Below are 144,179 nucleotides of genomic sequence, written 5' to 3'. Positions count from 1 at the left end.
AAAGTTTGATGCAGCATTCCTGGCATTCACCTTGATGAGCTGTTTCATAAAGTGTTCGGAACTAAAGTTTCTTCTCAGGTTCTGTCAGCTTGTTTTAGAATCTGACAGCCTAAATGTAAATGAACATAATGAGGTTGAATTATGTATCCGAAGTAAAGTTACTGTGTAAGCGTGTGTCAAGTAATTGTCTGTCAAAAGTCAAACTAGTACAAATATATAGTGTGACTCACAGAGTGGTCTTTTTGTTAATACTATTTCATTTTTGCAGTAAGGCAGATGTATCTGACAATGCCTTTACCTGTCTTCAACTGTAGATGACATATGCATCTGGTAATAACTCCACCAACAGTCATTATTTTACCACATGGATAATGGTCATCATTTTCAAGCAAGTTTCGGCAGCCAGATTATCCAGAGTTGCATAGGAGGCAAGAAATGATAGAAGGCAAAACAAAGTGTCAGCATGTCCCAGCACCTCAGAGATCAGTTCAAGAACTCCCAACAGTTTACTCTACAAACTCATTAGTGCTCTGAATCTCTCACCTAACCCTCTGAAACTGCTAAATGCAGCAGTTTCCAACTCCCACTGTTCTCCTCATCCTACCTGCGTTGGGCAGTAGTGCCGCTACTTACAGTATATTGTAGATGTTAGTCTAAAAACTTTTCTCAGCAAAGAGTTGGCTTAGAACCACTCATTTTTCAATTATGTGGGTTTTTTTTCTGTTTTATTGATTAGGAAGTGTGTTAACACTCATTTTCTCATTAACACATACTCAAAATAATAAAAAAATCTCACAGCAGCTGACATGTTTGTTTTCTTAAAGCTTAATATTTTTGTTTCTTAAAAGAAGCAAGCTATTTTTCCATGTAGTTTGTGGTGTAACTATCTATTTTTTCTAAACAACATTATTTAGTTGAGCTATTTTGAATGTAGATTGGCTATTTGTAAGTGTAGATTAGCTATAAGTAGCTTACCCAACACTGCTACCTAAACTTGTGAAAATATTATTATTATGTCTTTTTTTTCATGAAAAGATTTATGACAGAAATAATACACATTATAATATTCTTAAGTGCAAATACAATGTTTTCAGACACTTACGTGTTAATCACAAATTAATGAAAATGAATTATACATTAAATGTATATGAAATACAAATAGCTGAACATTGCTATTTATATATATATATATATATATATATATGTGTGTGTGTGTGTGTGTGTGTTTGCCTATACATAAACAAAGAAATACAAACTATACAAATGATACACATAAACACTGTACCTATACACAACTAATCCACTGACAGATTTTGAATATAAATATATATTATATATAAATGGTTTCAGAGGAGGGCTTGGTGATTTGAGTTCAGGGCTCTCACAGCCTGGGAGAAAAAGCTGTTGAGCAGTCTGGCGGAGCAGGCTCTGATGCTCTGGTATCATCTTCCTGATGGTAAGAGCTGGTAGAGACTGTGGGAGGGATGGGTTGGGTCCTTCACAATACTGTTTGCTTTGCTGGAGCATTGTGTGAGGAAAATGTCCAGGATAGAGAGAAGAGGGGGACTGATGTCCTTTGCAGCTGTGTTCACTGTCTGCTGGAGGGTCTTGTGGACTGCTGCACTACAGTTCCCGTACCAGACAGTGATGCAGCCGGTCAGCACTCTCTCTGTGGTTCCTCTGTAGAATGTGGTGAGGATGGGTGGAGGAAGACTTGCTCTTTTCAGCCTGAGGAGAAAGTGTAGGCATTGTTGTGCCATCTTGGAGTGTAAATATATTACACATTGTATTTGTAATGCTGAAGTTGTTATTTTGTACATTTCCAATATATTAGCTTTACATGAAATACTCAGTTAAAATTGCACTCAAATGCTTTACACACATTTTAATATGTAAGTCAAACAATAAGTGTACTTGACGAGAACAAGAAGATTATTAAAATATAATGTAGTTAAAATGTGCTTAAATGTAAAAATTTTAGTAAGACTTTATTTTAAGGTGTCCTTGTTACAAGTTACATTACGTACTATTTGTTACACCCCAGGACTGTTTGTTGTGTTTTCTCCCTCATGTGCCCGTGACACAGTTTTTCCTTGATTGTGTTATTCTGTTCAGAGTTCCATTAATAATCTTCATTTGCCTCCCTATTTTATTTCCAGTCTGATCAGTTTGTCTTCGTCTGGTATTGAATGTGAATGTTGCGTGGTGTGTGTGTAACCTGCCTGCTTCTGTGGATACCCTATATGTGAATTATTAATACAATTTGACTTCATCTTCTTCATGCACTCATTATACACCTCATCCGTGACACTATTATATTAACAATAAATTATGCATAGTTACATGCAAGTAACCTTAAGCTGAACCCTCATCCTAACTATAACCATATAGTAAGTACATGTACTGTACCTAATTAATAGTATTATTACATTGTTACAAGGACACCTTAAAATAAAGTTTAACCAAACTGTAATATTTTTATATTATTGCAAAATGCACTTTTTACTTTTTTTATTTATTTATTTTTATTTGTATTTTTTGGACTTATGTGTAAGAAACAGTCATAAACTTTAGTTACTATTATTAATTCTGAAATTAATATGGATTTATTCATTTATTTCAATTTTATGCATACTACAAATGCATGACAAACAATACAATTAAGTGCACTTCTTTTTCACAAAAGTGTGTTTGGTCCCACTTTATATTAGGTGTCTTTAAATACTGTGTACTTAATAATAAAATAATGAGCTGTTGGATACAATGTACCTTTTTTGTTCATGTTGAATTGCTCAACATTTGCTGCTATTGAGGTGGGATATGGGTAAGGTTAGAGACAGTTTTGGTGAATATGGTTAGGTTCAGGGGGTAGAAGTATGGTCAACAGTATCTATACACTGTAATTACACTGGTGACACTACCTCTACCCCTTAAGCCTAGCCATATCACAAACTTACAATGAATTACATTACATTAATTATGTATTTTCAGATAAAACTACAATGTAAAATCATGTATCTACACAATAAGTGCATTGTATAAAATTATTAATTAATACAAGTACATAGTAGTTAAGGGCGCTTATTATAAAGTGGGGCCATATTTCTTTCTTTACATTTCTGTTTTCTCCTAGCCATTCATTATCTTGAATAAGATAATTATTCAGAGGTGATTTTAGTTAGGATTAAAAGCTTTATGTTTGCTATATAGGAGAGATATATCAAATGTGCGATAATGGAGGCTTTACGATACAGACCGTACATTTTGTCATATTTCACAAGCAGAGCACAATGCTTTCATCTGTAATTAACAGGCCTGGGTCTCCACTAATCGTAAGCAAATAAAATTCTGATTATGTCCCCCTTAGCCCTAACTCTCATTAGCGATCAATCTGCCTTGACTCTACATGATTTTCAGCATAATAAATATCAATAACTTAATATGGAAGTAACCTTGCTTGTTAAAGGGCAAGCACTGTAAGAAGGGTCAAACACTTAGTGAGACGTGTTCATGACAAGAAGACACATTCACAGATTTACAGTTCAGCTCAGAGGCATTTATTGCCTCCAGTCAACTTAATTGGTTTCCGCTCTGGAGGTAAATAAATGATCACCAAAAGTTTCTCTGCCTCAATATGAATCGCTCAAAGTAATGAGATGTCAGAAATGTGAAGGCAAACGAGATAATTTCATTTTAGCCTGAAATAAGAATAATAAAAAGTATAGGAGCAGAAGCACGCATTCCATATGGCCGCTGGCATATTTGTTTGTGAAATGTCAATTGGGTTCGGAAGGACACGTACTAACATGGTATTTCTATCAGCATTACTTAAACAGTTTCCTTCTATTTTTATACATTGAAATTTCTCAAGGTACATGTGGAAAAAGCCACTGCAGCCACAGAAAAAGAAGTCTAAAATTAGTCCGGCATTTCAGGAGCAAAGCCCACATCAACCAGGGACTCTCCTTAACTCTCCACTGACAAACCTGCTCGTCTAATGAAGTTTGGAGGCCAATAACAACATCAAAGCCAGGATCTGGAAATTAATTAGGCTTCTCTCTTTCTCTTAGAACATACTCTCTTTGAGAAACCTATTAGCATGTGCCATCAAGAAATACTTGGGACGTTTCAGTCGGCGCTAGTAAATGAGGTACATTATGGGACTATTTGCAGCACTCAATTAGCAGTGTATCTCATCTAGTATTGTTAAACTCTATACCATAAACAAAAACACATTTATATGTCAATCATGTAAAGAAAATTGTTGTACGGTAGACATATTTGCATATGACAGTATCAGTAAGAAATGAAAAGATCTTACATAGCTTAAGGAAACAAGCAGCTTTTACCATATACTGTCAACTTATTTACTGTAGCTACTGCTATAACATTGCAACCAACCATCAGACTGCATATTGATAGACTGTCGGATCATATCATATGTATCTTCTCATAATATTGGGTTCTGTTTTCATGATAAGCCTAGTTCAACAAAATACCAAATCTCTGTCCAGAAAAAGGTTTGTCGCATCAAAGGAATTGTGAGCTCCTTGTTAAGTTTAATGTCAAAAGAAACCCTAACTTTACGTGCTTTCTGCAATCATTTGGCATACTTCATTAAACACCATAGTATCTGACCTACTCTTGTGAAGTCACTTCAAAGGCATCGCCAACTGCATATTCTCTCTAATGAAGTGCTGCCGCGTACGCAAGCTCTGTAAAGACACCTGATATTAATGTGAGGTGAATTACATTAATTAAGGACACTTTTAAAACCAAAACATCCAGATAGTAGTCTGTTTGTTGAAGGGTCTTGGATACTAACACTACTTATAACTTTGAGTGCATCATTCAGTCATCACAGTGATTCTTAAATATATATAAAAAAATATATGATTCGAAATAGATTTACATGACTGTGGCCTTTGAGTCTGCGACATAGCCAATCGGAAGCTGTCCTGAGCTGAACTGAAGATTTTATTAGCAGTGACTTTGAACATTCAGGCCACCTGCTCTGCTTCCATTTCCCTTTATTTCCTTTTCTTGCATGTTTCTACACATCTTTGTTCCTCTCTACTTGTCTGCCACTCAAAACCTGCCTCTTATTTCATCAACCTGAAGTTCTATCATATATGTCTTAGTTCCTTCGTTTTTTAGTTCTCTTCAAGCTCTTACCTGTCTTTCAAAAAAAAAAAAAAAACACATTGTTGAGAAAGTCTTCAACCACTATTGTCTGAACAGTTGCATTGTATGTAATATGTAAAATGTACATAATAATCAATATACAAATATGTATTGCATATCCTGCATAATACACCTTTTCTTTTTGCAAGTTACATTGTTATGCCATTAGGCTGAGAAACAAGTAACTGTTATGAGTAAGTCATTTGAATTATTAAATCAGTCCTGATTAACTGGGAAATTAAACTTTATGTCTTTATGAGTTGGGCACACTGAATTATTCATTTAACCAACACCAAAACTTTTATGATGAAATCAATTGATCTGTTAAAAAAAGAAATAGAGAAAACACTGAATCATTTAATAACTAAACACCACTACTATGTGTTTGTTGTTGTGCAGCTGTTTATGTAGATATGTTTGTAACAACAAAAAAAAGTACTTAAAATCACTTAAACGGTTCTAATAACACTGCCAATCCTAACTTTAAATATACCTAGTATATATATATATATATATATATATATATATATATATATATATATATATATATATATATATATATATCGCACAGTGATGTGTGTGAGTAGCATTAGTCATAAGCCAGTGACAGCCAGCACAGCTGGCATAATGTGCATAATAGGATGCAAAGAATAAATGGGCACTGTCAAGTATATAATAATACTGAGATAGAACTGAGATAATACAACAAGAGCTCAGTGTGTTTTGGCTTATACATGTGCTTAAAGACAGTTTCTGAATATTGTAAGAGGCCAGTATCATCATTGATTGACTGATTGACTGACTGTTCACTGAAATAAAACAGTTCAGCATAAGCTCATTGGAAAAACTGCCTACCTAATTTTTGTAAAACTTTAAAAACTTGCCTATACGTACAATTAATTGCATTAATTCATCTGAAATGATCAGTAATGGCAGTAAAACACAAATTCTGATTACAGACAGATTAATACAAATAAAAAAAAGAAAGTAAAATTAAGTCTTATTTTGGAACAGTTCCTTCCACAATATTGTAATATGAATTCAAATTCATTTAAGCGTACAGCATGATTTATAAACAAATACATTTTGATGTTTGCATCAGATAATGAAATGGTTGTTTCAGCAAATGTATTTGTATCTCTCATTTGCTTTGTTATTTAGGTTAGGGTTCACTGTAGGTGGCATGTTATTCTCAAATGCAGTAGAGCATTAACCTTTTAGCACCACTCAAAGGACATTTGAAATGGTTTAAATTTGGCCTTAGGTTTTTATTGTGTCCTCATTTTCCTAAATAATGTTCAAATGACCACTGGTTGAATTATTTTTTTTATTTTTTTTTATTTGAATTACATCACTGTTTTTACAAGATTTCCTACTGTATATCTCCTTCTACTGTTTTCTCTCCCTCTCTCTATCTCTCTCTCTCTCAGAACACTGTACACTGAGGCAGACAGAGATGCTAGTAGCCAGCTCTACGGTGTCAGTCATGTCAGATACTGTACATATAAAACACAAAAGAACAGTTGTGGATAAGGGCAATGGGCCCAAATCAACAGCACAATAGTTAACTTCAACTGCAAACAGTCAGCAAGAAATAGTCCCCTACTGAGAACTACCATTTGCATCATTTGTTCCTTCAAAACATTCCAGCAAAAGGAATAAACATCTATTACTTTCAAACTGTGGAAGGAAACAGAGATGGTTCAGCTCTTGATTAATAGGCCCCTGCTCTCTGCTGCACTTAACTAGAGTATTTCACACATAACTCTATAAATTTAACAAGTACGGATGAGTGAAATAACAGCTAATGGATGGGTGTTGTTCAAATATGCTTCTCAGACCTTTTCAGCAAGATAAACAACATGTTGTGTTGAAAAGTATTTGTAAAACTGATGAGGTGGTAATTCCAGGTTATGTATAAAAAAAATAAAAAGGGGGGGGGGGCATTTTAATAGCTTGGTGTGTTGCTTTCCTTGTTACACAGAATAGGCTGCAGGCAATATTTTACAGCAAAATTAAACACTAAGCACCCATTTTTTTCTTTTTTTTACCTCCAAATTACAAATACAGTGGGGAAAATAAGTAATGAACACATCACAATTTTTCTCAGTACATATATTTCTAAAGGTGCTGCTGACATTACATTTTCAGCAGAACAACCCAAGTAATCCATACATACTGTACAAAGAAAACAAAACAAATAAGTTCAGAAATTAAGTTCTGTGTAATAAAGCAGAATGACACGGGAAAAGTATTGATTAGTAGTAGGTACTAGTAGGTATAATTGTTTAAAAGAAAACAATAAGTTATGCGCTCAACCGCTGTGGCCTGTATGCCTGCTCACCACACAAGAATCCATTGCTGAAGAAAAAGTATGTTGAAGCTAGTTTATTTAGACAAGCCTGTGAAATACTGGGAGAATATAGTCTGGTCAGATGATGCCAAAATGAAACTCTTTGGATCCCATAATAAACACTGTGTTTTGAGGTCAATTGGTACTGCACATCACCCCAAAAACATCATGGTGTGGCACTGGCAAAATTCATATAACTGAAGGAAGGATGAATGGAATAATGTACTAAGACATTCTTGATATAAATCTGCTACCATCTACAAGGATGATGAAGATGAAACAAGGGTGGGCATTCGGAGACAATGATCCCAAACACAGCCAAGGAAACTCTCAATTGGTTTCAGAGAAAAAAAGTAAAGCTGCTAGAATGGCCCAGCCAATCACCTGACTTGAATCTGACAGAAAATCTATGGAAAGAACTACAGATCAGAGTTCATAGAAGAGGCCCACCAAACCTTTAAGATTTGAAGATTGTTTGTGTAGAAGAATGGGCCAAATTAACACCATATTAACACTCCATACAGGATTCATCTTGAAGCTGTCATTTCCAACAAAGGTTTTTGTGCAAAGTATCAAATAAATTTCAGTATGTTCAATACTTTTCACCCTGGGTCACTCCATTTAATTACACATAACTTAATTTTTTAACATATTTAGTTTTCTTTTATGGATGGATTACTTGTTACTTGTACTGCTTATGACTAAGAACTGTTGAAAAACTGACTAAGAAATAAGTCTTAAGCGAACTCTGTTTCATAAAAGTTTGAAGCTCTTTTGGTGAAAGCCCAGCAGCCATGGATTAAGCCGGGCCTTCTCTGCTCTTGACAAATGCCATCTCCACATGTCTCCTCAAAGCCTCCCCAGGAGACCAGGGTTAAACACAACTCCATTACTTGCTCCTAGGCAGGAGCAATGGATGGGGAGCACATCAATCAAGCCGTCTTCGGCTCTTTAAAAATGTACTCGGCTCTCCCTCGCTCCAGCCTCCATGCTCAAGGAGGTCGGCTATTGTTCAAACTTCAATCGCTCAGACCTGTCAGCTGGGGTGCTTTACCTCATCTCAGCTGCCATGGAGAGAGGAAGAGGGGTGGCGGAGGGAAGGAGGGAAGGAGCTGCCTGATGAAGAGGTATTCGATGGCATGGTGGGAACTGAGAGGTTGAAGGGCTTGTTGTCTTGAAACAGGGATCCTTTAGGTTCTCGGAGGTTTGGTGAGATCTGGTACAGGGAGTGTGGTTGAAATTGTATTGCAAAGTTGATATTAAAGATGTTCCAGCATTTACTGCTGGATAATGAACAACAGTTCTGAACTGTTTCCTAAATATAGAATTAGCAATGACTTTAAAATCACATCATATTTTGAAATATATTCACAAATTTAGGGTTTGGTTTAGGTTTAGGTGCTTTATTCTGTATGGGGAAATTGTGAGTTTTTTCCTCCGAAAAAAATAAATAAATAAATAAAAAAGTTAGATTTTAAAGTTTTCTTTGTTCGTAAATGTTAGGTTTAAATATATTGGATTATTTGAAACATTACAGGGATTCACAGTGCCACAGAATACTTTCATCTGACTCTAAAGAAAGAATGAAGTCTTCTTCACAATCTCCTGCGCCTGGTAGTTTTAGGCAAGAGACATTGTGTGCCTGCCATAAGGGCAAATCGTCAAGTGCCTGCTGGGCCACTTAAGAGTACTGCTGATTCCCTCAGCATGAGGCAAGAGAGATCTACTCAGGGTCAGGTCAAAGAGCAGAGTGAAATGCTGGGATGAATTTATTAGAGAGGGAGATAGACAGCACAGAGAAGGGGAGGGGAGTAAAGAAACAGAAGAAATGGCATCACCATCTAACAGGCATGATGGTACTTGTCAAACAGGTCACTGCATCCTATGGAGAGAAGAGACGCTATCTCTTTTTACTTTCATCCTTTTTTTTTCTCTGCAGTCATACTGTAAAAGGACAGATTATATTAGTTTGAGTGAGACTACTCAATACATTTGGCCCTTTTATTTATTTATTTGTTTGTTTAACAATTTATTCAATAAAATATGTATTTGCTAACCAGGCTGCATTTATTTGAAGTTTGTTGAATTTTTAGTTTGTTTTGTTTAGTTTTATAGATAGATAGATAGATAGATAGATAGATAGATAGATAGATAGATAGATAGATAGATAGATAGATAGATAGATAGATAGATAGATAGATAGATAGATAGATAGATAGATAGATAGATAGATAGATAGATAGATAGCCATCACTAAACTAGTAAGTCCATATGAGCTGAGTATTTTTTTTTTCATATCTTTCTAAAAACTAATTAAATTGTAATTAAAGATGGTAATCAAGATGGTACGCCTAATTCATACAAATATCTATACACCCTTCCTCTAAGTGGGAAAACATTTCCTATTTTGAGTTGATCCTTTCAAAACCTCAAAATCCACTTTCCCTGCTTTATCTTTCCATTGTACACAACAGAAGCCTTAATGTCATGAGCCCGTGAGGGATTGAAAGTGCATATATATATATATATATATATATATATATATATATATATATATATATATATATATATATATATATATATATATATATATATATATATATATATATAAGTAACACGTCCTCCATCTTTGCAGTTTGTGGAGTAATCGCAGCAGCCGGTACACTTTTGTTTTGTTAATAGGGTTCAATTAGGCCCATGGAGTGGTCTGTGCTGAGATAAGATGTCTCCAGAGCCTGGTGGGGGGGCTCCAGCAGCACTTGTAATGAATGGATGGAGCCTCTGTTGATGTGCAGTGATCATTAAGTAGCTGATAATTACATTGGGTATCTCAGTGCCGTGTGTGTGTGCTTGTGTGTTAAATCCTGCTGTGTGAGGCAGTGGTACACTGATGAGTTTGGGAAGGGGAATAATCTGTGTTTTTGCATCCCCCTGATTTTTTTATTTATTTTTTTTAAACTCTGTACCATAATTTCTGAGCTCTCCCTCATTTCCTCATTCACTCCCACCCTCCCTCCTCCTGCACGACAGCTCATTTTTACTACTCAACAAGTCACCCAGAAAAGTAGTCGACTAGCAAGAATTTAGTTTTTCTATGTGAACGCTCTAAATCAAGGGTTGGCAACCTTTTTAGCATGAAGCATGCCTTTTTCCTTGATTATGACTGCAGCACAACCCCCACCCCTTCAATTCTGTGGTTTCCGCAGGATGCTAAATGTTCCCAGCATGCACTGCAACATGAACAAATCAAGCAGATTACCTCATTACTCACTGTTTTTGCATATACATTATTTGCACTAGTGCTGTCACGTTTGTTGTTCTCTTTTGGTTATGTGTCGTGGTGAGCGCATGTCTTTTCAGTAATGTTATTTGTGTGTCACCATGATGTGTGTGGAATGCTAATATAAATGGATACAATGTAACAAATGGCGCTCAAACTTAGTTCAGGTAGACCACTGCGTGATTGCAGAATCAGCTGACGCTGAGCTGATCATCACTCCTCCTACTACAATTAATAAGATATATAAGATCATCCATACTCACGCTTGCCATAATCTGCAGATACATGATCACTTAACTGTTCACCCATGGAGATATATCATCTATCCAGCTCATGTTGCTCAGATTGTTCAATATTATCCACAGTACAGTGTTACTCTAATTGGTATATATATAACTGTGAATATTAAAATGTCTGGCAATTGCTTAGGCTTTCGGGGGTTCAAACCTCAGTGAGATTTTCCTGTAGATCAATCTGAACTCTTCAGAGTGAAGCCTGCCACCAGATATAAAGTTCAGGACAGAGTTGAAAAGAGTGATTCTTACTGAAATACTTAATTCTAAATAGAGGTGTCGTTCTTGTTTTGTATAGAAATTTTACAAACACTGTATGAGGCTACCTGTTTGTTTGTTTGTTTGTTTGTATTTTCTTTACATAAAATATGAGTGTGTACTATGTATGTTTATTATTTATAGCTATATAAAATACAAACACATGCATGTATATATTTAAGAGGAATATGTTATATATATATATATATATATATATATACAGTACAGACCAAAAGTTTGGACACACCTTCTCATTCAAAGAGTTTTCTTTATTTTCATGACTATGAAAATTGTAGATTCACACTGAAGGCATCAAATCTATGAATTAACACATGTGGAATTATATATGGATTTATATACATAACAAAAAAGTGTGAAACAACTGAAAATATGTCATATTGTATTTTTTATATATATATATAAAATATGTGTGTGTGTGTGTGTGTGTGTGTGTGTGTGTGTGTGTGTGTGTGTGTGTGTGTGTGTATTTATCTATCTATATATATATATATAAAATCACACATAATAAATCATCCCAGTACATTATTACACAATACACAATAATACACAAGTATTATTCCGATATTATATTGTAGTTCAAGACAAAAGCTACTGGACTGTTTCTTAACTGTGACACCACAAACAGCTTCTTAAAGGTGGGCTATTGTTAAAGTTATCAATGTCATCTGGTTTGGGTGGGTCACAAAGTACAAGAAACTTTCAGCCTTGAACCACAGCATTGTGCTAGACACGGCTAATTGAATAGTGCTGGCTGAAAAGGAAAAGACACTCCTGGAGTGTGCGGAAGGGTTTCAGCCAGCTACAATTAGACAGGGAAATGATGCATGAAATGTGGGAGAGTGAATTGGGAGAGAAGACTAAAGAAAGACATGGGGAGAAAGAGAGAAAGTTAGAGCTAACCAAAGCCAAACTAACTAAGAAAAATTACATTTTCAAAAGTAAGAGAGAGGACAAAAGTGTGATAAAGTGAGAACAGGAGCTAAAGTCAGAAAATGGGAAATCATGACTGAACGAAGTAGAGAATGAAGGGAAGACGAGAGGATAGGTGTCTTTGCTGCATGTCATACGTTGTCACAGAGTTTAGAAACGTCAAAAATTGCAGCGTAAGGTTTTAGTTAGCACCTCAAAAGACTGAGAAGTTTTCACAGAGGGCTTTGAACCTGCCGCACATATGAACTTCATCATCAGAAATTGTCCTTTGCTAATACTGCATTACCCGTCAACATGAGGGAAGTCAGGCTCATTTTAAGTTTGTCCTCATCATATTTTGTCCTCTACTGTAGCCTACTGTGACGTGTATCTTGAGTGAACTGAAGGGACTTTAGAGAGCAAGAGCTTTTAAAATGGCTTCCCAACCCTGTCACTTCAGAGCTGTGTTTAGCCTTGTACAGATACGAAAGGGCTGTCATTTGTCCTCTGCATGTGAACCAATCTCCTGCTGTTCCCTGATGTTGTCACACAAGTCATGCATGAGGAGAAACACTGTGCCAGCTGAAATCACACTTTGAAAAATATCAGTAGGAGTATATGGTTGCCAAGAGGTTTAAGTAGTCTATTTAACCAACAACGCAACAAAACTATTTAAAAAATGAACGCAATTATTAGATTCATTTATTAAATTGTGCCTATGTAGCTCATGAAATGTATATTTAAAGGTACAGAAAGTAATGTTTCTTTAGTGAATAAGAATAAGAAATCTTGGACTGTATACTGACACTTACCTATTTAAAAAAAAAAAGAAAAAAATCTCATTACCAATGACACTGGAAAACATGTCCCTACTCAGAGGTATATTTGTCAAAAATGATTAATGGATTGATGTACTCTGCAATAGACACAAAGGCAATAAGGATCAAAACCTCTGCAGACCCTCATTCAGCAAATCCCTTAATGTTTGTGGTAGTTTAGTCTTTGAAAAAACTCCATGTGGGGAGGACATTAAAGATACACAAGATATATGAGATATGTAATAAAGCTTGGAGGGAGAAGGACACTTGTTTGCCTTGTTTACATCATATTGGACCTTACATCACCCATATATCCTGCAGACACTGAATGTTCTTTTATATTGCATCAAATTATTTTGTGTATGCTGTGTGTTTACGCAATGTGCAGATTGCATAAGGTCTGTTGTGTCATTCTTCTGCCTGATATTTCACCTGCATTTTCACCTGTATTTCAATTTACACAGTGTACATAGTTTGAGTATACCACAGCTGGAATCGTCTTGCTGTGTAGCTGGAAACTAGTGGTCCTGGTCTGCTGCATTTGTGAATAATTAAATGATTTTGAAACGAGAGAAATTTGTCCACTGGAAACTGGTCAGTAACTTTACCACTGCATGTCAACTAGCAGTCATTGAAGTAGACTGTCTGCTTAATATCTTCTAACACTTTAATTTGATGGACCCTAAACCTAAACTGTCTGCTCTGAGAGTTAGTAGACATCTAGTTGCTGAGAATCAGTTGACATTTAGTTGCAAAGTTACTTATGGTTTGTAGAATGTCTAAGTGAACTATCAAAATAAAGTGGAACCCAATTTGATTTTGATATTTTGGTTCCACTTTATATTCAGTGTCTTTAACTACTATTCAGAAATGATGAGTGTTAAGGTCTTTATGAAAACTGATCTTAACTAGTAGTAATATATTATAATATTGTATATTTACAAAGAAAGATGGGGGCTTGAAGTTCCCTTAAATGAACCAGGCCATATTGCTGGAAATATGCCTAAAGTTTCAGATGCACTTTTTGTCACTTATATAGAGTTAGTGTGGCAACAGTTGCGCTCGAATATATTGAAACACACTAGGTGCCACATGCAGTAGCTTACAGCAGGCCTCTGCAGGCTGAAAAAAGGAACTTGAGAGTGAAACTGTTGCTGCTCACTCCTCACTTACCTTGTAGTTTGAGCAGGCATACAATTAGAAGAGGTGGTGGTGACTCTAGCGCATGAGGACAGTTAACCTGAAGTGTGTGTGGGACACTGGGAGCTTGACAGCAAGTTTCAGAGACATAAGAAGAAGTCCATTGGTAGTCGACTTGGATCGAGGAGAAACGGAAGGACCTGAATTGGGATTCAGTCGAGGAAGCACCTGCTGTGAGCAGCGATGCAAGAGACTGAGTTTGAAGGGCAGAAGTAGTAAAGTGTTCTTGAGTGCAGGGGAGAGGCACCTGAAGCAATGTCGAAGAATGTCATAGAATCACAAGCACGCTAGCATCTCCGACCCGTAACAGGGTTGTCAGGTACGTACCATGCGTGGGCTCCCTAGAATGAGTTTTGAGACATGGTGGGTTGAGTACTTCATCCTCAGAGGTTTAGATCGCAGGCCCTGCTATAGCAGACAGTTTAACGGCATGTGCGTGGGGATGACACTGGAAGAATTGTCAAAAGGATTAGGTAAGTTGCTGTTTATATACCCTAAGTATTATGGTAGGAATAGGTGGGCATGTTTAAATGACATTCCAAACTTCTGGGTTTGGATCGCCATTCAAGATTTGAAAATTTTTTCATCCAAAAGCGAAAATGCACTGATCCAGCTTTGAAGTTTGATTGGGTTCTTTGTAGATTAGTATGAAAGCCGCAGTCTTCACAAACAAGTTATTTTGCCTTGCAAAATTTTGGCTGAAGACAACACAACTCAAATACAACTCAGCATGGGTGCATTGAACTCCACTGCACAGTTAAAACCAAAAACCCTTTATATTTCCATCTCAAGAAAAATCCAACGTTAAGTGTTGAAACTGGTGGCACATTGCCGTGACCGAATCTGACCTTCAAAGCATGAGAAAATTAAAGGCATGACGGCTGAGTAAAACCAATTACACTTGCGCACAAGTTTGAATTTCTACACCTAACGTACTTTAAAACAGCTTTCAGTACTAGCTTACGCTGCTGCAAGTGACAACACTGCTTAGCCTTGGCAGAAATGCTAGCTTTAAGATGATAAAATAGCTTGCCGAGGATTTGGGACCAAGGGCTAGTGGAGGTTGTGAAATGATTCGCTGAGGTGCCCTGTCAACGCCTGTCCAAGAGGCTGTGCGTGGAAAATGGCCTTTAAATGATCTCTAATAGAAGCCTGGTTCTGCTCGCTAATGTCCGCTGTATGGGAGAGCGACTGCGGTGTGGAGAATCAGTCCTGAATGGCCCTATAAGTGCAAAATGTGACATGATTGAGAGGGATTTGGGCTCTAAATCAACTCAAGGCGTTTTTTTACAGTGATTCCTGACCACTGTGAGCCTCGGCAAATAGGCTTTGGAGCACAGAGGGGAAAGCTTGGGGTGAGATAGTTTTGTTGTCTGAATTGTATGTACAAGGTAAACATTCACAGACATTGACGTGCATTAATCTGCATATGTTCTGCCACGGTAAAGACATGGAGAAATGGCTATGATTACTAATATCAGATTAGTATGAAATATGCACAGCACTTTCGCTTTGGTAGCAAGTTTTTTGTTAAAAATGTAAATTATATTTCTGTGCTCTGCAAATACTCGCATCACACACCTCCGGTCTTCATCAGCCCTTCTCATTTACCCTCATTTATGGCATCACATTACAACCAAATCGGAAACCACCGTCAATGGACTTTCAATCACTCCAGATGCGCAGGATGCCACAGCTCCCTTCATCTCTTCTATCGTTTTGTCCATAACCCACGTCCACCCCTCTCTTACTCTTAATCTAATCCACTGCAGTTTAATATACTGCCCTCAGCGCTCTCTCACAATGCCTTTAAAAGTAGGTTTTATGAGACTGCAATTTCATTCCGGCAGAGGAGCCGGTAGAGTAAATCCTATTCGCCTGTCGTCACACGGCGATACATTAACATGACAAAAGTGGTGGCTGCTGTGGAGTCGTGTAGTGTGGAGACGAGTATAGAGTCAGAAAACAAGAGAAGGGGAGGAATACAAAGATTAAATGAGGAAACTGTGAGCCTTCTTGGGTATTGAGAGTTTACTTTCGTTTGCACATAACAAAATATTATATTAACTGATGACTGAGTGAGTGTGTGTGTGTGTGTGTGAGAGAGAGAGAGAGAGAGAGATTCTTTAAGGTGTCTTTTCATCTTCTTAAGGTGTTCTTTTTTTCATTGCCAAGGTTTTAAAAGGGATGGTCACACCAATGTTGATTTAATTTAGTTAATTAAAGTTAATTGATAAAGAAAGTCTATTTATGACATTATTTTGACAGTATCCTCATTTTACAGCATTTTTACCCATGTGCCTGAAACTTTTAACAATACTGTAGCTTTGCAGGTAGGTTTCTTGAAGTGTCTTGGAGACGCTGCCACAGTTCTTCTGGATTGAGTCTGTCTCCGTTTTTTTGACAGACGTGATGATGATGAGATCAGATCTATGTGTGGAGCACTGGCTGATGTCAGACTCCTTGTGCAAACAAAAATCACACTGAATTATTACAGTTCATGGCAAAAATGAATGTTTGGAAATGTTATTGATATTTCTTACTGACACACTACAGCAAAAGATAGAAATAACTGACTTAAAATCATTTTTAGCTGGTAAACAAACTGATGTTCTAATAATTTTGGCCACAACTGTACACAGAATTTATTGTGCATTGTACTCTAGGTAGCAGGAACAGGAAATCTGCACAAAGTTTGAAATACTAAAGTGCATTTGTCGTCATTTATGTAGTAGAACCGCAGCAGGTTTAAAATGTGCTAAAATGAATGGAGCTGATAAAGAATTAGAATTTCTGCTTGATTTTCTCATCTGCTTTGCAACTTTAGAGTCATAATGAGACGACAGAGAGACAAAGCAACTTATAAAATATATTTTCTAAACCTAAATGTAAGATATGTTTTATACATTTTTATTTCGTTTGAGCTTTGAAGCAATAAAGAAATGCAACCAGTGACAGCGAAAGACAAACACACACACACACACAGCATATTACTGGCACCACACAAGTGACATTCAAAGTCCACTGTCACCAAAGCAGATGGCTTTTCTCTCAGAGGGCCTGCTCTACTGAATGTCACACTAACCACTCACAATGCTGGGGATGACTAGAGCCGGGTCCATGTTTAGAGAGAGGCCATATGGTAATGTGACAGTGTGTTTGGTGCGTGTCACTAAGGTGCTGTCATTAATGGACTGTGATAGATATTTCACATCCTCCGGGTGTAACGATGATCACCCATCCATTAGCTGCTAAACACACCACCTCTTTGACCTTTACTATATCTCTCTCCCCCACCTACACACACACAAACATACTGTACACATCCAAGGCCCCCCACTGTGCACAACAATATCTGAAGGCTCTTCAAACAATATTTGAAGGAATGTCTTGATTTTTACTTTATTTTTTCATGCTATTTTAGCTTGGTTTATAGCTTGTTTTATATCTTGTTAAATCATCTTGATGCCCACTTGGCATTCTGGTTGACCCCGAACCCCTGGTTGAGATCCACTGAATTAAAGTGATAGTTATCCAATACTGAAATTGCTGTCATTATTTACCTATCCGCAGGTTGTTCCAAACTCTTTTGGCCTTCTTTATTCTGTTGGAGAAAAATGTTTTGAAGAATCTTCGGGCTTTTCCACAATGACAATTTAAAAAAAAAGATAGAGATGGTTTGTCAAACATTCCGGGACAACTACACAAAAGCATCATAAATAACACATAGAAAAGTGTGTTCTTCAAAATGAAGAACAATTCAAACATAAAAATGCATTAAATTAATACTGTAGCTATCATTTCCACATGGAAATAAAATGTATGGAACATTATAGAAATTATAGAAATGTATTCTTGTTGATTAATCTACCCGAACCATGGCGCACCTGTTGTAACACGCCTGCATTAGGTTGGCCTCACATTTGTAAAATTTCCCTTTGTAAATAAAACACATGCATATAACAGCTGTAATGGAAAAACTCCACCGGATTCATTCCAAATGAGAGAGGCAGAGCGGCCCATCTTCAAAACTATGAGATTAATTCAGCATGAATTTTGCTGACTGACACTCTTTTGTAGAGGAAATTGGCTCCTTCCTAAGCCAGGGCCATTTTAACCACACTATTACATATTATACCAGATTAATTCTCTCTGTGTAAACTGAGAGGAAGAGTGTGTAAGAGAGTAAAAATCCCTTTAGAGAGAGATACTGAGACTGTGAAGACAAAAGAAATACCTATACAATTATAAATCTGTCTATAGAAAATATAGAAAACCTTGAACGGACAGATAGGAACTGTCAAATACGGTTCATTTAAAATAAACACTGAGATTGTGAAAGAGAATATGAAAAGTAGAGAGAGGTTTGAGGAATACTGCATTGGAAGCTCACACTCAGAAGTTCAAAAGCTGATGTTCTTGGCAGGCTTGTGCTGCTGGTAACCTTCCTACATGTGACATTATTTACATAAAGGACTAGGGCTTCCGAGAATTTTAATTATTGATGGTAGCCATAATGAATGATTTATTTAAGAAAAAAGCCAATCAAAAGAAACAGTCTCCCGACACAACCTAGGTAGTATTATATATTAATAACTCAAGGACAAGCTGTCATTGTTCAGCCCTACCTAACGCTTCAGGGGTACAGCAGAGAAGAGACAGCTTTTGTACTCGCTATCACGCTTTAATGTCACTTTGGAAGAGTCTGAAATGGTGTTAAAATGTGTGGATGTGTGTGGAAAGAAAAACATGTCCCTTTTATTAGGATTTGAAAAGTTTTTGTCTTCACTATAGTTAGTCTCTACAATGTGATTATATCTTTCTATTAAAATGGGTAAGGGGCGTTGTCTGTTTGTGTTATGACTCTTTTGAGTTGCCATTGATCATCAATAATTGGAGGAAAAGTTTGTAAGTGAGAAGTGGCCTCTAAGAAATTACATTTCAGTCCAAATTCTTTGCCTTTGCCTTTGCCTCGCAGTTATAGCTACTTAAATCTTGACTCAATTCAGTTGCAAACGAATAAAGGGTGACATGAAATGAATGGCTCCACCACAGAAATGACTTTAAAAGGCTGAAGATCCAGCCAGGTTTCTACAGCCTGCTAATACACAGCAACAAATGAATCAGATAGAGAAAAAAAGGAGCAAGCAATCATGTTAACTATAGATATTAGCCAGTGAGAATGTCACTGATAGATACTGCAAATGAATGGAAGAAAGTGACATACACCAAATCCAATAACATTGTGCCACTTCATGATAACCAGTGACTGAAGCCCACAATCAGTCACCCAATTACAAGTATTTTGACAAAATACCTTTGAAAAAAAAAAAAAAAAAAGCAGAAAAGTAAAGTATGAAATGTTTTTGTGATAATTTCAGTGAATGCTCTGTTACTGAATCATTTGAAATAACTGCAGACATATAAACAGCGTAAAGGTCACAGAACACAGAACAATGAACGAAGACAATGAAATTGGCTACTCACACTTCGGTATGCCATTATCACACATTAAGTCACAAAGGTGCTAATGCCAATTGATCGTGCAGCTAATTAGGCATGATTTGAATTGAGCTATGATAATGAATGGTCAAAGGTCCATGTCAGGAGAAAAGAGATTGCACGAGGTCGCCAGCCTTTCAATGTATGTGAAACTACACTGAATAAAAATGGCATTCGCTATCAGTGGGTCAAAATAAGAAAACAATCCTTTTATTAACTCATTAACCTTGAATTTTTTAAACATGTTACAGAATGTAACAAAAATACATAGGAACAAAAATACATTTCCCAGATTAAAATGCAGTTATATATGTTGAATGATGTAAATATTAGATACAGACATACAGAAATATTTTAATAAAATGTGAATTTAATAGGCCAAAAATATGAGTGATATAAGTGATTTGAACATTTATTAAACGCATATAAAAATAGAAATATATTTTATTTGTTGTGTAGGATCTAAATTAGCTGATGTGTTCCCTGTGTTGTGTTGACACTCTTGTTTTAGGTTCCTTTTCCTGTACTGATTTTTGTATACCAACTGTAGTTTAATTCCTGATTGTTTGCCTTTATTTGTTTCCGCAGATGTTCCTTGTTTACCCATGTGTATTTAAGTCTTGGTTGCCTTGTGTTTCTGTGTGAGTTGTTTTTATAGGTTTCGGTTTCCCTAGATTTGGCTTCCCTGGACTCTGTTTATGTTTTCTATCATTAAAAATCTGCACTGGGATCATGTTTTCTCCTGCTTCCTTGTGCTCAGGTTCACATTAGCAATACACCTTTTTTGTTTATTTTGACTGTGGGTTTTCATAGTCCACATGAGAGCACGTTTGCCTGGCAAAACTAAATCACAGCTCACGGAGCAGAAAAATACATTTTGATGTATTTTGTTTTCAGTTTTACTAGTACATTGTTATTTTCAAAAGATATACAGCAACCTGTGCTATGAAATAAACTATATAGTAAATGTCAGTTCGCCTGCCAGCATAAGAATCCCCCATATACGTTCATTCAGGCTTTTACGAGAGAATTTTACAGCTCACTGAGCTTCTGCCCTAACGGTATTAACAGCGGTGCGATATCTGAAACACCCCACCATAAATCAGTCCAGTGTTAAACAGTTAATCTCTCCCTTTGGCTCATGTGAGTCACATTCTAGACTGATTCATATTTGTTTGGCTATAGTTATTTTATTGCGCTGTGGTAACGGGCACGTTTGTCCCAGATTACTTATGCAAGCAAACACAACCTCAGTTATGAGTGAATATACTGAACAAACAGAAAGTACAGTTAAACACATTTTCTCGTGCATAATTCATGTGCTCCGATGATGTACATAATTGAATCATACAGAGACACTTTGAGCAGACTTGTCTTTGAAGGAACCTCTTGACTTCTCTCTGACCTAGAGAAATGTCTCTGCAGTCACACATGAGTCCTCTGATAGTGCGGTATAACAGATGCATTGTCTATGCTAAAACCTGGGACTGCTGCGATATGAACCGGTCACAGCTGAAACAGCCTTTCCATCTCCTACAGCCAACCCTTGTCTGGACTCCCCAGAGCCAGGCCAGGAATCAGAGGGCTTCCCTTGCCTGGATGTTCTGTTCGGTCTCCTTTGCCTTTTCTCTAACCCCTGCCAGCCCTCTCTTCACCCTCCCCAGACAGAAGCATTGGCAGGGCTGCATGCTGCCTGTGCCATTCCCTGATGCCCGTGCTGGTTAGGCCACTGCCAGCCTGATTGTCTCTGCTATTTATTTATGTGTTCATGTTTGTGTAGTTTTAGGCTGCATTGAGCAATGCCTGTGTGTTGCTGTGGCATGCCAAGTTGTTACAGTAGGAAATACATATAATCCAGATGCAGGAAGACTGAGTATTACGCATCATCCTTCCCTCTAGTCATATGTTTTATCCTGTACCACCAACACTTGGCTCATTTTGGGGGAATCCAACAAAGTTTCAGCAATATTTGCATATTATTGTTTTCATGGCATGACAAACATGTTTTATGGTATTTATGTTTATATATAGTAGATAGATTTGTACAGTTATATTCACAACATTTCAAACATTTAGGAATTTAAAAAAATAGTAATAATAATTAAGAAGTGTATTTAGCAAGCAAGCATTAAATTAATAAATTCATACATTTGAATATTATCATTTCTACAAATACATTTTTAATGAGTCTGAGGAATTGTTGTTAGCTTTAAGTCTGTTCCTCACACATTATCTTTAGAAGACTGGAAAACAGTAAAAATATATATTTTCAGAGCTGCAGCTCATACATTAAAAAAAATCCCATTTTATGGAAAACTAAATAATAAATGAAGACAGAATTTTCATTTATTTTAACATTTTAAAGTTTTTCCTCAGGTAAAGTCATGAAATCCAGAGTGACATTTAAAAGATAGAACAAAAGTGATGTTTTGTAGGTGCAGGATAAAAGCTGAGTGCTGCTTCTTTATGAGAGTGTGTTGATAGAATCTTGAACTTAAGGCATAGAACAGCTAACCTTCCTAATGAGATCTTTGATGTTCTAAAGCGCAGACCAAAGGGACCAAGTGAGGAGAGCAGCTTTGCCTGTCAATAAGACAAAGTGATCTGAATCTAATGGAATTGAGGATAGCCAAACTGAATTGAGATGAACTTGTTTAAAAGAAAGTAGAAAGAATTAGTTTTTACTAAATTGTTCTGGATGATGGTTGATTTTCCAAAATGTTTACAATTCATTAGTATTAATGTTGAAAACACAAATAATAAAACTATTTATCATCTCTACAAATTTTGCATTAAAATCTACATGATTAATTGGAGAAATATTATACTGATATTATTAATTATATTTGAATATGTGAGAGACAGGCATAGTGAGAGAAAGAGCATTCTAAGAGGATGTAGTAGATATTATTTGTGGATGTTGTATTTGAAAACAATGTGCAGATACACAAGGAAAGACAGCAGAAAATCGAAAAAAAAAGAGAAGGGACTGAAGGGCAACCGCAGAGTCCCGGTCTGTTGGGACCAGAGTTTACAAGACACCAATTAGATATGATGAAGCAAAGCTCCTCCAAAGTGACTCAGATCTCCTCCAGCAGCAGTGCAGAGGATCTTTGTGCACTCTGTAGACCGGCTCATTAAGCAAAACATAGATGGGTCTTAGCTTATCGCTGCTGAACACATGCAAACCAGACACTCTTTTTTCAAGCACTCTACTTTTTTACTTGTTTTGCCTGTCTGTTATTTCTTGTATTTCTGTTTTAGCAGCAGAAAGCCATCTTTATTTGGTCTGGTCACTGACCTTGCATGATTGCTTTCTCTCGCTCTCAAAAGGGAATGGAAGCCATTTAAACAGAGAAACTTTCTTCACCTTTAAACACAGGATTTAAGTGTTGCCTGATGCAAAGGTGAGTTGAAAGAATTCTGCAAAGCCCCAGAATGTATTTTAAGCCCAATAATTAGAGACAAGGGCCACAATTCAAATTCAAACCAGTATGTACTTTAGGGAGCCTATATCACAGATTTCACTCTGACCCATGTAGAGCGAGTCTTACAAGCTTTTAAGTAGTTTAAGCAGCCTTTACTCACCAGACTGGATTCCTGTTCTGACAGATTAGTCAATTGTGGTTCTGAATAAACTGATAGAAGTGCCATATTTCAGCTTTTTTACAAGCATGTCATATCTGTATACAAGTGTTTCTGCTGGGAATCTTTAAAGCATATGTGTAAGCAGAGAAATCAATAAGCTAAAGGAACAAATATAAATCTGCCCAAAATCCAAAATACAGCGTTTGAGTTGAACATCTGTGGTACTCAAAAAGTTGGGTATCCAGCATAAATCAGATAAACAGTTCAAGTACAGTAAATGCTAATTAAGATAAAACTGCTTAATAAACATTAAAAAAGTACACTACCATTCAAAAGCTTAGGATCTGTACGTTTTTTCATTGAAAGATGTCTCTTATTTAATCAAAACCAGTTACATTTTTCATTGTGAAATATCATTTACATTTTATAATTACAGTACAATTACAAGATGTAAGGGAAACAGGTCAATTTAGTTCAAAGGGAATAATTTAAGATTTTAAAGAGAATTTGGACAGAATCACTGTTTCACGGCTGATCACTGAGACGGCCAGTGATTCTGTGAACAAGCCGTATAACATCATCTCTGCAATAGATATTAAAATTCGAAGAATAGTGAAATCACTATTAATTAGCACAGTAACAAGATCCGCAGTTTAAGACATTAACTTGTAAGCACAAAAGATACTTCTCTTTTCAATATGAATTAGACTTCAATATGAATAAGCACTATAAATGAGTTTAAGAAAAGGAAAATGTGGAATCCCAAGTTTACAGCAATACGTGAAATTGTGTGAAGTTACATATTTGATTATTATTTTTATTATTATTATTAGTTAAAATATTTCATCTCTACTGATCCTGACCATAACTGGAACAAGACTCTAAGACTAACAATGCCTATTATAGAGAAAATGTTTCATGCTGAAAATACAAACGTTAAGGTCCATGTTCAGACTCTGTATTGATCTCCTCTCCACGAACCACATGTGTCAGTCTGATGGGTCTCTGGTAAAGTTAGAGAGAAATCTGGGTGTTGAATTGAAGGAGCAGCTGTGGGGAGACCTGTGCAAGGAGTGGAGTAGCATCTATAATGAACTCTGGGTTCACTACAAAAAAAGAAAATGTAATCATTTTATTCACCAGCTTTACATTACTCCAGTCAAACTTTATAAATATAACTCAGGGATCCCTGTGTTTTTCTTCAGATCCAATGTGATTGAGGGCACATTTTTGCACGGCACATGTCTATGCCCTGAAGCAGCCTAAAGCAGGCTGTACGTGATACACTCTTTGCTACACCCAGAGCTGCAGTCCCCCTGGACACTCAACTATGTCTGCTGTGCAATTTCAATCCTTAAACTAGTACTTACTCTTTAAAAACCTATGGAGATATTACTTAAAATGAATGTAGCAAAGACATGGAAATCACATCTACACTGTTGTCAGTAGTAGGCAAGGCCATCGCTAGCAAGAAGAAAGGTGGTGATTCTGAGAGAGGTGGTCCTATTCAGTAAAGTTATTTTAGCCAATGGGGACCAAACAATAATTTATTTAGGGTTTGTATATATATATTGGGGGGAAAATGTCATACAGAAGTATTGTATAATACTATGATTACCCAAAACAAGGGGACAACTGAATAAATTGTAGGAGCAAATAAACTGAATTTAGCCATAGCTATGATATCTGTGTTTTTATTAATTATGTTTCACTGAACATAAGCTGACCAGAAGCCACAACAATATATACAATTGATTTGTATACCATACTGTGACAAAAATAGAATTTTACATAAAACAGAGTGACAATGCTATTATGAAGAAATTAAATACCACTGATCAATATTTACAACTGAAAAGATTAATTAATTAATTTTAATGTTTTTTTTCTCATTTTGTAAGTCACGCTGGATAAAGGTGTTTGCTAACTGTATATCTAATAAATCGAAATATTGAGCAAGGTTCTGCTTAACTTCAATATAAAGCATATGTTCACAGAGTAAATCAAGTAAATATTATTTGTGTTATATTTACAATGAGTCTTCAGATATTGGTTTTAGAATTGAAGATTACTAAAAAAGTACATACTCAATAATATGTTGCAAAGTTAGGTAAATTTTACTTAATTTTATTATGTAAATGAATGTTATTTTTAAAGGCACTGTACCCTGTCCATTGATTGTTATGGGAATAAATTTCATGCACCCAAGCCTGCATGTGTTAATCGTGCCACATGGCCTTTTGTGCGGCCAAGTTATCAGGGTTCAGACTTTCATGCACCCATACACGCTCGTCTTTCTCCATGCATAATTGGAAAATGTAGGGCAACTGGAGGATCACCACAGGCAGACGTGATTCACTCCAACACATACACATTCATACTCACTGGTTCATCCGATGCTTCTCTTGTTACTGTGGTAGTAGGAAGGCGGTGCCTGTCTGTCCTCAAGCAATTTGCCAAAGGCTTCACACTGCCCTTCACAGCTCACTTGGCAAGTGCCCATTTGCAATGGAAAAGGAACATGTAACATGCTGTCAAGAATGACACCTGTATGACTACATTATGCACGCATGGTCCTTATGCATTAAAGTATGCACATATATACACAAACAAGCTAAAGTCACTCCTGCCATGTAAATCAAATTCACAATGGAACGGTATGTAAATATATGGACAATATCCAGCTCCGGTAGCAAAGCAAAGTCACTGAGGCAAGCAGAATTCCAAATACTCCTCTGAGAGAATTAGCATTTTGCCCCCATGGGCAGGAAAAAAAAAGAATGATGGAGGAAAAGAGGGAGAGGAGAGAAAAGAATAAAAATGTCAGAGGAAAGCCTTTCGGATTTCTCCTGACAGCAGCCTCAGTATCACTCCAAGGTTCTTTTCAAAGTTCAACGCCATTGAAGGTTATGGATGCCATAAAATCAATTCCCCTGGACAGATAAAAGGCAGAGAAATGCAATGCAGCTGTGATCAAAGTGCATTGTTTTGCCATTTTTTCCTCCTTCTTCTGCTCCTTTTTTCATCCATGAGCCCGAGAGGTGTGTGGGTCAGAGACATATTGGTTTACGGTACTGATTTACTGATTTGTAATAGATAATGTACAGTCAGCCAGTTGTAGCAAAATAAACCCTGACATGGTGATCAGGACCCAGACGAAAAGTATCTCCACGCCAGGGTTGTGATCATCATATCAGGGTTTATAGTGGAATAATGACCAACTCTCTTACTACACAGATGAAACAAATAAATAAACGGGGGAAATATTATTACTTTCATGGTTTCTGTTATTTTGGAATATGTTTCATCACCCTTGTTCCCATGGTTATTCATTTGATTATGTTCAGGTGTGTCTTGTTATCACTGGTATATTATTTGAGTTGTGTGTGTTTCCTTTGTCCAGTTTTACATCTTTGTGTTTATACTTGGCATTAACACACGATCACCGTGTTCTGAATCAAGCAGATCAGAACATCAGTCAATCAGGACACGGCACGTTTACACTTGGCAATGTCAACTGACTGACATCGACTTACGAATGCAGACATGGTGGCTGGATTGCATTTACATTATACTGAGATCCAATCAAAAAGTGTCCTCGACTACCTCAGGACACGCTGATTGGATAACATCATGCATAACATTCTTGTCTTTTCATTGTGTATGTGGACAACTTCCGGATACAGGTCGAATGGTACCTGTAATGGTAAAGCGGTTGGGTTAAATGTTGAATGCCACTGGTTGAACAACCAAATTGCTGGATTTGTCCATATTTTACTCTGCACTGGTTTGTATTTAACCCAGCATTTTTAGTGACCTTCATCATTGTCTCTATGTGTGTTCAACAACATATCTCTGTGACAATTGCAATGTACAAAAAATAACAATTAATTTGTTTTATTTATTTAAGTTGCATAGCTTGAAGTTTCTGAATGCGTTTCATTCAACTTAAAATATACAATGTGTCAGTTATGAAAGGTGCCAGTTGGATTGCGTAAAGTTACAAAAAAACTTTGACCAACTTTGACCGAAGTTCCCACTAGTTGAGTTTGTGTGGAATGAGAGAGAGTGAGTCTGTAGAGTTAGAGATAGAAGTAGAGCCATTTCTGTTAACCTGATGACCGATGGAAAATGAAGTGTTCAGAAAGCCATGTAAAAATAATGTTTAAAAGTGGTCATTTTTTGTATTTGTCAGCAATATGTGCCATGCAAACTTTGCCTCTCTCTCTCTCTCTCTGCCTTAGTTTTTATGGGCAACACTATAATTTTCAAACAATTGTGCAGCAGTTCTCAAATAAAAGATCAGAAAACAACATTCGAACAGTTGCACCTTGCTTGTTTCTAAAATTCCAAAAGGGTTAACGGGCAATCACATTTTGCTATAGCAGTCTGAAGTTACTGGATATTGGCTGAATGGTGAAAGGGTCATATTGCCATTATATATTAGACTGTAGCTCAAACAGTAGAGCATGGTGCTAGCAACACTAGAGTCATGGGTTCAATTCCAAGGGAATACATGAGCTAAACAATTACCCTGAATACTCCTTTGGGTAAAAGCATTTGCCAGTAGCATATAGGTAATTTACAGTTGCAGATATTATGACTCTCAATCGATGATGATAAATTTGAATTAATCATATGTATTAATAATAAAAGGCTTAATAAAGACTATGTTACTGTGACAGCATAAGACACTTAGACAAAAGGTTTTGGAAATAAATACAGTATTTGTTGTATTTGCATGGCGTCTGACAGAAGCCTTCAGTGGCCTACAGTCCACAGCAATCCATTTTGTAATCGAGTTTGTCAGTCTGTCCGAGGTGTTAGAGAATGCTGTCAACAGGGAGTAAGCAAGCAGACATAATGACATCAGTGGACTCCACAACGATTATGCCCTGTATTGCACAGTTAAAAATAGCATAAAAATAACAAGGGACATGAGATGGATAGGGCCATATTATCCTATCATAGCATGCCACAATTCTCTACACATCATTGAGCTGAAAATGTCTAGTGCTGAAGAAATGTCTCGAGTAAACAGCACAGCAATATCAAGTTATTACAAATAACAATAATAAAATGCAGTATTTTTTGTAATTATAGTTAAAATGTCAGATGCCATGTAAATTCTTTGATATGTTGAAAAACTGTGAAAAGGATATTGTCTAATACTGACAAGCTGGTGGAATGATGGACTCTATATGAGCACAAGATTATTATTATTTTTCTCTGAACTATGTACATTTCTCAGAAATATAGGTAACCGCAATAGTTCAGCACCTAAAATAAACTAACTGCCTTGAAATAGATAGAAAAGAAAATTGCAAGAGCTCATCATTTAGGAACCTTTCCATGGAATGAAGAGACTTCCAATCTTCATTTATTAAAAAGGTACAAAGGTAAAGATTCCAGCTGAGAAGAGAAAAGTAAAAGTGCCAAGGAATGGAAAAGAGGCTACAATAACTGTTCGAGGAAAAAGGAAGCGGAAAAATACAAGGGATGGTGGGGAGGGGACAACAAAACAGCTTTTAGAGGCAATTGAAAACCCATTAAGCAGTGACAGGAAACGAAAAAGTGGAAAACTGGGATTTGTTCATAATTATTGCACTCACAGAAAAGGTCATGTAATAACCCTGCCGTGGCATAATCACACTACAGCAGCACAACCTGGGTGTGTTTTAACACTGACACTTGGTAAAAAATGGATGAAAGGCCCATGATTTATATATATTATTATGAACGTTATTATTGTTTTTTTTTTTCACTTTACATTAGTATCTATGCAAAAGTGTAATTAAATAATCACAGAGTTACAGTATTGGATAGTACCAATATGTAATTATGCCATGGAATAGCATGTATGTATATACTGTCGCTGCTATCGCCATTGTAATTAATGGTATTAATGTGTATCATGGACACTATAATTTTTTATTATTAATATTATAGTAACATAATTAATTGAATATAGTCACTTTTGTCGTGCTCTTTGGTTACACTTTTTTTTAAGGGGTCTTTGATACTGTGGAAATAACAGCTAATTAATAACTAATATTAAATGACAACATGTACTGTACAGGGTTTGTACAGCAGTAACTAATGGGGGGCTTACTGATAGGTCCATTAAGAGCCTTAAATTGAGGCAAAATCATAGTTAACACTTTCCTAGTAGTGAGAATTGGTACCCAAACTTAAATAATCCTTACGCTATTTGACTGGTCTCCCAGTGGCTATAATATGCATAGTTTGTCTTGCAATACATAATGAAATTAGACAAGACAAATTTTTCACCAATTATTTTTTGCGAATTGGAATGTGTGCAATGGATTGCGGGTGATCGTAAGATGCAAAGGATACACTTTATGCATCCTTCAAAACAAGCTGAAAATAGGACAGTAAACAAAGCACGTCTTCCAAGGATCTTTCAAACTGAGACAGCATTTGAAGAAGCTTGAAGATGTTGCAGCCCATGTATGAAGCCTTACTAAGACACAGCCTTCCAGTTGAAAAGCACTCTTTTTCTGCAGATACTGTATAATATTTTTGGTTTTTATGTTCAATAATATGCTTTCAAGGTTGTATTTTTAATTCACCAAACTATGAACATTCCAATATTCTTTTATAAAATCTGAGGAGGTACAGTACTTCAAGAAAATAGGGTCAAAAAAGTTTGGAAAAGTTTACCATATTAAATGGTCTACAGCTTTCTGTTGAAGATCTCTAAACCTTGATTGACGGAGCTGAAAGCATGCCGTGCATCTTTTTGCAACTGGACAGAATATGCAGGAAAAAATTGTGTTGACTGTCAGCTTGATAGTTTGCTGACAGTTATATGTTATCATCAAGCACCATTTCATAGACTGTGTGTGGAAATGGCCATAGTTGTGGCGTTCCACTAGCCAACTAGAAAACAACTCCGTTTTAGTTTGGGATGTCACTTTCACCCAATTTTAGCTGAAATCTGGCCCCTTGCATGTCAGAGGTCTGTCATACTCAACGATTAAGAATGAAAGAGAGGTGACAGGCTAAATGACTGCCTCTGACATTTCTCTACGATTCCCTGTCACAGATTGCAAAGCCCCAATTTGTCAGCAAATCAATGTGATTTCTGCCGAAATAAAAAAGGAGTACAACACAAACACACAGCTGTAATAAACTGAATTATGCGATTTGTGGAGAAACTTGTGTGAATGCATGTGATTGTGCTTTTGCCTCTTTATAGACTTGCCATTGAAAATCGCGTGTTCATAGGTATGTGTGCAGCAATGTCATCATGCTATATGTGTATCTGTTGCAATAACTTAAATAACTATTATGATTTAACTGAATGGGGCACGGTGCTTAAACTGGAAGCATGACAAAAACAAATCACATTTTAGATGTTACTCAATAGTGGCAACTGTGGAAGGGGGGGGGGTGATTTAAATCGTGTTCCATACTAATCAATAACAGTAAAACATATAAACATCTTTTTTCCACATAACTTCCACATCATAGAATGAAGTTATTTTTAAGTGACCCAATAAAGTAGTTTCAAATTGACATTACGTGGTTCCCTGACAGGATTAGTTCATTCACTTCCATAGTTTGCCACATCACTGAATTACAAGATTCTGTTAGCTAATGAACTGTTAGCAAGGAATAGGCTATTAAAAATGATATGTATGAGACTCTTCTTGAGTAAAGCAGCAAAGACATTCACTCGTTTTCATCCATAGCTCCACTCTTCACCATTCTAAACCCACTAGAACTGAAACAGTTCAAAATCCCAACATAACCGAACATTAAACTCTAAAAAATATATTAATCAAAAGCAATCAAAACCAATTTTAATAGAGAAAAAGTTTGGTTCTGTAGATGACAAATAACAAATGGTATAGTAAATTGGACAATCTGGGGTTTTCAGTGCATATAGCCATCTAGCTAATATATTTTTTACATTCTTTGCATAAAATAAAGCTATAAATTAGTGTTTCCTATTTGTTTCTGAAATAAAAATCTCATTGGTTTCCACTGATTCTCCAGTGACTTTGTAAATGAAGCTTATGCCTTAAAATCTACTAGTGGGGTGCCCAAGTTAAGATACAAAATATGAATATATTCCTTTTGTACAAAACGTTGCTGTTATGACTCTGTCCTTAATTAAAACAATATAATCTTTATAGCAGATAATCATGGTGGACTCCTGAGCCTATTCATGGCCAGAGTGCAAGAGTGTGTTTGTGCATTTAAATGTGTGTTGATCTCTCTCTCTCTCTCTCTTTCTCTCTAGCTCTACTCTGTTACTTTGGCTCACATCCCTAAACTCCTGTCAGACATCTACTCATCCACAGCCCTCTCACCAGGGGTGGGATAAGATGTCCAAACTCTCCTCGACCTCCAACCCCCTCCTGCATGTTTCGGTCAGGCCCTTCAGCGCTGCCCTGGTCCCCCTGAGAGAGTTTTGCTGCCGATGCAAACATTAACAAACTGCACATCTCACTGCCCTCCTGTTAAGATAACACAATTAGCATGTGGATCAACCGCTCCGTCAGCAGAAGCCAAATCTCACCCTCAATACCAATTAACACGTAACACATCACAGACTAACACTAATTCTGAGAAGAAGGTTGATAAGGTTCTTATTTCCTTCAAGATGCAATTCTCCTTTTCACCTATTTCAGCAAAAGGTTAAGTTATAACCAGGTTTAGCTTGACAAAAAAAAATGTGTAGTTCAAGTAAACATGTGTAGTTAGGTGTCAACTGGATATCTCTATTGTGAAGAAAGACATCAACGATAACATAAAATGAATGATATCCAATTAACTTACTTTATTCAGGTAATTACTGCTACGCATAATAGTCTAATATGCCTATTTTAATTATGCTTGCAAGGGAATAATTTAACATTGTAATAATTAGGCATATTTTAATTAGTGAGATTATTGTATACATAATGAGGTTTACCACTTTTATTCCCTTAGAAATATGAAGATATTTTGACAATAGCTTTGAAAATCACCATGGAAAAAGGTACACCATTCCACATTCACACAATTCAAATAAAATAAAATACACAGCCATATGTAGAAATGGAAAAAGAAGAACTTTTTCAGGAATTGTTTTCTTATCTCTTTATCGCAATACTGAATCAAAATTTTCAAAACGTCTGTGTCACCCCATTCAGATCTTTATGTCTTTTACTCTTTCTCACCTCTCAGCAAACGTCACACTACACTGCAGTTCGATTAAGTCGAGGGGAAACTTTTCTAACACGTTGTCAAAGTTTCCTCTGACAGATATTTTCACCTCCTTCTAAACATGATTCCAATCTGCTGAACAGCCATGGAGAAAATGGTGTACCATGCGGTAGAATGAAAATATCTCAGAATTATGTTTCTAAGCCAACTGTATCATTATAAAAGCTTCATGTTTCTTTTTATGGGATACATCAGTGAAATTCCCACTTAGTGTAATGCAAACTTTGGACACCTGTGAGGTGCAGTTTAAGGAACTTTAAAGTTTTCTATGGGGACATTGTTTTCGGGAGTTTCGTTGCTCCAAATCACAGGTAGAAAAACACAGGCATTTGATGGACTCACAAAGTCTGGCTGACTTTGATGTAGTGATGTCGCTTTGGTACGGTGGAGCTGCAGTCTCATGGGAAGTTGTGCTGAAGCTAAACAGGGGGAAATGCATGTCGAACATGCTCGGCTTTGGACAGTTGACAGCTGGTGGAAATAACAAAACAACCACTTCAATAGGACCCCAGAACATTCCAACACTCTTTCCTTCAGAACTGCCATGTTTGCCTTGTTCTGTCTTTGTAGAGTTTGTGTGCTCAGAGCGATTGAGATTTGGGGGGAGGGAGGGGTGACTGTAAAGGATCCAAGAGCCCCAAAGAACAGACTGGGAGTTGGAAGCTTCAGGTGGCCTTGGAGAGGATCAGAGCGCGGAGAAGAAAAAAAGAACCAGAGGGAGCAAAATATCAAAGTTTTTTCATCGTTTTTAAAAAATACTTACTCAGGAGTTAGAGAGATGAAAAAGCAGAGGAAATATTCATTTTCATCCAGTAAAAGTGTGGTAGGGAATAACACTGTCCATGATTTGCGAGGGAGGTGCAAGAAGGTCTATAATACCAGGAGAGTGCTGTCTGTTAGCTTTGCCATTCATCTCAAAGACATTGCTCGGCTGCCGCAGGTATTCTGCCATCTGTGCTCATGGGTGTTCAGATCCAGATAATTCTAGGCACCATCACATCATGTATAAAATGTACACAAATTTGTGCAATTTATGTTATCTGCAAACCATTTTAATTTTGCCATAATAAACAATCTAGACACACTTTATTTTAAGGTCCAATTCTCGCTATTAACAAACTTTAATAAACTCTTAATTTGTTGCTTATTAATAGTTAGTAAGGTAGTAGTTAGGTTTAGGTATTGGGTAGGACTAGAGATGTAGAATATGGTCATGCGGAATATATGCTTTAGAAGTACTAATAAACAGCCAATATTTTTATAATGGGCATACTAATAAGCAACTAGTAAATAGTGAGAATTGGCCTTTGTTACCAACAATCTCTCTAATGGCCAACAATGGAGAAAGATGTTCTTTGCAGACAAGAGGTGCAGTTATGATTTGTTATACACCACAGTCCTCTTCATAAAAAGCTATGTATCACTTTAAATACTAATGGACTGTTAGGTCTTTAAATACCTACTTATAATACAATGTTTTTAATCTCTTATCACTTAGATTGGCGTAACAACTTTCTGATAATAAAAGAAGTTTAAGACCTAAAAATGAAATTGCTGGATGACTCAGACCTTGCTGTCATGTGGTGCTCTGATCTCAGAAATGAGGAATTATAGGCTGTCTCTGGACATGTAATCCAGGGTCAACGTGACCGGTCAAGATGAAATCCTGAGAGATTGTGTAGTCCACACTGGGCAACCTTTTCCTTCACTGTGAGTACACCAACAATGCAATGGAGAAAATAGCTTCAAAGTTGTATTGAATTATTTTTAATTGGTTTGATGTCAAATTTAGATTAATTTTCTTAAGCATGTGTCTTTGAATCTTGGTATAGTTGAGGCAAAACTGCCTGTCAAAGAAAATCATATTCCAACACTTTTAAAAATAAAGGTTCATCATTTGTATTACAAATGGTTCCATGAAGAACTTTTAACATTCATGAAACCTTCCCATTGCACAAAAAGTTCTTAACAGTGGAAAAATGTATTTTACAGTAAGAAAAAATAATATTGTAAGAACTGTTCCTTGAAAGAAATTCAAATGACACTTCTATGGCATCGCTCTGAAAACCTTTAGTTTTTAAGTTTGAGAATATTCATTGTGTTTCACTTTTGACAAGCCTTTGCCATTGCAGAGTGTGGACTTGATGAGAGAGAGACTGCTTTCAGTTCAATCTGGAAAGATCATGGGTGTGTATGTTTATTTGTAAGGCGCTAGTGAAACACTTCTGTCAATTCACCATTAATTCAAGCTGCTCTCGAGATGAGGAAGCAGAACACACCACAATGACACTTATAATGAGTCTATATGATTCCAGACAGACTCTGGGGTGAATTCACTGAACAGTATTTCAGTGCAAATAGTGTTTGTTTCATGATACGCATGAAAACGATTTGCCTGCAGCAATTACTGTGGTGCATCTATCCACCTTATTTCACAGTGCGGAAGTAAGCTATTTTCTGTGAATGAGCAAGACTTCCAATTCATTAGCTGCTATAGGTAAATAACTAGAAGAATAACAAAATGCATTAAACAGTAAAACTATCTGTGCTACAAACCAAAGTGTTTATGATTACAATGATAAATTTGAATATCAAGCAGCTGATCGGGCTGGATTTTTACAGCTAAAAAAACTGGAAGCAGATGACACTGGAACCCTTGTACATTGAAGCTATTAAGGCAGCATCTGCTCTCACATTAAAAATAAGGTGGGAAAAAAAAAAGAGATGATTGCGTACTTTGAAAAAATAATGATAATAATAATAATAATAATAATCGGTTACACTTTACGTTAAGGTATCCTTGTTGCATTGTAATTATACTTTTAAGTACTGAGTAATATTAATCTAAACTAAACTAATTTATTTACTATATGGTTATGTTTGGGGTTTGGTTTGGTTACTTGCATGTACTTTTACATAAAGTATTGTTATTATAATAGTAAGTACATGTAACGTGTGTAACAACGACACGTAAAATAAACTGTTACCTAATTCATGCCTCTAACAGAAACGATTCCAAAGTCTGGATCACAGCATAGTAACAATTAAAGACGTACTCTCACACAAGGACTGAGTTGCAAGGCCATTTTAATTTAGTTCAGATTCAGTTTTTTGGGACTTGCACCATTACCTGATTTGCAAAATCCCTTTAGTAAATCAAGTAACAATAGCACATAAAAAAGCTCTATCCATGCACATAATTTATTCCGAGCATACCCCTACCCGAGTTTAAAGTCAACACCCAGTTCAGCATCTGCACAGAGTGACACAAATTCACGACTTTATTTTTCGCAGTCTGCTGAGCACCAATAGCCCTTTTCACTTGTCTATCTTCTTCACCCCCCATCTCTGTATTTACCATTCTCTTTATTCAATAATGGCATGAATTTCATCTCCCAGCCTGACAACCTCCCTCTCTCTTATTCTTATAAACACTCTTTCTGTTTTAACATCTCTTCTCTATTTCTCCAGCTGTGAGAACAATAAGATATTAAAGGTCCATTGGGTTTCACCCAGTACCAAAGGAAGAAATCAGGTGCGTGTGGCCTTCTCCGAGGGGAAGCCTCCTGTGGCTCGGCAACGACCTGCGAGATGGTGGCAGCATTACAAAGTCACGGTGAACACCTTCCTGCTTTTGCCTGTACTGAGTCATGACATTCTGACGAGTGACGCCAGGGGGGAACAAACAAGAGTGTGTTGCCAATTCATTCATCAAATGTGGTTTGCCCCCGTGGACTTGAGCGCATATGTGTGTGTGCCTCTCTATGCCCTTCAGGCACATCAAACTACTTACTGCCTGCTCATGAATTGGATGCAAAAATGTGTGCAGTAAAGTGAGACAGTGCAGGTGAGTGTGTGTCCTCTACTTCACTTGGTTTAGCTCGGAGAGGGCCGTGCCGGACGATAACGCCAAAGCGACTTCACTTTCTCTTGCGCGTGTGCGCTGAAAGGTCTGTCACACCTCCAGAGTGGTGAGTGACATCAGAAAATGTTTGCTAACTGTAGGAGCTTTGTCCTCGTCTCACTTCAACATCTGTCTGCTGTCACAAACAACAAAGAAAAAGTCACGCGTGTCACTTTAGATCACATCATAACACAGAAGTTGTTTTTCTAGTTTGAAATTTTGAAAGCGGTTTCTCAGACGCATTTAAACCATCTAGCTGGTGACCTTAAAAATCTGGTGTTATTCAGGCTATAAGAAACCGATTTAGCCAAATTACTGTGCTATTATATCAGCCCATAATTGTAAAGTTGAACTGAGAGCCTATTTTAAGAGGAAATACACCTCGGGTGCTAAAACCTTCATTATTTTTATTCTTTGTTATTACACATAATCATTCTAAAAACACACCATCCTTTTACTGAATACAAAATTGTGTCTCATATATGCTTCCATTTAACAAATATTAGTTAATTAAACATCCATGTAGCCTCGAGCAATGCAACTGTTTTAGTGAAGCCAAATGAAACCAATGCAAAAACAACTTACAGGAGAACAGTCAAGTAGACAAGATTTAAATGGAGAAATGAATAGCTTATTATTTTCAAAACGAGCTGGAAGGATGCCATTGCTGATCCGATAACCTCGCTGGATGGTTTGACCCCCTGTCTAGAGCCATTCTGTCTCATACGTCTTCACTGATGAACGAACATTATGTTAATCTGTGTGTGAAAGAACAGACAGTAAAGGGAAAGGACCAGCTGCTCAGGTTTGAGGTCCACTGTGAACTCTTGAAAACTACACGGTTACTTATTTTAAAGTTTGAGAGAGTTTGCAAAAGGGAAAACTTCCAGTAAATCTGTTCTGTAAATCTGCCTGAGCCATTGTATTTCCCAAAATGCTAAAGCAGCACTAGCTTCAAGTCAACAGTGCAGGTATCAGTGATTTCTACTCTATTCTTATATTAGATCTCAACCGACTCAAGTCACATGGTCCATCGATTGAGATTGAGAAGTTGCTTTCACATCAGAAGCACCTGATTCAAATGCATATTTATCCCAGGCCTTATCCTCTTGGAATTTGCTTTTCAGTGATTTTAATCACTGTCCCACATTTATAAGCACACTTGCATAACCTGCCAAAGTCTGGTAGATATGCTCAATAATACAAGTTAACAAACAGAAAACCCAACATGGCCTCATTAGCAATTCTAAATACTTCTGTAATGTACATTTTATACTCTATGCAAAATGCTGAGTTCAGCAGCCATTTCTCAGGCTATATTTAAATCCATAACAGTATAGTATGCCCATATATACAAAAATGTACATGCAATTGTCAGACACAAATGCCTATAAATACTAATCAGATCAGGCATGGAAATGGGAAACCATGTGGGAGCATCACAATACATAGAATATGCAGATTTAGCCACTAGATTTTCTAGACACTGCAGAAAAAAAAAAGAGAGGAAACAACAGAGCAGCAGTTCTGTGGGTAAAACATCAAGTGTTTGAGAGAGGTGGCTCAAATCACCCATTACCAAGCATGTGTTGAGTCTCGAAGTGGATGGGCAACAGCTGCAGAAGACCACTCCAGGTTTCACACCTGTCAGCTACTAACAGGAAGATAGGCACATGAGCACCGAAACTAGACAGCTGACGACTAGAAAAACCTTCACTAGGCCAATTCTTGATTTTTGCTGCGACACACAAATAGTAGAGATAAACAACCTGAAACCATGGACCTGGCTTGCCTTAAGTCAGTGGTACAGTGATTTAACTATACAGTAGCTATACTTTTTGCTGTTGTTATATATGTTGCTGTGCATCATTTTATGACCAGCTGGTTTTCTTTTCCCAATCTGCTTTCAAAAATAGCAATAAGCCACTCAAGGCTTGATATTAGTTATTTTACAGGTATGAAGTGTTCTCCTTAATGCAAATTAGAGTGCCTAAAACTCCCTTAATGAAAATTACACCTGTTATGTATGACCTCTAGGTACATATTCTAATATGTTAAAAGACACCGATGTTCGATAAATATAAATATATATAGACATAAAGTCAGCTTTTTTTATAAAACACATTGAACAATATACATGTAAACAAAAATGCAAGTGGGTACTAATTATTTTCTTTCTAAAAAAAAAAAAAAAAGTAGTTTTGATTAATAAGTGAACAAATGTTGTATAACTGTTTTCACACATGATCACTGTGTGTACGTCATCACTAGCATGGCAGTGTTACCAAAATTAAACAAAAGAGTTTTCAAATGATGTATGTAATGTAAAGAACTGTGTTTAGAGTTTTGCTAGAGTTTGTTTTACAATATCAAACAGAGTTTAAAGCATGTAGTGTGCTTATAGTTTTGCGGATTTGCTCTAAAGATTAGTGAATGGTTTCACTAAGTGGACCTCAAGTATCACTGTTTGTGTCTCCTACTCTCCTACTAAAACAAGTTGAGAAAATGTAATCTCCTGAAGCTGGTTGTTTTAGTTCTGTGAGTCCCTAACAACAGGTTGGCATGCATGTAAGGTCTTATAATATGCATTTTTTTTACCTTACTTGCTCAACGACTGCCAAACATGCCCATAATGCCTGATAAACCAATGTTTGAGAGCACCGTGCTGCTTTGTGTATAGAGTTACTCGAAAACTGCACGTAGTGGCAAAGAATGAATTTGTATTTTCATTCAAAACAAATCGCAAAAAGACCAACAAGTGGCTGGGCAATGTGCCAACGTTTCATGTTGACGTCATTTTAAAAATAACTTGTTTAAACTATTTAGAGTCGACTCTTTCTTTTGAGAGACAATAACTTTACACAAAGTGCACAGATTTAAAACTTTGCAGGATGTTTTTATTCACTTAGAGCTGTGTTAAACACTTCATGCAGGGTAATTTTCAAAAATCCATAATAGGGGCACTTTAAACTTTCCAAGATTTCTCAACATCTATATCTATATACATTTACATACAGCAGGTAAAATAAGTAATGAACACATCACCTTTTTTCTCCGTAAATATATTTCTAAAGGTGCTGATGACATGAAATTTTCACCAGATGTTGGTAACAACCCAAGTGATCCATACATAGGCTATAAAGGAAACAATAAAAGTAAGTTCAGAAATTAAATTCTTGTGTAATAACATGGAATGACCCAGAGGAAAATATTGAACACACTTACTCAAATTTAATTAATACTCCATACAAAAGCCTTTGTTGGTAATGACAGCTTCAAGACGCCTCCTGTATGGAGAAACTAGTCTCATGCATTGCTCAGGTGTGATTTTGGCCCATTCTTCCACTAAACAATCTTCAAATCTTGAAGGTTCCATGTGCCTCTTCTGTGAACTCTAATCTTTCGTTCTTTCACAGAGGCATCATGCCCATTCAAAGTTAGGGATTTTGAGCCAAGTGGATTTTGAATGCAGCTTCCAAAGGAGAAAAACAAAAATTAGCCGATTAATATTTTCTATATTAAATACAGTTTGAATACAATCACACAGTGTGATTACATCATTCAGTGTGTCATATCATCAGCTGCTAAATTTAAATCTGTGTTCGCTGGCTGGCGCTGAGTCAGAGACAGACTAATTCGTAAACCTCTGCATCATAACCAATCACAACGATGCTGCTGAGCTTATGAATGCAATGACCAATAAGAGGTGTTCAGATGACTCATCCCTAAAATGCCCCTGTTTTCCTCACTCGCTCACTGACTGAATACCTCTTTCTGCCAAATTCTCTAATCAGAAACAACAAAGTGCAAATATGTGTTTGAATCTGTAAGATATTAAACTCACAATGTAAACAGCTTAAGTGATTTTGATGTGAATTTTTGAGAGTGCTCCAAATAGACTGCCAGTGAAAATATAATGATAAAATGACGTTCTTTGATAAAATGATCTTTGATAATGTTTTTATTTGCATTTACTTGCAATTTTAAACTCACATTAAATATAAACTCAGTCATATTAAAAATATATTATGGCATGACCATAACATACATAATCTTTTAGCATACACTCAAGTACCTTGAGGTCATATTTCAGCCCTGCATAGTCACTTTTATATAGCAATAGGTAAAGTTAAATCAATTTATCAATAAATGTATATAGCAATAGGTAAAGGTAAATCAATTAATACCCATACAGAGAATTTAATTTTATTGTTGGATTCGCACCAGTCCTCTAATTGCATGGTAATTTTATTGCAAGGCATTACTTATATAAGTAATTATTATTATTAGGGCTTGTCTTGAGTGCCTTCGGCGTCTCCAAGGGAAAAGGAATGCACGCGGTTATTGTGTAGGTCCTGTCTCTTTACTGCACCCTCTCTCTGTACAGTCATAATCTCATTGTCTCACTATTGAACCTCTCAACATGTCACTCTTCCACCGCTTGCAGACATGTAGTGTCTCAGTGTGTGCGTGCGTGCGTGCGTTTGCATGTGTGTGAGCGGTGTTTATCGTGTCTTGAGCTCTCTATTCAGTTTCCTGTCGCGTCCACCGTTAACCGTGCATAATGAGCTGGCTGTTAGCCAATCGCGTCTTTCATGCGGCACACTTATGCAGAATACAAACATCCTCCGTTGAAAAAGTTACAAATTAATGCATTTACAATGTAAATTAATGTATTGGTCATGGGACATTTAATTTTCTCTACAGGACTTATATAACTGGATTTTCAATAAACTTATTTGCTATTAAAACGCTGGCGTGGCTGGTTCTTTGCGGAGGTGAAAGTGTGTGATGTCATCGCCCTCTGGTGGACATTTGAGGTACTAACACAGACTCTAATCTGAGCTAAACACGTCTAAAGATAAGATCTTTGGCGTTATAGCATATGATTTTCTCAAATAAATGCTCTGTTTTATAATTGAAATAAAAGCCTTTGCATGGCTTCGTATAACACTTAACTGCTGAATAAACAGTTCACCAAAACACATTTAGTCACGATGTTTCAAGCTCATGTGGTCTCTTTTTGACAAATATCTTTTTTCATATACTTGATGTGAATGAGAACCGTAAAGGTATGATAAAAATATCCAAACGTCTGCTATTAGTTTAACGTATAACATTACCAGTTTTCTGAATCCATTCGATTACTCTTGTTTAAACCTACATTGTAAATCGGACGAGCCAGTTCATTGAAAATATCCGTTAAAGGAATACGTTCAGGAATCGGACTCTATTCTTTCATAAACTCTCGTGGAGAGTTGGGGCAGATGTTATGACTTAAATTTTAATGTTGCTTATATTTCAATCATTTTGTTACAGATCGTTATCTTATGGCTGGCTACAAAAGACTTGGGATACTGCCATTTTTACTTTAATGGTTCTTTTGTCATTTTGGAGATTGAAAGCCCCAGACCTCAGCATGATATGATAAGTAAATAATAATAGGCTAATAATAATAATAACATGAGTTTCATTTTTAAACATTTTTAAACTTTCCTTATTCACAGTGGGAATTTAGTGGGTCTCTAAACACCATTTTATTTTATCTCCATAAAACACATAGCCATTTAGAGTTCTCCTTTTCCAGTATTATGTTATTTTATTATTTTACAAGCTAAAGACTGCCACATAGTACTACATTCAAGTTTGTTGTTGTTGTTTGTTTTTCATGGTAAATTTAAAGGTTCAGCTCAGTACTGGTTTGACAGCTACAGACTTTGTGTTTCTCATCATCTGGTTACTATTTCTTTCCTTCAGGCTTTCCTCTTCCTCATCATCTACTCTACCCGTCCATCAGTCCATCCCTGCTTTATCACACACATACACACTTGCAGAAATACATCTGCAGGGTGTGTGTGAGTTATGGGGCTCTCTCCCCCAGTGTTGTTATGCCTTGACACGGATGACCACTTCCTCCCATCATGCATTGTTTTGTGTTGAGCCTGTGGGCAGAACGTCCTGCCTCAGTATGAATGGGTCCAATCTCTCAATACTCACCGCTTTAGTCTCTCTCCCTCTTTCTCTCTCTCTCTCTCTCTCTCTCTCTGTCCCACTGATTGATGCCACACTATTTGGGCAAATCGCCTGCACACATCTTACCCAACCATTCTGGCAAGATTGTGTGTTTGCACGAGTGTGCGAAGGGCTGAAAGAGAGAAAAAGAGAGGAGGTAAAGCCAGCATTCACGAAGGTACAGGCAGCATGACAATGCAATCTGGCCTGAGGGGGAGAGAGATAGATGGACGGACGGACAGAGAGAGAGAGATGATAGGAAAGATCCATTGCGTTCTTCTTAATGTACTTGGCATCAGAGGATGCCGAGACCCGTGCCAATAAGAACCGATTGAATCAGAAGAAGGTGAAGGAATATCACCCCGTCTGTGTCCATTTATGTGGATGTTTTCAGTCTGACAGAGTCCTGGCAGTGAAAAAGAAAAAAGTTAAAATGTGTATGCATATAGGATTTGGACCCTCTACTCTACAAATTCAAGGGGTCTGGTTAACACTCGGTGTGTGTGTGTGTATGTGTGTGTGTGTGTGCAGGATTTGGGCTCTTCTCTGTACAGAATGAGCGATCCGTCTTGCTGGTGCTGAGGAAGCATTCCCATAATCCCACTGCTCAACTTCAAAAAGCTTTGTAAAAGACTACACAGCACCCTGCACCACAGTAAAACCCTCCCCGTCTTTATTCTCTCTCCTTCTCTTTCTGGTGCTTTTCTTCTCCTTCGTAGCTTCAGTCATCTCTGCCCCGTCTGACATCTCCTGCATTCCAATCTCTCTTCTCAATGCACTTCTCATCAATATTATAGAACTTTCTCTCTTTCCCTTGCTCACTCTGACCGTCTATTTCTCCCTCTGAACTCTTCTTCTCCTGACCCATCGCTCTTTGCTACGTTGAGCAGGTGCTATAGGATTATTTTCTTTATGTACCGCTAACTCTTATGTGACCCGCCGAGTGAGAGGGATGGAGAAGAGTGCAACCACGGGGCAGCAGGAGGATGAGTGCCCTAATCAAGGGCACAGTGACAGGGGTCAGAGGAGGTGGCCCCAAGTGGGACTTGAAAAAGCGTTGTCCTGCTTTCTTCCACCGAATCACTTATTGTGTTATTTTCCAGTCGTCTGGTTTTCTAAAGAAGTTAGCGAGAGCTAAATGGAAGAGAAGACCTAGCTGTTCGGTGTACATTTCAGCTGCCCTCTAAAGATACATACCTGCTGAAGAAAGTAAGGAAGGTGCACGTGTGTGTGTTCAGTCACCGTTTGACCCACTGCTCTTACTGTGTTTTACAAGTACCGAACTTCAGCGAAACTCCATGTAGTTGTGAAGAGTAGTAGACAGGCGATGCCAATACATTATAAACGGCAGGGCCTATAACAAAGTCAGACCCTTCGATGATCGGTGTAGGCCTGTCTTTTTCAATTAGCCCTTCTTTTGTTTCTTTCTCTCTCTTTCAGCAGGAGGCTCAGGAATACTGAGTAAAGCCCAACCCCTGCTTCAAATATTGATAGCTCTCTTACCAGGCCTCAATGCCCTTCCTGCATGACCGGCTTCTAAAACAGAAAGGAAAAAGTGTTTGTTTGCAGCTCTGTGATCATTACCGCTGAAAATGATTTGTGTGTGTGTGTGCGATATTCTAAACTTGGCATCTGACACTTCACATCAACTTCATGTTGTTATTCCTCCCTCCCAAATACTTTCTCCATTTCCTCCATTTACCATTTACAGATTCCCCTCATACTGGCCTCCTCTACCAAGACCACCGTAAACGTGATTTACATCAAAGTGTTTGTGTCTAACACCCCTTTCTACAAAAGTGTCACGCATGTTCATTGTTACGCTTTGGTCATGTTTCTCAAAAATGTTAATCAAAAAGAAATGATATGTAAAGAAATGTTGCTGTTCCTGCTTAAATGGTAAAGCATGACATGAGCATAAGTTTGATTCCCAAGGAATGCATGAACTAATCAAATGTGTATCTTAAATTAATTGAATGTCGCATTGGACAAAAGTGTCTGGCAAATGTTTAAATGAACATTTTGGTCTTGCAATTTAAATTGAATAAGAGGAGATGAAAAGACAAACCCGAGCTGTCCTTGTGGGCTGCACACAAAAACAATCAAACGGGTTCCCACTCAGACTCTTATGTTCTTTTTAGTGATTCAAAAATATACAGTGCAAGCAGTGATTAGCAAATGAGGCTTCAAAATCAACTTTTAAATAATAACGTTTATAGTAGGTGCACAGTGTCATCATTCACACAAACACTAAACACTATCATGGTAACACACATAAAACTGAAATAATGCAATAAACTTTTATTTAACAACATTAGGTGTAACATACATCCCTAATGTTCACAACTGATGAGAAAAAAAATAAATAAGAAGAAACATATTTAAAAAACAAAACTAAAAAAAATAAAACTAAAAAAAAAAAAACATAAAATTTATGTAACGTATGGGAATGGGAATTCTGGGAATGCTAATTTACGGTTATTCACTGTAAATGACATGGTCTTTTTTTAGTTCCAAAAATAATATATTGCAATAAAATTACATGTAATGTCCAATACAGTTTTTCACCCTATACAGTAGGGGAACTTACCATTAACTATTTATCAGGATTTTACTTTAGCATTTTTACAGTCTTTTACCATGTTTTTTTTTTTTAACAGTGTCGAATTACACTCCAAATATTAATGGAATGTCATAGAGTTTATAGAGGAAAATACTCTTGATTTGAAGGGCTAGTTCAGACAAATATTCTGTCATAATTTACCCATCTTCACTAGATGTTTTCTTCTATAGAACATAAAAGATATATTTTGAAGAATGTTTGTAAGAATTTCAGTTACCATTGACATTCACTGTTTGAAAAAAAAAAAGCCTCATTGTACGAAACATTTCTCAAAGTATCTTCTTTTGTGTTCCATGTAAGAAATGCGGTTTGAAGTGACATGAAGGTGAGTGAATGATGGCATAATTTGTATTTTTTATTTTTGGGTGAGCTCTTTATCTAAAGGGCTGAGAGAAGAGCAGCCCATTAGAGGAGCTCTTCAGATGCTTTTAGATCCATTCCTTCCTCCACTGCACTTACTCACTATCTTTATCAGCCTTTCTTCATCCACTTCCAATGCACCGGTTCACCCCGAGTTGTTTATGAAATGTTTTTGGTTTCTATAGGTACTCAACATATGTAAGAACCGCAGTATGCAGCTCTCCTTTTAGATTCCTAGCAAACCAGGTAAAATTGTGGTACATGGAGCTCCTCCTCATATAAAAGAGCAAAAACAGTTTACACAAACACACAGCCCTTAAGGTTAAAAACACATGAAATATTTACTCATTTAATAGCCTGTCAGCATTGTCATTTCTTTAAAGCATGACATTGGTTTGCATCTCCATCTTCCTCTCACTCTCTGCTGAAATGAATTATTGATTTTAGTTTTAAGTTGGTCTTCCTTTGTGTTTCCGTTCTGAATATGAATACATAACACTTTTTTACGCTTTCACTCTCAAAGCTATCTTTTAAAGAGCGCAAATCCATGAACGTATGTGATCGTCTCCTGAGCCTCAAAATGCGGCCTCAGCATCCAGCCATTGATTTTGTTTCATCTTATTGAGTTTCTCCTTTCCTCTCCCCCTGTCGCTCTTATATTGTATCACTCTCACCTCAGTCCATCACTTCCAGTGGGACAAAACACTTAGAAATGCAAGTTACTAATAAACTTGACTATTTATTGTTTTCAGAATTTCAGTGTATTAAAAGACATTCAATACACTAGAAATATAGTTGAAGCCTGATTTTGAGCTGAGGTGAAAGGGGAATAATAAAGAATAAATAAAGGTTGTCCTTGTGGTCTGCATACGGTAAGGTGTCATGTCCGATTCACAGACAATTGACTCTTATGAACTATTTTTTAGTGAATTAAATCAGTGAATTCCAATTCACAAACAAATGACTCTTATGAACTGGTTCTATTTAGCAAAACAAAAACATACAGAATGACCAATAAAGTTATTCTAAAGTGTTTTTCATTTTGAATAATCGTTTTCGTAATGCCAGTTTTAAATTTATGCAAAAAAATGTTGTTGTTGTTGTTTGTTTGTTTATTTGAATATTATTTCTCTTAAATAAATATAATTTGAACTGAATAGTTTGTGCTGGTGTGGATTTCTAAAATGATGGAAGGTTCCCTGTATAATTTGCAAGTAATAGCTGAGATCTGGAATCAACTCAAGTTGAGAAATGTGAATTGACACCCTGTCCTAACAGCAAGTAGATAGAGAAATTAAATTAGTATGAATTTGTCAAAGTAAGAACGTACTGCAACAGACAACATAATTTCAGTAATTCTGGTCATCCCTTGTCACAGACTGACATCACATTCTGTGATGGCATTATACAGAATAATTAGATCATAATAAAGCCACAATCATCATAAGATAATGTAGCTCTGTAGAGAGAGACAAAAGAGAACTACTGCAGTCTCTCTCTCTCTCTCTCTAAAGACATCTTGACACAGACTCTTTCCTCAATTATCTGTGTGCCACAGGAAGACCCTAATATCTTCACATACGGATCAATTCATCCCCGCGTGAAAAAGAGAAAGCTATAGAGGAAACAGAATAGCCACCCCATCTTCCCCAGCTTGTGTATACCGCAGCTTCCAGAGTGAATTGAATTCCTGAACACAGGCGGTCATCCGTTATTGAGATTACCTGATTCTGAGATTCAGAGTTTCCTGCCTCTGATTCACAGCATCTTCCTGCCTGTCTGCTCCCCGCTGCTCGGCTTCCTCAACATTTCCATGGGCTCATCATCTCATTCCAGAAGGTTTCACAGGGCTCAGACATACACAGTTCATTTGAACTCTAGTACAGATTCTGCCAGGCCACTTCATCCTCCCAGATGATGCTGAGATACTCTCTAAAAGTCTATACAAACAGATGTGAAGACATATTCTGTCAGTCTTGGCAGAAAAGTCATGGGATTTCATGCAAGTCATTTTGAAGAAGGGAGGAGTGGTCTACAAGGAGGTCCCAGTTCGAGTCCTTTTTGTGTGGAGATGCTTAAAATGAGAGTGAGTACAGTATTTATGTGACTCACGTTCTAAGAAAGGTCTGTAAAAATAGTTGTACTGTGTAAAAAAAATAAGGGTTTTTCACATGAATTTTACCTTTGATTACACATTGCGCTGTGTTTTACAGTCCATATATTTCCTGGCAGGCAATTACCAATATTTAATCTGGTTTCTACTGATTATATTTAATCTGTAATATATATATGTTCATGCTGGGATAGAAGTATAAAAAAGGCAGGAGATTTAAAAAGACATACAGAATTTAATTAAGAAAGGTTTTAAAGGAATATGAACCCCCCAAAAATGAAAGCTTACTCACCCTCACGTCATCTAAGATGTAAATGAGTTTGTTTCTTAATTTTAATTCGATATTTGGAGAAATTTAACATCATTTGCTTACAAATGGATCCTCTGCAGGGAATGGGTGCCATCAGTTCAAACAGCTGATACAAAACATCACAATAAACCAAAAGCAATCCACATAAATCCAGTCCATTAATTAACATCTTGTGAAGTGAGAATCTGTGTGTTCGTCAGAAACAAATCCATCATTATGATGTTTTTAACTTCAAACCATTGCTCCTGGCCAAAGTAAGAGTCCATTATCCATAATAATGCTTCCTCCAGTGTCCCTTCACATCAAAATTCACCACATATTTGTTAAGATCTGTTTTGGGCTTTTTTGCTAATGAAAGGTGCTTGATCTGTGCATATCTCTTTTCTGAGTCAGACAAGATTGGCTTTTCCTTTGACGGAAACAATGCAGTACTTGTATTTAATCTGGAACCAACAGCATGAAGTTTTATATTATATATTTCTTCTGTATTGTATTCTTAATGACAGATTTTATATTACAAACACCCAGCTTTTCACTTTATAAAACATTACTTGATGGACTTGAGTCATGTGGATTATTGTGATGTTTTTATTAGTTGTTTGGACTCTCATTCTGACGGTACCCTTTAACTGCAGAGGATCCATTAATGAGCAAACTTATTTAGTGCTAAATATCTCCAGATCTGTTGAGAGGAACCTTCATCTCAGATGTCTTGAGGGTCAGTACATTTTCAGCCAATTTTCATTGTTGGGTGAACTATTCCTTATTCCTAAATACCAGCTCAGTTCCTGAATTTGAAGTGAATTTGTATTGAGTTAGCAACAGGATGCAGTTCAAATTTGAATACATGAAAGAATATTGATAATTAACTGAAATGCATTGAAATTCATACAGCTGTAATTTGCAAAGAGCACTGTTATTGAAAGCTTTTTTTTTTAAGTTTGAAGGTTTATGGGTCAAAGATAGTTTACTGAATCACTCACCAATTTCTCAAAGAAAATGCCATTCAATAATTAACATTTGAAAAATGTAGTGTAAGTCTTGTTTAATGAATGGATATCAAATTCAAAGTTATTCATATTATTCTTTTTATGCAAAATGATGTGTTGTTGTTACATGTTTTATAAATTCAGAATTAATTTGATATGTCCTTGCTCTATTAGGACCTTCTGTTTAATGCTGAAAACATATACACTAGGTGATTTATATAAAATAATATGCCTTAAGTCTATTGAATATAAAGTGTATTCAATAATTCAATAATAAAAATCCAAAAAGGTTATTTTTGTTCTGGTTTATGCCGTCTCACGGAGTTGTATTATAGCTCTCATGCCCAAATACTCTAATTTCAGCACCACGGACAGAGTTTCATTCAATTACTCTGTGTCTGTGCCGCTGGAGGCGTTCTTTAAAATGGCTTAACACAGCTTATTTCTCACCATTTCTTTTAGCTGTTGTGAGCACAATAAGCAAAGTAAAGCAGCTGCCATGTCAGCCCGACCCTGAACTCGCTATAGGAATCCCTTATTTAGGTTGAAAAAAAGTCCAAAGATTTCTGAGTCATTCACCAAATTGTTGTTGTTACAGTATATATATATATCAGTATATATCCAAGTCGTTCATGCTATTTATCTATCTATCTATCTATCTCTATATATATATATATATATATATATATATATATATATATATATATATGCACACGTGTGTGTGTGTGTGTGTGTGTGTGTGTGTGTGTGTATTTGGCATATGTGAAACTGTTGAATGACTCAGATACTCATATATATATATACTGTAATAACTGCAATTCAAACAACAAATGCATTAAAAAATTAGCTGGAACTTGATAAAGCTATATAGCGAAGTGAAGCACTCAGTATTTTGCATGTGTTGGCCAATAAACTTCTTCATAGTCAATAATGCAATGAGAAACAACTACACCACACTCTTCTTACCTAATTTACTTCAGACACAACACTTGCTCATGGTCAAAACCCAGACAAACAACACCCTAAATGTAAGTTTATTACCTATGAATCCTCTTCGAAACCGCAATTAGCCTTTGATAGTCTGGCTAGAACAATGGTCTAGATTTGATGCGCTGGAAGGCTATAACAAACATAATGGACTTTAAAATCGACGGAGCGCACAGAATCACCCGTTAATGGGATGCTTTGCTTTCCCTGCCCAATTTTTTTTGGAGGCATAAAGGTCAACTTGAAATGTCAACAGAACATTGTAAATAAGATACTCTTTCATTTTGCACATAAGCACATACAACCAAATGCTGGAGCTTTGATGGAGATGGAAGGCGCTCAGGTGGGAACAGTGCAAAGAAATAAGTGCAACGGGTACTGAGAGGACTGGGAATGAATTCCCAAATCGCATGGTTTCGATTCAAAAAAACCTCTTCTCAGTTAAGTTTAACGGTGACTCTGTTGCAATTCACTGTGTAGGGAGAGAGAGAGATATTCATGGTATTTCTGCATCACAGACCAAATATGAAATTCAGTAGAGTTCACCTTGCCTTCAAAAAGAAACCGTTCTCCCTCAAGAACACCCACACATACACACATCACACTTACGGGCTATAAGAAAAGTTTACCCGCACAAGCCAGAGAACAGAACGAAATACTGACATAAAGAGATGGCAGCTGCACAGAGAGAAAATGTGCCAGTGCAAAACGAAGCATGACAAATGGTGGAAAGGAATTCTCTGGAAGAAACGTGAGAACAGAGGGGAGGGAAGTTGGAGGAGTGAAGGGTAGAAGAGCCCCTCGGGCAAGCTCACAGTTTCTGCCACTTTTAATTTGCTTGTCTAATTGTGCAATAACTGGCCTCATCTTCCAAAATCCTCCTTGAAATGTAGGCCTCCAATCACACCAGGCCAACCGCCTAGTGTCCGCTGACAAATCCAGCCTGACTGTTGGCGGGGACCAAATTGATCGCAGCAAGGAAGCTACTAAAAAGCCTCCATTAAGGCTAGGAGAGTGTTTATAAAGAGACTCATTCAATAATCACCATGCGTCTGCCTCACTGGCTGTGTCTACATCTTTCCTCACTTGAAAATACAGTAAAAGGGTCCAGATGTTTTGTAGGCATGGATTTATTTATTATTATTTTTATTTATTTTTTTCAAAACGAGGAAATTATTTAAAAAAATTTGAGAATTTCAATGTAAGCTTGCTATATCTATATACTAATATCATCAGCTAACATTATTGATAACATAAGTAACATAAGTAATTAGTAATAACAGTAAATGATACATAATTACAAGCACCAAACCCTATCCTAAACCTATTTAAGTATATTAAGTACATGCTGTTAAATAATATTACTCCGTACTTATTTCTGTAATTACATTGTGACAAGGACACATTAAAAAAGTGTGAACGGTTGTTATTTTCCTCAGTTTTAAAAAGGCAATTCTCCTTAGTAAATAATGTCTTGTAGTGACAGTTAAAGGGTTAAAGGCAAATGATTGTTGACTGTAAGAGGACAGTGAAAGTGAGCGATACAGAGGGAGGGAGACTTTGCTTTTTTAAAGGAAAGAAGAGAGTATTTAAGTGGCAGCTGTGAACACGTGTCAAAAGAAATTTGGGTCAGTCTCTCTTCAGCTTCCAGAGATATCATTTCAGTCTCTATCGCTTTCACACGTTCAAACACACACACACACACACACACACAAAAACACAGACGCTTAAGGCTACCTAAGGCCTGTTTTGAGATAAATTACTTGACCCACAGTTTGTGCTTGTATTGTTGAAATATGGATTATACAATATGATACAACAGTATATGCAAACATAACACAATACTAGCTTCCTCAAACAAACCCTACCTCATTAACACCCATTCCTCATAATGTTTTTGTTAAGTATCAATATGAAAGACCGAAGTACATGAAATGTCAAATGAAGGCAAGACACTACAGGTTAACAGGCTAAAGATTTAAACTAATAAATATCAACATACTTCCCTGATTATGATTTTTTTGTATTAACATGTTCTAAAATGTTACGTTTAAATATGCAAATTAGGCATTATCTAATTAAATATGCACTCATTTGCATAATTTTACGAAAATGGCTTTTAGGATATTCTGCACATGCATATAGATAACGTGTAGAATAAACACTTAAATGTATAGTATGGATGCTTTCTTCTGCAGAACAAGCAATAGTTTTTTTCTTGACTTAAACAGATGAGCATTTTTTTAAACAAATGCTTCTCTGTTTGAGCAGACTGTCCTGGTTCAATCTGTGTCCTGGCAGAGAGCTCAAGACGGCTGACGCAAACTGACACATGACTGGATGGCAGAGGTGACAGAAACTGCATATTTGAAAAAGGAAGGAGCAGAAAAGAACAAGACAAAGAGAGAGTGTGTGTGATCGAGGTTTTTGATGAAATTTAAGTAAACACAGCCTGTGGCAAATGAGAGATGGTACACAGACCTATATAGACTATATATCATAGAATGGATGTGTTTGAATTTTAGAGATGGAGGCAGTGGGTGCATTTGATGTCAGAAAAAAAAGCCTAACAAAATGACACTGTCATGTGTCATAATTCGATGTGACATGGGTCTTTGTGAGAGAGTGGATGTCTGTGGACATAAGAATGCATATTAAAATGTGCACGCTCGTTTCCATATTCCATACTGAAACAGCCCTGCGGTCCTGGAGTTTAGCTCCAGCTGATACATCTCTCACCCTGGTTGCTGATCACTTTCTCTGTCAGCTGTGTCAACATGTCTATGGACATGATATAGCACAGAGAGAAGTCAACCAAAATAAAATTCTGGCATCATTTATAGTACCTCCCTTCATAACCTAAAAACGTTATTTCTTCTTTGAAACACAAATGATTTGTTGAAGAACGTTGGCAAACAAACAGATGGTTGCCACGGACTTCCATTGAATGGACAAAAAAACACTTAAAATATTATCATGTTCCACAGAAGAATTAAATCACACAGGTTTGGAATGAAATCAGGGTGAGTAAATGATGACCGAATTTTTGGTTAAACTATTACATTAAAATCCATTTTAAAGGAACAGTTCACCCAAAAATGACATTTTGACAATACTTTCAATAATTCACTTTTAATCTCCCCCTCCAGTGAATTGTTAACTACAGCAAACAGAAGAAACAATTAAGATTTTGTGATCAAATCAAATAGACCAAATTATATGAACTTGATCAACAGATTCATTTAAAAGATCATTAACATACATACTTTTCCCATGAACACACTATTTGCCAAATTGTTTAGTGAATAATGAAACAAAACTTCTATAAGGCTTCAAGAAGACCTGTTCTCACCAAAGATGATAAGCGTCATCTTTATTGTTTTAATAATCATTCTAATTCTATGAGAATAGAGATGTCCACACCACAACTATAACAAAACCAGAATCATTTTCTAGAATCTAGATGATGAATGATAAAGAAAACATTGACAATCAATCAAAATCTACACCACTTTTAAGAGTTTGATCATCTAAGCTGCCAAACAGCATAACCATAACATGCACTTAAAGGAAATACATGTTATCAACCATTGATGTTGAATGATAATATAGTTATTATTATAGCCATCCTTTTAGCTATCATTCTTGGTTCCAAGACAAATTTGGTCTTTTTTTTTTTTTTTTTACAAATATAACTTTTATGTTTTAAAGTTCTTGAGGGTAAGTAAATAGCCATATTAAATGAACTGATTTTTGAGAGAGCTCACGTGTTTAGCAAGTCTTCATCAATTATTTATACCCACCCGTCTGGTTACACTATATACCAATAGTACATTCTACTAACTAAAGGTAACTTTGCACTACATGTCAAGAAACTCTAATTCAGTACTGGCAGACTACTAGGTGAGGGATAAGACTAGCAAACTTGTGTTTCACTTACATATAATCAGATAATGTAAAGATTGTGCATATTTGGTGTGATGTTCGAGGATTACAATAAAGTTATCCGTTTTTTCATCTGCCAGTATAATTTTCTTTATTGCCGTTTCTGCCTGACTCTTGCCTTCAAATGCATGCATGTTACCACACATCTCTCAATTAACATCCTCAGTCATTCTCTAGGCTTTATATTGAAGAATCGGGAAGCTAAAAGCAGTCTGTCTGAGTGAGTCTGTGGAGTGATGCTTTAGAGTAAATACAAATCAATACTGCCGTACTAACTCAATTTCCTGTTAGCGTGAGGCTACATACAGTGTTTCACTGAATTAAAGAGAGTCAGACAGGATGTGCAATTGTATCTAACATAATATAATTGAATATGGAAAGCCTGTCTGCTTATTTGCGCATGTAGCATAAGATGCTACGTGAATGGAGATGATAGACTGTGATTAGCATTGTATTATGATATATTTGAGACCATTAGGTTTTAGAAGCTTCTTTTGAAATGTCCCTGAAAAACAAGCATGTGGTTCATTCCTGACAAACGGGGAAAAATGAGAGAGAAAGTGAGGCTTGTGTCTGATGTAACATTGTGCTTAATGGTTTCAGCAGAAGCGTGTTGAACGCCACAGCACTCGTATGCCTGTTTTTTTTTTCATTTCTAGCTATTCATCCCGTTCACCCTGTTCCATGTTCTTCATCTGTAACCTCTCAACATCTCTTCTTCCTCTACTGCATATAGAAAATGGTTTTTGTATTATAATTAGACAGCAATTTGTGAGCACAGAGTTGCTCTGTACACAAGTATGAGCTAATCTCAGTAATTAATCCTCATTTACTTAGTTCCTCGGTAGAGGCAGTCACCTCTGCTTTCTGCATATTCTCTTTCTCTCTCTCTAAATGAATCTATCTTTGTAATCATATTCACTTTTTGGTTGGCCAAGAATAACTTGTTTTCGCTTCCTTGCTTAGCAGTAAGCGCATTCTCCAATGAAAGCATCAAAATCCTTACACCATATTGAAACGCTTTCAAAAAAGTTGATATATTATGTATAAATACGATAAAGTATGCTGTTGGTCCTATGGGTGCTGGTGTGGCAGGATGCATTATCCTGCTGAAAGATGCCACTTCCATCAGGAAACACTATTGTCATAAGTGGGTCTGCAACAGCCTTTAGGTAGGTAGCATGTGACATATTTACACCCATATGAATGGCCAGACCCAGAGTATCCCAGCAGGCCATTGCCCAGAGCATCAAACTCCCTCCACTGGCTTGTTATCATCTCACAGTGCATCCCAAGGTAAACAGTGTACACTACACAACTGTCCACATGATGTAAAATAAAATGGGACACATCAGACATTTTCCACTGCCCCAAGGTCCAGTTTTGATTCTCAAATGCCTATTGTTGGCACTTTCGATGGTGGACATGAGGTAATCAGTCTGAATGGTCTGCAATGTGTGTTGTGGCACATTCCTCCCCAAAACCATCATTAAAATTTTGAGGGACTTGTGCCACAGTAGACTTTCTGTTGGCTTAGACCAGATGGGATAGCCTTCATTGCCCTCCCTGGTTTGTAGTTTTCTTTCCCTCCTCAGAACGCTGTGGGTAAATTCTCAACACTGTTCACTGAGAGCTATGCTTTGCTTTTTCAGAGTTCCAACCCTACCTGAACACTTGAACCAGCTAAACAAGGTCTTGAGATTCAGTAGAATTTTTCCACATATATATTTTCGCAATATATTACATCATGTCATAGGGAATTAGTGAATGGAATGAGACGGAGCTGAAGTGTGTGTCTGCACCGACCGATACATGCCACCCTCTTTCACCAAACAATGAGGAAAAGCATGGCAACACAGAGGACAAAGCCTGGCTGATTGCTCTTTGTGGAGTGGAGCGCTCTCCGTTTTTCAACCCCACGAAAGCTACAGACTTAAAGCTGATGTGACAAATTACAGAGGCAGTCTCACAATGCCTTCCATTCTCCAGCCCTTCCAGATATGAGAAATGGTCGTACCACATCTCTTTCTGTAGCGGGTATCCTGTTTCATTTATTCAAAGTATTTACTGTGGTGAGGTCTGGACTGACATGGGCAGCCATGTGTAAACAGAATCCTTCATTAAGATAAAACGCGAGAGGCAGGTCTGATAAATGCAGCAGATAAATGGCTGTGGATATTTGTCTTGGCCGTGGAAAGCAAGGTTTCATCATGGCAGCACTTGCTGGTTTCGAAGTCTTGCTCTTTTCTTTTTCTGCTTTTGCGACTCCTAGTTTAGTTTTCATCTGCCTTCTTCAATTGGAACTTCTTTCATCTGTAAAGGAATATTTCACTCCTCCAAAAATTCAGCAATTTATTAATGTATGACTTTTTGTGGAAATTTGAAAAATAAATATTTTGAGATGGAAGTCAATGATGACCAAAATGCTTTGGTTACCAACATTCTTCAAAATATCTTCTTCTGGAACGTTTTCCTTTTTGCTATCACAACTAATGCCATCTTTTCGCATCTCTCACTGTTGTCATGTAAATCAACAGTGTGTTGACCCTTACTGGGTTGGTTTCCTCTGTTCATTTATTATTTAGAGCCCATTCTAGTGGACATCTGTCCATGCCATGTCCACGCAGGAAATGAAGACATAGAAATCAGGCACAAGTCATGAGAGTTTAAAGATATCACCAGACGCCCTCGTGATGGGACCAGAGCATCAATTATTCACCATCTTCCAGTATTTCAGCACCCAATCAACAGCTACGATGGATTTTATCCAGCCTTTTATTCTTCAAGACTGCAAACATATGCAGGAAAATAAGCAGGCAAACCACTACCGTCCCAGTTTGTGTATGACCTGAATCGCCTGTCTGCATAAACACTAGTGGATGATGCTAATTAAGACGGGAGAGGAAGTCTTATTAGTATGAAAACAGAGACAGAAAAAGTTTTAAAATTGCAGAAATGTGACTGCAGAACAGGGAAGGTTAGTGAAAGTCAGACAGTACTCAGTGAGAGATCTTGAACACTATTATTTTATTTTATATATATATATATATATATATATTCATAGAATAATGACTCATTTGAATAGTCAACTTCCTAAAGAGGGGTGTTTCAGCCTTCAGCCAAAATAAACTTTGGATTCAAATGAATAAAGCCAAAAGGTTTTGGTCACTGTGACCTAAAATCAATTTTATCTTAAAAATAGCAATGTTTCTGAGTGGCTTTCAATCATGACTGAAAAAAAAAAAAACCCTGCTGTGACTCAGTCTTTAGTGGAACCGGGTGGACGGATAGGGAGAGAGACTGAAAGACAGAGAGCGAGCGAGTGACTGAGGGAGTAAAGAGATGATAAATGCTCTGACAAATTAGGTTAAAGTATTAGTCTGGCTTGCACTGGATGTAGCACTGGCAGCATAAATATGACAGAATGAACGCAGCCAAAGTTTGTTACCGAAATGCAAGTACAGGGCAGCGGTGATGCAGTCAGTGACAAATTGATGTCAGGGGCTAGCATAATAAAAATCATTTACCGTTGCTGTAGTTACCCAACCCTCAGTCATGCATGCCACAATAACACTAATAACTAAATGGCAAAGGTTAAATAGACGTGCACGCACATGCATTGTTTTTTGTAGATTAAACCAATATATCCTGGACAATATTTATATTTTTCCGATGTTAAGATATATAATTTATACATTGCCCAATGAGATTTTTCCCCTCTTATAATATGGTTATTTTTTATCTCTAAATAGGCCTCTTGTTTTTAATTATCTATGTTTCTCTTTGATTTTCTCACTTAGACACAGTGTTGAAGGCATCTGCTTTTTTGAGCGATTTCAGCATGTGGGTGCTGATATTATCTCCCATCAGCCCTACATTGTCTTTCAGCTGCTAATTAGCCACCATTGTAGTTTTGTGGCCAATCAGAGATCTTGCTGTATGACCAGAGTTGCTTTATTTACATCAGATAAAAGGCATAATGGGATGGGATGGATTGTGGCGATGCACATTATGATCCAAACTCTGAGCTCCTGTGCCAACTGAACAACTGGTGCAATACCATTAGGGTTATTAATTTTGATAAGATAAGCCTTGTAATGATTCATAACCCCCTAAATCTCATCTCATCCATGAATAATTTAGAGGGAATATCGGTTTATTATCTGTTAGTAGTATACATATGTTCCCTGGCTTTCATTATGCTCTGACTCTCATGATTAGGTGTAGCGTATAACGTAACAATGGGTATTTAACCTCTAAGGGCCGGCGGAATCGCTGGAAAACACAGGCTGCCGGTGTGAATAACACAGTAAATTGCCGCAACAGTCTGTAATAGAAGTGCACAAACAAACAGGCTGTGATGAATGCAATTTTCATAATTTTCAGATAAGATTGCCATCTTTTATTCGCTAGCGTACTGTATCGCTAACATCATTGTCTGCGGAGTTCTTCTGCTTCAGCCTTTCCAGTCCTCATGGTAATTTTCCCCCATCGTTTTTAGCTAGCAGGCAGCAATATGGCTGTGTGTCCAATTGGAGTGGCCGATATCCACACGAAGATCTGTGTCTTTGTTTATGCTGTGAGCACAATTGCCTTAGTTTGATCTCATCGGAGTGGACGTTCATTAGTGGGAGGACAGCAGACTCATATGCATTGTTGAACAATCAGGAAAAAAGTTAGCATCTATAATTAAAGACTTGAAGAGAAAATCTAATCTTCTTAGAAAAAAGACAGTCACATTGTAAGATATAAAGCCTGGGGTATACACTAATGCTGAAAAGTTTGAGGTTAAGCTCTATAAACGTTTTCATTTATAGAGTTAAAACTAATATTATTACAATATGAAATAATGTTTTGTTTAAATATCTATTAAAATGTCATTCATTACTGAAATGGCAAATCTGAATTCCTCCAGCAGTCATTACTCCATATGATATCATTCTAATATGATGATTTGTTTATTATTAGTATTGCTATTATTAACAATAATGATGTAAAATATTGATTGATATTTAGCAAAAACGTTAGAAAATGAATTACATAAATGATGTTACGGTCACATTTGATCGATTTTACATCCTTGCTGAGTACTAATAAATATGTTAATAAAAAAACACTTACTGACCCAAACCTTTTAGACAGTGGTGTATACATTCACACACATATCCTATTGTGAGATATTAAATCATATTGAAAGATAAAGTGTCACAAATGAAAGCTATAAAGTCGGAATTACACAAAACATATTCTAAAACATTGTAAAACTTGTGATATATAAAGTCACAGTTATGAGAATTATGCCATAAAGATATAAAGTTGCAGTTCTCGTTACATTTTGACTACTCTGAACCAGAAATATATTTCTATATACTGTATGTATTCTATATGTACTACATACAACAGAGTGTAAATCACTTAAAGCTGTTTTAATAAGTATATTATTGATCAGTAATGTACTGCAAAAACACAAAAGTAAGAGGTCAGGAAAAGCAACATTGATTTAACACTCTTACTCCAAAAAGCACACCATCATTTATTTAATTAAGCTCTTAAATCCATCATTTGAATAGTTTAACATTAATTGTCCCACAAGAGCCACTTGGTGCCTGCGGTGTGCCTAGCCGCACTGTCCCACCTTTCCTATTTTGTTGCACAAATTAAAAACCTAACTTGCTTTATTGACTGTTGTAATCTCTCTGGACTGCTCAGTGTTTACTGACTAATAGCATGAGGGGAAGGTTATGCATTAGTGATGAAATCTGAAAGCTCGGTGGTTGAGAGTCTTCGGCGATGCTTGCTTTTCAGTCTTAACAGTGAATAGACTTTGTACTGATAAAACAAAAGCCTGAGAGAAATAACAGACTATAGGGACATGCTGCATCTTTTATGAGCAAATGTTTGTGTCATATTAGCTTAATCTCTTTTTTAAATGGATTTTGGGGAGGTGATTTGGGAGCTTTTGCCTGGCGTGACTTATTTTAGTCTGGCCAGTCCAAAGTTAGTAGGACGAGTTTAAAAGCAAACATTTGCTACAAAAAAAAAATGTCCTCAATCAAAATGGAAGCAAAACAAAACCTTTTATAAAACTTTCAGAAAACAGAAGCCAATATGATTGCAAGGTAGCAGATGCAGCTCAACTAATTCATTCAAAATGCCTGGATTTCACCACAACACCGCGACCTTCCTTTGTGTGGCAAAGTCACGCATAATGTTTTCAATTATTTGAGGTCCTTTATTTCCCACTCTCCTGCCATATGGTGACCTTCAGATGAGAGAGAAGCGCCAGCACGGCGTAGCAGTAATGCTTAGGCAGGAAGCGCAGCGGAAACAGGTGAGAACAAACACACATGTGCGCTTTGAGTGACAGGAGCACAGATGCGACATGTTTCAATCAAAAGCGTGACGTGTGGCGACGCTCAAGGTGTCAGCATCTGACAGTCGTCTTTTATAAACACACTAATTAATTCAAGCATAAAAAACTTTAATGAGGGAGACGGCGCAGGTGTGTCACTTACACCTCTGGCTGATTACAAACAGTAAATCAGATGAAGACAATAAAACACAGGGAATGCAACCTGATCACCGTTTTAAGAGTAACAGAAACACTTTTAAATCAAAATGGGAGCAGCATACTTTTACAAGCAGATCATAAACCACTGGCAGTGCTCCAGTAGTATATTTATACAGACGCTGAGGAGTTGAGAGAGCACTTGTAAGCTGACTGCAAATAAGCATACGCAACATATATTATACAGTGAATATACAGTATATACGCTACTCTTCAAAAGTCTGAGGTGAGATCTTTTTTTGACTTTTCGTTAGCAAAGATGCATTACATTGATCAAAAGTCCCAGTAAAGGATTTTATAATGTTGCAAAAGATTTCTATTTCAAATAAATGATGTCCTTTTGAACATTTTAGTGCTAAAAAAATTAAAAAAATAAATAAAGGAACACTTTTTAATCTGACTGGATGCTATACTCTATGAAACTCCTGGAATATTGATCTGGCTAGTTAAGTAGCACAGGGGGTTGTGAATCAGTTTCAGCTGCTTTGATGTTAATGAAATTAACAACACGTACACTAGATGGGCAACAATAAGACAGCTCCCAAAACAGGAATGGTTTTACAGGTGGAGGCCACTGACATCTTTTCTGACTGTTTTTCTGTGGATTTGGCTTGGGTCAGTATCACTACTGGTAGCATGAGGCGATACCTGGGTCCTACAGAGGTAGCACGGGCAGTCCAACTCCTCCAGGATGGCGCATCAATACATGCCATTGCCAGAAGGTTTCTTTTTCTGTCTCCCAGGACAGTCTCAAAAACAAGGAGGAGATTCCAGGAGTCAGGCAGTCACTCAGGAGCTGGACAGGGCTGTAAAAGGTCCTTAAACCATCCACAGGACTGGTATCTTTTCCTTTGTGCCTACAAAATGGCCTATAGCAGGCCACTGGTGTGAGAATGTCTCTGACTAAACAATCAGAAACAGATTTAATGAGGGCCCGACATCCTCTAGTGGGACACAAATACCTCTACAGGCTAAACAACTGCACCCTGACTGCCATTAGGATGAAATTGGGATGAAATCATTGGGCCCATTGTCAGAACCTATGCTGGTGCAGAGGTTTCTGGGTTCCTCCTGGTGTACGAAAATGCCTGGCCTCATGTGGTGAGAGTATGCAGGCAGTTCCTGGAAGATGAAGGAATCGATACAACTGATGCCGCCAGGTTGAACCTCAGACTGTCCAGGATCTCAGTGATGGTCCAGATCTGGGAGGAAATGCCCCAGGACACCATCCGTTGTCTCATTAGGAGCATGCCCTGGTGTTGTCAAGCATTCAGGTGACCGTGATTTTACCAAGTACACTTTTCCTGGATCAACACCCTTCTGATTAACCAAAAACTTTTCAGGAAATATCTGTTTTAAGCATACAATCAGGGTTAGCTGCTTCTACACCCTTATTAATCAGTTGTAATCAATCATGTCAATCATTATTAATCAGTTGTAATCAATCATGTCACAATGATTTTAGGAATAAATTATGGGTAGGGTTAGGTTTAGGGGGTATGGGGTTTAGTCGATATTTTTGGACAGTAATGGTGTTCCAGGATCAACAAAAGATGTTGATCCAGGAACATGTCTTATTGGCAAAATCACAGAGACCCCAGCATGCATGCAAGGAAGTGGGGGCCATACAAACTACTGAGTACCATTTTGAGCTGCTGCAATGAAATTTGAGCAAAATGGACTAGCCTGCTGTATCATTTTTTCACTTAGATTTTTTGGGTGTCTTTGAATTCAGCCATCTGTTGGTTGATCATTTTCATTTCCATCAAACGATGTGGCATCCTTTCATTCCTAACACATTGCCCATTCCATATCAGTATAGATACCCAGCATGATATTTTCCCCCATTGAGATCTGGTGTGTTTTCAAAGTGTTTCTTTAATTTTTTTGAGCAGCGTAGTTTTTATTAAAAATTTTATTTGAATTAGATTTTATTTGATCTGCTGTTAATGTTAATTTTAGTTTTAGCATGTTTTTTAAACGTCTATATAGTTTTTCATTTTAATCTTTATCATTTTTATTTCAGTTTTAGTTCATTTAATTCAGTAAGTTGAGCTGCATTAAAATGAAAAAAAAATATTGCCTTGGAAATAAGCCATTTCATTTAAGTTATTTTTTTATTTATTTTTTAACTAACAAAAATGTTTTTTTATGGTTTTAGCTTTAGTAACTAAATAATTCATATATTAAAATAGAGAATAGTTATAATTGTATTTGCTGTATTTTATCAAATATATGCAGTCCTGGTGAGCATACAAGACTTCTTTAAAAAAATAAATAATCTTAGCAACCTAAAACTGGAATTCTAGTGTATTATATAAACAATTGAACTTTATTTACATGTCACAAAGACTTTAGTATGTTACATGTTTTGAGGACATTCAGAATGTATGATTACCATTTTAAAAACAGCCATGAAATGCAGATGGCTGTTAAGTGATTCATAATCTACATAAAATGTCAACTATAAATATTTAATATCAAACTGGGTGACAATATTCAGTGTGTATGCTCTCCTAGTATTATGCATTATTCAACAACTTTGGAGTGTTTGGAATGCTGGGTAAGTTTTGTATCCAACTATAAATAGGCACAAGAATCTCTTGGTAGACCAATAGGATTGTAATGACTAATTCAGCTCACTTCTGAACAGCCACTTTCATTACATGGAGGTTTGATAAGTTCTAAACAGATCAATGCAATTGGAGCATCATTGTCTGGTAGTGTCTTCAGCCTCCGCTGGCACAAAAACAGAGGAATGAGAATGAGGGAAAACAGCAGGGCTATTTTTGTACCCAACTATAAAAAAGGCCACACAATTCTCTTGAGTCAAAAACATGCTTGGTAGATCTTGAAGCACATCAGTATCAAAATGATCAAAATAGAACTAAAAATAGTTAGCAGAACTAAAAAAAAATACTTCTTGTAAGATTACTTTATAGTAAGGTTTAATTTATTAACATTAGCCAATTAGAACTGACAACCTTTTAGTGTTGATTTATAAACATGCAACTGTTCAACTGTTAATTTCATAGTTATTTCATTAATTAACGTTATGTGAAATGTAAAAAAAATTGTTAAATTTGTCGAAATTAACTTTAACCTAAACTAACGAATCCTGTACAAGTATTGGTAACAGATTACAGTTGTGTTGTACTGTAAGTACAGTATGGAAGTGCACTTTTTTTTCTCCTGGAAGCACAAGATCCTTTTTGTAGATTGTGATGCACATCTGACTATGAATGTGTACACAACTGTTGTTTCACTGAAAGATCAATTTATGATTTTTGTTGTTGAAAAATACAAGGCCAAAAAAAATGCATGGATGAATTGTTCACAATATGATTAATATTAAGGATTTAGAAAATAATACAATTCTATTTCATGCCAACTTTAACTAATTCTAATGTTACCATTCCACTCATCTCAGAACAACCAGTTTCAAAATATAAAGATTTAAGATGATATTGGAACTTTGTTGTCTATAGTAGTGTCTATTTCAACCTCATTGAGAAAAATGAATGAATGAAGCGGGAAATGCATTTTCTCATGCAAAAGCCTAAAACAATCATTATTGCTCAATAATACTGAATTATGTGGTTCTAAATTGAAGGATGAAGGCTCAATGTAACATATGGCAAAGCTGTAGTTGTCTGCATCCCATTTTGACCCACTAGTTTACCTCAGTTAAACATTTACTGTACTTATCTCCATATCCATATATTGAAAAAAAAAAGAATATATATATATATATATAGTACATCCAACCTCCTTACTGAGAACCGACTGAGATTTGTGGGTTGATTTGGTCTTGGCTTTTCCTCATGCCCAATGGAAGAGCAACAGACGATTGTCTTGTCTTTCTGTCTCTGTATGTCTCTCTTAATTGTCTTCTTTTGGAAAGCGTCCTGTTTTGTGAAGGACAGTACTTAGCTCATTAATGATGTTCTGAGGCAACTGCACACCTCTGCAAGGCAACACAGCCTTCTTGGGCGATAGCTGGGTGAGAGCGCTGGGGTCTTGTTGAAGTGATGGTCCACCCAGAGACTGTAATGTGTCATCAATCATCATTTGAAACCCGGAGACACTCAGAGTTCCTTCACTGCTTGCCAATTTATGCATCAAGTCCGGTTGGTTGCTCACATCTGTGGTCTTTTGGTTTTGTGTATTTGAACCTTCTATACATGTAGTGAGGACTGACTTTCCTTTAGCCTGCAGAACAAGGGAAAGTACATGGATATACATGGTTATATGAGTCAAAGGCTGTTTTGTATGCAGTGGATAAACTTGATGCTCAATTCCAACAACCATTTTTCTGGAGAAGACGACATGGATATGGTTTAACTGACAACAAAGATAGAGATCAGAGCTGATCTACTGCCAACTGTTCTGGCCTTTAGAAGTGTTCATTGAAGCACAAAAGTCATTGAGCAACATTAAATGAAAAGGTTTGTTGAGTATTTGTGACATTTATGTGAGTGTAGAGCAGGTTTTAGTGCTGACCTCTCTCTGAGGTTTGCCTGTGCTGGTCTTTGCAGTGCTGTAAGTGGATGTTCTTCCCCTGCACAGGTTATAAGGTAACGATGTGCTCTGCTTTAGGTCTTTAGGCCATAAGTCACTGCCATGCTGCAAACACATTAACATTTGAGCATTACAAGTTGCTTTTTCCTACTTTGTGTTTTATCAGTTGAAGCAGAATCAAACACGTGATCTTGTTGATGTCAACGCAATGCTCTACTGTTTGAGGTCAAAGAAACAGGGCATTTTTTTACAGGTGAACATTACTAGAAAAAAGCCAATAGGAAATAACAGTGTTTGCTAGAAAGCAAAGGTACAGAAACTTGTCATGATGACTACTCCACCAAAAAATAATAATAATAAAAAAAAATGTTAAGCACTGGTGAAAATTGAAAGTAAGTGTATTTTAAATGTTGCAAAATAATTATATTTCAAATAAATGCTGTTTATATATGAAACATTTCTAATGGCATCCCCAAAAATATTAAGCAGGACAACTGTTTTCATCATGAATAATAATAAGAAATGTTTTTTGATCACTAAATCAGCATATTAGAATGATTTCCAAAGGACCGTATCACAAACCACAAACATTTATTTGCCATTTGTCCAAAAACAACAAACAAAACTCTGAAATGCATCAGTCTATCAACTGAACAGGACGTATTTTTGATTAAACCGATAACTATTTGGATAATCATACACTCAACACAAGAAATGCAGTTTTCCTAATTGTTTACCCATTTAGCACAATTGCTTTAGAGTAATCCTGAAAGGGAAAGTATACAAAGAGCAAGAACGAATATGCAAAAGAAATAGTTTCATACAGAAAATGAATACCTGACTTTTCAAGCTTCAAGTCTCAGGCAAGTGAAATGTTTAAAACTTCCATATATTCTCCAGCAGCTCTAACTAACACTAACTTTTTGACCTTAATGATGTAGGAACAAATGTGCTGGAACATTCTGGACCTATTCTTGAGCTGAACACTTACTAAGACAGCTCATACTTTCCACTGTGACTTTATGGCCTTTGAGTTGTTCTTCAAGTCTACATCCTCATTTTAGCAGCAGGTCTCATCTGCCTGTTCCTTTACGTACCAGCACTGCTCGCCAGTTTCTATGGAAACCATGCCAAGCAGAATGCTGGGTGAAATGGAAGCAGCGAGAGGTTAGAAGAGTCTCAATGCACAGAGTATCAATTAATCTACCTGCATGGACTGCATAACCGCTTTAGTACATGTAATAATGAGATACAACAATATGTAAACTGAATTATGGAACATGCCCTGCACTCCTCGTTTACTCTACCGCTTAAAAAAAAAAAACCTGCAACACCTCTCTGCACCCCACCTCCCCGGAAGAGGAAAAAAATTAAGAACCGAAGCGCTTTATTTTTCTTCCTCGTATCAGTTCAAAGCTACAAAAGCAAGAATAAACCTCGACAATGAAAACAGCGAACCTGTGGGAAGTAGATAAGGATGAGGCATTAGGCCCGAAGAGAGGGGCAGGAAAAATCTGAGAGGGTTAGAGGATTGGAGGAGAGATCTAAACAATGGCTAAATCATCTACTACAGTACTTCTCTGCCATCTCTTGCCTTTGGTTTAAGTTATTAGCAGTGAATCAGCTGAGTCAGGCCCTCTGTGTATAGTAGCGCCCGGCTTGTCTAAAGAAGAGTCTGCTGGAACCAGTGTTATTGTGGCAGTCTGCATGACCTTATTTCAGCTAAAAGACCTTTCCGGATAATGTGATTTATACTCATGGAGGATGACCTTGAAAACATTCCCTCAATTCTTAGGGCTAGTTTTCGTCTAACTTTCTCTGGGAAAAGGAAATTCAGTGTTATAAAAAGGACTGTGAGGGTGTCATGGCCCTTGTGAAAAAGAAGCACCACACTTTAGCATACTAATATAATACTGAAAGACTTTAGTGTGAACAGAATGTAATGTTAACAGCAAGCTAATTGCAATGTAATGAAAACGTATTATAGTCTAAATTTATGTAAAACCTTTGAGAGCTTTTTGATCCAGTTATGTAGGACATCTTTATATGTAATTGCCTTTATTGTTTTTGAAATATGGTCAAAGTTTAATGTCAAATGGCAGTCATTGATAGAAAACTACAAACCCGATTCCAAAAAAGTTGGGACACTGTACAGATTGTAATTAAAAACAGAATGCAATGAATTGGAAGTTTCAAATTTCTATATTTTATTCAGAATACAAAATAGATGACATATCAAAGGTTTAAACTTAGAAAATGTATCATTTTAAGGGGAAAATAAGTTGATTTTAAATTTCATGGCATCAACACATCTCAAAAGTTGGGACAAGGGCATGTTTACCACTGTGTGGCATCCCCTCTTCTTTTTATAACAGTCTGCAAACATCTGGGGACTTTGGAGACAAGTTGCTCAAGTTTAGGAATAGGAATGTTGTCCCATTCTTGTCTACTACAGGCTTCTAGTTACTCAACTGTCTAAGGTCTTCTTTGTCGCATCTTCCTCTTTATGATGTGCCAGATGTTTTCTATGGGTGAAAGATCTGGACTGCAGACTAGCCATTTCAGTACCCGGATCCTTTTTCAACGCAGCCATGATGTTGTAATTGATGCAGTATGTGGTCTTGCATTGTCATGTTGGAAAATGCAAGGTCTTCCCTGAAAGAGAGGACGTTTGGATGGGAGCATATGTTGTTCTAGAACTTGGATATACCTTTCAGCATTGATGGTGCCTTTCCAGATGTGTAAGCTGCCCATGCCACATGCACTCACGCAACCCCATACCATCAGAGATGCAGGTTTCTGAACTGAGCGCTTGGGTTGTCCTTGTCCTCTTTAGTCTGCATGACATGGCGTCACAGTTTTCCAAAAAGAACTTCAAATTTTGATTTGTCTGACCACAGAACAGTTTTCACTTTGACAAAGTCCATTTTAAATGAGCCTTGGCCCCAGAGAAAATGCCTGTGCTTCTGGATCATGTTTAAATATGGCTTCTTTTTTGACTTAGAGTTTTAGCCAGCATCTTTTCTCTGAAAACTCCTTTCTGATATTGCTCCACTATTTATCGCCACAGCATTGGGGGAATTGGTGATCCTCTGCCCATCTTGACTTCTGAGAGATACTGCCACTCTGAGAGGCTCTTTTTACCCAATCATGGTGCCAATTGACCTAATAAGTTGCAAATTGGTCCTCCAGCTGTTCCTTATATATACATTTAACTTGTCCAGCCTCTTATTGCTAGCTGTCACAACTTTTTTGGACTGTGTAGCTCTCATAAATCCAAAATGAGCCAATATTTGGCATGACATTTCAAAATGTCTCACTTTCAACATTTGATATGTTATCTATATTCTATTGTGAATAAAATATATGTTTATGAGATTTGTAAATTATTCCATTCCTTTTTTTACTCACAATTTGTACAGTGTCTCAACTGTACAATTTTGGAATCGGGTTTGTAATATAACACTAAATATACTTCAATGTCATTTTTACTGAAACAGGTACGTCTTCTGTATTAAGTTATATTTGTAATTACACACTTGATATAATGAAGTTACAATTTAGTTAATTAAAACATATATATATTGAATAACACTGTACAGTTTAAATATAATAATTTGCTTTACATATGCTTTAGTATGTTAGTCAACACACCAAAAAAAACGTAATTTAAAGCAACATTCTTAATTTGACATTATTACAAATATAACATTTTAAAACATAGCAAAAACATTTGTAGCATAGCTGTGTATAGAAAGTGTCCTGTATCTTTAAGAATATGTAAGTTTTGGCCTTTATTTTATTAAAAATACATCTGTAAGTTCACTGTTTAAAACTATACTTTAAAATTTTATCTTCATTTGAAGTACATTAAAAGTGCACATTTGATACAGTTGAGCACGCTTTTTCACAATGAAGTACAGCTATGGTATAAGAAGGTAACACCATGTATTTACAAGGTACTCTGGAGTACTTTATAGAATACCTTCAATCTCCAAAAAGAAAAAGACATGGTAATATCATGGAACTTTATGAAGCTACAAAAAAAAAATTCGTAATTTTTCATTTCTAAATTCGAAATAAACAACAACTAAGTGCCAGATGTGGAACAGTACCCATCTTAAAATAACATTATAAAAAACTCTTACATGCCCATTTGTAACAATATTAACTGCACATTATGAGCACTTAGAAAATGAAGAAAGCTCACCTTCACTCTGATAATGGAGGTGACCCAGTCCTGCTGAGAATCATTCCCTTTACAGCAGAAATACCTTTTTCAGGGAGAACACAGAGGCACACATTCAGAACACTGAGGCACAGTCATGCAGTTCTAGTTCAAGTACTAAGCTGTACAAAACCTTAGTAAGTTTCAGGCAGAAAGATATATATATAAGAATCTATTATTCAGGGCCAGATAAATGTTTTTCCCAAAAAGTGTGCTGAAGCGTGTGATTCACTGTGCAATTAGAAACAGAGTTAATTGCACTTACCACTGCTGTTTTTCAGTATAAACAGTAAAACCCCAACTGTTGAAAATGAGTCAGAAAAACAACAACAGAAAGTATTCCATTAGTTTCGCAGCATTACATTTCAGGTTCTCCACATCAATTTACAACTATTTTCAGCTTTTCCTGATGGCTCCACAGTCTGACCCCTTGAGAACCTCTAAAGTCCTAAGATACCATTAAATTCAGCTTAACTTTCACAGCTAGCTGACAAGCCTAATAGAAAAGATGACCTATTTTGCTTGTGTAAGAGAATTATATCAATGTTACACAGCCTGTTATACTTTACAATCTTACAGATGTAGCTGTTTTGCTGGCCTACTTCTCGTTAATTTATTAAATTCATGCTTCATGGTCTAAATGCTTCCAACTAAATTCTGACCTTACACACAGCATTTTAGTCATTGTGGCTGACAAACAGCTGTTATTTCCACACAAGTGGTCACGCAATGAGCGTTAAAATGTGTTTCTTCAACCTCTGGCACATTGTCCCTGGTGTTTTGCTGTTGTTGTTTTGGGTTTAAAAAAAACATTTATTGCCTTTTATATTGATTTTATTGCTTCACTCTGAAAACCCAGTATAAAATATATAATTCAAAGCATGAATGTAATACAACATGTCAATATGTATAATATGCAAATTATCTGTGCAAAGTCTCCCACTTCTGAAATCACTTCCACCACAACAAATACTTTTGCTTCAATAACATTTTCTTCAAAAGTGTCAGTGAGGGGCTTGACTGAGAGGAAATATGATAATTCAAGGAAAACATTATATTTAATAAAGGCATTACATTTTGTTTTTTTTATTTTGAGGGGGGGGTTCCAATTAAGTTGTACAGTCATTTTGTCATAAGAGTGAAAATATGATCATATTGTGTGTACATTAGGTTACCAAAAAAATAAATAAATCTATCTAAAAAATTAGCTATAGAAGAGAGCCTGCAGTCATAGGACTTGTTGCCACCTTTTATAAATTCTTTTTTTGTTTTTTTTTTAGGAAAATCATGGCCACATTATATTAATTATTTTGTTTCCATGTTTTGATTTAATTAAATCATGGCCACCAATTCGTTCCCACAATTTACTAATTTGCAGCAACATATTATTAATTTGTTTTAGTTAAAGTGTGGCAATGTTGTATTCATTTGTTCCCTTGTTTTAATTTAGCTAAATTGTGCCCGCACATTTTTTTGTCGAATTAATTCTTAATTAATGATCATGTTATCTTGTTTTTGTTTTTTCCTGCATGTCATGTGCAGGCTCCGACAATGTGTAAAATATCATTTCCACCATGTTATCAAACACCATACACCATTTGAAATGTGGTGAAATTGTCGCTGTGGTAGAAATGTCTATGACGGTTTCTGTGAAGCACATATGTCTGTCCAATGTTGGACAAAATAAACATGAGAGTGTGAAAATGAGTACATTTTCCAGTTCAGGAAACAAATATGGATAGTTGAAGAAACACCCTCAAATGAACAAAGGCTAAATTGTATTCATGTCAATACCTCAATGAAACATTCAAATAAAATAATGTACAAACAGATTGCAAGTCATTTAAGGGTAAATGCTATTGCAAGAATCATGCCGTGGATACATTCACAAGGAAAATTATGAATAAATGATCATTAGCACAAAAAAGAAAAAAAGAAAAAGCGCACTCATAAATTACACTACAGCCATAAATCACAAAAACGCAACATTATAGAAATGAAACAAATCCACAGTTAACAATTTTCCCAGCAGGAGAGAGAAAAACATAGTACAGTGTATTTGCTAAATTACGTTTAATGAATTTTGTAATTGTGTGATATAAATCTGCTTTCAGATTGACTGTGATAGTCTTGTTTCTGAGGAGGGTATTTGGCACTGATCCAAGCAGCTCTGTGTGTTTGGCACAAGAGATAAAGACTGAACTCGAAGCTCATTTGAGCACAAACCTAGAGTTAATGTCAGAACATTTATGAATCGATTTGAATTAAACATTTAGGATTATTAATACATCTTTCAGTGTGACCACACTAATTTTGAATAATTTGTTTCATACCACTGTTTGTGGGCTCTACGTGCTCTGGATTAATATAAGTATCATAATGAGGGTTTGGGGAAATTGTTACAAAAAACACCAGTTTGTTGATGAACTGTTCATGAAAGACACGATTAGACATTGTGTCAAATGGTTTTAAGTGCACTAGATAAAACACCAATACCTGCTTGTTGGTTTCAACTTCCTTCGTAGCCCTAAGTAACATTTAAGAGACTTTAATGGAGCCTCTCTTTCTGGTTTGGTACTCTGTGGAAACAGTAGCACATGTTTCAAAATCAACACAGGGCTTTTATTAAAAATTTATTCTTCGTCTACACATATTTTAAAATGCATGCTTTAATGCTGCTTTACTACAATGCTATATATATATATATATATATATATCAATCAGAATCCTCTCCAAACAATCTGCTTTATTTTCCCCAACTCATTCACTTGAATCAAAAGGGGAAAAAACTTAAATTTCCTCTTTACAGCTGTTGGGAGCCCAAGGGCATTGTGTAAACTAGCATGTGCCGACAACACTGTTGTTGTTGCCTGGAAGGGATGTACTTCGTACGTAATGCACTGCAAAACACAAGCGGCTCAGGCGAACACATCGACGACAGCAAAATAAGATATCAACGAGAGTCCTACCTTACAAAGAAAGCAAGAAATGGAAAACAAAGGCATCAGAATATCAATTAAATTTCTGCTTCACAGCCAATTCCCACCTTCTACACTTGATAATTAGCCGAATATTTCGCAGCAGCCAGAAATTACACTAATTAAAGAAAGAACAGCCTTCATTCAGAGTGCCTTCGCCTCTCTGCCTTCCCTCCATCCCTCTCACACACACACACACATCCACACTTCGCTCAAATATCAGTTATTAACACTTCCTGTACACTTTAGGAGACTGTGTCTTAGCTCACGGAGCGTGTGCCCCTGAGGAAGAGCAGACCGGCATGTGAATAAAGCAAGTATGAGGAGATATTACAAAGAGAGAACCTAACAGACTGCAGTGGTTTAAATCACTGTACTCATTTCAGAGGGTATGAGAAGTTGCACATTACTTTAATTCAAAATGAAAATAGCCATTAAGGGTTTATTTGTTTCCTTTTTTTTTTTTTTCTCCATGCTTATTACAAGCGGGCCCCTGCGATTGGCCCAAAGCAGGTAATTTCACATCCGCTGTGTTTTTTAATTACTATTTCATCTGTAAACGCATGCTAAGAAAACAAACAGAGCTAATATGAAATGCCACGGTGAAAAATCTAAATTGGTAAACTGGCGACTGCTGCAGGGCCGCTGGCGAACACAGATACTGTGCAGAGGTTGATCCCCATGAACAGCAGGGATGGACATATTTAACTATTACCATGGGCAGAGATACTTAAAGACCATGCAAACCATTTTGACTCTGAATTAAGAGTGGAAATTTAGGAGACTTACTTTTATGTCTTTGTATAACAGCAGTTTTTTGTCTTGTAGTACCAGGTATCGGTCCTGAAACTTATTCCCCAAAAGCAGTTTGGATGAACCGTCTTTGAATTTGAGTTGCTCTCCTTTAATGAAATCTTTCAGTTTATCTGTCACAAACAAAGAAAACATATCGAGTCATGCCATGAACTATTTATGAGACAGAAACTATACATATACTGCAGCACTGCACCAGTGTGGCCCCCGCTACTTCAAACTCTGGCAAGGTGTCATACATTTTTAAAATGGCTAAAGTTGTACCGAAAAGCAAGTGAAATCTCATCTGCAACACATTTCCAGCTTAACACATTTGAGAGACTAGCAAATACACATCCTGCCACATGAATAAACCTTTGCATCACAGGACTGCTTAATATATATTAATATCTTTAGTGAGGCATGTAGGGAAGCTATTACTCAGCGCAGGTAGAAAATTATGATTCCTGGCCGTCATTACTGATGGTTTCAATAGGAAACCAAAAACAGTGTAAAAGCACTTTCTAAAAAAAAAACCCTGCTTTGCTTTTCTGCAACTACGCCATTTATCATCAAGAATTAAAAATTGATCAGGAAATTGGTACAGCGACTCTAAAAAGTTATGAAATTAGGCCAGAATCAGAAAACTTTATGACTGATAGTAACTAGTGCTAGGCGATTTATTATATTTTTGCAATGATCTTATTTGCCACCAAGTTAATTCAGTTCATTGATTTAAAACTCAGATTTATCGATTTTTTAGGGTCATCAAGCAAAAATATCTCTATGTGGGATGTTTCATATGATAAAACAAACATGAGAAAACTAAGACAGCTGTCTGTGGTTTTAATAGCATCTCTTATTTAAACCTCAATAGTACAAATGAATGATATGCTAAAGTCTGATTCAGTTAATCAGTTGAAACGGTCTGATTTTTACTTCAATTATTTATTTTAGTCCTCACCTGAGATTGCTGGAATTGGCATTTTAATGTTACAAGTACAAATATGCTAAAATGCAAAATAAATAAATGAACAGTATCATTCTTGCTAGTGATCATTTAGTATACTAAAAACTAACAAGGCTGAAAAATATGAGATGAGCACAGCTCTAAGAATAACCTCAAGCTAATCTTTGAATGTGGCTCCAATTAAACACTGACTGTAAACGTAATAAAATAATAAGGTTGATTAATCTGTCGATCATAGTTTAGAGCGATCTGCTGGGGTAAGACATTCATTGTTGGTACCTGAGTTGGAATCTGTCATTTTAGAACCAGAATATTTCTTAATGAGCAGGAAGGCCGAGCTGGGATCCTCCAGAGAGCTCCACTCCAATACCTGCTCCAGAATCTTCTCTTTGTAGTGTAAGGGCCGCTCTGAGCACAGAGAGAAATGATGAATGCAAAGCTCCATCTGACTTCTTTCACAATTGATTGCAACTCCACAGAACAGAAAGGCCAGAAACATATGCTATGCAAATATATTAACACTTCTAGCTTCGAGCTACGCAAGCTCGATTTCACACATCATTGTGCTTCAAAACATGTCAGAATGCAATTCATGTAAGTATGTTTGATGTGCAATGTTGCATGTTGCAATGTGGAGAGCGGACATTTGTGTAAATGTTATGTACATTTATACAGCATGTTCCCAGATAAACTTACAAAAGAGTCTCGTGAATCTATGAATAGGACTGTATATTCTTACATAGAGATTTCATGAAAAAAAAAAACAATGCTCCTCATCATCACCACCTCCCCCCCAAAAAAACTGTTTTTGCTTTGGGTTCATCCTCCACACAAGCATAATTATGTGGTGCAAATTTGTAATTATCGCCAGCCAATCTGACTATGATTAGAAAACACACTCAAGTGCAAAATAGATCCATTATCAAGTTGTAATTTGTAAAAAGGAAAACACAATGCTCGCTATTGGCAAAAATCACTCTTACACCACCTGTCTCTCCCTCCCACAAATGCATCACAATCTGCTAATAGTTTCGCATAACCCTCATGAAACAATAATATTACTAATCATGCGCATTCACTTAGCTATTGAAGCATTTTAATGTGTGTGTAAGCCTTAGAGGAACATCATTAAATGCTCTAATAATTTGCTATACACTTGCTAAAAAGATGCTTTATGTAGAATTCTCTCGCAAGTGAAATTTAAATACTGATTTCAACTCTTTTTTATTGTTTTATTGTCAGATTTAACAGCAGCAGGACCCTTACCCATCTCTCCATTCTCAATGACCTCAAAAGTGGTCCAGAGATCTTGAGCTTTGACCTCCATCCCCTTCATCTCCAGAGTGCTGATGGCAAGCTCGTCCGACCTCATGCTAGGAGACACCTTATAGACACAGACACATCAGTATCATTCTGTTTTCTGTGTTTTAAATGTTCAAGACTTCATTTCCTTGTGCAGAAGGATTTATCTATTTTTGCTGGAGGAGAAATGAGAGGAAAACAGGAAAAAAGATATCAAAGTGTCAAGAGATAAAACACTCTGAAGCAACCTCTATTAACTGAGGTTTACCTTGACTACTGATAAAACACAATTACTCTCACAATTGAATCAAACATGCCTTTGATTAACTGCGGTTTGATTTAGTCTGTGGCAGTATACCCTCTAGGTTCACACACACACACACACACACACACAGAGACAGCCAGACAGTCACACACAACACAGAGAGAGAGGGAAACAAACCTTGATTAAACAACACTTCTCTGGCTCCTTTTTTTCTACGTAGACTTCAAATATCAGGTCACCAGCAGGAGAGAACTGCAAACACAGGTAAAGAGAAACACACACACACACACACACACACAACTTTAAATACATACTTAATTCATATAAATATATAGAAAGAAAGAAAGAAAGAAAGAAAGAAAGAAAGACTGAACACAGAGAAACTAAGAAACTAAGCACCCAACAGTACAGCAGTCTTTGTGGATATAATACAAAAGCAATCAGCAGCCCATTCAGTTCAGACCAGCGTCTGTGTGTGTCTGACTAAATGACACACAGCTGGAGTCCCACACATCATTTAGCAGCATTACACAACAAAAGCTGGCAAACATCTTAGCTCATGTAAACCACAGATTTAAGCTCCTCTTCTAAGCGAATGAAACTGCGTTGGCAAAATGTATTTAAATGTAGCCTAAATGACACACATGCTTCTGGAACATTCTATAAGAACAGTGTATAAACACTCTTATTCAGATGTTCTGTGTCTTATACAATGAAATGTGGTTATTTTGCATCCAGGGAATTGTACTAGTCAAAAGTTTGAGCACAACTAGCCGAGGACATGTTTCTACTATCTGATTTAGAGCAGTGGTTCTCAACCAAGGGGGCTGAGATACACTGGGGGGCCGCGAGAAACATGGTGACTTAAATGTTTTCATTACATTAAAAATAATTAAGTTAAATGCATTGTTAGTTGGTTAATATCTGAGCACCTCTGGATCCTGTGCAGGTGTAATATATGTGTATGAAGGGCCTTGAAACAGTGTGTAGGAGAATAGGTGACCACTGAGTCATAAAGGTTGAGAACCACAAATCTAAAGGCTTATGCTTAAAAATGAGTTTTCCCATACATAAATGTGACCAGGGACCACAAAACCAGTCATAAGGGTCTTTTTTTTTTTAATTGAGATTTATAAATGATCTGAAAGCTGAATAAATAAGATTTTTATTGATGTATGAAATGGATGAGAAATGTTGATTTTTGTTAGAATATGAAACTATTTGGCTGAGATACAACTTTTTGAAAATCTGGAATCTGATGATGCAAAAAAATCTAAATATTGAGAAAATAGCCTTTAAAGTTGTCCGAAGTAGGTTAAGTTCTTAGCAATGCATATTACTAATCAAATATTAAGTTTTAATATATTTACAGTAGGAAATTTACTAAATATCTTCATGGAACATGATCTTTCCTCAATGATTTTTGACATAAAAGAAAAATAGATAAAGATGTGTTATTTTGGTATTGCTACAAATATACCCGTGTGACTTATGACCGGTTTTGTGGTCCAGGTCACAAATGGGCTAGTGACATAACCGCCATGTTTGGTGCAGATCTATGATGTTTGTGAAAATACATTAAAAATGCATAAAAAAAAAATATCTAAATTCATCTCTTATTTAGTCATCATGCGTTTAATTCATGAATAAAAATCCACTTTTGACCTGTATTTATTTCAGTGTGTGAATGTGAATCTGTTTTAAATGTTCAAAAGTATTTTTCATGGGTCAGTTCCAACATTGTCCTTGCCCAAACTTAAACACATTCACTGAAACTTTTAAAACTTGGACAGTATCAAACAAAGGAAGATTAATTTGTTTTTCAGCTTATCTGAACAAATTGTTCCTTATGGTGCCAGCGAGGTATAAAGCAAGAGACAGAAAGGTTAGGAAGCATAAAGAGCTTGCCGTTTGCTCTAATTTGCTCAAAACAACACCAATACAGATCACAGTGATTCTGTGACCTGTAAAAACATACACACATATATGCCAACACAAGGAGGTTAAAAGATAAATGCACACATTCATGGCCTGTAACATCATGCTTTAGAAAAACCTGCAAACACACACATACACACCTATTTAACAGGAAGGTTAAAAGGGATGACTTACTGTGGTGTCCTTCCACCTGGTGATAAAGCTGTTTTCTTTCTCCATTTGCCTAACCTGCTCTTCACTGACCTGTTTTAATGGACCCACACAGATAAACACAGATTAAAGCCCCTGTGCACAGTAAACAGACCTGCTCACATCCCCAACAGCAAAGTCAGGGCATTTCAACTCTTCAAAAAGCATCCCATAAGTGCACAAGTTTGCAATGGCCTGTCAGAAAACTTACACAAGCAGGTCAATAACATACACATGTGGAATAGAAGTTGTGGATGATTTTAATATATAATAACCAACAATTAATATATAATAGTGTGATTTCTAAATGTAAATATACTGGAAAAGAAATAATGCTCACTTAAAGCTAATCTGTTAAATGTAAGCTCAAAAATGATCCTACAGTACTACCCCCTTAAAAATATATTGCAGTATATTGGAAAATATCATGTAATATATTAGGCATATATTCATATATATATATATATATATGTATTTTTTCCAATATATTGCAAAAAAATATGTTTTCCTTTCGTATGGGACACATTATGTTGTGATGCTTAAATGTATTTTATAAAATATTGAAAGAATGATTTTTAATGATTTATTTTTATAACAATACCTTAAATTTCATATTTTGACAACATTGTCACATTTGTAAAAACACAAAACAAAAATGTTAACTTATATAGTAAACTTTTAATTTACACCTGCATGCCTTGCTGTTATGCTGCATATTACTTTAGTAAAATTTCCCATATTTTTCTCTAGATCATGGCTGTTAGCAACACTAAACTTCACGTTTCACACGCTCTCCCTCTCTCCAAAAGTACAAGCGTGTGTATGTGCGAAGCCAGGGGGCCTCTGAATGTACGAGTGGGCCGAGGGGGAATTAGCACAGCACAGCACTGTAAATCCCATTACAGAGGCACGTGTCCAAGTGCAACACGAACACTCTCCCCTTCTTCACTCACTTACACTAAAGCTGCGCATTTCGCGGAGTTGAATGGAAATGCTTTTCACTGTTCATAGCACCATGGAGTTTGTCATATACTCTGTAATGGTTAAACAGCCACAGCTTGCCAGTTTGTTATAGCCTTCTTCAAATGAAGGGTTCAACACAGACAGGCGTCTATTCTCACAAACAATAATTAGAATGGACAAGAAGATCAATGTCTCACATGTCCAATTCTTCAGTAATGAAGAGACCACAATTGACTACGAAATCAAGTTCTTGTGTATTAATAATAAGGGTATAATGGTATAAATGATTAATTAACCCCACACACCTGTGAAAACAACACTGTGAAATGTCTTTTGGCTCTCAAACCGTATATATGAGAGGAGTGAATATTGGAGCGGTCTCACGTCTAGCAGGCCTTTGGGACTCAAGCGACAGGGATCAGCTAGGTCTGATTTGTGAGAGAGGACACACGTTTAACTCACAGAGAAGAGCTGGATGTAATTGTTGATGAGGTCCTCCACCACGCGGGTCTCCTGAGCTGTGTGTCCCTCCGTCTGAAACAGGCACGAGGAGAAAACACACGCCAGATTCTGCGTGTTCATCTGGTTGATACGCGAGCACCTCTGGATCCTGTGCAGATATAATATATGTGCATAAATATGGAAATACTTCTGGAAAAAGACCTACATAAATCATAGATGAGTAAACACACACAGTTCATACAAATGTATACGCTTCTGAATTCACTGAATTCTGTGTGTAATAACTGTTGCAACTCTTGCATGCAAGCTCGAGCTTAAGTATTCATAATAATAATAATAATAATAATAATAATAATAATTAATTACATTTATATAGCACTTTTCTGGGTACTCAAAGTGCTTTACAAGAAAGGGGGAATCTCCTCATCCACGTGGATGAGAAAAGTAATATAGCAGTAGAACTCTTTATGATGCCTAAATTAAACTGTAATTTTTACATAGATTGACCTATGTATTTTTTTATTATTTATTTAATCACACTACTGTTGAAGATTTTGCTGTCTGTAGGTTTGTTTTTTTATGTTTCCGAAAGGTCTCTTATGTTCATCAAGTCAGTAAAACCATTATACTGTGAAATATTATTAAACTTGAACAACCGTTTACAATTAAAAATGTTATTTATTCCTGAGATGCATATCAGAATTGATATATTCCTCCATTCTTCAGAACCATGGGATAATTCAGAAATGTAACATAATACTTTGATTTGCTGTTTAAGAAATGTTGTTATAATTATCAATGCTGAAAACAATTGGTCTGTTTAATATTTTTGTGGAAAACATGAGTAATAAAAAGTTCAAAACAACAGTATTTATTTGAAATAGATTTTTTAATGCAAAAGTCTTCACTGCCTTTAAACTCAAAGTGTTTTTAAGTAAAAAAATAAAAATAAAAAAAAATAATATATATATATATATATATATATATATATATATATATATATATATATATATATATATATATATATAGTGCCGATTTTTTTATGGTATTGTGCTGTATGTAGTCAAATAAATACAGCATTATCATATAGTTAAAACATATTTGATCACTGTGTCACTGTGTTATTGTAAGCAGAATTCTAAGGCAATTTTATGAAGAGAGCGATGGCAGGAAGTGATTTAAATACAAGCACATATAAGCAACAAAAGAAAGCAGGCAGGTGTAAATGCTGTGTAGATCTGAACACAGCAAAACGGTTCTTGTACATCATGGGGGAAATGTTAGGCTTCACTCCAAATATGCCAAAAGGGCCAATTAAGCCTTCTTCAAACAAATCCAATCATTACAAGAATATTTTGAGCAATGTGACATACCCAGTGAGGGTTTGAAATGCCCATGTTTACTCTGAGCTAGAACCAGACTTCAAACATCAAAACAATAGCAACTGGAAATTTTACTGGCTTCAGAGCATCTAAATGCAGAATGTTGTTGTAAAAAGTGGGAATTACCTGTACAAATGCTGCAGCAGAGCACCGAGTGTTGACCTGTTGACTTCGGGTAAACTCTGAATGTAGGACGAATACTTTTGCACTCTGACCTTCTCATCCTGTTCATCTGCATTTATGGACAATAAACACTATTTAAACTAGAAATGTAATGTGCATCCACATGAAGTTCTGTTTGCATTTTACACACACACACACACACACACACACACACACACGCACACACACACACAAAAAGGTGCATTCAGTAGTTTGGTGCTGGTTTTTACTCACACCATATGAAGACTGTTCTCATACTACTTTTCTATACAAAATGTTTTAATTATATATGATGCCAGTCAACCAACTTAATGCATTTAGAAATTATAAAATGACTTAGAGAATCCACATGCTCATTAGCTGATGACTCTGTAAGAATAAAGATCATGCTGATCTACATCGATGGATAAGCAGTGTGGCATTTAACACTTACTGTGGTTTACTGTAATTAAAGTACAAAAAGAATGCTGATGCAAACACTAGCTAAAGAACTATTGAACACACCTTTAATAACAACCAACTGGACTTTAGAGTAGTTTGATCTATTATTGAACACAAATTAATGTTCATTCACAGGAACAGATTAAGTGGTTGGCAGCACTAACCAAGGGCAGAGATCCAAAAAGGGTACAGCTCTTTAGCCAATAGAGCATCTTCACTGTGAGACAGGAAGCTCTTGAGTGTGTCTGTGACATCCTCTAGCCGGTGGTCTTGAGCCCGTAGTTTAACAACCCGAGCGTTCTTGGTAAAATCCTGCAGGAGCTGGGCCACACGGCCCGGGTCACCGTTCTTCTGGTAGATTCCCTCATAACACAAACCTGGGGGAAAGGTCAATGGTAAGAGCTCTGTGAGATAACTTTATAGTGTCCTCTATGATATAATAAATAAAAAAATCATAATAATTTTTTAAAATTAGATACATTAAATACTTCACATTTTAGATCTCAAAGGAATATAAACAACTCACCATATTGGGTCACAAAAGCAATGCAGCTATCCACGATGATAGGAACATCATTTTTATTCATCTGCTGGTTTCCGAGAGCCATACCATCCGTCCCAGCTGCCAACTGGATGGAAGAATGCCACAGAGCAAAGTCCTTCTCGGTGATGCCATGTATGTACACAGTCCTGTATTGAAAAAAAATACACACACACATTAAAATTAAAATATAATAATTCACAAAAAGAGGAGTTATGACGGCATTACAACACTGTAAACTTCAGTTCAAAAGGCTCTTAAGCTCACCTAATTGACCAACAGTAAAAACTTAAATATTGTGAAATATTATAAAAAATTATAATAACCATTTACATATACACACATTTATTTTTTTCTGTGATGGTCATTACTCCAGCCCTGTGTCAAACGAACCTCAAAAAAACATTTCTAATAAGCTAGGTGCTAAAAAAAAACCTTTCATATATCGTTGTTAAAAACTGTTGTTATGCTTATTTTTTTCAGGATTCTTTGATGAATAGAAAGTGAAAAAGAACAGCGTTTACTTAAAACAGAAATATTTTGTAACATTAGAAATGTCTGTTGACATTACTGCCACTTTTGATCATTTTAATGTGACTGAATACACAAAAGAAAGTACTAATTAATTAGATTCTTGCTTTCAATGAATAAATAAAATACCAAACTTTTGAACGGTAGTGTTTGTTCACAAAAAAATTATATCAGCAGTCTTTTATGTTGCATTGTGGTGTCTAGTGTACTGTACCTCCCACTCTCAACCATGAGTAAGACCTGAATCTTCTCATCACCCTCCATATGAGTGGACACAGCTGAGGAAAAAAACATAGGAAAAACTTTGCTGAAGCAGTCCATAACTCCATTACCTTGACAGAATGATAAAAGCACTCTTAGACAAACTAAAATGAAAAGCATTAAGACTGAAAGAAAACAGAGGAACATGAAGTGAAACAAATGATGAGAGCTTTAGTGTTTCGTAAACTTTCCAGCTGGAGTAAGTGGAGCAGAAAGCTGAGTGCTGCTGGTCATTAGTTTCTACTGCAGTACATGAGAAAACTGCCTCACTGAACCCATCAGACACATGCACAGTTGTACATACACATTCAGAGTCATTGATTCTTCAACTAATCTTCCTCACATCTGTCATTTTCCCACTCCCTTTTGTCTCTCTCTTTCCCTCAAAATACCAGACCTCTGTTGCAAATCATATTCAATGACCAAAACTCTCTATCAATCTTTGTATATGTTTAATAAATTAATCAAATTTATTAAGTCAATCACTTGAATTCAATCACTTCAGTCGTATGAATGCCGAAATGAATCTACTACAGAGTAATAAAAACACAACAAAATCAAAAAAGGGTAAATGAGAACAAAAATGCTCAATTATATTTGAAACTCCTTACTCCACTAAAATCAACTGTAACATAGGAACTTAAGTGCTAAAAACGAGCACTTTAATTGTTGCACTTTAGCCGTTTTAAGGTTGGCAAATTTTGTTTACCAATGTTATTGAAAATGATTTTTTGAAGGAAAATCAAAAGGAAAAGGAAATGAAGGAAAGGAGCGCTACTGGGCACACAAGGTTTATTAAAAGCCATTACTGAAAAGAGGCAAACATGCACTATCACAGTTTGATAAAAACAAACACCACTCACTTCATCCTTTTAACCTCCCTTAAACATTAACGCCCTTAACTTTTATTAAGGAATTAAAAAAACGGAATTAAACCAAACAGCCTTGTAGTGCTGGGGCTAGCATTGAGATTCCAATAACACCTCTCTCGGCTCTCTTTTGCTTGTTTACACATTTATGGAAATTATTTACAAGGATAGAATGACTTCATATTAAAGGTGGCCAGCGAGATTCTTTTCCATTCAGTGAGGGTTTAGATTATGTTGATAGATGAAATGAAGTCAATTTTAAAATTATCCTTAAAGTTCCCAATGGACATTCAGTTTTTATTGCAATAACCCAACTGTTGAACAAACATTTTTGATACAACTTTCAAAAATACCTTAATTTTTTTCTAACTTTTGCCTTAATGACAGCAGCACTCAAGCAGCATAAACTCCAAAAGCTTGTGTAAAAAAGGTCTCCAGCATGATCTAAAAAGCATCTCGAATTTCAATCTGGCCATCTGTACAGAGTCACATAATCAATGTCACACGTTTATTTTGATTAACTAGTAATGCAGAACCTGAAATATTTCTCAAATGTGGCTTTCAAATTTAAGGTTGTGTTTACATTTGTAGTTCAGTTCTTGTGGTCCGAACCAAAAATGAAAACTATACATTTGATTTGTTTAGTGTTCATTTTAACACCGAATCTAAATATACAAAACTAAATGTATAAGGATATGGTCCCAACCTATTCCCCTAAATTCGATTTTTTTTAATCCCAGATATTCAATGTGGCCTCAGACTTTTGGACCCCACTGTAATTGAGGCACTTTTTAAGATCTTCAAGAACAAATGGATCCTTATATCAGAAAACCTGCATGTACTTGCGTGACACATTTCAGGACCATGGACAGCTAAGCCTTTGACAAATACTACAACATTCCCATACTGTCTTTCAGGAAGTTTAGAGAAACTATTCAGAAGTGCTTTGAAGCATTTACTTACAAAAGACTATGAGAATTCCTTTCAAAAGCTTCTTTGTAGACAAAATATTATGTATGACTTTCAGATGTCATTTCTACACAAAGCTTTACCACTGCTAAATGGATGAATCTGACATTGCTCTTCTGTTTATGGCAGAAGCTAGTAAAAAAGGGTGAGCTAGGGCGAGCTGTGAACTGCTGGTCTGCCTATGTCTGTGGCCTAATCTAATTTCACAGAGTTGCAGCTCTTTGAGGCCCATATGTTCTGTCGCTATAGAGATCTTAAACCACTGGAGACGCTTCGTTAGCGTGCCACGCTACATTTCAAGGCTCTGCGAACTGTTGAGGCATCACCCTCTTAATCCTGCCCTGAGTATGTTGGCTTTCTGGATTTGATCCTTTTTTTGGCCTTGAACGGATTAGGGAAAAAAAAGAGATTCATTGATTTTTCCCGCCTCGTTCTAGCGCAATTGATTGAAAATGTTGCAAATCTGGTCCATGGGTGCCAAGCTCATGTCAACTACCTCCCGCCCAAACATGATTGCCATCGGCAACAGCGGTCTCCCTTGGAGACAGACGAGACGTGTGACCAGACGAGTCTTTTAGAGACGTGGGAACGGAGTCAAACATTAGCACACTGAATGCCAACAAGGAAATACTAGCAATAGACAGAGAAGGCACAGGAGACTAGGGCTAGTATTTCAGACGAGATTTCAAGAAAATGATTGTGAGGCTCAAGGTGTCTCATATTAATACTGAGACACTTTATCTCAGACATCACTAATGTAATTCATTAAAAGAATGGACTATGGACAATCTTCTTAAGCAGATGATCCTACAAATGCCTACTAAGATCATATAATGAGTAGGGCCGGGACTTTAACGCGTTAATTGAGATTAATTAATTACACAAAAAATAACGCGTCAACTAAGATTAATTAATTACAGAAAAAAAAAATTCCCGCGTTTTTAATAACTTATTTTTGCACCGCGGAACGTTTCTCACTGGATGCGTTTCAGCGGACTGATTATACTGAAGCACCAACTAGCGTTCGCATATCACCGCAGCAGCACATTGAGCCTCAAGTATCACCTCAACGCAAAACATATAGCAGCTAGCGTGGACTTTACACTTAATGTTGAACTATGTATTATGTTGTTGGTGCAACAATTTATGTTGAACTCTTTATTGTTTTGGCCAAGGTTATTGAGAGTTGGAATTAGTATGTTGTGGCCTCTTAAGCAACAGAGAGATGTTTTCTAATAGTCAGTGTTTCCAATGTTCTGAATGTACTTGACAGTATTGTGTTTTACTTAAAAAAACACCTTACAGAAGGTTCCAGCACCTATAAGCTTCCTGAATTTCTGAAATGTAATATTTCTAAATTGTTTCTAAATATGCTATTGCTACACTTCATGGCAAAAATGCACTGGTCTGGCTAGACTTGGTTGAACAAAAATAAACAATATTTTGTTGCTTAAGCTTATGTATTCAGTCATTATTCAATGGTATACTATAAATCCATGTGAAAAAAAATACTTCTCACTGTTCTCAGGTCAAATATTTATATGCGATTAAAATGCGATTAATTTCGATTAATTAATTACAAAGCCTCTAATTAATTAGATTAATTTTTTTAATCGAGTCCCGGCCCTAATAATGAGTGTGAAAAAATTGATAGAATTAAAAGGGCACATACAAACACACATTCAGTGTTCACCCAGAAACTATGAACTTGAATGACTTTCTTTCTTCTGTAGAACACAAAGGGAGAATAATGTGATGGATGCAGTTATATCCATTAGAGACATCGTTTTTAAGCTCCAAAAAGGATGCAATAACAGAATGAATGTATCATGAATGCTATGTTAGCCATTATTTACTGCAAATGTTTGTCTCGAGTGACCTGTTAACCACTGCAATCAGATCACAGAATCAGAAAACTGAACTTTAGAATCAGACCAGATTGGTTTGAGAACAAACCATTGAAACTGGAACTGATTCAAGTTCTGGGTCATAAAAAAAGGTTGTTTGCAAGTCAGAGGTTGAAACTTCTCTGATGGCTGAAAAGAGCAAAGACAGATACCAAGATTTTCAATCAGTACAATGAACTGTTCCTGTACCTGTGTTGTTATTGTTAACTACAAAAAATGAAAATCACTGGAAATTTGTAATTGAAATAAATCTGGGAATTTATATATATATATGAGATTAAAAATATTAAGCTTATTCTTTTCATTTAACTTTCATTTAGGATGAAGTACTAAAATTAGTTTAAAAAAAAGAATAAATTAAAAATATGAATAAATATTATAATGGTAAATAAATAATATTAAAATAGCATTTTTTTCTCACACAAAGCTATAAAGTAAATCCAAGAGACTAGCAGACCAACAGACTTTATTGATGACTTTCATGATACTATGTAATGGTGAGTTTTTTTATTAATTTCTTTAGGTAATTTTAGAGCTTGGCAGTCCAAGTCTCATTTACTTTAATTGTATTAAAAAGAATAACCATTATAATTTTATAAAAACTAAACAAAAGAAAGAAAGTCGTACAGGTTTGGAAAAACAGGGATCAACTATTCCCTTAATATCTTTGATTCGACTGGTATGCATGCATTTTTGTTCTCACTAAGCTCCTGTAGGCGTTTGAGTCGAAGAACTCCCTCCTCTTCATCTTCATCTCCAGAACAGAAGTAGAGTTCTGTGCCCACCAGTGTAAACCATCCCATTCTCCAATAATAAAGGTCATGACCCTCTTTATAGTGCAGTCGCCCAATCAGCTCACCGTCCTGCCTCAGCAGAGCATCTGCCCTTGCAGGGACAAAACACTGAAACGAAAGAGAAAAACATTAGATGCGTGAGAAGCAGAGAAAACATTTAAAAGTCAGGGGCTTGTGCAGATGACACAAAGAAGTTTCTAGTGTTTTCTGCCAAAACAGAAACTACAGCTAACCCTGGAGTTGCATTAAACCGGCATATACAGATAGAAGTACAAACACAAACCCCCTTTGAACATTCCCTAGCTGAGCTCTCAGAGTTACACAAACACTTCAGCCTAGACACTAGCACCTCCACACTTCACTTAAATGGGAATACGTGTGAGTGTGTGTGTGTGTGATTGTGTGAGTGAGGGATGAGAGGCAAGTGAGATGGATCTGTTTGAAGGAGTAATAGCATACACCCACTCGCACAAGAAAAACACTAACGCACAGACACAACAGGGACATAAACACAATAAAATGACCTTCAAGAGTCGATGCATACAGCACAGTGCGGCAAACACTGCTATTCATATTTGCACATATATGCTGAACCCCTGCAATGTTGAAGCTGCACTAAATCTTTTATGAGTTATTTTATGTGTTCGAGTGAGTGTAACCTTGGCGATGGCATATGTCCAATCCTGCTGTGCGTCTGAGGTCTCCGCTCCGAACACCAGCACTCTCTGAGAGCGCAGGTACAACTCAAAGGTGAACACTGGCCTGAGGGAGGTGTGGAAACAGCACAATTAACACACACACACACACAAAGTGACTGAAACACGCACATGCCCACATGCTCACAGCTGTGAAACAGAAAGGATGGTGATTAATCTCTGTTAGTCTTTTGCTCTTACAATAAACAGCTGAACGCTGGAGATTAATCCAGGGGGAAAGGTCACTCTCTTAATGGCTTTAACAGCTCTGACTTGTGGCCCATATTTTTGGACAGGGGGATATTTTTGTTACAGTAGCGAGAGCAGAAGAATTCAAGAAAAGGGGGGATTTCAGGCTAATCGGGTTAGAGGTCAGCCAGCATTGTTTCCTCTCATTTCTTGTTAGTGTTTGTTAGTGTATGGAAACTTTGAGGTGGGATCACATCTAAAACACTTTCCGTAACCTCTAACCCACAAAAGGTGGTCAGATGAATGATTTGAGGATGTGAGAGAAAGAGACAGAGAGGGAGGGGGAGGGGGAAACACGTACCCTGTTTCGGTGATGTTCTCAGTGTTGTTGATGGCCAGGCTCACCACATCGCTGACGTCAACCCGGCCTATGGGTGTAGCGTTCTTTTCATTTTCATAGTAACTAAGGAATCCACCTTCCAATGTGCACCAACGGCGGACCAGGTCTGAAACATACAAATAGAAAATGAGTAATTATAGCACTTAGTGGAACTTCCTGTTATTGCTCATACAGACAGATTTAAACAACTTTAATGCATCAATTCTCCACTGCTGCACTATAGACGTGAACAACAGACAATTCCACAGGTAAAATGCAGTCCTTTCAACAGGAATCCACATGATTGGAGTCTCACATGAATGTGAAAAAAAAGTTCCCTGTGTAGTTTGTGTTCAAATTGGTCAGGCAAATTCACCAAAGAAAGCTGCTCATTTTGTAAGTTACTTTTGTCTGAATTCGCTTGTTAGGTCTGACGTCACGTAGCAGCGCTTCCGTGTCCAAACGCTCTATCAGTTACCACGAGAAAACAACAAAAGGTGCTAATATAAACTCACAATGTGATAGAATACTAGCGAAAAAGTTATAATCTTAACCTTTAACTCCATACCGAAGTCCCAGATAGCCAGACAATGAAAATATAAATATTAAAAAAATATATAAAAAATATTTGTGTTTGGGACGCTGTGAGCACGGAGACTGTAGTGTATACCGTAAGTTTGAAAGCGTTTAGCTTAAATTATTAATATGAATAAACAGTGCTCATAAACGGCTGCTGAGGCCGTATTCTCAAGTGAAGCGAGTTGAGGCTTGGACCCGGAAGCAGTGCTTCTTACGTCATCACTTAACAACCGAATAGCTACAAGTATGCAATTTTGAAAATATACTTTCAGAATTTGGTGTAAAAACTGCACCATTAGAGTTGCCTTGAAGGATGACTGTGGTCAACATCCAGAACATGTCAGCAACCACATAGTAATGGGTTAAAAACATTTAGACTACATTTTATAATTTTATATGTTCATAGTAGGTTCTCTATTCGCTCAGCATATTTTTGGATTTGCATATTACGATACAATTTAAAGAAACCAGAGAGTTTCCAAAGAAGGCCAGTTGCAACAAATGGTGAAGAAAAAAATGGAAATGCTCTACTCAAGAAAATAAAAAGAAGTTATTTAGCCATACATCATTCAGATATACTTAATGAATTCAAGCTTATCTAACTTATATATTTGTATTCAAGTAATAAATAATTTATCAGACACTTAAATCCCTAGTGTCCTATCAGTACAGTTGACTTATTGGCTCAGTCCTTTTAGTCAGCAGTTTTCTGATTATGAGTATTACCCTCAACACCACTTTTACTGTACTCAGCCAAAATGCCAAAATGATATGTAATTGTAAAATCAGACAAAATGTTATGATTTTACAAGTGCTTTACTCAACACTGAGAGTGTGTTGAGTTGCGAAGCACAAGTACATCTGACAAGACCATTTTTAATAAAACCAAAGCAACGAAAAACTGTTTCCTCCCAAAGCAACCATTTAAAAAATGATTTAATAAAACAAAGTGATATTTCATTATGTGAAATATCAGAAACACTGACATTTAATTTTATGAGTCTGAATGCCTTTAAAGAGGTGTTTAAAAATGCAACAAAAACATTAATGCTAACTAAAAGCGTTTTATACCATTTGGCATCACATAAAAGTGCAGTTTGAATCTATAAAAGATACATCAAGGAATGTTAAGGCCTGTAAAGAGAGCACATTAAGTACTAAAATCAAAGAGATCCTCTGCAATCTGCTTCATAAATATTTCAATAAGATGTTACACTCTTTTTCCAACTATTACATTAAGTTACTTAAGTATTACTAGCTTTGTTCAACACAATCTAAAATATTCAGAGCAAAAGTCATTTTCATGTAATACAACTCATTTGTCTTGTAAAAAATGGCTGATGGTCTCTTTCTCAGCGGAAAGGCTTGTTTGATGTTTCCAGAGGGGAGCTATTAGACAAAATAGTGGATCTTAACTCCATCCTCGTGTTACAGTGACACAATGTTTTGTTCCTGACAATGCCTCACCTGATTCATCTATAAAACTGGCACTTCATTAATCCAGTTAGCTGGGTTTTGTGAGGGAACAAACTGTTCTGTCGGCAATGTCAAGATGAGAGTTAAGAGACACTACATTATGGGCAAAGAGGGGTTATCCACGTGACATTCAGAGTGATATTTAACCTTTAAAGTGATGGTTGATCAGTGAGAAACTTCAGGTGACAGCGCTGGTAATTGGTGACTGTTTGGCAATATCACGACACATTAATGCAGTGTGTGCATACACATTCACACAAGTCCACAGGCAGCTGGCATTTACTATCAACAACTATCCAAATGTGGCTGTCTCTCAGTATCGAGTGTGGTGTAATACAATAAATTGCTGGTATTTATTTCCCTCAAACCTCTTCACCTCATCTGTCTGAACCTCTCCAGCTCAAATGCCACCACAGTAAGTGCACAAAAACCCTCTTGTCACCGTCTTTTCATTTTCTTGTTTACAAAGGGTATGGATATATAATCTCTGAACCAGTGTTCTCAGGAAACATGAAGAGGTGTCCTTTTCATTAGTCATTATATTTGAATTTGCACATCATGTGGACAAGGGTCTTTGTCTACTTCAACTCCATCAGGGTCTTTAAGTGAACTGAAACCATTTTAGAAATTCCACATCCACATCTCAATACCAGTCAGGTTGCTGAGGTCAAGCCTCCTGAAATTCAAAATGATTAAAAGATGATTTGAAAAGCTTTTCACAAGCAAAGTTGCACCTTTATTTTATACATATCTAACATGTGCTTGAATCTTGAAAAGGCTGGAGCATTCCTGAAAGATGTGCATATCTCCTTTATTTCTGTTGTGTCAACTTATTTTATGCATATTTGTATACACCCATAGGCCATGGCTGTCTTTACCTGTGATCATTCAAGGTTATATGGGTAGACAGGCCCGAGAGCTGCATGTGCTGTTGAGAGAAGCATTCAGTAAAATACTAATGCTTGAAAGACGAAAGAGACAAAAAAAAAAAAAACGAAGTATTACAAACATGGAGTTTCTTGCCATTACTATTACAATCCAAGCACGTCTTGTTAAGTGTTTTTTTGTGCACAAAACAGCTATCAGCTATACGTTATTGTTCAAAATTCAGTAAGTCAGTAAGCTTTGTTGTTGGAAAGTAGTCAGTAAGTTTCGTTGTTTTTGTTTTGTTCTGAAAGAAATTACTTCAGCACTTTTACATTTTTACAAAAAATATATTTTAAATAAATGCTTTTTTTATTCTATTAATCAAAGAATATTAAAAAATGTGTCATGTTTTCACCAAAAATATTAGGCAGTTTTCAAAACTGATAATAAAAACTGGCATTTTAAATTCTATTAAAAAGTTATCTTCAAATGTTAACAATATTTCACAATATTACTTTTACTGTATTTTTAATCCAAATAAATGCAGCCTTGATGATCATAAGAGCATAAATATTAAATATTTTACTGACCACAAACGTTAGACCAGTGGTTTATTTACTATACACTAATTCAAATTCCACATTAATTAGATGCTGCTACAAAACAAGTTATCACTTAACCAAAACACTAATCACAATAACATTAGGCCTTTTTCACAACGAACGCATAAGAAAAGCAATTGTGTATCTAAAACAGCCGATTCATGCTGCTCTATACAGAAAATAAAATGATTTCTGTGCTACTGTATTGCTAATTTTCTTTAATATCAACCATACATCACAATCATGGGTTCTCCATTGAGAATTATTACAACTTAATGGTGACAAAACGTCATTTATGAGAAAATATGTAACATGAGAAGTGGAATCACATTATTAATCTCCACAGAATGACACTAACCCCCAAACTGGAGCTATAAACTAATTGAATCAGCTGTGATTCTGTCAGTCACTATGTATGCATGGAGCCCAACAAATGTCTACAAACAACAGGAGAGTAGTTTACTGAAGTAGTTTATGTCGCTTTAAACAGTGTATCACAAAAAAATGTTGTGAAAAGTAGGTTTAAAATGCATTTTCTGCCGAGTTTACTTTAGTACAAGCAGTAAAAGGCCCAGCACCAAAACACACATGTACAGTACGCTCCTGGTAGACAGAACCACTTTGCTAGCAGCGTGAATACTGTAACCTATTAACATTGATGCAAAAATAAATACGAGCTGCTTTCACGTGCATCAGCTGTTAAGAGACTGTTGAAAGAAAATCTAAAGGTCAAATGGTTGTGAGCATTTATTTATAATGTGTGAGTAAAGTGACTCATATTCATGCGAGCTCAGTGTCTGGAGCCCAGTCTCGCACGGTTCAGAAGCTTAGTCATCAATGGACATGGCTCAAAATAATCTTGTTTTATCATTTACACAGGCGGAAACCTCATGGGGGACCTCTTTCAATTGCGGATGGACATTGTTTGCAATGAAAGGATCGCAACATTGATCCAGATGAAGGAAATGAATGAGTCTCGATTGAGAAGTTGCCCCGGCTCTGAGACACACAGCTACCAGCAGTGACAGGCAATGGGAGCTTGTTTTAGATGCATTATCCCCTTTAGAGCGTGGGGCGTTTTCACAAGTACACACACACACGGAGGAATACCGCTGCATGATTTATAAAGGGGCAGATGTGGTTGTTTTCTCCTCTTCCCCTAAAAGCAAGATTCCTCTGCGGGTGTCAGCGGAAGCTCAGTAAAGACACACAGAAAAACACTCTTTCAAAATATGCACAAACATCAGGGTTGGGCAAAATTCGGAATTTGAGAATACGCTTTCAATTTATGAATGTACATTTCAAACGAATTGGCAACACCCCATAGGACGTGTGACAGGAAGAAGAATTTACTGAATTAAAATTCTAATTTGGTTCAACCCAACAACAACAGATAACTCAGGAGTTCTCTTTAGCTGCCTTCTGGGAAAATGATGATAATAATAACAAATAAATAATAGAGTAAGAGAGTAAATTCTTCCACAACGGTCCATAGAATTAACATAATTTAACATAAATGTCTATAGGTAGCATATTAAACATTGTCTATTTATATAATGTTTCTGGAAATACACCATATGTTGCTTTATTTTATTAGCCTATGTATTTTTAAACACAACACTTTATTGTAATTATGAATTCCTTTAGAATTCCGCATTTCTAGTTTGAGCAGTTACAATTTCAATTGGCTTAATTCACTGAGAAGCAGAACTGGAATTTAAAATACATTCTCAATTCAATTCTGAATGGTGCATTAACCCTAAACAAGTGCATTTATGCACACTCACAATCCAAAATATCCTTTACAATGACATCTAGTATTTTAGTAATCCATTAAGGCTGCCGAATACTGCTGTGAATTAATTGTGAGACCCTTGTTTTGTAAAATATCGATGCCAAATAAATGGGAATTAAAAATTTAGAGAGATTAAGCAGTGTAACAGAGATAGAAAGAGCATAAGAGACAAGATCGGATGAAAAATCCCATCTCCATAAGTATACGAGAACAAAATTGCTATGAACAGAAACAAGAGGAGAGAGATGAACAACAGAAACTGTGGACCTTGCATGTTTCAAACAATGAAGTAACATTGAAACGCTGAGGTTTTGATCTGTGTTTTCTGATCATGCAGTGTTAGGGAACAACTAAAAGCAGCAACAGAAAAAAAAATGGCTCAGATTAAATCACTGGATAGTTATCTATTTAAAAAATATACTGGCCCATAAGCATCTTCAGTGTGGTTGGCTACTTTTTGTTAGTAGCGTGTGGTGTTTGCTCCTTGTAGCAAGAAATGTTGCTACAGCTTTGAAGTGCAAGTCAGTGCAACAACCGGACAGCCTCAAATCCAACAGACCATGCTTTTATTAAAATCCCCAGAACGAAACCATAAATTATTGACATTAGGTTTTATATAGAGCATTTTAGACCATTAGCGTAAAAGGCTTTAAGGCAACCACAATGGAAGAGCTTTAAAAAAGTCATTTTTTTAGGAATGGCACAAGCAACGTTTTCCTGTTGATTAAACCAGTTTAAATGCACTGTTTAAGTAGTACTGCTGAATATTTTAGAAGGGACTCTACTATTACGACACCATTCATTTGTCTGCACACTTTTTTTTTTTTTATAATAAATTAAATAACAAGGTATTTTCAGCTTGACATTAACAGTCTTTTTTTTAAAGGCATGTAGGATATTTAAACAATGTTGGCTTACAAGTAGAAAAAAAAAAAATCTGTAAATGATAAAAGAGCAGGGTGGGGGCAGCAAACTGATGATTCTCTAGAGCTGTAAATCAGCACAAGTCAGACAATTAAACAAAATGTTGCCTGACCTACTGTTTCTAAGCAGAAGAGAACCAAAAGGTTTTCATATTTTTGAGGAGATATTTTTCTAAAGAGTCAAAGAGTGGTACTTGCGAGTGCAAAAGTCACCGTCACTATGCAAGTGTGTTGTGTGTGGCTGCCGTGGCATTGTTATGTGGTTGCTAATGTGATCTGAGTGTTTTCTAGAATGGTGCAATGCGGTTGCTAGGGTGGGTAGTGGGTGGTTGATTACTGGCCTAAGTTAAAAGAAGCCAGTCCCACATGACTATGATATTCTGGTCTCTGACATGGCTCACATCCCTTCTCCATTTTCACTGCTTTAACATTACCTAGGCCAAAATTATACAATTAATACTGTAAGAAAAACACCCTTGTGAAAAAGTTCACTTTAGAATACTTTTTAAAAGAGTCCTTATTACAGAAATAACATCATTTAAAAGAATATACAAGAGCAAACTAAATGTAATATTCTCGGACACTCGCATGTTAATTGTGTTTTGTGTGTTACAACTTTTTTGGTTGCATTTTATTTCACAGTATGTGCACTTACCTGTACTTACAGTGAACTAACCTAAGAAATGACCTGATGATAAAAAGTTAACTATATGGGTTAGGTTTAGGTTCAGGGTTAATACCTAAGTTATTACCCAGTTATTGTAAATATTATAAAAGGTACATAAGTAGGTGTGGGAAAGGGCTGTAAAATAAAGTATTACTGCTTTTTGGTCCACTTAGATATATATTGATTTGGGATTTAATAAGGTAAATAGGTAAATTAACTTAGATTTAAATATGTATGTTATTGTAATTATAAAACCTTCCTAATCATCGGGAAGAAGGAGGCGGGAACCGGCGGACAATCAACTGAAGACTGTAATTACAAAAATAAACACAAAACACCGCATCAGCCCCTCACAGACGACTGATGCGCACAAATAAAAAGCAAACATAAAATAAAGCCCAGGCCTGGTCCTCGTCCACACTGTCGTCACTCTTTAGTACAATTAAGTGCACTTCTTTTTTCACAACGGTAGGCTATGCATTTTATCTATAAATCTTATGCAACCATGGTTTATTTGAGAATGTTCTGAAGAACACTCCAAAGTTTGGTCTTGGCGTTACTGGCAGTTCAGGAAAGTTTTAAGATTCTCATCCGCTTGCTGAAATTTCTTTCTGTGCAAAGAATAATGAGGCATCTGTTTATTATCATAACAGACGTTCTTTAAACTTTCAAACAGTCATCACATTTACTTTTAAGATACTTAGAACAGCATTAAACCATTTTCAACTATCAGGGTCTAATTCTAAAACACAGCTTGCTTATTTCCAGTGCTCATAAACACACACGCACACACACAGTGATATCGGGGAAAACAGGCAGAGGACCAAAGCAGGCTACCACAGCTTGAGACAGATGTCCCCTAGGGATACAAGATAGAGACGAGCCGAAAAAAAGAAGAAAAAAAACAAACGAGCTCCTACAGTGGAACATGAGCTCCAGATGCTTGTGCTACTCCACCAAGAGTCCAGCTTAATGTAGGGCCCTTTACTGGCCCCGTCCCAAGAGAGAACTTCTGTCTAACCACCGACGGCCCTCTCCAGATGCTTGAAAGAGAACAGCGTGAGCACAATGGGTGCCAGAGAGACGACGGGAAACATACTTGAAAGAATAACATCTTTGGGGGGATTTAGTGTTAGAAGAATGGGGTACTCAAATGAAGGGGGCATAATAATATTACACAAATACGGTGCAACCATTTCCAACCATGGGTGAGGATAAACAGGAAGCGCAGATGAATATTCATAGGTAATTATTTGGATGAATGGATAAATGAGGAGGTGGGTGTTTGGATGGATGAATGCAAGGACAGACGGACTCACCGGGTCTTCCTTTCCGGTCCAGAGTGGCCTTGCCAGCGTTCACAGAGCAATAGAGAAATCCATCCATAAAAGACGGAACATCAGCCGAAAAACTGCTGTCAAATACTGCTTCCAGCTTAGGAAAATCTATAGAGAAAAAAAAACAGTGAGAGATTAAAAAGAAAAAGGAGAACAGCTGATTAGGAATAATCCTATAATGTGGTGAGGACGAGAAATGCTGTTTATATGGAGATCAATCGCATTATATGCAAACGCAGCTCGCTATTCCTGCTGCTTTCAAGTGAAATTCAAAGTTTTTAAAAACTATTTACTTCAGAAGCTTCTTGATAACCAGTCAGTCTTCATGCAAGGTGTCAAACAGCTTTTAACAGCTACATTTCATCCATTTGAATATGTTTATTTCTCATTTTCCAAGGTTATTTATTTAGTGGGCTTGTAAAACTTCCATTCAAACAGAAGCTCAAGGTTAGAATTTGACTCTGCTGCCTTCGTTCTGCTCTACCTCTTCAACTGCTCTCCCTATTTGCCTCCTTCCCTTTTAACTCGTTTTTCAGCCAACTACCTTATCACGTACTGATTCAATTAGCCACTATGCTCAGGTTCAATTTTCCTCGGAAAGGCCGGCAGTACAGATGAGATTTTATCACACATTTCCAGTCGCCAACATGGAGAAAGTTCAAATAACTTTAATTGAAAAGCCTTTTAATTGAGGGATCTTTCCATCCATCCATCTCTTCCCTCCAGCTACTGATACTCCTCCGTTCGAACGAGAAGGATTAAAAGTGATAATGAGATAGGACGGAGGGAAGTCCAATTTGGCGATCTCTGCACACATGCCTCCAAAATGTATGCATATGTGTATGTTTCCACTAGACTATAGTAATCGGAGAGAAACAATAGAACTTGTTGCAAGGTAACGTGTGTGTATGTGTGTAAGATGATGACTGAATTATCTGACTGAGAATCACATTTACAAGCCATTAAGTTAATGAGGCCATAGCTCCACACAGATTCAGAGGTTACGCAAATGTTGTCCTGCTGTTGTTACGATGTCAGTAAGCTTAACAAAACATTGGCAGAACACTGTAAAACATTTTTTTTTTTGCTTTGCTGATTGGAGGATAGCTTAATTAGGATCGTTGGCACACTTCCTGTAAAGTCCCCAAATGAGCAATGTAATGACACACACACAATCTACAGCTAATTATAGACACTTTCAGGGGCAATGCCGTCTTGAGGTAAGGATTTGTGTGCGTGTGTGTGTGTGTGTGTGTGTGTGTGTGTGTGTGTTAAAGTCGTCCATTAGCATGTGAGAAATGCCTGAAAATTTGGCTGAACACCAGATGCTCTGTATTTAAATGCAAAACAGTAAAACATAAAACATAAAACTGTTATTTATGGAGCCAGCAAGGTTTTTATTTTCATATAAAAGAAATTAAATTAATCTGTTTTTTGTTCTGTTTTTTGTTTTTTTTGCATTCTGCAAGGATGCATTAAATTGAAGTGGCAAAGATGACATTAATAATGTTACAAAAATATATATTTTAAATAAAAACTAAATTGACTTTTTATTCATCAAAGAATACAAAGAAAAACTGTTTCCATACAAATATTAAGCGGCACAACATTTTTCAACATTGCTAATTATATGAAATGTTTTGCACAAAATCAGCATATTATAATTATTTTTAAAGTTTCATATTAAATGGCTGTTGAAAATTCAGCTTTGCCATCACTGGAATGAATTAGATTTTAAAATATATTTTAAAAATGAAAGTGGTCATTTGAAATTGTTATATTTCGCAATATTACTGTTTTTACTGTATGTAGTTTACATCTCATTATCTGCATTCAATATTGTTTTATACAAAGTTTTACACAGTGTCATGCATATTTTATAGCATGTTCACTTCTGATACAACTTCATCTCCTTTTCCATCAAGAATGGAACCAATCCTGGTTGAAAGAAGTCTCTCACATTCACCAAGGCTGCAGAAATTTGATCGAACATACTGTAAAAACTGAATTATTGCTAAATAGTATTTCAATTGTAAATATTTATTAAATATTAATACACTTTAAAATGTAACTTATTTCTGTGATGGCAAAGCTGAATTTTGTATTATTATTAAGTGTCACAATCCTTCAGAAATCATTCTAATATCCTGCTTAACATTTGTGGAAACAGTGATACACTTTTCTGGAATCTTTAATGAATAGAAAGTTTTTGTGTGTGTGTGTGTGTGTGTGTGTGTTTGTATTTGTCTATGACAGGACAGTAGAGATATGACAGGAAGTGAGTGGGAGAGAGAGATGGTTGGTTGGGAACGGGAAAGGTCCATGAGGCAGGTGTCGACAAGAACAGAATTGATTTGAAACAGAAATGCTTTGTAACACCATAAATGTTGCTACTTATATTTTTGATCAATTTACTGTGACCTTGCTGAATAAAAGTATTACTTTCTTACAAAAAACAAAAACTAAATAAACAAATGTTACTGCCACTGAACAATGGAAAGGTAGTGTATATGCGGTGGCATGCATTTCAAGGGATATTGCAAAGAACGGCAACATGATGAAGTGACAGTTTCTATAGCACGCACACACACCTGTGAGCTTGTTGTGGTAGAGAAACTCCATCTGCAGCCTCTGGCCCGCTTTCTGAGCCAGAAGATATGGGGTGGAGTACTGAGGGTCACCGGTTGCACACATCACATCCGCCCCGCTGAAAACCAGGGCCATGGTTTGCAGGATGTCAGGGAGAACCACTGTTGCACACAGCGCCTTCGGACACACACACACACACACACAACAAAACACGTTGCATGAACACAACTGGGCATCAGTAATGGGATAAGCACAGCAGCACGCAAAGACTACACTGAAACTGACAGCACATGATGAATTAACTAACAACATTGTCAAAGCACCACTCCTTTTGCGGCTATGAAAAGCAAACATTTGTTGCATGCAGCTTTACTTGGAACCTTGGTATGGAATAACATTGACATTGACAGGAAGCGAGGCATCCAAAGAAAGAATGCAGTCAGTCCAATTAAAAAGAGATGGAGGGGGAAAGAGTCAATAAATACAATAGTGTGTCTCTGAGAGAGCGAGAGAGAGAGTGTTAGCGGGAGTAATTCAGTCGAACACTGCTTTCATCTAAAACAGTCCGATCCAGCCAAGCTATCGATCCCGCTCAAACAAGCTAGATCCGCTTGAGAACAAGGACACTGAGACAGTAAACCACACACATACACATATATGTACAGAAGAATCAGAACGTATCTACTATCAACTAGTGAAAAGTATTATATCATTTCAAATTATTTTCTTATTTATTGTAAAAATGTTAAAGTACGATTCTTTTTAGGAAATCTCTTTTATTAACCAAGGAGGCATTTAAATAAACTTTTAAACTTTAACAAAACATTATTTCAAATAAATGGTGTTCTTCTGAATGATTCATTGAAGAATCCTGAAAATCATATAAAATCGTTACTATAAAAATATTATGCAGCACAACAACAGTGTTTCAACACTGATACTAATAAGACTGTTTCGTGAGCACCAAATCAGTATATTCTAATGATTTCTGAAGGATCGTGTGACACTGAAGACTGGAGTAATGACTGCTGAAAATGTAGCTTTGCCATGACAGAAATAAATTACATTTTAAAGCAGAGTCTTATGCTCACCAAAAAAAAAAAAGAAAAAAATATTTTTTTGTACAAATCTTGTCAACCCCAAACTTTTGATTGATAGTATATGTTATGAGCATAACAATGAGTAAAAAGCTGAACTGGAAAAATAAATAAATAACATGAATATCAGAACATTTCTTTCTTTTGGTTTGTCTCGTTTTAAATCACAGCAACACTTGACTTGCTTTAACTCCACAAGTTTTATGCCATCCTGATGATCATGTTCTCCAGCAAGATATGAGATGTATGCACTGTGACAGTTTCTTACCTGATGACAATAATGAAAATACTACATTTAATTTAGACAAATAATAAAGTAAAAAATAATTAACTATTTTCTATCCTAACTTTTATTTGCTGTGTATTTATTTTTTGTACTAGATTAAAAAGCATAAAACAACAGTTCCCTTTCATTTGGTGTCTAGGTGACCTTATAATGTTCTTCCAATGACAAAAATCCCAAGTGTGTCCCTTAGCGCGCACGTGTGTGTGTGTGCGTGAGTGTGTGTGTGTGTGTGTGTGTGTGTGTGTGTGTGTGGGTGGGTGTGTGTATACACACATGTTCTCTAGGTCACATTTTCTAAAGAGACTTTCTGGAGGTTGTTGACTATAATCCTGATAAACCACACACATATAAATACTCTACAAATACAACATCATTATTAATTGTGCCACTGACGGCAAAGACTGAAATAAAATTCAGCAGCCATCATTCTAATCTTCAGTGTCACATGGTCCTTCAGAAATAATTCTAATATACTGATTTGATGCTCCAGAAACATCACTTATTATTATTGAAATAAAATATTTTTGTGGAATCTGGCATATTTTTACAGCAGTCTTTGATGAACAGAAAGTTCAAAAGAACAGCCTTTATTAATTAACATTTTTTGCAACCTTCTAAATGTCTTTACTGTCACTTCTTGATGAAATGTATGTGCGTGTGATGCCATTAACTAAGATGCTTTCTTTTCTATGAAATGCCATTAAGATCTTTCGTGGTGGAGAATTCTATCACACTGAGCAAATTATAATTCTCATCTGCTAAATCTGCATTTGAACATTCATTTTCACATTAATTTGCATGTTTATTAATCAGTTCAACTTTGGCTGCATGGTGATCCCAACAATGTAAGCACTTTCAGGTTTTTACTTTTTTTTTTAAAAAAGAACTTCTTCTGAATTGTTGTTAAATCTCATAAACCCAAAACCACTGCCTGCCTGCCAGGCTGACTACTGCTCGAAACTTCATGCTCAACGAAAGTATCAGACAGGAACTAAAATGAAAACTTTAAGACATATATCACATCAGGGCTTAAACAAAAACTTTGAGATCAGGAAGGATTTTTCTGGAACATTTTGTTTGTGTCTGTCCCAGATGTACCCTTCCATTTATAATCTAATCTCACCTCTATATGTACCTGCACTATATTCTTTATCTTCCTCTCACTCTCTTTGTCTCTCTCTGACACAAACGCACACCACCATATAACTTTTTCAGAAGAACCCCTGAAAACTCCCCAGTGCTGCTCTCATCTCACACGCACGTAATCCACCGTTCCAATCCTCTCGCTCCCTCTCTTTTGCCCACCCCCCTCCAGAAAACAAAAGCAGGCTTGATCTGTTTTAGTGCTGACGGTAAGGAAAAACTGCATCTTTTGGCTTAGGAAAGAGTAATGTGGACAAACTCAGTAAGAACAATCAACACAAACACACACACACACACACAAATACAGCATAATTATGAATTATGCACAGGAAATTCATCAATTCAATATGCACATTAAATTTCTTTAACATACTTAGTTTTGCGACTGTAACTTTACACCACTTTGATTGCAGAAGCAATATTTAGTGCTATGCAAAAAAGATCCAAAGCAGAATCTTTATTTTAACAAAACTATGGCAACCAGCGCTTAAAATTGATGAGAGCCAGTTACCATGGTAACCCTAATTTACACCTGGGCTACCAGGTGAGCCAGAGCAACAACAGATGCGCGCGCACACACACACACAGAGAGAGACCAACACATCCAGCCCTAATGGGCCTTTTAATGAGGTAGAACAAAAATAACACAAAGCCAAAAGCCAACGTTAGCACACAGGCTCTCTTACACACACCTTGTTGAGCTCCTCTTGAGTGTTTAGACCTTCTAGAACTTTCTTGTACTTTCTCTTTATGTACTTCCTGCGAATAAAGGATGCACGCTGCTCCAGTGACGGCTGCATGCAAAGCTCCTCCTCTGGGGGAAGATTTGCTTCCCAGAAGCTGTTGGAATTCTTATTTCCAACGTCTAAAAACAGCTAAAGAGAGGGACAGACCGTGAGGACAATGTATTACACAAGGAAGTTAGATCACCCAAAAATGAAATGACTGCACTTACACTCTCCTTCATGTCATTCTACACCCAGATTTTTTTGCTCGAAAAACACACTAAGGTATTTTTGATGAAACATTTCCATTCCAATGGACTTTCAATGGAGGGACAGAAATCTCTCAGGTTTCATTCAAAATATCAATAACACTTTAAGTATAGAAATCAATTCTTACTATAGTTTTTTATTAGCATGCCTATTTTTTACATTACAGTACTTATAAAGCACATATTCTGCATGATCTCTAATCCTAACCAATACCTACTGTAAACTTACTAACTATTAATAAGCAACAACTTAGGGGTTTATTACAACAACTTATTATATTATCACTTAGGGTTAATGGCTTGTTAATGGCGAGAATTGGACCTAAAAATAAAGTGTGACTGAAACATCTTCCTTTGTTCTTAAGGCTTTGGAATGACATCAGGACGAGTAACTGTAAATCAATCAATCTTTTCATCTTTGGAAGAACTATTCCTTTAAAATCAATATGTAAGATGTGACTGCCACAACAGATCTGTACCTCAATGAGCTCGTTGGTCCATATGCTGCTGTCTAGCTTCATACTGCGGACCTTTGAGATCCCAGGACCCAGGAATCGATGCTGACCTGGAAACAGATACTGATCTGAACTATTCACATCTAAACCAGGCAGTGTTAATTTAATAGTCAAAACTTCCTGTTAACTAAAAGTGTCCTGCTTAACCCCAAACTAAGCACAACTTCACACTAAATGATATAAAGCGTCGACTTGTATGACACACATACAGACAGAGTCACACTCATTATCCATTTCATCATATCCTTCCCAAGCACTCTTTTCTCCAGCCTGCCACAGCTATAATTGCAAATGAAAGGCGCGAAAAAGCCATTAATTGCTAATGAATCATAAGTAATTAATTGTGTTTGTTGGTCTGCGCATTTATTTAGCTGAACTCCAGGCACCGTCGTAGTCGTTGTTTATGCGAGAAACAGATGAATTAAACATGGCAGGGAGAAACACATATTTGAATATGGAGTGTGTGATTTTCCGGCATAATTAGAAGCATTATAGAGTGCCATCAAAGATCATTAGAGCCGCCTGAGAGCCGACGGGACTAAAGATGCTTTGTGTATGTGTTAGTGTGTGTGCATTAAGGGCACTCGTTAAGGGTTTTGTAGTGCCATTTAAGAAAACTTCTAAGACAGGAAAGTACCTTAAACACAGCCTTTGCTTCAATGAAACCTTATTTAAAGCATCAAAAGAGAACAAACCATTAGAAAGGTGGAGAAACTAGTGAAAGAAAGGAAGAGTGAAAAAATGGGCATAGCGGGAGTATCTATGGTAACCGTAGCCTCACTTGAGAAATGTCTCCAATCACAGAGTTCGATTTAAAGAGCTTATTGCAATTACACGAGTAAAGAATCAGACAAACCCGAATATGTGTCACACAGCCAGGGATGCTGATTGATGTCAAAGTGTGTTGGAAGATGAAAAAAAGATGGGGCAAAAAAAACAGAAGTGAATGAAGGGAAAAAAAGAAGTGGAAACGTTAGATAAGTATTATTAATGTGAAGCTAGATCGTGAGAAAGAGGAAGTCACTTCACCTGTCTCCCACTGAAGACAATTTGCTCTCATTTAATCGTTAGCTGTTCGTTATATTCCCAGTATTTCGCTCTCGCTCTCCTAATTGTCGGCTGCAGAAGCACAGCTAATTAAAGTGTCTGTGCCATAGATCCCATGAAAGTTGTGGTGCACATTTAGGGAAAGTGTTTCCCCACTCATTGGCTTATTCAGCAGCCATCTGCACATGTTCAGCCACTGGTTCCTCTTGTATTGTGACCTTATTGTGGCGTAACTAAAATAATTAGTTAATTTATGGCACTGGAGGGTGGCCACAATAATCTAAGCAACCACAATAGGGAAGGAGAACAGAGGAACTGTCTGAGGAGAGATTGAGTATGATGGCTATGAAGAACATATAAGGCCCAATCATACACCCAGCGCAAAGTGATGCAAGGTGCAGCGCAAGTGTGTTTGCTAGTTTAAGTACGGCGCCGTTCGCATATTCCCGTCCAGCGTCACGTCGTTTAATAAGCAAATGCATTTGCACCCATTTGTGCACCCATGGGCATGCTGGTCTAAAAAAGAGGTGTGTTCAGACGCACTGCTCGTGCATTGCTATTTTAAGGAGCTGAAAATAGACTGCGCCATAGACCAACTCAAACCTGGTCTAAAGTCTAAAGTCAATGGCGCAATATTTCTTTTTTTATTTAAAGAGCGCATTGGTAGAAAATGGGTCAACAGTTCCGCCAACAAATTCCGCTATTTAAATAGCGATCTGCCATGGCGCGAGCGCATCTCGCTCTTAAAGGGAATGGGAGATGACACTCTGATTGGTTTATTGAATGTTACACCCATTACTTATTAAGAGAATAGGGACAACCCATTCTAAAAAATCCCAGGTGCACGGACCGTTTTTCCGTCATTAAAATAGCAAAAGTGGATTTGGCATGCCCTGAGAGCACCTGCGCCATGCGCTTTACACTTTGCATTTAGACCGTTAAAATAGGGCCCATAGTCTGTACCTGTAAAAAAAACAAATAATGACGCAATAACTGTTCCTTACCAAACGTTTGTCTTTTTTTCAGCGACAAGTTGTTTATCTATCCACGCTAAACTGTGGTGTAATGTGAATCAATATTCTTTTTACAGTAAGTGATATAATATATCCAGTAACAATTTTGGGGTCAATAAAATTTTAATTTGTTGCTTGAAAGAAGTCACTTATGATCACCAATGCAGCATTTATTTGATCAAAAATACAGCAAAAACAGAAAAATTATGAAGAAATATTATTATTTTATTATTATTATTATTATTATTATATTATTATTTTTATAAATGAATAAATGAATTTTTAGCAGACTTTTCTCCAGTCTTCTGTGTCACATGATCCTACAGAAATCATTTGAATACTCTAAATTGGTGATTGATATTTTTATTTACTTAAAACATGTTCAAAAGCAAAACTCTTTGTTTTATTTTGATAAGCTTAATAAAACTATTAATTTCTTTAAGAACAAAATCCTACTGATCCTTTTCAACAGAAGACAAAGGAACCAAGTAAACTTTTATTGCTTTGTGCTTTAAAGTGTGTGGTTAAGACATTTTGTGTTTCATGTTCCTTTCCTGTTGTGTCTGTTCTTGATCTGTTCTTTGTGTTCATAACTGTTTCTTACCAGCACAATTCTTGCAGATGACCACACACAGGTTGATGGAGGCCCATTCTGGGTCAGGAGCCTGACAATCAGCGCACTTCCTGTTGGACCTGTTGAACCAAACCTTCTCCAGCACCTCATAATTACACAACGTCTCTACGATGGACTCCTGAACTGCTTCTATCCATTCCTCTCTCTCACGCTCAGACTCCACTGTGAAACTGAAACAAATGATACATACATACACTTTATCAGACTGATTATAGATTAATAATTACAGTAAATAATCTAGTCATTTTTAAAGGAATTTCAGGAATTTTTCTTGTGAGGGTGAAAGATTACCCCAAACAGATTTCACATTGGATTCAGTTAGTAACATGAATTTGCACAAATAGTATTGATGAGACTTTTATGGTGCTTCATTTTTGAAGCTTAAAAGCATTCATTGTTATTGCATGGAAAAAAGCGATTAACGCATTTTTCAGAATGTCTACTTTTGTCTTCCATGAAAGCAATAAAGTCCTATAGGTTTGGAACGATATGAGGGTTAGTAAATTAAAGGATCCACATTTTTGGGTAAACTATCCCTTTAAGTTGAAGCCCAAATATGTTACTGTCAAATTTTAAGACAGCCCGAATGCCTTAACATTAGCTCTCTAAGCAATGACTCACATATGACTTGTCGGTGTGTGTGCATAAATTATTTTTTTTAAACATAAAACTCAAAGTTCTATTTAAGTTCAACCTGGCTTAAAACCCAGCAGTTTGAGTCCCACTGGGCCCAGGTCAAGTACCAGACAAATAACAATTGTGAACACCATTTTTAAATGTTCATTATTGCATTCTGATTGGCAGTGATGAGGCACAGTGCAGCCCAAATGTAAAAACCAGTAATAGCTCCGAATCTGCTTTCCATTTCCATTATGAACCCCTCTGCGCCCATTATTTTAAATGAGCACAGAGACCTTGATACGTCATTTCTGAGAAAAATTCCAATTATTTTGCCAACAACTAATACTAAATAGTCGTCCGGCCTTATATCGCTCAGCGTTTAGAACGCGACTACAAACAGATCAATATTCTGTCCTGTCCACAAAAACAAAGCTAGGAGATAAAGAGGAAAAATCTTTAACAACGCGCAGAAAGAGAGCGATAGCTTTTCATTGTTTGTTGTTGTTATTGTTGTGTCTTGTTTTTAGCAGGGGAACTGCATGAGCCATAAAAGGATCATTAAAAAACAAACACAAAAACATTTCATCGATTAGGCCTCCGCAAATGGCTGCTTTGTTGGAAACATCAGCTTGTGTGGGGTCACAGGTGAGCGATGCCTGTACTGTACAGCCGTTATAACAGAGCTGATATTTATAAAGAAAAAAAAGAACTAAAGAGGAAGAAAAAACAGATCAATAACGAGTGTGCTTCAGATGGATAGTATCAGAGTGGCAGGACAGTCATAATGAGAGAGTGGCTGTAGAAAATAACACAGCAGGCAACAAACTCTGAAAAAAGTGTTCTAAAAGAAGAAATCGACAGAGTTTCCTCTGCCTTTAATAAATCTCACACTGTCCAGCTATGCAAGCACTCAATTTCATTATAAACAGCCCAAACAAAGTTTCAACTATTTGAAACTAATCTTTTTGCAAAATTCAGCCGTTTAATTCATATTTTATTTTGGTTGGTGCGATTACTTATACTAAGAGGTAAATCTCGTAAGTAGGAACGCCTTAATAAATAAACCAAAACGAAAAGTTTCACCTCTGTTACAAACTAGGTAGTGAATGTAACAGTAAGTAAAAATGTTTTAGGTTACTGAATTCAGGTTGGGTTAAAACAATCAACAATGTACAATTCCAGATACAGCTGTGAGAAAATGTAGTGAATACTTGGCATTCTAGGAATCTGGAGTTTTGTAGGAATGGCTCAGAAAATGTTATTTTGTTGCAAACACTTTCACCAGCCCCTTTATTAAGAACACCCATTCAACTGCTTGTTAATGCAAAAAATCATCAGCCAATTACATGGAAGCAACTCAATACATGGAAGCAACTCATTGCATTTATGCACATAGACTTGGCCCTATTCTTCTAAACTACTCTACGTTTGTACAGTAAGTTTGGATTCTTATCACACGATTTCTGCAATTTTCATGTACCAGTTTGGATGGTACTAACATCTTATTGGTGGTAGGGTCTGTTTTGTACATCTGGGATTTGCAGAGACTATGCTTAATGTTTCATTTTTTTCTCAATATTTTGACAATCTGCTGTAATTTTGGATGTTCATGAAGTCACTTGGAATTCACTTGTGCTTAAATAAGTTTCAGGCACTGAGGCAGAAAATTAGCTTCATTATTATACACCCTATATTGACCCTAAATATCAATATTATACACCCTCCAGCATAGTTTAACTTTTGAATAAGATTTTGGAGTAAATACAGCATTTTGTTTTCTACTAGCAACAGATTTTATATTCTTTGTATGTTGTTTGAGGAGTCTTCTTCTTGAATTAAGGATAGTAAAATGCCCAATCCTAGGAAATGTAGAAATGGAGTTTGATCCAGGAGTAACCTGCCTGACTCTGGACTATGGGGGCCAAAAACATCCTTTCATAATTCTTCCCAGGCTTGTGTGCTTCAAGAACTCTTCTCCAAAGTTTCTCTGAAATCTCTTTTGATCCACCCACATTGCACTTGAATACAATGCATTTGTGAAAAGCAGATCAACAAAGTTCTTCTTTCTATGGCAGAATAGGTCAATCCCAGACTGGAAAAGCAATCGCATTCTTTTCATAACTCAACTCAACAATTTTAGAGGTTTGCATATTATTTGTCAATTATTTTAAATTCTTACAATATGAATATGTTCCAAACAATGGTAACTGTCTTGCTGTCTAACGTCTACATGGTCAGGTTCTTTTGTGTGTGTGTGAAGAAAATTAAAAGAATCCAAAGATCTTTTTAACACAATAAAGTAACCAATATGCAATGAAAAGTTTCCATGGATGTTGAAGGTTCTTCATGGAACCATTTATGCCAATAAAGATTTTTAAGAGTGTTGGAAGCATATTATCCTCAGGTGACTCTTGAAATGATCTATAAGCAGCAACTCCATTAACACTCAGTCACACATCTCAAAAATAGTGCTCCTCAACAAAACACTCACACACACACACAAAACTTAACTAATACTCACAGTTGATCCAAACTAGGGATGTAACAATGAATCTGCATATCATTCAGCTCATCCACTGTTTTATGCAGATATTTTTATGTATAGTTTCACAAAACTTTTGCTTCAACATTTTGAAATTATACAATCTAATTTAAATTAAAAACTGCTTGTGTTGCATGTATGCAGCATCTTTGTCTGGACCATGATTAAAATGCAGTGGTTGCCTCTAATTTTAAATGGAAAGAGCACAGACAAAGCCTTATTTTGTTTATATGAAGATATTTATTTTATTTGTGTTACTTATTTATTTGATTTGGGGCTTGTTTTAAAATTTAAATTTAGTTTTGTTATTTACATTTACATTCTATTTAAATGTTGTCATTTAGCAGATGCTTTTATCCAAAGCGACTTACAAATGAGGACAATAGAAGCAAGTGTAAATGCTATATTAGTATATCATTATAGTTATATTTCAATTTCACAAAGGTACAGCATTTTGTCCAAGCAATAATAAAACGACACATTTAATTCATAAATTGTCTTAAATATCTTTTTGTTTAAAAAATGCAAAAATCATAAATCAAATTGTGAAATCAAAATTGTGGATCGAATTGTGAGTTGAGTGAATCCTTACATTTCTAATCCTAACATTATCAGAGTACACACAAATTTGGAATGAAATGTCTATTATATTAGATGGTATTTTTTATAGAGCAAGAACTGAATAAAATATTTTTATAAATAACACAACACTTAGCTAGAGGATACAATGCTCTAGTTAAGTACTGTACAGTAGGTAAGTGGCACACTATGGTTTTGAGAAGTCTATATACTATATTATACAAGCAACAATGCAATTTTTATTAGAAGTTAAATTCCCAAAGAACTGTTCAGCAAATGAAAGCATATGAAATCAAATGTTTATGTAATCAGAACCTGTATTTGAAATTTAAAGCATCTCTGAACTCATAATCTGGAGGCACTTGTGTAAATAAATAATTATTTGCACTATGAAAACTTAATCCTCTAAGTCTGACCTTGAGTGAAACTTTGATGATTTTTTTTGCATAAAGTGATATTAAGGACGTCAGGTAAGAAGCTTAACTCTGTTTGAAGGTCATCTGAAATCTCTTTAAAATAACATCTACCAGTCAATTTATGCGATTTTCTTATGCTAATATACAGTAAATAATATTTTAGCAAGTTTACCAGAAAGATTTGAAAGGTGTGGTGATCTCGAATCCTTTCCTCTCAAATTGCTTCACACACGCAGCAGTGAGGTCCACCTCAGTGATGGCCAGCCCAGAATTAAAGTCCTGTGAAGAACCAACATAAACATCAAAACACTCAGTTTTTCATATCCAAGAAAATTCCAACATCAGGAACTAAAACAAAGAAATGAACACAGTAGAGTAAATGAAGCAGATCAGCGACTGCTATGTGAACGGCCCAAAGCATTCACAGCCAGACATTATGTGTGCCTGTTTAGAACACTGTAGCTGCAGGGAATGAAGTGAACAAGGAAAACTAATTCTAACTATAAAAATGCAAGGACACTGTTGTGTGAGACGGGTCAAAGGGAGCACAGCACAGACACTGAGCTCACTGGAGGGTGAATACACACTGATCCATTGATCAGAGTCTGAATGAATGACAAAGTTTGTTTCACACAAGAATAAGCAGAAAACACAGTCTATAAAGAAAGTTAGCTGTGTAACAATTACTTCAAGGGCAATATGAAAACCTCTCAGAGGAACAAGGGATGATTCAAGGAGGAGAGAATAATGGAAAAAAAGGAGATGAAAACAGATAAAGGCAACCGTGCGTCAAGACACAACTGTACGAGCATGTTGTGAAAGTTTAGGTAGCTCTTTTTATTTTATTGTTGTTATTATTTTATTTTAAGTCAAATTAAATTCCTGGGCCACTTCAAAACAATATTTTAAAGAACGCTTTTCTTAAAGCTATTCTTCAGTTAATTATGTAATTTTTTCCCCTGGTTTACAGGGGACCTGTGTGCCTTTTAAGAAAACCAAGCCAAACAGCATTTGAACTCGACAGCTGTGTGAAAAAGATCAGTATGTGACATTTTGATAATGACTCCTTTTGTGTTTTGAGTGTCATGAGGGCCAGTTTTTGAGTAAAATCTAATGATCTGTGAAAGATGAACTCAATTGGACTGACCAAGTATTGTTGTGAATATGTGATGTCTATCACAGTGTTTTAGACACACTCGCTTTTACATGCAAGAATCTAGAAATGTATATTTATTTATACTGTATGTATAAATACACAAAGAACAAGAACTGTAATGACATCTATATTCGGTCCACACTAACGATAACAGTGATAACAGTACTGTACAAGCCATAGTGTTGTCGCCTGCCACTTTAAATGTTAAAGCTCATTAAAGTCGTGTGTATTCTTATTGACTGCTGTCTAGTTTTTATCCTTTATCAGCTGGAATAAAAGTCGTTCTGAAAGTGATTCCACTGCTATCATTATAGTTATGGTGTGAACTTTCCTATTCTTACAGAATTAGAACAACTGTTAATAATTTATAGTTATCATTAGTTATCATCCTTAGCCTTAAGAAGTGTTTTTTACTAAGAATTCAGAATATTTCTTCCTGAAAAATGTCTTGTGGATGGAAATAATGAACTTAATATACAGAGTATACTTCAGAGAGACTCAAAGGTGTATGTTCAAAAGACTAATATAACAAGTCAGGTGTGAACAGTAGATGTGAAAAGAGTTAAAAAAGACAGTGTGAAACCGATGCTTTTATGAACTCATAACAGCAGTGAGTTCATGACCAGAGCAAGACAACATACTTATTATACATGATAACTTTTTGTCTTTTCAAAAGAGGCAAAAAAGGCACTGTTACAAGCCTTGCACATTTCAACAAAGGCTGCTGCCTTCTCATTAAGCATTGTAAATCAAATAAAACAACAAAAGCAACATAAGTGATCATTTGGAATGTTCTAAATAAACAGAAACTCTCACACGAACCATACAGAAGGTTTTATTTTTTTTAAGAGTACATTTAAATTCAATTGAACCAGTTTTCTCAATACTTTTATGTAGACACAACATTTATTTTGTACGAGTACAGACAAAATTTTGTCTTTGTTTGTGCTGGATTGTTTCCTTTTTTCATTCTCCTAAGCTCATAGCAATAGAATTACCTTCTTTTACAAGCATACATAGAATTTGGCCAAAATAAGGTATCTAAAACTTTGCATGGATTAAGTGGTTTGCATGCTGTGTTATAGGAGTTACATTTGCATAGCAACCTGGATTTAAAAAAGAAAAGAAAAATTACTGACAGTTTGTTGGTCAATCAATTGTGTGCATGTGCTTTACTTTTTGTTTGTCCCGGTACATGCATTCTGAATGTTGCATAGCCCTGATTTAAAAACAGCACAACAAAATGGAAAAAAAGAACAGGGGTCTTGAGACGTTTTTTCTCAAGGTTGAACTAGTTTTAACTTGATATGGCATATTAAAACGGCAGCACATGCAGCCTATACTCCATTGCACTGAAACTATCAAATTAAATGCCACTAAGTGCATTTCTAATAAACATTTAATGAAAAACCAAATAATTGTCCTTTTAGACATTAGCCATCAGAGACCCTTTGAAGTGGCCGTGTGTTTGGTCTTTTTGTGCTCTTTGCTGTGGAGCAAATAGTTGAAGTAAGGAAATTAAAAATCGATGCAGCACTAAACTGTAGTGGCGTCACGTGACTTGGGCTTGCCTGTTAGGTTGACTTTCATTACCTTGGGGAAACATCATGGCCTGACCTCAGAGAGGAGAAGGGCAGCACACTTCATCCTATCCAAGATGGGAAGTGGGAAAAAAACCAGCGTCCTGGGCAGCTCGTTCATCTTGTTAAATTAAATACTCCACTTCACTGAACATGAACCAAGCTACCCACCACCGCACCTTTTTCCTCTCTCTCCATCTTTATGCTCCTTTGTGTTTTCTTCATCCCTCACCAGCCACTGCTGTCTTCACCTCCTTTTGTTATTCCTCTGTTCTTGTCTCTCTGCCCACTTCCTCTTTCCCTCATTCCATTTCTTTCCCCCATGCCCTCTTTTCCTCCATTGCCTCCCATTTCTCTCACCACTTGTCGGAGTGATTGCCACGGAGAGGATTTAATGCAAAAACAATACAATCAATTTCCATTTTCACTGCTCTCTTTCTCTTTCTCTCTCCCGCATGCTAAATCGCCTGACGAAAAACAATTTCCTTGCAGAATGAAGACAAAGATGCTTGCTTGTGCTAATAAGGAAAATAATGAAAGACAAACAGAGATGATAAAGTGTGTGTGAGCGTGTGTGCCGCCTATTCATACAGAATAACATTCTCAGCTTAATCTCGTTTAAAACTGAGACCAATTGGGCATAGATCACATACGCACGCATGGGAAATGTCAGGGCTTGTGTGTGCATTGTAATAACTATACTCTCAGCATATGGGCTCATTCTCATTGGAGGGACCACAAAACAGACGTCACATACTTTAAAACATGAAGTGTGAAAGTTTCAGTAATCAGTATCCAACTATATCCACATAAACAAAGAGTGCATAAGGAAAATGTAAGTAATTAAACACAGCAATAAAGTTTTAATATATATAAATAGAGTTTACACAGAGACAGACAAGAGATTGACTTACAGACAGACATACAGATTGGTGAAGTCTGTAGGTACTATAGACATGAACATATATTAAAGACAGACAGAGAGAGAGACCGACAGATGACATAGATACCTTAAAACTGCAAACGTGGATGCTTAAAGGTAGAGAGATAAACAGAAAGACTGATCGAAGCCTGAAGGTAGACAAACAGATAGACAGACACAGAGTGGTCAAAATGCCTTAGGGCTGTGAAGTTTGAAGGCAGACAGACGGACAGACGTATAAATGGATGGGTAGACAGACAGAATTATGTACAGAAACAAAAGGAGAATAAGACAGACAGACAGACGGCTTAGCACAGTGAAGTTTGATGGTGGACAGATAGACAGGTTGGGAGACCCTGGACACGGTTGCTGTGGTGTGGTACTTATTTTAAACTTATGCGGACAACAGCAGTATGAATCCAGATCAACATTTAACAATGTCAGAAAGACCCAATATTTAAAAAAGAAGCATATACTGTATAGATCTACCTGGTCTGTTTTACAGAGTCTGAAGCTGGTTCCCATGAGGCTGAGGTAGACTCTTCCTTTGAGGCCACGCAGCTCGACGTAGCCACTCTTGTTTGTGTTATTTTTGCGAGGCTGATGGGAAATGGAGGGCTGGGAGCTCACAGTAGACTGGAGAACCTCTAGCCAATCCTGACGTTCTCCTTAGAGGGAAGACAGAAGATGGAGGGAGGTAAGAAGAAGTAGTGTGTGTGTGTGTGTGTGTGTGTGTGAGGAACACTGCAGTCTGTTTGAAGTATGTTAGTGAATGTACAGGTATGCGTGCGCGTGTGTGGAGAGACGTCATGCCATGGGAATAAAAGGGAAGGGAAAAGTGTCTAATATTATTGTTATACTTTATAAACTTTCAAATCTGCAAACAAAGCAGGTATGCAAAAGCCCCTGTGCCTCATTGCATTGTGTCTGCCTGTGTGTTTGTGAATGTGTGTGTGAGATGGGGGAAGGAAGCCTGTGAGGGTTCTCTTGTGCTGTGTTTAAATAGGGCTACAGGGGCTTGCACAAATTCATTGCAAGCACACACACTAGCCAAGAAACATTAACAGCTGGATACTCTTATCCTCTGCAGGTCTACAGCACCTGCCACATCGAGAGAGAGAGAGAGAGAGAGAGAGAGAGAGAGAGAGAGAGAGAGGGAGAGACTGGGGGGGTGAGAGAGAGAGAGAGCAAGAACTCATTTCATTAAAGGTGAGTGTTTTTGCGTACAGTGTCTTTTGGACAACACTAAAATGTGCTTGTAGTCAGCAAAAGGAGTTTTCAGGTGCAATTTAAGTGTTGTATATTTTCAGATATATAGCAACATTTCACTCATTGAGTTTAGTTTGTGTGGCCATATCTACCAATGCAACTTATTCTATGTACTACCTCAATTTTGTTTTGTTTTAATACTTGGGTTGTCAATTGACAACATTTTTAATTGTGATTATTCATATTAATCCTTATTATTTGTTAATTAATTATTTTTTTTTAGGAAAGAACACAATATGTACAGTAAGTATGTTGGATTAAACAATTACACTTATACTGTATGTGCTCTGCATATGTATAAATTAAGACACCTAAGAGGAGGTAGATTTTTGGCACCGGTGCTCTTTACTCATCTCATTCGCACATCTCATTCTGTATTCCTCACACTGCACCAGGAAATACAAAGACTGAAATTAAAACCTGCAATAATAAGATAATATAACAACTTTGCCCACACTTTATGGACATGTGTAAAGCTGCTTTGCAAGACTGTACCTTCACTCGTAGGTGATAATTAAATAACACCATAAAAAAAAAGTATAAATAACTTAACTTTTGTTAAATATTCCATCTGGGTTTATGAATATTTATAAATATGATTAAATCCATTAAGAACATTTTTCTCTATTTTTTATTGATTAATATCAGTTCTCAAAGACAAAAGTTTAGCTGGTAAGCATGATCTCATTTTTATAAGCAATACAGTTTGGGATCAGTAAGAAATGAATACTTTTATTTAGCAAAAATGCATTAAATTGATCAAAAACTGCTTTTGAATGGTAGTGTCAAAATAACATTTAGTTTCAGGTGACTGATTCAAAACAAACTGACAGCAGAACTGAAAACCCAAGAGTCATCATGAGCAAAGATGGCAGATTAAATAGACTTCTTCAAAAGAGAAACAACATTAAACAATGTTCATGTACTTTGACAGCCCTAGTTATCACTGAAAGTGACCATGGCTTCAACACATCCTCATAGACAGTTACAAACTGCACTTTGCCATTACTAAATGCTACAAACCTCGTATACTGGTGGTTGCAAAAGATATTCTTCCCCTTTATCCATGAAAAAGTTGTTATTCCCGAAATATTACACTCTATTTGAAAGAAGAGGCCTGCACAGCTGAAGACTGCCCCAGAAAGACTACACAGCCATGAATGTTTGCTCACTCACACACTCTCTCATCTAAATGATCCCAGTGTGCTCGATCTCTAGCACTAATTCTCATTCTTATCTTTTGTGCTCATCCCATGACCACCCACTTCCAGCACTTTCATTCACTCACTCATTCTCTCTCTCCTCCTCGCTTGTGTTTATCTTAAGATTGATGACTCTTTCAGACTGCTATAAAGCTGTTTAAAGATGCATGAGCAGATTGGACCAGCGCTCTGCTCTCTCTCTCTGTATCAGATTTTTTATTTATTTTTTGGACGGTGGAAAGTACAGTTAAATGCATGCCTAAACTGACTTCCCTCAGAGTAATTTACTTACCATGGGTCAGAGGTCATTACACAAGAGCTGGGGATAAAGTAGGTACTGAGGAGGCCATTATTTGCTGATTTTCTGGGACACTATGGCACACAGCAGTGCTATTAGCCTCAGATTTACTACAGTAATTGCAATGGGGAAAGTACAGGCTGTGTCAATAACATGGTTATTGGTGAACTCCTCAACCTTGCATTGTTCATTTTACTGCAAGATGTCTGAAAAGTCTTAATGGCAATGAGAAAGTCAAGTTGCTCCATTTACTAATAATGACAATATATATGACATACTTAGGTCTGCAGACATACAGTGGCCACAGAAAGATTCACGGCACACAAAACTACAAATATATTCACCAAAAAATAGCACAGAATCATGCTAAAATGCTATTATTAATGAACTAGCTGTATTATTAAAGTAAATCTCTCAATAAATCACGACTAGAACTAACCTTCAGAGCCACTAAATGCTGAAACAGTTTTACATTGATCTTGAATTGCAGCTAAAATATCAAAATACTCCTTGAACACCACGAGTCTCTCCATTAAAAACATAATCAGCCTTTTCACAGTCTTTAAACCAGGCTATCATTGCAGCTTAGTAATGAATATTAAGAAAAATATCCCACTAAATACACAGGCAATGGTGTGGCAACTATATACACCAACAGTGTGTTAACTGTACATTTTAAATCCATAGCTGTCATCATCATCATCATCATTGTCTCGGGTGTTTCAGGTCTATGTCATAATATTGTGATCTTCTTGAGCCTGGCTGGCTTCGCCTCTCTCTTTTACTCTCTCTGATTCAGTGTGGAAGATCTACTCAGAAAACCTTATCTTATAGCAGAGATTGTAAAGCGATAAAAATATGAGTCAAAAGATGAAAAAAGATCAAGAGTGAGAGTGGGAGAGTGAATTGGTTTGAAAGAGATTAGCAGAGAGGGATCGAAACGTGAGACAGACAAAAAAGCATAGAGGCTCACCTTCTTTCTCTGCCCGAAACACAAAGGTTCTTGCAGACGTGACCACCTCAAACTTATTCTCACCAAGAGTACGAACATGTTTTACTGTCGAAATGGGTATCAGGCCCTTCGAGTACATCTCCTGCAAAGAATGAGGGAGACAGAAAAATTATTCATAGCACAAAGCACATACGGACAGATTACAAACTAGCAGTCGCAACTCTGGACAGACTTGACAGAATTTATGTCTCTCGTGATCTCAAAAACGTCCTTCTTTCTAAGGACTTAGTAAAAAATAAATAAAACACAAAATGAAACCAAATAAAAAGCTAATTTAACTAAACAACACTTAAACAAAACAAAACACCCATTTTCGATGCATTGGTTCAAACTATAGGCCAACAAATACCACAAAAAGCAAATCCCCCCCAAAAAAAGCTAACAAAACAAAATGAAACAAAAAGCGAACAAAAGAAAAAATAGTATATCGTGTACTTGATTGATAGTGTACAAACATATTGCAACATCACTCTCATACACGGTTTCCAACAGAGACCTCAATCCAGTTATAATGCATCTGCTATATATATAACAAAAAAAAGAGGGATTGAGTCAAGCACACACTCACACACTCAAGCAGGCCTGATTGCTAATACCAGTCCCCAGCTAACAGGCTCGGCACTCCAGTATTTATAGTCTGATGTTTTGTAGGGAGAGATGAGGGAAACAGAGCTAGTTGTTTAGAGAAAGCAGTGTTTGGTCTCTCTGTGTGCTTCAAACCAACATAAGCCTCCAAAGCAGCAGTAGAGCTCTGTGAGACCTCCTTTAGTCTACAGAACTCATACACAGCACTCCAGCCGCTCTGAAACAGCAGACTGTGATGGATAGAAAAGGGCAAACACTGTGGAGAACTGAAAATGAAGAGAGAGGAGGAAAGGGAGACAGGAGATCTGTTCCGCAGGTAACATTTTAGGCAACATAGGTGACAAGTCTGTTCTAAAAGATAGACATTTTAATTAAGCAATCCTGTTTTGGTTGAATATTAAGGTAGCATGGCATACATTGCTTTGCAAAGAAGGCAATTCCATTATGCACTGAAGCATGATCACTTTTAGGGCCAGATTTACTAAACAATAGAGTGTTTATTTGTATAATCCATAAATTGCACCTGTGTAGGTCATTCCAAAACACTCGGTTATGAGGTTTCACTTCAGTTAGAATACCTTAGAAAAGAGCTGCCTATGTTGACCGTAAGAAGTGATGTAGTTCACTGGGTTTAGGAATAAGGCTAGAGTGAGCGACAAAGACAGGGGAGAAAGGCAAGGGAAAAAAAAGAAAGATTAATTTGTCCATTTCAGTTGGCTGTTAATTATTATGATGACCTTGCACTATTTCTAGAACTTGTCCATACAGAAATAGAAGAGAAGATTTAGTGAGGGACCCCCTCCTCGGCTGCCGCAAATGGAAGAGGTAATTCCAAAGATAGACAGTAAGAGAGTCGATGAGGGATAGAAAGCGAGAAAGTAGAGAGAATGAGAAAGAGAGGGATATGATGGCTTGGGGATTGCTTGATAGAGAGAGAATGAGTGAAGAACCAAGGGATCAAGGAAGAGAAGCTCACAAAGCGGAGAGTGTGTAAGATTGCGAGGAAAAAAGAGAGAGAAAGAGGGGTCAGAGAGAGCACCATCTCCTCAAATTAAGGCAGCGTGTTAACAACGATGGCTGCAGCTAACCCTAATTATGGTAGGGGGCAGCCAACACCTCTCTCCGGGATTTCATTCCTCGCTCACTCTCTCCAATTCTGCATCCTTCCCACTGCCGAACTCGCCGGCATATTAATGAGACTTCCTCTGTCTAAAATCTGGACAGCGGCAGATGAGAAGAAAGAGGGATAAAAGTGAAGAGGTGTGCATGTTTATAGGAAGCTAAGTGGCAATAATGAGGAGCTCTGTAAGCTGGCGTTAATTATTCATTATAATTACAATTTTCAGGGTCGGACTGATGAAGGGGGCTTAAGAGTACATGTGCAAACGCAAGCGCATCCATTAAGAGTTTAGAGATGGTTTAAGCACTTTGGTGTGTGCTTATACAAACCCACATATAACAGAGACATACGATGCACAAAAAGTTTATAGCAGGATTTATTTGTCTGGCTTGCACAAATCGGTGACGACGTGTCACACTCACAGCAGTTGTTCTATATATGCACTTTGATGTTCATGAACACATACATCCGAATGTGCGATAGAGTTGACTGATGAAGTCTGCATTCGTTCAGAGAGAACCAGAGAGTGCCTATAATGCCATCAGCTTTTGTTTTTACCAGCACTGGTTTAGTTCTGCAGTGGAGCCATGGGGACACCAGCTGGCAGAGGGCAGCTAATGCACTTGAGTGTGGAAAATGACTTGTAAATGAATGGTGTACATGATGCATTTGCATTTTTTGCAATATCCTACACTAGCTAAAAGCAGACAGTGGAATGTAGTATTCTAGAAGATTCTACGCTACCGTCAAAAGTCTGAAATAATAAAGATTTTTTTTCTGTCCTTGAAAGAAGTCTTGAAAGCTCTTTTCTATTTTAATACATTTAAAAATGCAACTGTATTACTATTATCTAATGTATTACTGTGATGTAATACTCCAGCCAATTCTCCAGTCTTCAGTGTCACATGATCTTTGAGATATCTTTCTATTATGCTGATTTGATACTCAGTTATTATCAATTAATGTTGGTGGTCAATTATTAATACTGTTTGTCAGTACTGTTTCTATTTTCTGCTGCATAATATTTTTGTAAAAACTTTCATGTGGGATTATTTGATAAATAGAAACCTGAAAAGAAATGGGTAAAAATATTTTAGATCATTAAAAAAGGCTTTGTTGTCATTTTAGATCAATTTACTTTAGCCTTGAAAAAAATAATATCGTCATCTTGTGACACTGAAGATTAGTGCAATGCCTGCTGAAATTCAGTTACATTTTAAAATATATGAAAGTAGAAAACAGTTTTTAAACTGTACTGTAATATTTCACAGTTTTACTGTTTTACTGTATTTTGATCAAATAAATGCAGCCTTGGTGAGGATAAGTCTCAATTTGACAGGGAGTGTATATGTTGCAGAACATGGGAAGCTCACTTTTGCCCTAAGTTAGATGGACTACAACCATCAAAACCTAGGGGTTGGTGGTGAGAAAGCTTTCCACTGGCGCTCCCAGGAGACTTTTGAGCTTTTCTGGATTTTCCACACAGTTGTACTTCAGATACAAGGTAACTGATCCCAATCCAAACATCGCCACACACCCTGCCTACTGACAGGTAATACTCTAAACCTCTCTCACTCACACATACAAACTAAAACTCATGAAAGTGTTACGTGGATCCCTAGACATCACAGACCTGGTCGCAAGGTTGATGAAACCTCAGGTAAGTTTGGGGAGACCATGCCTCTCTGTCCCTGGGGGTCCTACAGAGATCCAGTGGGAGTGCCTTGCTTGCCTCTCTCCCACGCTTAAGGAGGTCTCTGATTGATGACATCATTATTGTGATGTCGAAGAAGCGAGCAGCGAATGAGATTAACCATTTCAATCAGAAAAGTGACTAAGGAGAGAATGTGCCCGCTGAGGACAATAAGTTGGAGTTGACTTTCTTTGAAACTTTCCTTAGTATTCTTGATAAGCTATGCTTGTTAAGGCAAATTATGTTGCTTGCTTTATTTTTAATATATAGAAGGAACCAGTAAACAACCACCAAGCAAACAAACTTAAGAGCAATAAAAACTGCTAAGAGGACCAACTATTTAATGTCCGGGCAACTGCACAAATCACCACAGCAGAGCTTCATTGTGGCTCCCACTCACACAAAACATTTAGTTATGGATGCAAAAGTCACCATTAACTCCTAATGCATAATGTCATCACAGAGAAGCCTGTCTTAATTTAGAAGACCCATGGAACCCAGGGAGCTTGTGCTTACTATGCACTTATTGCTAAATGCTACCGCTAAATCAGCCTTTTAAATGTGATGGAGTGGATACTGAAAATGGAAAATATGTTTCCATAATTCCTTAAAATAAGTGACATTATACTAGGAAGTTTTGACAAACTTGTTTCTCTTGGCAAGATATAGAGTTAAGGCCATATATATTTGGACACAGGCAAAATTTTTATTATTTAAGCTTCTGAACGAAACATATAAAAGTACAGTTATATAATGAATACAGGCTTAAAGTGCACCCTCTGAATCAAAATTGAAGTAAAGGTTAAAGGATTACAGCTCTTTAATATGTAGCACCCTATTTTAAAACAAAAAAAAACAAGTAATTGGACAGTTGACTCAAAAGCTCATGGAGAGGTGTGGGCTTTTACTTTGTTATTTCTACATCAACTAAGCAGATAAAAGTTCTAGAGTTGATTCTAATCGTGCCATTTGCATTTGGAAGCTGTTGCTGTGAATCCACATCATGCGGTCAAAGGATCTCTCCATGCAGGTGAAGCAGACACCTGTTAGACTTCAAAAACAGAACAAATCCATCAGAGAGATAGCAGGGACATTCAGAGTGACCAAATCAACAGTGTGGTACATTCTGAGAAAAAGGAATGCACTGGTGAGCTCAGCAACATAAAAAGGCCTGGACATCCATGAAGGACAACAGTGGTGGATGTTTGGAGAATCATCTTTGTGGTAAAGAAAAAGCCTTTCACAACATTCAGGCAAGAGAAGAACACTCTCCAGGAGGTAGGTGTGTCATTGTCAAAGTTACAATCAAGAGAAGACCTTACAAGAACAATTACAGAGGGTTCACCACAGGTGCAAACAAGGCCTGATTAGACTTTGACAAAAACATTTTATTTTATTTTATTTTTTAAAAGGCAGAAGGGGCAGGCTCGGGTCGAACTCAGGTCTCAACTCTAATAGGGTATAGGCAAGGCAAGGCAAGGCAAGTTTATTTATATAGCACATTTCGTACATAATGGTAATTCAAAGTGCTTTACATAAAAGAAAGTAAAATAATAATGAAGAAAAATAATAACAAGAATAAACACAAGCAATTTTAAAACTTTTAAAATTATTTAAAAAATTTAATTATTTAAAATGAATTTAAAACAGTTAGAAAATGATTTTACGTAAAAACAAAACGGTGAAAATATAGTGAAATCATTTCAGACATTGCACAGTGCTCATTCAATAAATGCACAGCTAAACAGATGAGTTTTAAGTCTAGATTTAAATGTGACTAGTGTTTTAGCACATCTGATCTCTTCTGGAAGCTGATTCCAACTGCGAGCACCATAGTAACTAAAGGCGGACTCCCCTTGTTTTGTGTGAACCCTTGGTACTTCTAACTGACTCGATCCTAGTGATCTGAGTGGTCTGAAAGATTTATATTCAGTGAGCATATCTGTAATATATTTTGGTCCTAGGTCATTAAATGACTTATATACGAGTAAAAGTACTTTAACCCTCTGGAGTCTAGGGGTATTTTTGGGACCTGGAGAAGTTATGCCCTGACATTTGTGCTTTTTTCAGTTTCTTATACACATCTAAATGGCTAAAATCTAATCTCACTGTAATAAGCACAAACTTGGCTATAATAATATGTGAGCAGCATGTATGTACATGATTGTGTTTTTGAGAAAAAAAAATGTATGCGTGGTTAGTGAAAAACTAAAAATGTTAAAACACTTGAATAAGGCCATAAAACACACACAGAACATTGGTTCCCGGGACTTTTGAGAACTGGAGCTTGTAGCTTAGAATTTTTCTTTCTAAATTATGTGAAAATCATCTTGTTTACTCACTCATATATAGATTTACATTTTCTAAGACACTTTTTGTCTGTAAAACTACCTTACTAACTATTAAAATCAATCCTAAATGTTACTGGAAGCCAGTGTAAGGACCTGAGGACTGGTGTGATATGCTCAGATTTTCTGGTTCTAGTCAGAATCCTGGCAGCAGTGTTCTGGATGAGCTGTAGCGGTCTAATTGTCTTTTTGGGAAGGAGCCCATTACAATAGTCCACCCTGCTGGTGATAAAGGCATGAACAAGTTTCTCCAAGTCTTGGCTGGAACAAAACATTTAATTCTTGCAATGTTTGTAAATGATAGTATGTTGATGTAGTTACTGCTTTGAAATGACTACTGAAACTAATGTTTGTCTTCAGAATTACACCAAGATTCCTGACTTGGTTTTTAGTTGTTTGACCCCTAGAGTTAAGGTATGCATTCACCTTGTAAACTTCATCTTTGTTTCCAAATGCAATGACTTCAGTTTTTTCCTTGTTTAACTGAAGAACATTCTGGCACATCCAACTATTAATTTCATCAATGCATTGGCAGAGGGAGTCAATGGGGCTGTAGACATTTGGAGATAAGGCTAGGTAAATCTGGGTATCACCAGAGTAGCTGTGATAGGCAATTACAATAGTACAAATGGAGTCACTCAAAATATATAGCAAAAGCAACCCAGGAGTTTTTGAAGGTAAAAAAAGTGGATTATTCAGCAATGACCAAGTCAATCTTCTGATCCTAAATCTGATTGAGCATGCATTTCCCTTGCTGAAGACAAAACTAAAGGCAGAGAGACGCACAAACACACAACACCTGTCCTCAGCTGCAGTAAAGGCCTGGCAAAGCATCACAAAGAAAGAAAATCCAGTCTCTGGTGATGTCCATTAGTTCCAGACTTATAGGCAATAGGTGATTGTCTTCTGAAAATCTTTTTGTTATGCTGGTTGAAGTGGTCTAAATGTATTTATATGTAAATTATTTACATATTCTGTGGAAGGCGTAGGACCAACAAATGTTTGTCCAACCAAAATACTCATTCAGAGTGTTTTTATTGACTCTACCTGCCTGTCAACATATGTATTTGAATACCTCTGCGCACAGGGTTCGCTCAGACAGGATACATCATCAGTGCATTCACATGCGCAATGCAGACAGAGCAAGAACAAACATTAACAACCAGATTTTCCTCCCAGGTATTGTAGTACTTTTACTAACTGTATAAAGTTTTCTCACTAGTGAATGAGGCATGATGTATTGTAGCAATGTTGTCTCTGGTCATCTGATCTGTTCATGATCATGCCTTCAGGGGGCGTGGCTTTGGACAGTGATTTGCAGGGAGGGTGGGATGTTCGCTTTGAGTGCTATCAGGCTAAAGTTATCATTTTCCAAGATCTCCTACTGCACATTTAAGGCAGTCATTCTCAACAAAATATAAAAAAAGAACCATTTCTTTATGATTACATTTATTTGTCCAATTACATTTGAGTCTCTGAAAATGGGGAGACAGTATATAAAAGAATATAATATATATTTTTGTTCAACCCCTTGAATTCAAGCTTAAAGTCTGAACTTCAATATCATCTTGATTGTTTCATTTTAATTCTTTTCTGGTGGCATACACAGCCAAAATGATGAAAATTGTGTCAGTGTCCAAATATATGGACCTAACTGTATTTACAAGATATATTTGCAGCATCATTCAAATGTTTAGGGGGAATGCAATTTTTGGTCACACTTTATTTTAAGGTTTAATTCTTGCTATTAACAAACCATTAATTATGACTTTTTCCTTAATAAACTATTCATTTGCTGTTTATTAATAGTTAGTAAGGTAGTTGCTAAGTTTAATTAGGGATGTACAATATGGTCATGTAGAGTATGTGCTTTATAAGTACTGTACTAATTAACAGCCAATATGTTAATAATAGGCATGCTTATAAGCAAATAGTTAATAGTGAGAATTGATCCTTATACTAAAGTGTTACCCAATTTTTATTTAAAGAAATTATGTATTTTTAATCAGCAAGGATGTATTAAATTGATCAAAAGTGGAAGCAAAGACATATATAAAGTTATAAAATGTTTCTATTTTAAATGCTGTTCTTGTGCACTATATATTGAACATATTTATCCCTGTTTCCATAAAAATGAACATTGATAATAATAAAACATGTTACTCAAGTAGCAAATAAGCATATAAGAATGAATTCTGAAGGATCAATTACATAAAAAAATAATAATAATAAATACGCTAAAACAGAAAACCGTTACTTTAAATTGTAACAATTATATGCAAACAAGTAAACAGGAGCTTGAAAAAAAAAGAGCGACTGGTATGTTTGAAAGCTATAACAGGCCGCTCCACTGATGTTCCTCTTTTGATTAGTCTTAAAGGGCTAAAAATAAGACAAAAGCATGGTACACGCAGGTTCACCCAATGCCCCCTCCTCCTGTCTCTATTACAGCGTCCTCTACCCCCTCTGTTTTACACTGATGATATCACCTGTTCCAGCAACCAGTGCTGTTTCTGTCCAACTGTGAGAATAATACTATATCTGCAAAAAGAGTGGTTGACTGTCGACAACTATGGTAGAACATTTTAGGTGTATCCCATTGGAAGTGGAAATTAATAGAGGGATTTACAGCAGTTAGGGCACTCTGAGATACTTTAAACTGATTCTACATGCCGAGTTTGAAACTGACACCGGGGTTTCAGGCTTGTCTCTGCTCTCGGCATTCAAACTGAAACAAGAACATGAAATGGCAAAGCCCTGTTGTGTGTGAGAATTTGTGAATGTGTGTGTGTGTGTGTGTGTGTGTGTGTGTGCGCGCGTGTGTGTGTATCACCTTATCGCTGCTGTAGTAAGTAAGATTTCCTCCTTCAAGCTTCACCCATCTTCTCTGAAAGACACAGTTCCTACAAATACAAAATTAAGTGTCATGTTGTCAAAAGTCAAAACACATCATTATTCATTTCACAATATTAAACTGATTATCAGTGAGGGTTTATTATCAGGACCATTTTAAACAAAATGAATACATTTGGCCAGTGCAGCCACTCAACTCGCACAGTGGTGTGTTTCAACTAGCAAAATAAAGCATCATGAAAAAGGAAGAAGAGAAAAAAAAAACTGAAACAGGAAGGCCAGTTTCACAAGTTGGTTTAGCATGTATAGAAACTGATATGAAAATAAAGTGTGAAATATGCTGTAAGTTACTGCCCACCTCTACTGAAGCTTTTTACACTTGCTTTCAAAAATGATTCATATTTGGGGTCAGCAAGATTTGTTCATGTTTTTGAAAGACGTCTCTTTTGCCCATCAAGACATCATTTATTTGATTAAAAAATATAAAGTATAAACAGTAATATTGTGATATATTATTACAATTTAAAATCATTGTTTGCTATTTGAATATATTTTTAAATTGCATTTATTCTTGTGATGCAAAGCTGAATTTTCAGGATCCATTACTTCAGACTTCAGTATCACACAACCCTTTAGAAATCATTCTAATATGCTGATTTGCAGCTCAAGAAACTGAATATTATCCATGTTGAAAACAGTTGTTCTGTTCTTAGAACTGGAGCATTTAGTAATCAATGTTGCTAGATGTGAAATATGTATTGTGTCATAAGAATTACAGTAGATTAAAGCTTTAAAGGTTTAGGCACAATTCAGTCAGCTCACTGCAATGTGAAGTAAGTTTCCTGCTTTTGTGTGTTTTAAATATAGTGAAATATAAGAAATATAGTGCATGAGTCATGCAGACTATTTTCATGGTCATGAGGTCATGTGAACTGAATGGCAAAGAGCTGCATGAAGTGCATCTTCTGTTTTCAAAATATAAAATAACAGTGTATGGAGAACAACATTTTTAGGTGAACTATTCCTTAACATGTATGTGCTTAAGTACTTGACTTACAGTATTCTCAAGAATAATCCTTAAAAAAAAAAGGCCTGGGTGGTCCTTACCCTTGAGGAGAGAGTTTATCTAGCCAGCCTTCTTTGGTGACAGCATTACGGGTCCCATAGAAGCAGGCATAGGGAGAAATGGAAACTTCTGTTACAGAAGGAAGGTTTGGTCTCAGTACTGGTAGGTCATCATGTGCCATACTATATATGTCCTTCACATCTGTCTGAGGCTTGGCCAAAGCTGATGTTCCAGTGCTCGAGAGAGGAGTAGGCAATGTAGGATGTTTAAAAGAGCATTCAGTAGCCATTTGCTGACTAAGCTTGGATTCTTGGACAGTGGAGTAATCATCATCATCATCATCATCATCATCATCATCATGGATATAATGTTGCTTGGAAAGGTCTTGCTTCTTGTTATTGTGTGTGCTTTCTTGGTTTTGTGTCTGCTTGTTTCTAAAAAACAAAAATCAAAATAATTATTCAGTTGATGTAAGGAAAAGGCAATAATTAGTTAGGTAACTTCATTTAATTTCCATTGCTTTACGTTCTTTAACAGGATGACAATATTTTGAGAGAGTGACACTGTTCCTGAAGAACATTAAAGGGATAGTTTACCCAAAAGTTAAAATTCTGATCATCGTAATTTTCTCACCCTCAAGTCATTTCAAACTAAAGACAATATTTTGAGTAATGTTTTAGCATTATTTTCAGTCCAGACTTTTTGGTTACCCACCTTCTTTCAAACATCACATTTTGTGTTCTACAGAAGAAAGGAAGTTATACAGTTTTGCAACAGAATTTTATTTTTGGGTAAACTATTGCTTTAAAAATAGATAAGAGGTAAATATAGATAAATAAAAATTGATAATAAACCCTTTCATCAATGAAAATGAATTCACACCCAAGGTGCTGATGCTGATTGCCCATTACACCTGGCCATCATATCCTACAAACCACATTATTGTCTACAGAGATCCTGTAGATATGAAAATCTACAAACTGTGTTAAAATCACCAAAACAATCAAGAATTAGAGGACTTAACGTACAAGTTTATTATTTTAGAAATAGGTTGTTAAAAGAAAACAGGCTAAAGCCGAGTTCAGACTGCAAGATGTTCATAGTCGGGTCACTGTTCTTTTCACACTGCATGACTATCTTGGCCAACATTCAGTCGCTGCTGTGTTCACACTGCTCACTCATTGGCTGTAGGTCATCGCTGATGTAGTTTTAGTCAGAACACACTTCACACAGCAGGATTTTGAATAGCCGACAGGTCCCGATATTAAGCATGCCAAATATCTCACGGACATCAGCAACATGTCTGCGATTCTCTCAGATCGCGTCTTTGCTCATTCACACTGCGTGATTGTGATTTTGGCCATTTGTCTGAGATTTCTCAAAACCTGTCGGTGAGCCAAAATCAGGGCTAAAATCATGCCTACTGAACTCAGCTTTAAGGACACTGAAGTTCTCTAAACTATTCACCTCAACTTCTGTTGATCCAGGTTCACTTTTACTCCTTGACTAGACATAACCTCGTTGCCCACATCCTGAAAAACAAAAGCAATCAAGATGAAACTAAAAGCAAGAATATTTTCTAAATTCTGGTTTCAAATTCCATTCAACCTTGTTTTAAATGTCTTACGGCATTTTCAAGACCTGTAGACTTAAGGGACTTAATAAAGTACCATAATGTGTTACATACAGTACTGTATATAAAATTTATCTGAGTATTTATTCTTCAGAGAAGAGCAATGACATTTTATGATGTTTTTTTCTTTGGTTTTCAAGTGCAGTAAGTAATGTGCTCACCTACAGAATTAGACACTGCTGCTTTTAACGTAACACTGTGTACTGCTGGGACAGTGCTGTTTACTCACAAGTAAACCACTCAAGAATTTGTTTTCAATCGAGCTAAGACCACATGTTTTATGGTTAAATAAACCGAACTAGGAGAGAAAACAAACCACTGAAGGCATGTTCTAAAAACAAATGTTCCAGACGTAAAAATGTCTTTGCTAGAAGTGTAACTTGTGCTCTACATGTGAGGTCATTGTAAATCATGTTACCTTATATGTTCATTTTAAAATGCCATATTCCAGCACAGGCAGGTTTCGTATGCACTCACCGGTTCCTTTTCTGCTAAGTTGAACAGAAAAAGCTCTCCATATGGGGCAATGGGGGACAGGGTCCTTTGAAGTGGTGCTGTAATTAACACAACAGGAATGAAGCATTATGACAAAGCAGGTTGTGGTTTTGTGGTTCGATTCTAGGAGGAGCTGCAAAGGAGAAAGATTAAGACAAAGAATGAACGAGGCAAGAGAGAGAAAAGATCAAGCATAAAATGAGATCCCACACACTGTCCTTTAGCAAAGCCAGCTTGGAAAATGTACCAAGAGGGAGCAGCTTGGGTGACTGGTTGTCAAGGTGACAAATGACCACCATATCTCTGCGGAGACAGTAAGAAGCAGCATGAATTCCTGACTGTTCCCTCCGGATGGACACACACATAGATATATAGCTAATAGACAGGGCCCCCCGCTAGATAAGACCCTACTGTAGGGTGTTTGATCTAGATGCCGCTATGTTATCTATTATAGAACTGTAATGTATTGCATCACATCTTAACCCAGTAGCAAAAGTGTCATTTCAGATCTGTGTCATCATTTATCATCATCAAGAGTTGACCTTCTACCTACAGATGAAACGCTCTAGCTCTCGCTCTGCCCTGTATTATCGCTCTTCAACAAGAACCTGTTTCAGGATAATTGTGTAAATCACTCAATGAGCATTTTGGAAATGTTCGTAGGACAACACAGTCCTTTTTAGCCTCATTCTTTGCTGTTATCTTACATTTTCATAGCATTCTGTTGATTAAACATTGATTTTTCTCATTGTATTTTCTGATCATCAAGTTGCAAACTAATTCCATGTTCCCAGGACTAAAAACTTTTAGTACTTAAAACATCTACCTTCTCAAGCAGGTAGCACAATAAAGGGCTACTACTACTACTACTCCAGAGAGTAAGAACAGAATTAGGTTGTAGATCTAGTAAATATAGATATTATTAAACCACTTTTACACTTAAGCCTGGTTTCTGACTTCAGTTTAACTCCCAATTCCCGTCTACACACACACACATCTCGCTGAAACAATTTCCAAAATATTCTTCTAGGATGCTAAAAGCAACTTTCCTGCCACAATTACAAACACTGCGACATGTTCGGAATGGGGACACAATGGAGCATTTCAAAGCCAAAGTCTGTTTCAAAGACACACACACACACACACAAGCAAGCTGCTGTAGGTTTGGCAAACTAGGCTTCTCCACATGCATGCACGAGGAGATTATAGCACTGAGATGCTTTTTAAAAGGGTAAAAATGGCTCAATGACTAAATCACAAGTCAGAACAAAAGATATAAAGCGCTGAAGCTGAAATAAAGGGAAGCGCAGTGTACCTTTCTGACTGCCTGTGGGGCAGATGAGTCCCTCTGACTTTGTGAGGAGGTCATTGTTGTTTGCTGCCACATTCCTGCAAACATATTTGAAAGTAGAAAAGTGTGAATGTTTTGTGGATTTCTGAATGAATGGAAAACAAACAACATTTTGCTGTCCCATTCAGTGACATCCAGGGTTTAATCTGGGCAGGGGACCTCTGGGGCTGAGCCTCAGCACATAGACTCCAGGGCTCGACATCAACATAATAACTGCCACTTTCTGGCACTGGTGGATCATTTTTTATTCATTTTTTTTTATTACTTTTTTATTATTTTTTATTATTTTTTTACTTACTGTAAGTGGCGGAAACCATACTTGCAATTTGTCCTATTTATGTGTCTATACTTGAATTAACCTATCCAAGTACAGTTACACACAGAGCACTGTTCATGCAGTCCACCCACCTACATTTCTTGCCAGTACTGGGAATCGAACCATCAACTTTTGTGTTACAATTCCATTTAGTTGTGAATGACTATGCAAGCAGAGCATGCCGTGAAGCGGACTATCAGAACACTCTGCAGGTGGCTGAGGCAGACCGGAAGCTGAGGCATAACCTAGAGTTAGAGCACCACACCCTCATTGCACATCCTCCACTTGATCATATAAACGGCATAGTCATTCATGTGCTGGCAGGGGGCAAATAAGTAAAGAAATTAAAAGAAAAGAAAAAAAAGTAAATAAAAAATGAACAAGCTACCAAATCCCCAATTTCTCCCCGGCACCAAGAAAGGCTGCCAACTGCTCCAGATCCTGTTCTAAACATAACATCACTTTCACTGTTGTACATTATGAAATCACATAATTTTTGATGTTTTACTGTCAAAGAATGTAAAAAGTCAAATACTTCTAACTGTATTATAAGTTTGGTAATGTTGCTAGAACACAATAAAATAAAATAAAAACACTTAAACTTAAACTTTAAAAATAAAGAATGAATTGCAAATGCTAAGCTGCATTATTATATTCTAAAATACATTAAAAAAACATTAATGTCCTGGCAGTGACAAATGGCTTGTTTTATATTTAATTTTATATTAAAATACATTAATGTAGTAAGTTGAGATTTAGGCTACAATAAATATTTTAACTGCTACTATGTAAAAGGAACACTGCTGTAAAAAGCACAGTGTTTGCAAACCAAATGTTATTACACTTTTGTTCATATAGCAGTAAGCCTACTTTTAAATGAAAAAAAGTGCACAATACACTATTTTTGAATGCATTATTAGTTTTGTGCGTAACAATGCGATTAAAAAATGTAATTGTTGCCCAGCACTAATATATATATATATATATATATAAAATCACTCACATATGCAAAACCAAATCTTCACTCTGGGCGACTAAATGATGTCTAATATTAGTCGGTGACTAATAAATTCTCAGATTTTACTCGCCAGTGTGAGATAAGAGGTTACGTATAAGTTAAGCACAGAGTTTCACTCTCCATCAAGTGATCTGTGCGGTTTTTCAGTCTGAATGGATGTGAATGTGCAATGCACCTGTGTTTGACGTATCATAAACCTAGTGTAAAGCTGCACGACTCATCGTCGATTTGTCTCACACATACGCACAGAGAGAGAGAGAGATAGAGAGAGAATTGACGCGCTACAAGAAAACAATATTATTTGTTGTATTTTCGTGTCAACATAACGGCGTTTTCTTTTGGAATTCTTCAGCTTTTAAGAACTGCCAGGTCCTCCAATAGTGGGTGAAGCTAATGTGCGAACAGCAATCTCATTGGCTGGCGCTCATCTCGTCCCTGTTTTTATTTCAGCAAATCAGTTCAAGCGAGCGCAAACAACCTGATTAATATTCATAAATCCAGCAGCAAATTAATCCTTAGTAATCCTTGGTGCGTTTTATAGTTCTTATTCGTATCATTATCATGTTATCAGTATTCTTGTTAGGTTTTTTCCGATTATTATTATTATTATATATAAATATTATTATTTTTCTTTTCTTTTTACAGTAAAACTGACCAAAAAAAAACACCATCAGTCTAGTTAGAAAGAATGTTTAGTTAAAATGACTAGTAAGCATTCAAACATGGTTATTAAGTTTATTTCTAATTACTAAAGTTATATTATTAAATAATACTTGATTATTATAATGCTTTACTGACTCTGACACTTATGTGAAGAGTGTACTTTCAGATATTTCAATAACTGTGCCATATATATATCAGTCTGGCGAGTAAACTAAAAAGTTTACTAGCCAATGGCGAATAATTGCCAAGGTGTCCAGGGTTGATTATACACACAGACACACACACACACACACACACACACGCACATATATACACATATACACACATATACACACACAAAGCACACAATAAGTAGACGAGTATAACACAAACACTCAAAGAAGTGTGAAATTATGCCAAAAAAAAAGTCTAAATAATTTCACTCTTCTTAATTGTCTGTGTCCTTACAGTATTATGTTTCAGTTTTAGACTTTTCAGTTTCACATCAGGAGCGTGATGAGATCTTATGCTATGACAAAACTGTTTTAACAGAAGTTAAACAAGAAGATTGTGGTAAATTTTACAGTAAATATTATATGTTTTGCTCAATTTCACCAAGGAAATAGTTCCAAACTAAATCTTACTGAATGAATCAGCTGTTTGAACAAATCAGGTGCAGTCAAAAGGTAAGTGCATTGTTTGGCATTGTGACATTCTTTCAAATGAAAGACTTATTTTTCATGATTGAAGATTTCTTTAAAATAGCATGAAAATATTGTCTTGTCTTATTCTCGTGAACACAGTATTGTGTATCGTCTCGTCTCCTCGTGAGGTAAGTGTCTCGTCGCATGCCTATTTATAATATGCTGGCAGCCACCATGTCTGTGTTGCTTCTGTGGTCAGAAACCAAAACTATTTTACACAAAAAAAATGGATTTTAAGCCAAAACAAATTTGTTTTGAAGAGATGAAATCATCAACCAAAACAGTTATTTTCATTGCTGTTCTGCTGGCCCGATTTACCTGTGTCAGCACCGATTTTGTGGAAAATGTACAATAGGTAAACATGGTAGCTCATAGCCAAAGAACTTTACTATAACTGTGTCAAATTATGATCTAAGAAAAATCACAACCCAAACAGCATATGGTTACACAATTACCTTAAATTAATTACCAAAACATATATATAATTTACTCACCAGTCAGGAGGTATGTAGGGGTGTTCAGGGATCTCTGGTACAGGCCTGTGTCGTAGTTTAAAGGAGCGGGTGACCCTCGGCCCAGAGGATTCCTTATTGAAGGTGCACTCCTCATATATTTCATTTTCAACCATTTCTCCCACAAACTCTACAGAAGCTCCTTCTGAGGAAAAGTCATCATTCTCATTTGGAATGGGTTCTTCTGAAAAGTTCTCCAGTGATTCACTGCTGCCATGCTCAGAGGTGGAGCTAGAGCTGGAGGAAAGTGTATGAGGAAGTGTAGCAGAACCAGTGGCCATACACTCTGAATCAGCAATAGTCCTTGAAGTTTGCCTCGTCACCTGGATGTCACTGCCCTGAGAATGCGGACAACATGTTTCTCTCTGCTCAGCCTTGGGAAACACCTTTCTAGGTCTTGGCATCGGCTTTCTCCTCACTGGCACTTCACCTCCATCCACTTTTATCATCAGGGTCTCCAGGCTGCTAAGGATCCTCCGCCGGTGTCCTGTGGGAATATTGTCCATCTTAAGAAGCTTCTCATCAGTTAGGCTCCTGAGGTCCTTAAAGCAATGGTAGCCAGCCCCGGCGAAGCTGGAGGCATATTGGAGCAGGTGTAGACTGGTCAGCCACTCAGTAATTTCCTGGTCGGGCTCCATAGAAGAGTAGACACATGGGGTCTTCAGTGGTCATGAAGTCTACCATATGCCATTGGGATGATGAGGTTACACTGAGGCAAGCTGAAAAGATGTAGAAACACACCCTATTGTAAGGAGAATAAACATGTGTTTGTGAATTATTTTATTTGCATTAAACAAACAAACAAACAAATATGTTGGTGTTTAGGAGTTGAGAAACCAAATGCCGAACTTATCTGATTTAAGTATGAATCGTCTTGACAAACTAATAAAACATTATTATTCGAGCGTAAATGCTCCCACAATAACAGACTGGTGTGTAAAACTCTTGGACATATTTTAAAGATATTTATGCTGCAAACTTTAAACATTCCAGCATTTAGTTGATCCTGATAAGCGCTCATCATCACAGTTATAAACACGACAGCTTTCTTCTTCCTTGAGTGGGTTTGGCATCCCGACAAACAATTTTTTTTTTTGTGCTTTTTTTTTAGGAATCCTGTAAGCACTCTATTTTTCATTGATATTAAAGCAGATGTAATTATTTTGTTTAGCTCAAAATTTTATCACATTGTATGTTACATTTGTAAACTTAAACTGTGAACCTAAAAAGCAGGGACTAAAAATATATATAGTCTTTTTATAAAATACATTTTATACATATTAGGCCTATACATAAAGGATCCTGCAAGCACTATATATTTTCCTCCTTTGTTTGTACTGCACAAAAAGTGGTTCAATAACACTGAATGTTACAGGGACTGATTATTGCAAATGCATATCCCACTGTGTTCTGGTTAAATATATATTTTTTTTTTTATTGGTAAGGTTTGCATATGGTGATGTGTTTTTAATGACAGCTTTCCTAAAAAAATATATCCTTTTTTCTAAAAGAAATATTCCTATATATTACCTTGCTTACATTATCGCAATCTATCTCAACATATCATATCACAACCTCTGTATTGTGATATGTATCATATCGCCAGATTCTTGGAAATACACAGCCCTAATTTACACTAACTTGCATGCGTCAACTGGCCACATTTAGTCATGTATAAAAATATAACTTGCTGGCACACACAAACAGACTATTTTGCTAAGCAACAGTGGATAGCAGAAGAAGAATCCGGGCTCAGCTCTCATCTCTGTACTCTTCTATTTGGTGCAACATTTTGAACAAAAAGGCAATTGCAACAAAAATCTGTTCTGTTTATAGTTACAAGCTATATTCTGCTAACTATTTTATTTGTTCCAATAAAATCAGGATGGAAATGACATGTAGATAGTGGTTATAAATATAAAATCCTACATTTGATTTATTGCTTCAAATCCTGAATTTGAGTATTCTATGTAGATTCAGACCTTGTGTTACTCATAAAAGGGTGTATTTTAAAATGTATGACTCTTTGAAAATTCTACAGAAAGTACAAAGTTCTATACAAAGTTGATGCAAGAACACTTTGTTGGAAGCACAGCTGATTCTTGTTGTTATGAAAGGCTCTCTAAAAAACAATAAATCTTCTGCATCAAAGAACAACAAGAAGGCTTTACATCATCCCTGTTTCAGCTTCTCTCATTTCATCGTATAATGGATAGATCTCGGTTATTTTTACCAGCATCTAGATCTCTGAATGGCTAAGCACTAGTGTATTTTGTTATGCCATTCTTATAGAAAATATATGAAAAGAGTAAGCATGCCATCCTCAAATCTCAACACAACCAGCTATTTTTTCGGACCATCACATTGCAAAAGTCACCCTCAAATAGTTCTGCGCACGATACAGCAGACAAAAATAGATTGGCTTGTGTCTGTATAGTCAGATAACTAGCCATCCACTTTTTGTCCTATTCTTAAAGTAGATCCGTCCACTCTCATAATTTGCTTCTCACTCCTGTAAATTTCAGGCAGTCCCCCTGGTTAGGGAAATGACTGCAGTTGTCTTTCATAACCAAATTATGCACAAGACAATCATGTTCATTACTCCAAACAAGACGATGGTATTTCACTGCTGTCTAAAATGTACACATTTTGGCTATGTGAGCTATCTTCTGTTTTTTAGCAATTTTATTTGGGAATTATTTGTATATACTAAACACTTAATAAAAATAAAGCACATTTCTGGATGATATGGATGATATGATAATTTAGTAAAATCCCCTTTGAAACCCTGATCTGCATTCCTCATTAAAAATCAATTAACATTTTCATTTCAACGTGTTCTTCCACTGCAGAGATGTTTAAATAGAGTGACAGTAAACTTTATCAGTGATGTGAATATTATTTCCACAGTATTTAAAGAGCTCTTTCAGTACTCATTGGTGTTCTATGCTTCTCCTTTCCTCAGAAATACTTCTGCATTGAGCTAAAACAACAACACCGGTCACAAATATAAATAATAGGGATGTTGACGATAAACCACGAGCCGGTTGAAAATTTGAAAGTTGAAATTAGTGACGATTCAAATCGGTTGAGATGCTAAACAAATCTCGATTCACTTAAGGGTAGGAGTTTATATGAATGTATGTCTGTGGGGAACGTACTGTCTTTAGAAAAGTTTAGATGGTATTATTAATTTTAATCTTGCCTCTGTATTATGCATATTAAAATTCATAAGTGCAGCACTGCTTTTTAGTATATTTCAATTTCACAAAGAAACATGTAGCCTTTTGCTCCAAGCAATAATAAAAGGAAACATTTAATTACATTTTGTAAAAAATAAAAATAAAAATAAAAATAATAATAATAATAATAATAATAATAATAATAATAATTGTGAATTGAATCGTGAGTTGAGTGAATCATTACATCCCTAATAAATAATACACATACTCCGTGTAATTTGAAATTGTCGTTTGTTGCATTGCAGTGTAGACATGGTTGCTGTCGTACCACATAGCTATATTGCCCTAAAAAAACTTTTCATTTTCTGTCAGTATTAGTACACGATGTAACTTCAGAAGAGTCAAGTTTTAAATAGGATAAATGTGTTCATTTCTGAGCGAGATGCTAATAGTCTAATCAGATTCAATGATCTATGCTAAGCTACAGCTAAAAGTGCTATGGCCAGACCCGGAAATCGGCTGAAAGGATTCAAAAACTGTAAAACTCAACTGTTTAACTCTAGGGGAGTTGGAAAATAAGCCTCTTTTTTTTTTTTTTTTTTTAAATAGTGAAGAGTTCCCGTAAAACGTTGTGAGAGAAAGTGCATGTGTAACAGTATATTGGATCCAGACTTTGGTCTTAAAGGGGAAGCTGTCCAATATTTGTCCTGCCTGCTATTCATATTAATCAAACTACAGTGAGAGAAAATCTATTTAGAGAAGATCTCTCACTGCTATTGACTAAATCACTTTCGTAAATAAAATAAGAAGAAAATAAATAAATAATAATTATGTCTATATAGATTGATGGATGGATGGACAGATGGATATAACTTAGTGAAGACTAATTCATTTACAAATGTATTTCTTATTTATTGCTTGTAATTAGTTTCTAGTGCTTATTTCATCACTGATTGTTTATTTATCTCCAGTGATATTGAGGCTTTTTTTTTTTTTTTTTTTTTTTTTTTTTTTTTATTAGTTCGATATTGACATTGGTGAAAAGGATTATGAAAATGATATGGTATCAGAGAGTTCAATATCATGAAACTTTATTAAAAGAAAAAATAACTATAATAACAAGACTGAAATAACAAGACAGCATAGCTTGAGTGTTCACATTGTTACATGGTCCTTTGCCTTTAAGCTTAGATTTTTCAGAATAAGAAATAGCATAAGTTAAAGGGGTCATATGATGCCATTTCAAATTTTCATTCGTCTTTGAAATGTTACAAAATCTTGGTGCATAAAGAAGATCTGTAAAGTTGCAGATTAAAGTCTCAAATCCAATAGTTTTTTGTTTTTTTTACCTTAAACCGTATAAACACATTGCTTTACACCAAATACACAATATAATGTTATTTTTTAGCAATGTCATATTATCCATATTATATATGGATATTTTAGGTGCTTTCAGAATTGTTGTAGGAAGTGCTGCAATGGCAAGTCAATTTTAATCAATCAAAAAATCATAATCAAAAAATATTTACAATATGCACAAAACTTTAACAATGTAATACATTATTACGTCACAATAAAACTTCCGTATGAAATGTGTTTTATTTTCCAGAAAATCTGTGTTATTATTATTATTATTATTATTTTCTGGTTTCTTTGTTTTATAATTCCATACGAATGTTTTATAAAATATGGCAGTAATCTAACAAATAAATAAAATTTTAACATTTTAATTAATCTTTTAAAATGCAATAAACTGCAAACAAAGTGCTGCAAAACAGAAGTTTACAGTGATGAACACTGATAAAATTGTGTGATATCATTGTTTTATACTAAATGTTATTATTATTGTTGTCTTTATTACTTAAATTGAGAAGCACATTCTACTATATAACAGTTATATATTTCTGTCATCATTTCTTCAAGTTATAACAAACTTTTATTTTGTGAGATTGTAATAAAGACTTTTGAGTTATCCTTAAAAAAAACTGATAAAATGAGGCACATTTCACGATTTATTCTTAAAACTTTTGTAAAAAAAAAAAATCTTATTTAGATATAAAAACCTCAAGAAAAAAAAAAAATCCTAAAAGTAATAAGATGGAAATTAAATTCAATTTATTGCAATATGGTTATTCATTAGATCAGGTTACTAAAAATAGGCTACTTCAATGAAAACAGCTAATCTGTACTTAAACAATTAAAGTAACTCTACCAGACTAACTGCAAGGTATTGTTCAACTAGCATAAAAGGCTGCTTTTGTTCAGATCAGTTTAAGCCTTGTTTAACAAATCAGATTTTTCAGATCTGAAAATCTGTAACTGGCCGAAACATCACAGCTCTGGCACAAACCAATGCTTTCACAACCTCTAAACCCGCACTGACATGCATCAGACTTTTACCAGTTCCGACTAGTTCTGTTGTTTTGGCTGTAAATTCATCCGTCGCTTGGCAGAAGCAGGCAAATTATTCAGATTATCCAGGCTTTACGACATGCTTTCATCTCCGAAAACCAGTGGGAAAAAAAAACTATCCAAGGTAAAAGAACATTTGAATAAGACTACATTAAATACAGCAAGGATAAACATGGTCACAAGAAAATAGCATCTTCATATCATCACAGCAAATCAATAAAAACCATAAATCACACTTGTTCTTATGCATTCACAGAATTATCCATTTTTGTTATTTTGCATATTGTTTGTCATACTCAGTTCATGATAATATCATAATTTCAAAGGCTTTTTTTACAGTCTGCTTGATAAACCATTTAAGTACTGTGTTTTTTTTACAAATTGCAAACTAAACCAACTCAGACAAAAAAAAATTATTTTGTAACAGTAACAGCAAATCATTTCACATTTGAACTGTATGCAACCAGTACAGACAGGTTAATCAATTGCTTATCATTACAAGTAAAAAATGTTACTCTAAATGCAATGGAACACCCAAAATGCTTGTCTGTCAGATAAACTTTTCCTAAACATTCTTGCAAACTGCATTAATTTCAATGTGGTTATATTCTACACAAATGCCCCTCACCACTTGCAAACATTTTGAAATGTTTTTTCATAACAAGCACAAGCATGTAGGCCCGTGCCTGACTTCCACTGTTAACCACAATGATTAAAGTGTAAAGAATGTACGCAAAGAATGTGCTTAAAGGAACAGCTTACCCAAAATTTGTCATCATTTACTCACCCTCGGGTCATTCTGTGAAACCCAAAAAGGGATGTTAGGCCGGACGACAGTCCATGAAAGTGAATAGTGACTGAGACTGTCATTCCGCCTAACATCTCCTTTTCTGTTCCTCAGAAGAAAGTCATTATGGAGGGTGAATAAAGTTTCACTTGAAGAGATTTTGTTTGGCTACTCTATTGTCCCCATTTAAGTCTTGAGTCATATACCAAGCATTTCTCTCCCATAAAAATTACTCACTACAGGGCAAAGTCCAGCTATAAAGAATGTTTCACAGCATAAATACATCCGGGATCACAATATAATAAAATCTTTAGCATGGCACATAACAAACAGCATAAAGCTGTCTATTATTTGTTTCAACAACAAAGTAAATCTTTTTCCTCCAATATGTATTTTTTAGGCTTTCTGTTATGATAACAAATGTTATCAGTATTGCAGAAACCTTTCTTTTTGCGTGAAAAATTTTTTTGGAGGATAAGTGAGAACTCTTCTTTTGGCATTTTTTGTTTTGACGGCCCGAGTGAATGAGAGTTTGGTAAAGATGGCAAGATATTCAAAGACTCGACTTTTCCAGATCTATTAAACATGAGCGAAAACGTTTTTACTACACAGCTGACGCCTTTTTCCTTTGTAGTGATGCAGAAAACGAGCTACAAGCATGTTTTCCTCGAAACAAGCTTTCCTCCGCTCTGTACAAAATACATTGATCTCAATGCACTGGCGTCCGAAGGGACCGTCTGCAAAGTGCGAAGCATGTGACTAACAAAATAATAACTTCATAGTAACACGCTGTAATGTCACCAAATCCAGTTCACACATCACTGCTCTCATGCTTGTTATACTAAAACACTTAGCCTATTTTTTTTATTATTTTTTATTTGCTTCGACACATTTTTTATGACTTATGTTTTTTTATGAAAGAGCGTAATATTAACAAGTTGAGGGAGTGTTTACACATGGAGTGTCTGAGCAAAGCGCACTACAAAACAAAAGCTTGTATCCCAGTAAGTCTGTTTGGCTAAATAAACTGATTTATGACAATATACGTACAATAACATAACGCCATGAACGAAAGTGAAGAGCTCAAAGCGAAATCTTGTTATTAAAGAAAATAAAGCGGGTCTTTTCTCGAAACGTAGCCTACCTCAAACCGTAATCACCCTTCTTGCTGTCAAAATGTCGCTGTAACTTTCGGACGAGAAGTTGTCACTGTCTGCTAAGTTGAAAACGTTTGTCTTCATGCCGTGGCTTGTTTCCATCCAGCGCTCGTTCCGGATTCGATTCTAGGCGCGCGACTCTCCACGCCTACCGCGCCTCTGTTACACTGCTGTGAACATGTGGGACAAATGCCAAGGCATGAGGTAGAGTCGATTACAATTTAAATAGCATGGGAATATAATGATGTTGGCAATCAGCTCAATTTGAATAAATAAATAAATAAATAAATAAATAAAATTAAATGTCTCTTTCTCGGTCTTTGAATCGGTAAAACCGCATCTCTCTCCACTCTTCTACATGTTGCAGCTTGATGCGCCTCCAGCGACGGATTCTGCAGGAATTCATACATTTACATTTCTGTTTCCTGGATTACATATTTCTTTAGCATGAAAACTATCTGCATGTTTGTATATGACTGGAAGCATAAAAACAGTTAAACAGTTCGTTCAATAACGAGAGAATGTCAAGAGTTCTCAAACCTGTCCTGCACATCACCCAACACATGTCTAGCAGTCTCTACAAACGAGCTGATGAATTGAATCAGGTGTGTTAGATAAGGGAGACATACAGAATGTGCAGGACTAGGGATCCCCCAGGACAGATTTGAGAACCACAGGCCTGTGTTATCTGTCATAGCAGAATCTTTAAGTCAAATTACGTCATAACGTTGCATATAGTGTGTTATGATAGTGTTTCTTCAACTATGGGCACTTTTGGCCCTGTTTGCTTTTGATTATTAACAATCTCAATTCATGCATCACATGAGTATGCTGTCCTACTTTTGTGCTTTTTTTGGCAAACATTATCAACATTTACATTAAAACATAATTTACACCGCTGTGATTTTGATCTCAAAATGCTGTATAACACATTAATTAATTTATATTAATAATTATTTTATTGTTTTATACAGCATATTGTGATCGAATTCATAGCAGTGTAAATTATGTTTTAAATATTTGACAATTGCATTTAAAACAATTACAGCAATATTTGGGAATTAACTCACAGAATCTCACTGACATCGGTGTCTCTTTGGTAAAAGAAAAAAAAAGATGGTTGTGATGTAAAAAGCTTACGACATCTGAGGGATTAATTATGGATATTTTTGTATTGTTTAGATGAACATTTTAAGATTAAAGTGAATTAAATTTTAACATTTTCAGATTAAAATGTACATAAAAGACAAATGGCAAGTAGAAAAAAAAATATATATTTTTAATGCGACTTTTATAATGCAGTAAGACAAAAGCTAAAATCTCAAAAGATTAAAAAAAAAATATCAAGCGGAAGGTTGGGGGTTCGATTCCCCGGGAACACATGATAGGTAAAAATTTATAGCCTGAAGGCACTGTAAGTCGCTTTGGATAAAATTCAAATTCATAAATTCAAATTCTCAACACTTGAAGTAACGCCTTGTGCAATTCAAGAATTTTACCACTTGATGGCGATAAATCCCAACAGTTCTTTTTAAGAGCGCCTTTGTCAATTTTGTGTGCAATATTCTCATTGTTCCTTGGGTGTTCTGTTTGATCATATTTACGGTGGTTGTCTACAGTAGTTTTATGTATACCCAATATATTTGACCAAATGATGTTTTTGTAAATAAAAAAATAAATCTATTTCAAGTTCTTATTGCATTTAGTCTGCAGGCTTATTTAAAACCTTTTTCTCATATATGTTAAACATTTAGATCTGTTACCTTTAGTAAATACTGGATTTATGTGGGGCTTATTACATCTGTACATTTTCTGCAGTCGAACTGTGAGGCCATCAAAAAATGTATCAGTTAACACAAAAATAATATTCACCATAGATAATAATAATTAATACTTCTTAAGCATAAAATCAGCATATTAGAACTGTTACTGAAGGATCATTTGACACTGAAGACTGGATTTATGGCTGTTCAACAAAAATAATAAATAAATAAACAAAAATCATGTTTGCCATCAAAGGAATAAATTACATTTTAAATATATAAAAATTAGAAGGTTGTTTTTAAATCAAATAAATGCAGCCTTGGTAAACATACAGTATATATATATATATATATATATATATATATATATATATATATATAATACAAAGTAGCAATTTGTATGTACAATCACAGATGTAGACATTACTCTGCTTTAGAATTGTTCATCTCTATATTACAGGCCTGGAGTGATAAATACTGGGTTCGAGAGAAGAAGAGATGAAGAGAACAGCTAGTGTATCTTCTGCTATTTCTCTAATTATTAGATCCTCAGTTTATGCTCAAAGGCCCTCGACGAATACACATGAAAATATGGTAGATTTAGCCAACCAGATAATATTCTCACTTAAGAATGATCTGTTAGACCTCTTACAAGAAACCGCTGAGGAACTGAGAGTTTTGCAACCAGTAAAAGCAGGAGAAGAAACAGGACCTGAGCAATCCTCTGATGCCCGTAGACATTCAGCTGGACTTCACACAAGACTTGCAGGTCCTCAGGATATTTTATGAGCTTCACACCCTGAGAGTGTGAGTGTTGAGAGAGGTGCTTTGCGGTACAACAAACACACTCACTGAGCACAGGATGTACTCTACGTAATTTGGGGGATACACACCCAGTTGATGTGGTTAAGTGCTTTTTTGTAAAGGAAGGAGTGTTTCCAAACTGTGTGTATATGTGTGTGTGTGTGTGTGTGTGTGTGTGTGTGTGTGTGTCTTTGTCTCAAAGCTGATTAGCATGAATGTGACAGTACTGCCATGCATAGCATTTTTATGTACTTGGGGCATAAAATAGTTTGTATAAAAATATTTTAAAAGGTACATATGCTACTTAATGTATCAATTAATAAGACTAAGTTTGATACTTGCACGTCTTGTCTGTTTGAAAAAGAGTCCTGATCAGGGCCGCTGCTGGTCAA

At 36.4% G+C, this 144,179-nt stretch overlaps 1 protein-coding gene across 3 annotated transcripts; it reads right to left on the bottom strand.

The window, feature by feature from the left end:
- Positions 1 to 62,598: 62,598 nt before the first annotated feature.
- Positions 62,599 to 141,564, bottom strand: LOC127961794 (arf-GAP with Rho-GAP domain, ANK repeat and PH domain-containing protein 2). 3 transcript variants are annotated; one of them, XM_052561052.1, is made up of 33 exons: positions 140,039 to 140,326; positions 133,665 to 134,424; positions 130,455 to 130,528; positions 129,122 to 129,198; positions 128,479 to 128,543; positions 127,053 to 127,445; positions 125,926 to 125,995; positions 117,308 to 117,428; positions 114,055 to 114,233; positions 110,080 to 110,186; positions 105,720 to 105,919; positions 103,020 to 103,105; positions 102,239 to 102,421; positions 99,023 to 99,197; positions 96,414 to 96,539; positions 88,168 to 88,312; positions 87,582 to 87,684; positions 86,832 to 87,030; positions 82,337 to 82,400; positions 81,577 to 81,740; positions 81,215 to 81,427; positions 80,574 to 80,679; positions 79,066 to 79,213; positions 77,626 to 77,694; positions 75,691 to 75,765; positions 75,213 to 75,330; positions 74,226 to 74,354; positions 72,974 to 73,110; positions 71,703 to 71,785; positions 69,472 to 69,507; positions 69,189 to 69,252; positions 64,961 to 65,083; positions 62,599 to 64,669 (listed from the first exon to the last, which is right to left on the bottom strand). In XM_052561052.1, exons 2-33 carry the CDS (start codon positions 134,318 to 134,320, stop codon positions 64,340 to 64,342), a joined length of 4,818 nt encoding a protein of 1,605 aa, XP_052417012.1. In that variant the 5' UTR covers positions 134,321 to 134,424; positions 140,039 to 140,326; the 3' UTR covers positions 62,599 to 64,339. The 3 variants fall into 3 exon arrangements, with proteins under 3 accessions (XP_052417012.1, XP_052417010.1, XP_052417011.1); XM_052561050.1 differs by lacking the exon at positions 140,039 to 140,326 and adding an exon at positions 141,208 to 141,564 and having other exon boundaries at positions 62,600 to 64,669; XM_052561051.1 differs by lacking the exon at positions 140,039 to 140,326 and adding an exon at positions 141,208 to 141,564 and having other exon boundaries at positions 62,600 to 64,669; positions 133,665 to 134,401.
- Positions 141,565 to 144,179: the final 2,615 nt, after the last annotated feature.

This window comes from Carassius gibelio, chromosome B7 (genome assembly GCF_023724105.1).
Source record: "Carassius gibelio isolate Cgi1373 ecotype wild population from Czech Republic chromosome B7, carGib1.2-hapl.c, whole genome shotgun sequence".
Taxonomy (NCBI): Eukaryota; Metazoa; Chordata; class Actinopteri; order Cypriniformes; family Cyprinidae; genus Carassius; species Carassius gibelio.
The sequence above is the reverse complement of the archived record's forward strand: the minus strand, read 5'-3'. Positions and strand labels throughout refer to the sequence as shown.

Coding starts and splice junctions, on each gene's coding strand:
- LOC127961794 (XM_052561050.1), bottom strand. CDS start 134,320: ATGGAGCCCGACCAGGAAATTACTGAGTGGCTGACCAGTCTACACCTG. Junction 130,529..133,664: donor CCCTACATACCTCCTGACTG/GTGAGTAAATTA, acceptor ATATGTTTGCAG/GAATGTGGCAGCAAACAACA. Junction 114,234..117,307: donor GTTTCGGGCAGAGAAAGAAG/GTGAGCCTCTAT, acceptor CTTCCCTCTAAG/GAGAACGTCAGGATTGGCTA.